This window comes from Lepus europaeus, chromosome 11 (genome assembly GCF_033115175.1).
Source record: "Lepus europaeus isolate LE1 chromosome 11, mLepTim1.pri, whole genome shotgun sequence".
NCBI lineage: Eukaryota > Metazoa > Chordata > Mammalia > Lagomorpha > Leporidae > Lepus > Lepus europaeus.
Window position 1 is genome coordinate 109,516,166 of NC_084837.1, and position 141,568 is coordinate 109,657,733.

Sequence of the window (141,568 nt, forward strand, 5' to 3'; positions counted from 1 at the left end):
GAGTCAGCCAGCTGCTGGTTTTCATCCTGCGTGAGCTGGGCCACCTGTCAGGTTGTGGATTTCGGCTCCAGGGCCGGGAGAGCAGTTAATTATACTTGTCCCGATCTTTAAATGAGGCGAGGCTAGCAGAGTTCTTGGAACATGCTACACTTTCAGTCGGTACCCGTTTTTCCCTTTAAAACCCTCAACTCACCAGATATGCATCTTTTTTCAAATAATTCATGGAAAACGGACATTCACAGATTGGTTTATTTTGATGCAAAAAAATCTGAAATCCATGCATAGTTTCCCCGTAATGTACATTTTCCATGAACTTTTTAAAGACCTGCCATTTGCATGGTTTTCAATTTTTTTTTGCAGTGCAACACTCTTAATCTTTTAATTCCATTTCCATGAACTTTTTGAAGTACCCTCCATATATGTGTTCAACTCACATTGCTTTCTGTTTTCTTTTTTTTTTTTAAAAGCTTTTATTTATTTATTTGACAGGTAGAGTTACAGACAGTGAGACAGAGAGAAAGGTCCTCCTTCTGCTGGTTCACTCCCCAAATGGCTGCAATGGCCAGAGCTGCGCCAATCCAAAGCCAGGAACCAGGTGCTTCTTCCAGGTCTCCCACGTGGGTGCAGGGACCCAAGGACTTGGGCCACCTTCTGCTGCTTTCCTAGGCCACAGCAGAGAGCTGGATCAGAAGAGGAGTCACCGGGACTAGAACCAGCATCCATATGGGATGTCGGCGCCACAGGCGGAGGATAAACCCAGTGCACCACGGCACTGGCCCCTCTCTTTTCTTTTCTTTCTTTTTTTTTTTTTTTTTTTTTTTTGACAGGCAGAGTGGACAGTGAGAGAGAGAGACAGAGAGAAAGGTCTTCCTTTGCCGTTGGTTCACCCTCCAATGGCTGCCGCGGCAGGCGCACTGCGGCCAGCGCACCGCGCTGATCCGAAGCCAGGAGCCAGGTGCTTCTCCTGGTCTCCCATGCGGGTGTAGGGCCCAAGCACTTGGGCCATCCTCCACTGCCCTCCCAGGCCACAGCAGAGAGCTGGACTGGAAGAGGAGCAACTGGGACAGAACCAGCATCCCAACCGGGACTAGAACCCGGAGTGCCGGCGCCGCAGGCAGAGGATTAGCCTAGTGAGCCACAGCGCCGGCCAGAATGAATACATTTATACTGGCACCTGCTCCCCACCTCTACCACCTGTGTCCTCTCCCTGGGCCAACGAAACAGCTGAGCTGTTCAGGTGGAAATTCTTGGACTCACAATGAGGGAATCTGATAACGGGGCCTTTAGCCCTGCCTGTACCACTTCTGGAAAGCCCCAGACAGCCTGCCCGAGGGCATGTGCTCAGATAGGCCATCTCCAGGGAGGCACGGTCCCCTGTCTAGACTGGAGCCCAGCCCCTCAGGGTGGCCGCTTGGCCCCTACTGTGGGCAGGAGCCAGCAGGTTGGCACTGGAGGCCCTGGGCTTGGCAGAAGACCGGAAATACAGAGACAAGGCCTGGTGGGCTGGCATTGGCCAGGTTCCGTCTGGGCTTTGTCGGCGTCCCTGTGATCCTGCCAGTCCTCATGCCTGGGCAGCAGGTTCAGGCAGCTCCCCTGACAGGCTTGTCCTAAGCCTGGGGAGAGTAGCGCATTTCCCCCCCTATTTATTTATGTGAAAGGCAGAGCATCAGAGAGAGAAAGAGAAAGGAAAGAAGGAGTGGGGTGCAGGGGAGAGATCTCCCATCTGCTGGTTCACTCCCCAAATGGCTGCAACAGCCAGGTCTGAACCAGGCCAAAGCCAGGAGCCTGGAACTCCATCCAGGTCTCCCACGAGGGTGGCATCAGGAGCCCAAACACTTGGGCCATCCCCTGCTGCTTTCCCAGGTGCACTAGCAGGACTGGATTAGAAGCAGAGCAGCCAGGACTTGAACCAGGGCTCCGATATGACACAGCACATTGTAAGCAATGGCTTTACCCGCTGTGCCCTGATGCAGACTCTCAGAGGCTTCTGCAGGGTTGCCAGTCCGGCTGATACTGCTTTGCTTGTTAGTATTTTTTCAATGCCTATGAGCCTTGTGGGTTCGTACCATGAATTCAGAGAAGAATTCTGAATACCGGCTCAAATAGACCAGACAACGTGGTAAATTTTAAGGATTTTATTCAGTGAGAGAAATGCATAGGAGAGTGAGGGCCTTGTCCAAGGGAGAAAGAAAAGCCTAGAGGCTAAGCTGGGTCCATACCAAGCAGAGCAGGCCAGGAGCCAGCCACGTGCAGCAAGCATGCAGGCAGGAAAGCAGGGAGTGGGCGGCCCGAAGGCCACGCGGCCCGAAGGCACGGGCGGCGAAGGGCAACAAGGACGAAAAGGGGGAAAAAAAGGGCTGGGCCCGCCATGTTCCAGGCCTTTTATCCACTTCCAACAAGGGGCGTGGTTACATAGCCTGATTGGCAGGTGGGCATACAGGTGGGGTCAGGTAGGGGCATGAGATCACATGGGGGGCGTGGTGAAGGCGTGGTCTTCCGGCTCACAGACCCAATCAATTTTAGCCTATATCTGCCTGCCTACATCACAGCCAGGCTGAAAAGTGGAGCAGCCCCAAGTTCCCTCTGGTGAAGGGAATTTGTGCAGGGACCCTGTGCTAAGAACCGTCCACCAGCGAGTGACAGTTGGGGTGGGAGGAGATGTGTGCTTGGCCATGGGGGTCCCCTCTGCGTCCGCAGCGTGTCCCACGTGCACCAGACCGGGACGCACACAGTGAACAAGGGAGACGTCACCTCTGAGCATCTCCTGTGCTCGGGAGTAAGATCCTCCCCGGAGGCTCAGCTCCGGGGACAGGGCCTTTGCCCGCAGCGGGAGGCCTCCTTGTCATCCCCGTGCTGCCTGTGGCTTCTTTCTTTACACAAGCCATAGTGCCAGGGAAGTGAGAAGTGGGACGTGGGGCTGGAAGGTTCTGGAAACTCCCCCAGGCTTTCCTGGGGCTGCAGCAGGTGGCTGTAGACGCTGTCGGAGGCGGGGAGGGGATGCAGATGGGATGCTGAGATGACCGAGAAGGGAGTTCCCTGTGGAAGGTACCCTTTATCAGACGGTCTGACACCCCCGGGCTCACTAAAGACAAGGGCTGTAGACTCCTTCCATGGAGCTTCTGCTTTGTAAAATCTTTGCTTGTTGTGGGAGAGGTAGAGACACCGAATAGAGAGAGTGGTCTGACGCACCTGCTGTGCCCCCCACCCTGCCGCACAAAGTTCCAGCACTTGGCCCATTCCTGTTTCATTTCTCAACAATTTTGTTTCCTCCTAGGTTAGGAGCAACTCTTTTTTTTTTTTTTTTTTTTTTTTTTTTTTTTTTTTTTTTTTACAGGCAGAGTGGACAGTGAGAGAGAGAGACAGAGAGAAAGGTCTTCCTTTTGCCGTTGGTTCACCCTCCAATGGCCGCTGAGGCCGGCGCACCGCGCTGATCCGAAGGCAGGAGCCAGGTGCTTCTCCTGGTCTCCCATGGGGTGCAGGGCCCAAGCACTTGGGCCATCCTGCACTGCCTTCCCGGGCCACAGCAGAGAGCTGGCCTGGAAGAGGGGCAACTGGGACAGAATCCGACGCCCCGACTGGGACTAGAACCCGGTGTGCCGGCGCTGCAGGTGGAAGATTAGCCTAGTGAGCCACGGCACTGGCCAGGAGCAACTCTTTTACTTTAGCAGATTACAAAGGCCTTGTCAACATCTAAGGTGAGGATCCAAGAACTGGCGGTGCTGGAAGGGAACCTGTGAGCGTGCAGGTCCGATTTCTTGGGTCACAGGCGGAGGAACTGGGGGCCAGAGGGGACGAAGGCACAGGCAGCCGGCGGCTGGGCCTGGCTTTGGAAGGCGGGGGTCCGCCTTGCACAGCTCCGGGCAGTGAAGAGCCGCTGACCAGGACAGGGAAATCCGCTCTGATGGGAAGTGCGAGGAGAGGGGCGGGCCTTGAGACACCTGCCTCCCACAGTGGAGTGCTGGGCTCCAGCCTCGGCTCTGCTTCTGATGCCAGCTTCGTGCCACTGTGCACCTGGGAGGCAGCCCTGAGGGCTCACGTAGCTGGGTCCCTGCCACCCATGTGGGAGACCTGGATTGAGTCTGGGCTCCTGGCTTTGGCCTGGCCCAGTCTCAGCAGTTGTGGGCATTTGGGGATTGAACCAGAGAACAGCAGATCTCTCTCTCTCTCTCTCTGCACCTCATTTCTCTGCCTTTTAAATAAATAAAAACAGGGGCTGGCGTTGTAGCATTGCGGGTGAAGTCACTGCCTGCAGTGCCAACATCCCATATGGGCACCGGTTCGAGTCCCAGCTGCTCCTTTTCCAATCCAGCTCTCTGCTGTGGCCTGGGAAAGCAGTAGAAGATGGCTCAAGTCCTTGGGCCCCTGCACCCACGTGGGAGACCTGGAGGAAGCTCCTGGCTCCTGGCTTTGGATTGGAACATCTCTGGCCATTGCGGCCAACTGGGGAGTGAACCAGTGGATGGAAGACCTCTCTCTCTCTGTCTGCCTCTCCTTCTCTCTCTGTGTAACTCTGATTTTCAAATAAATAAATAAATCTTTAAATAAATAAATAAATAAAAATAAATTCGGTAAAAGATAAGGAAAGCTCTAGGAGAGGCCCGAGAGATGCCAGAGTCCGCAGAGCAGCGCCCACTACCAGGGACCTGGTTTGGACGGATCCACTTATCCCCACAACCTCTCTGAGCGCTGGGCGCCGTCGTAACCCCACAGCAGTGGAAAAGCCCCAAGACAGTGACTGTGTGAATGGGGGGAAGTCCAGCGTCCTCCAGCACCACGGCGAGCTGGGCTCGGGGCAGGCAGCGGGGGGTTCCCCACGGTTTCCTGCTGTGGCTGAAGGTGAAGCAGGCAGAGCCGGGTCCGAGAGTCTCCCAGAAGCCTTTGGGGGTGAAGGGCTGCAGGCTGGGCCTGCTGGGCCTCTTTCCTCCGCTCTCGGGTGGCAGGAGTGGGCCAGACCTTCACCACTTGCGGACGGAGGGGCCGTAAGCCCTGCCCCTGTGGTCCTGCACAGGCTGTGGTCACACGGGCACCAAGCCCCAAATATCTGACCTTGACTTCGAAGGCCTTAGGACATCAGTGCCTTCGGCAGGACAGAGGCTGATGTCCCCTGCCTGTCCGCAGGCCGGGGTCCTGTGCTGTGGAAAGATGGAATTAAAAGATGAGTTTCTTTTGGTCCAAAGGATTTTGAAATCCATGCATACCTCTTTCATAATATGCATTTGGACCAAGTTTTTAAAAAGGTTTGTTTATTTATTTGGAAATCAAAGTTACACACACACACAGAGAGAGAGAGAGAGAGAGAGAGAGAGAGAGAGAGATCTTCCATCTGCTGGTTCACACCCCAGATGGCCGGGCCGGGCCAATCCAAAGCCAGGAGCTTCTTCTAGGTCTCCCACGCAGGTGCAGGGCCCCAAGGACGTGGCCAATTTCCACTGCTTTCCTAGGCCACAGCAGAGAGCCGGATCGGAAGTGGAGCAGCCGGGACTTGAACCAGCGCCCATATGGGATGCCGGTGCTGCAGGCAGCAGCTTTACCCGCTATGCCACAGCGCCGGCCTCGAATTTATAATTCCATTTTCCCTGAACTTTTTGTAGTGGCTGCACGTGTCCTTTAATGGTTTTGTTTTTAAATCCTCCAAATGCACCCACCTACTACTGCCCTTACTTAGTCCAGGTTACAGGGGAGGCAGCTGAGGCCGAGAGAGGTTAGGAAACAGCTCCTTCGTCCTGGAGTGGGGGGGGGGGGGCTCTGCTCCCTCCACTCGGCAGCAGACTCTGGACACCTGATGCAGGGCCCCCCTGGCTGCCCCAGTCTCCACGGCTGCATGGGCAAGGCTTCGGCTGCTGTGCCCAAGCCTGGCTTCTCACCGCTGTGCCCCGCAGCCCGTCTGTCACTCTCTGGTGACGAGAGCGATGAAGATTAGATGAAAGAGAAACCCACGCAGAGATCCAGAGAGGATGGTTCAAGAAAGCTGGGCACCGTGCGGGCATCTGCGAGCAGCAGGACCTGCGTGGAGTGCCCAGGGGACAGCAGGCGGGCTGATGTGGTTGGAGGAGGGTGAGCAAAACAGGCGGGGTGGGGGAATAAAGTGGAGGGGCTCCGGGCCAAACAGCACGGGCACTGGTGGAGTCTGGATTCTTGGTCTGGCGTTAAAGGAAACCATAATGGGGTTTGAACAGGAGAACATCTGTCTCTTTCTCTCTCTCTCTCTCTCTCTCTCTCTCTCTCTCTCTCTCTCCCTCCCTCCCTTCCCCTCTCTCTCTCTCTCTCTCTCTCTCTCTCTCACACACACACACACATGCACACACACACACTTAAAAAATGACTGCAGGGCCAGCATTGTAGTGTAATGGGTTGCTACTTGCAACCAGTGTCCCATGTGGGTGCCAGTTCGAGTCCTGGCTGCTCCACTTCCAATCCAGCTCCCTGTTAATGGCGTGGGAAAGCAGCAGAAGATGGCTCAAGTGTTTGGGCTTCTGCATCCATGTGGGAGACCTGGAAGAGTGAACCAGCAGATGAAGATCCCCCTTTCTCTCTCTGTCTCCCCCTCTTTCTGTCACTCTGCATTTCAAATAAATAAATAAATAATTTTTTTAAAAAAAAGTTACTGGAACATTGAATTAAAGGTTAATGTGAACTTTAAAAAAAAACACTTAGTTTTACTTATTTGAAAGACAGAGTGACGGAGAGGGAGAGAGAGAAAGAAAGAGAGAGAGATCTTGTATCCACTTGTTTACTCCTTAGATGGCTGCAAGGCCAGGGCTGAGCCAGGCAGGAACCTGGAACACCATCTGGGTCTCCTGTGTGGGTGCAGGGGTGCCCCTCTTTGAACGTTTAACTGCCCTTTTACTTGTGTGTGTGAGTGTGTGTGTGTGTGTGAGTGTATAAATATACACATTGTCACCCACTGAGAACACACTGATAGGCAATATCATTGTTGTGCACACACCATGCAGCACGCCTACAAAAACAGCTGGCTATAGCCAAGGCGTCACTAGGTGATATATAACCTAGGGGACCACTGTCGTATGTGCGGTCATTGACGAAAACGACATGATGTGGCGCACACACTCACATTTGTTAGTATGCACAGCCTGACAGTACATGAAATGCACACGTGCATGTAAAATGTCTGTTTTTGAAACGTAAACTTCGGGGCTTCGTCAATGGACTTGTTAAAGTCTCTCTGAGAAGTAGACTTCAGAGTCCGCTTTTGAAGTCGTGACGTTGACATCTTGGGTTCTTATGTGATTCCACCTGCCTGGCCGTCATCGGGTGTTTAATCCTTCGCTGGAGAGTTGGTCAGATTAGCTTCTGGCCCCGCCCCCACCCCCTTACAGCCAAGGCTGCTGACAGGGCAGCGACAGAAAAGTAATCAACAGCCAGCCTGCTCGCCGGAGCCAGACACCGGCTACGCTCTCGCTCCCAGGGTTGCGTGAAAACAAGACAATCTTGCTGGTCACGGTGATTGCTCCTCAGGTAGTTTCAGAGATGCCAAGAGCGCACATTTTTCCCGTGGGAGTCGACTCATGGTGTTGCTCTTAATACATTTAAAGTAGCCGTGCGTGTGTGTGTGTGTGTGTGTGTGTGAGAGAGAGAGAGAGAGAGAGAGAGAGAGAGGAACTCAGCAAAAAATAAAGCCACATCTTGACTTATTTACAAGGTCAGAGAATCATCTGTCCAACTAGACGTTGCTCCCTTGTTGCCGCCTCTCTTCCTGTCCTACTCTCTTCCTGAAGATTCGTCTTCGCTCCCAGGGTAACGTTCTTCATGCAGTCAAATGGCCAAGACCTCGAGGCGTGCACTCAGCAGAGCAGGGACTGGGGCAGAATGTGCCCAGTCCTCACAGGACAGCTCCCAGCAGCCGGCAGGAGGAAGGGAGTCAAGTGTGCATCAGCAGAACGCGTCACCTGCGTGTGACAGGATGTTGCTTATCATGAGAGAGAGTACAATTCCGACACGTTCAGCCGCGTGGGTGAACCTTGGAAACGTTACGCCAAGTAACATACCTGGGACGCCAAGGACGGATACTGTCTAATTCCACTCACATGAGACGCCCTGAGTAGTCAGATCCACAGAGACAGAAAGTTGAAGGGTGGTGACGAGGGGTAACGGAGGAGGGTGGGGAGTTGTGGCTTAATGGACACAGAATTTCAGTTTGGAATGACGGAGATGTCCTGGAGGTGGCTGGTGGTGATGGCTGTCCAATGGCACAAACGCCATTGAATGCCATTGAACTGTACGCTACGAAAGTGGCTGAAATGGTAAATTTAATGTTTTACATATTTTAGCAGAAGAAAAGTCACCCGAGTAGACTGGGTTATTCTCGCTGTATTAACAAAATTAAAATTCTTTGAAAGATTTATTTATTTATTTGAAAGGCAGAATTAGAGAGAAGTAGATGCAGGAGAGAGAGGTCTTCCATCCGCTGGTTCATTTCCCAAATGGCCGCAACGGCTAGAGCTGGGCTGATCTGAAGCCAGGAGTCCGGGTCTCCCACATGGGTGCAGGGGCCCAAGGACTTGGGCCATCTTCCCCTGCTTTCCCAGGCCATAGCAGAGAGCTGGATTGGAAGAGGAGCAGCCAGAACTTGAACCAGTGCCCATATGGGATGCCAGCACTGCAGGTGGTGGCTTTACCTGCTAAGCCAAAAGCGCCGGCCCCAAAATTCTCAAGAGAGGACTGTGGTAGGGTCAGATACTCTTGGACCCATGAAATACTGTCCAATCGAGGTGGAGGGGTTTTGTAGCAAGCTTGTCACCCCCAGTTGGAAACCCATGATTGGCGATGGTGAGTGGAAAATTCCTCAGCGTGCCGTTTCTAGAGGAAGGGAAGTGGGCAGGGCAGACAGTGAATCTGCACTACAATAACCAGATAAGTAAAGATCCATTTTTTTCTTTAGTAAGGGAGGGACTACTTGGTAGCTGCTGTAATAGTTGTGAATTATTTGGCAACTGTTCACTCCCTTCTCATGAGAAGATTGGCCATGTGGCTTGCTTTGTCAAAAACAGGTGTTAGCAGATGGGACTCAGAGGCCTCAAATGAGCTTCTTCAGTTGAGCTCGCGCTCTGATGCCTCTGTTGTTTCCATGAAGATAGTATATCCAACATGGGCCAGGTGTCTTGCAGTAATGACAGACACGGGGAGCAGAGCCAGCCATGGTGACCCGCAGCTCTGGAGCTTGGAGAAGAATTGTTCATCCATCTGAAAACTGGAGGGCACAAGATTGTATGACTCTTAGGGGATGGTACTTTGTTTTAGAGAAGCTTACTGAGGCCGTATTGAAATAGTCAGCTGGTATTTATGCCATCTGGATAATCCATGTTTGTAAGAAATCTAGGTATGAATGTTCATAGCAGCTTTACTCATGATGGCCAAGCATTGTGTGCCATTCAGATGGGAGAGTGGATCAACAAGTTGTGGTGGGTCCACACAACAGAATGCATTAGTAATGTAGAGAACCACTCTCCTAAGATACTCAGGCACCTGCGTGGATCTCAGAACCACCACACTAAGCAACAGAAACTAGACATGAGAGAGGGCCTACTGGCTGATTTCATGTACGTGCAATTTTAGGAGAGGGAGAAACTACTCCAATAGGCAGATTGGTGGTCGCCTTTGTCTGGGGTTAGTAAGACATTGTAAAGGGGCGGGAGGCAGCACTTTGGGTGGTGGCCGTGTTTTACATCTTCATAGGGAAGTTTAAATGTGAAACTTACACTTATCAACACTCAACTCACTGAAGTGCAAATCTCTAAGTGGGTAGATTGCATTTTTGGAACTATCACCTCCATCAAGTTGATTTAAACAATAAAATGTTGGTTCAGATGCTGTGTGTGCTGAGTTGGAGTCTTTGCCCGGCTCCTGACTCCAGCTCCTGTTAGTCTGCACCCCGGGAGGCAGCAGGTGATGGCTCCAGTACTTGGGTCCCTGCCACCCACGTGGGAGACCTGGATGGCTCCTGGCTTCAGCCTGGCCCAGCCTTGGCTGGTTGTGGATGTTTGTGGAGTGACCCAATGGACAAGAGATCTCTGTCTTATCGATCTTCATTTCAAATAATAATTTAAAAAATGGTTATTCCTGACTCTGGTTTCCCCAAGGAACCAACTCACTAGAAAGAGGACTCATCACATGCCAAATACCCTTCCTAGAATTCACGTGGAACCATGGTACCGCCCTGCTCAACTTGTTCCAAGGGTGCCTCTTATTTTTCAGAGTCAACTCCAAATGCCTAGCGCAGGATTCAAGGATGCTAGAATCCGGGTTTTGCTCACCTCTCACACCTTACCCGGCCCTGCAGCTCTGCAGGGTGTACCCCTGCATGCACTCCTGGGGGTCCTGACCAGTGCGGTGCTGTCTGTACGCTACTCATCCCATAGGAGCCCACCTGGATGTCAGCCCTCTTCGGGGCAGCCCTCTTGTTCTCCTCCGGCCTCAACATTCCTGCACTTTGTGCTGTGGCACTCCAGACTCTGCAGTGGGATTTCCAGTGGTTTGTGTGACACTGCTGTGACACGGTGGGCTCTCAGTCCGTGAAATGCATCCCTCGTGTGTGGAACCTTAGAGCCCAGCTCAGAGCCTGGCATGTGATGGGTCCTCAGCAAAGCTGGCTGAGCGGAGGCCGGTGCCGCGGCTCACTAGGCTAATCCTCCACCTGTGACGCTGGCTCCCAAGGTTCTAGTCCCAGCTGGAGCGCCTGATCCTGTCCCGGTTGCCCCTCTTCCAGTCCAGCTCTCTGCTGTGGCCCGGGAGGGCAGTGGAGGATGGCCCAAGTCCTTGGGCCCTGCACCCGCATGGGAGACCAGGAGAAGCACCTGGCTCTTGGCTTCGGATCAGCACGATGCGCCGGCCACAGTGGCCATTGGAGGGTGAACCAACAGTAAAGGAAGACCTTTCTCTCTGTCTCTCTCTCTCTCACTGTCCACTCTGCCTGTCAAAAAAAAAAAAAAAAAGAAAAAGAAAAAGAAAAAGCTGGCTGAGCGGTTGGCTGCGTGGGTGGCTGCCAGTTCTCGGGACTTTGCTCTTTGCTGTGCCCCGAGCCCTGGACTTCTCGCTGAGCAGTGCCCTGGAGGGGCCCTGGTTTCACTTGCTGTCTCGGGGCACTTCTGCTTCTTCGGTTAGTGATGTTATTATCTGCTGCCCCATTCAAGGCACTGGAAAGTCCAGGCCTTCTGCCCGGATCACTTAAAGGTTCTATTCAAATAGGCTTTCCTCTTGGACTTCCCCCGAGATGACATTTGGGGAGAGAAAAGGAAATCTTGCTTTTGCTTTGCTTAGCAGAACTTCACAGGAAAGCTCAAGTAGCTCCAGCCACAGGGGCAGCCTGGCCATGACAATGGGCTGACTGACATTACTGGTAGTGCCTGTGTCGCCCATGGTTAGCACGGGCCAGGTATGTGACAGCGCTGGCGGATAGCACAGCATCCCGCGTCCTTTCCCTAGGAGAGCTGCCGGTCTGGGGTCCAGCAAAGGGCAGGACACAGCCCGGGAGCGGCAGCATAAGACGCACCAATGGGCCTGCTGTAACTCGGCCAGCAGTCCCTGCAGCAGCACATCCCAGCTGGCGGGGGCGAATCGAGAAGGCTTGATCGGACTGGCTCTGGAAGATGGAGATGTTTCGGAGTCGCAGGAAGGAAAGCCAAGTCACTGAGGCTGAGAATGTGGGGTCCAGGCAGGAGTTGGTGGGGGATGGAGTGTGGGCCACTAAAGTAAGATCCGGAGCGGGTGAGGCGACACGGCTGTGGTCACTGCCCCGGCACACAGGTGTGCAGGGAAGGCAGGGAAGGGCAGGGAAGTGGCATCAGCGGTGGGGCACAGCTGCTCCGTGGGGGATGGGGTGCTCTGTGCTAGCCCCTCCTGGCTTCCTTCCCCTGCTCTTTCTCTCTTCATCTCCATCGTGGCCTCCATAACCTGCGTGCAAGCCTTCAACCCCACCAGCCTGGCGTCCTGACACCTGTCTCCTTGCTCCCCGCTTCTCGGCTTCCTTGGGTCACGACCACTTGCCCTCGCCAGTGCCTTCTTCAGCGTTGTTCCTAAACACCACAGTGGTGGTGGGTGAGGGGAGGAGTCCTTGCTGGTTCACGGGACTTCCTGGAGGCTAGTTTCCCGGGATAGGAGGCAAGCTTCCACTGGAAGCCTGGTCCCGTGGGGCCTCTGGCTTGTCTTGCCCAGGGTCTGGGGAGTTGATAAGTGGACTTTTCTTCTATTTTTTTTTTTGACAGGCAGAGTTAGACAGTGAGAGAGAGAGACAGAGAGAAAGGTCTTCCTTCTGTTGGTTTGCCCCCCAAATGGCTGCTACAGCTGGCGTGCTGCGCCGATCCGAAGCCAGGAGCCAGGTGCTCCCTCCTGGTCTCCCATGGGGTGCAGGGCCCAAGCACTTGGGCCATCCTCCACTGCACTCCCGGGCCACAGCAGAGAGCTGGACCGGAAGAGGAGCAACCGGACAGAATCCGGCGCCCCGACCGGAACTAGAACCCGGGGTGCTGGCGCCAAGGTGGAGGATTAGCCTAGTGAGCTGCGGCACCAGCCTACTGTGTTTTGTTTTAAAAAATTATTTATTTATATTTGAAAGGCAGAGTAAGAGAGAGAGAGAGAGACAAGAACATTGGCTCTGCCGTCTACTGGTTCTCTCACCAGATGTCGGTGCAGCAGCCAGGGTGGGGCCAGGCTGAAGCCAGGAGCCTGGAACTGCATCCAGTCTCCCCCCTGAGTTGCTTGGACCCAAGCACTTGGGCCGGCTTCTTCTGCCTTCCCAAGTGCATTGGCAGGGAGCTGGATCGGAAGCGGAACAGCCAGACTCGAAACAACGCTTCGATATGGAACGCTGGCACTGCAAGCGGTGGCTTAACCCACTGTGCCACAACGCTGGTCACTTCTGTCCTGTTTTCTGATTGCCAAGGCTTGGACTCACAGAACTGAGGGAAGTGATGGGGGAGGGCATGCAGGTGGCTTCTTGTGTATTCCCCCTCCCTGCTTTGGGTTATTTTTGTGTCCCCGTTGGCGATCACTCTTCTCTAGAGAAAGGCCAGGGCCCTGGGGCAGGGAAGTAGCTTTGCTAAGCTCACAGTGGCTGAAGAGCATACCAGGGCTGAGTTCTCCTCAAGCCCCATCCCCCAAAGCCACCGAAAGCCCAGAAAAGTTCAGGTTCCGCCTTTGGAGAAAAGGGAAGTGACCACCCCGCCATCTCTCCCTCAGGTCACGCACCTCGTCCTGCAGCTTGCATTGGAGGGTCCCCACGTCCCCCAGGGTGGCTTCAGGTCCCTTCCCTCTTCTTCCCATTGAAACCTAACTTGGGTCAGCCACTACTTTCTGTTTTCTGGGCAGAACAGTACACAGCCCCACTGTTTGGGGCATTCCAGTTGGACGGTGTGGAATAGAGGCCACTCATCCCCACGGAGTCCTGCCCATAAGTCAGGCTCATGAGTAAATCTTATAATTCTTGTTTTAAGCACTGACTTGTTTGTTTTTAAAGATTTATTTATTTATTTGAAAGGTAGAGTTACAGAGAGAGAGGGAGAGAAGCAGAGGGGGAGAGATCTTCCATCCGATGGTTCACCTCCCAGATGACTGCCAGGGTCAGTGCTAGGCTGGTCCGAAGCCAGGCGCCAGGAGCTTCTTCCGGGTCTCCCACGTGAGTCACAGCACCGCAGACTTGGGCCATCCTCTGCTGCTTTTCCCAGGCCACAGCAGGGAGCTGGATCAGAAGTGGAGCAGCTGGGACTTGAATCTGCGCTCATACAGGATGCCGGCATTATGAGGTGGCGACTTTACCCCTTAGGTCACAATGCTGGCCCCCCATTTGTTTTTAAGGGAGAGGGGTGGCGGTCAGTTACCGCATGGGAGCCCATCCTTGGAGCCACAGTGGGTCCTTCCTGGCCTGTATCTGCAACCCTGGTGATTGCAGGCTCAGGTTACAGTGGCACTGGGAAGGGGTGTCCCCACCTTCCCGTCTGCTTTGTGGCCAGCACTTTTCTCTGACCCACACCTCCCTCTTCCCCAACCTAGCCCTTGTGGATTTTATACAAAGAAAGCATTTTCCTCTGAGAGGCCTTTGTCTTCCTCCCTCTTTTCTCTATTTGGAAAGCAGCTATGTGGAAGTCTCTCGGAATACTCCAAAGGGCAGCAGGCATTGGCCTCGTGGTGGAGACCCTGGCTGGGCACCACATCTTGTGGCGCAGTGCCTGCTTCCAGGCCCTGGCTCCACTCCCAAATCCAGCTTCCTGCTAATGTGCTCCCCGGGAGGCGGCGTCATGGCTTAAGTGGCTGGGTTCCTGCCACTCACAGGGGAGATCAGGATGGAGCGCCAGGCTCCTGGCTTTACCTCCTGCTTGGGGCCCTTGCTGGCATTTGGGGAGTGAACTAGCAGATGGGAAAACTCTCTCTCTGTCCCTCCCTCTCTTTCTGTATCTCTATCTACACACACACACACACACACATACACACACGTGTGTGTGTGTGTTTGTATATATATATATATATATATGTATATATATATACACATCTTCCCACTCTGAAATAAATCCACAAATAGATACAAATTAAAATTTAGTGAATGAATGAAGGGAAGTCGGGATAGTGAAACAACTTTAAAGCGGCTGTTTTTGGATCCAGAGGGTCAGGCATTACAGAGCCGTGCGTGGAGGTGGATCCCGGGAGGACTTCCCCAGGGGGAAGCCTGCAGGAGTGGCTCCTCTGTCCCCGAGTCAGTCCCAGAGTCCACAGAGCCAAGGCCATGAAGGGACTTGCTAGACGGGCAAGAGGTCTGCTGGGGAAAACCCCTGGAAGGGAAGGTGGGGAGGAGGCTGGAGAGGTGCTGGACTGCAGCAGGGCTGACCCCTAGGGAGGGGGAGGCCCAAGGGTGGGCGGGGTGCACGATGGGCAGGGAGGGCAGGCTCAGCTTGCACTGTCAGGCTTCCCCAGAGCCAGCGGGGAAGCCTGAGCCTCAGCGACAGGCCAGGAGTGGGTGGGGGCACCCTGGTTAGGCACTGGCGGGGCGGCCTGGGGGCAGGGTGCACTCGGAGCCTGGCAGCGAGGCCCGTGTCGCCTACTCTCCTGCAGGCTGGGAGGTGTGTTCCCATGGCGGCTGCAGTCCCACTGATGAGCACCCTGAGCGGCACCTCTTCCCTCCTCCTGAGCCCTCTGGTGATAGCTCAGACACGCAAGTCCGAGGCGCGGCTGCTGTGGCGCTGCGGGTTAAACCACCTCTTGGGATACCGCTTCCTGTATCAGAGTAACTGCTTCGAGTTCCACACCTGCTTATGCTATGGCTCCCTGCTGATGCACACCCTGGGGGGCAGCAGGTGATGGCTCCAGCACTCGGGTCCCTGCCGCCCACGTGGGAGACCTGGCTGGAGCCCCCAGCTCCTGGCTTTGCCCCGGGCAGGTCCTACCTGTGTGGCAGGTGCCAGATCTTTCATTTCCTTTCATGGCGGGACAGTGTCCCACCATGTGCTTGTCCATTCACCTGCTGACGACAATTGGGGAGGTTGCCAACTCTAGGGCATTGTGAATAACGCTGGATACTCATGTCCAAGTGTAAGTATTTGCTGGAGGCCCTATTTCAGTTCTTTTGAGTATATACTTACGAACGGCACTGCTGGGGCTTTTGGTAACTGTACCTTTAGCTTTTTAAGGATCTTCCACGATTTTTCCCGAGGGGGTGTACCATCCTCCACTTCCACTAGCAGCGTGCAAAGATCTCAAGTTCTTCCTACCCTCGCATTTACCCTGGGGCGTTAGTCACAGGATAAGGAAGTTGCATGTGTCTGAGAAAATTTCCTCTTTTGCATTTCAACTTTCTCTTTTTGCACAGCCCACACACGAAAGTGAGTAAGAGGAAGGACGTGCTAACGTGATGCAAAGAGAAATTCCACCAACTTCCAGATACCGTCATGGGCCACTACCCTGCCAGGCTCTGCTTAAATGTTCGCCTCCCAGGGCTTCGGAAGCTTCCAGAAGAAGCAGTCCCTGGCTCTGCTCTCCAAGCAGCAGAAGATGAGTGACTGCGAGTTTGCCTATGTGCACACACTGGCTCAGGACTATCTGCTGTACATCCTGAAGACGCCGCAGCCTGGACTGGGACCGAGCAAGACGTCCAGGGTGCTGCAGAACGTCACCTTCTCCATCCAGCAAGAAGTGGAAGAGGCCCTGCAACCGTACCTGCACAATGTGCCTGTCGCGTCCGTCGAGACTGCCAGGACGATTTTCAACCAAGTGATGGAAAAAGAGTTTGAGGATGGTGTCATCAACTGGGGCAGGATTGTGACCATATTCGCATTCGAAGGGGTCCTGGCCAAGAAGCTCCTCCGGGAGCAGGCTGCTCCGGATGTGGACACTTTCAAGCCCATCCCTTATTTTGTGGCTGAGTTCATAACGAGGAGGACGGGAGAATGGATAAGGCAAAACGGAGGCTGGGTATGTGTGACGGAGAGCTTCGCTGTTGTCCTGGGCTATGAAACGGGTATTGGGAGTTGCCCTGCTCCTTAAAATAACACCACTACAAACCATCTATCTACCTAAGGGCTCTGCATTCCGGGGTGATTTGCATTTAGAGGTATTTTTTTTTCTGTTTTTTTAAATGGAAAGAAAAACCCCTCTAGCTGACTTCCAATGAGTCCTAGGACTTTATAGCGCCAAGATATTGGAGTTTTTGTTCTGTACGGTCTCAGTGACAGTGAGGTCTGGGCGCTGACACACTGCCTTTTCAGTGCATCTTGACATTCTGCACCACACACACTGTCACAAAGCGCTCAGCTTTTGCTAGGTGGTCGTGACAGAGTTAGTACAGACAGAGCTGGTGTGAGGGCTAGGTACTTCTGAACTGAGAGAAGACAGGGGTAGGGTTTTGCAAGGTCATTGCCTACAAAGATAATTCTAAGTGTTCTAATTCAACAAACTCTGGGCTGTTAAAGCTTGTTGAAAACAAATAATAGACTGCATCACTGATGAGAATCTTTATTCAAGAAGTTTCCAGTGAAGTCTTTATAACTAGTGCCTCCAAAGCCGAGACTGTGTAAGGGCCTGTGCTGGGACTCGTTTAGGTAAGAAACCTTTCACAGCCAGATAGGTCTGCTTTCTTTTGTGACCCAGTAGACACAAAATATTTGTTTATTTTAAATCTTTATTTTAATTTTTTTAAAGATTATTTATTTCAGAAGCAAAGTGAGTGAGAGAGAGGTAGAGATTCACAAAGGAAGGGAAAGAGAGAGAAAGAGAGATCTTCCATCTCTGGTTCACTCCCCAAATGCTCACAATAGCCTGGGCTGGGCCAGGTCAAAGCCAGGAGCCCAGAACTCAATCCAGTCTCCCACAGGGGTAGCAGGGGCCCATGAATTGGGCTATCATCTACTGCCTCCCAGGTACATTAGCAGGAAGCCAGATTAGAAGTGGAGGATCTGGGGCCGGCGCTGTGGCACAGTGGGTAAAGCTGCCACCTGCAGTGCCGGCATCCCTTATGGGCACCAGTTCGAGTCCCAGCTGCTCCACTTCCGATCCAACTCTCTGCTATGGCCTGAGAAAGCAGTAGAAGATGGCCCAAGTCTTTGGGCCCTTGCACCCGTGTGGGAGACCTGGAGGAAGTTCCTGGCTCCTGGCTTCAGATCGGCACAGCTCCAGCTGTTGCGGCCAATTGGGGAGTGAACCAGTGGCTGGAAGACCTCTCTCTCTCTCTCTCTCCCTCCCTCCCTCCCTCCCTCTCCGTCTCTCTCTGACTTTCAAATAAAATAAATAATTCTTTAAAAAAATAAAAAAGCAGTGGAGGATCTGAGACTTGAACCAGCAATCTGACGTGGAATGCAGATGTCCCAAGTTTCAGCTTAATCTGCTGTGCCACGATGCCTGTCCCTTACTATTTATTTCCTGAAAGCATTTGTGTCCCCATGGGTCTCTTGCCAACCCCCAATCCTGGATTTACCTCTACTGAGAGACAACCACTGTTAGCAATTATCTTCCAAGCAAACTGCGTCTACTGACTCTCTCTATAGAAATTATACAGAGCACTTGTTGGCAAAATTTTTTTCTCTATAAATAAAAATAGTACATATGACTTATTCTGCAAAATTTTTTTTCACTTGAGGGTATATAAAATTTGAGGGTACGTCAATAAATTCATGGAGAAGTGGGGTTAAAAAGCGGTTTACTTGGTGCAAAAATTTTGTGAAAGCCACGTGCAGTTTTTTCATCTCGTGACCTTTCTGGTGACCCCTTGGAGATGCGGGTTTCACCACTCACCTGCATCAGAATGAACTTCCTTGTGACTTCTAGGTTGCGCGACATTTCGGAGTTCCCAGGTGGAGTTCAGGGCGCCCCGTACGTTCTTTCGTACGTGAGTGCTAGGGGATGGCTGGCCCTTCACGGCTGATGGGCATCTAGGTTATTTCCAGATGGTGCTCTCACCAACAATGCTTTGTTGACTACTTTACGTGTCTCCCTCCCCTTGTGCGCGTGGGTGTTGTTCTTGGGTGGGTGTTGTGTTCATGGAATTGCTAGGTCATGGTGTATGTACCTTTTCTCGTCTACTGGATTGTTGCCTGAGTGTCCTGCCTCCAAAGTGTATTTCATCGGCAGCTTGTCAGAATAGCCAGCGCTTCCCCCTCCCCGAGACGGTTACATCTGGGTGGGGTGGGTGTTTGGCACCGTGGTTAAGATGCCACTTGGACACCTGAATCCCATATTGGAGCGCCTGGGTTCAGTTCAAGGCCTGGCTTTGCTCCCTATTCCAGCTTCCTACCAGTGTGCACCCTGGGAGGCAGCAGGTGATGGGTCAAGTGGTTGGGGCCCTGCCACCCATGTGGGAGACCTGGATTGAGTTCCTGGCTCCTGTTTTCAGCTGTTGTGGGTATTTGGGGAATTAACCAGTGGATGAGAGATCTCTGCTTCTCTCTCTTTATGCCTTTCAAATAATACATAAATAAGTAAAACAAATTTAAAATATTTAGTTCATCTTGTTTTAATTCCTGTTTCCTTGATTACTAGTAATGTTAAACAGCTTTTCATATGTTTCCTCACCATTTGATATTCTTATTTCGGGTGTTGCCTGTCAGTCTTTTGCTCATTTTCTTACTAAATTGTATTTTCTTAGTGATTTATAAGGAGTTTCTGAATATTCTAGATACAGATCATTTTTATATATGCGGCAGGTGTATTCTAGCTTGTAAATTATCTTTTAAAACTACAGATGTCTTCAGTCATTTGAACGTTTAAAAGTTTGGTGCAATCACGTTTATTAATCTTTCCCTTGATGCCTTTGCCGTATGGCTAAGGCCTTCCTGCGTAAAACGGGCCTGACTGCAATCACTCCCCTTTCCCAGTCAATTTCTTCTTCCTGAACTCTAAGCTCTGACTTGGGAGGGGGGAAGCTTGTGAGGAGTTTGGCTCTGTTTTCTTCCGATTGGTGGGGGAAAGCTATGCTGAAGGGCGGAGGGAAAGTTCAGCTGCACCCTGTAGGTTTCCAGTGAAGGCAAAAATTCTCCAGCACAGAGGCCCACGGAAGAGCCTGGGGAAAAACCCCAGTCTGCAAGTTCTAGGTGGGTTTGGTCTGCATCCCCGGCGCCTTGGAACACAGGTGCTGCCAATTTTAACTAATTCACAAGAAGTGTTGTGAGCTTCCGGGACTGGTAATTCATGAGGGAGGGGTACAACAGTGTTGTGGAGAATTGCTAGAAGTGGGCCCGTCTCGTGGAGACGGTACAGGAGCATGTGTGAGTATGGAGTATGGCAGGACGCACTTCCCAGGGGAACACTCTAGGATGTCATTTCTAAGCGATCTCAATGCGCCCTCTGTGGCTCACAGGTGCCACTGATTGTGTTGATGACAGCATGCTGGCGTGGCAACCTGACAGCTGCTTTTCATGGTGACTTTGACAGATCTGCACAGGAGTGTGTTTCCGGGGGTGGGGGGGATGCACCCTCACCTGCCCAGGCCAGAAGAACCAGGAGGCCCACAAGAAGAGGGGCAGAGTGGAAGGGGCCTTTCACGGTTTTATCCAGACACGAGCGCTAACTTCTCATGTTCTACTCTTCTGAGAAAACTCAAGAGATCAGTGATCATGAAACAACCTACCAATTCATTCAATCTTAAAAGTGCCCGAAGACTTTATGGAAAGTTTCGGATCAGTAATGTAGGATGGGGGTTGGGCTGGCCAGTAAGGTGCTGGTTAGGACGCCCTTGTCCCAGATCGCGGGACCTGTCCTGACTCCAGCTTCTGCTAATGGCAGACCCTGGGAGGCAGGCAGGCTGGGTGGGTCTCTGCCACCATGTGGGAGACCTGGATTACTTACAACTCCTGATTTCCGCCCGGGTCCAGCCCCACTGTTGCAGGCTTTTGGGGAAGTAAGCGAGCAAATGGGAACTGTCTGTATCTGTTTCTGTCTTTGTCTGTCTCAAAAAAAAAAAAAAAAAAAAAAAAGGAAGGTGGTATATGAGCACTCAGCCAGACAGACCTGAGTTCCTCCAGTGTGTACCACCTGTGTGACTTGAAGAAACTGGTTACCTCCTCCAAGCCTGTAAAACCAGCAGAGGATTGCAACTTACCCCCTGGGACTGGCACAGGAATCTAATCAGTTAATACATACAAAGCCTCCAGGTCAGTTCTTGCAATAGAGCACACACTACAGGTCTGGGGCTATTGTTCCTATTAGTGGATGTATGGCCTAGCTTCCCCTGAGAGATTCTGATTAAATGTGGTCAACTACAGTTAGATATTAGTCATCGCGAATGGTGTATCAATAACGGCACTCACTCCTAATCTCATACTGTATTCTCTCTCTCATTTTTGCCTCCTTCTTTCCTTCCCTCCTTCCCTTTGCAGCTTCTCATGTTTTTTTTTTTTTCCCTTCCTCTCCCATATTTCCTATCATTTCTCTCTGTCCCCTCTGTCAGTTGGAAGTGCTGAGATCCATGAAGGTGAAAAGTTTCCATACGTGTCTCATTGGAGAGCTAGGGTGTTTACTTTGGTTTTGGGCGCCTTCAGCATGCACGAGGCCTAGAAACTTCGGGAATGTGCTTGCCACGAAACTGCTGCAGCCCTTGGGATGGTCCTCCCTCGAGTCAGGTGGTTTCCCTGTGCTAGTGGAGTGGAAAGAACAGGTGGCCCTTTGCCGCAGGCAAGAGACACCACGTCAGCTCAGTACATCACGTGCCCCTCAGACTTAGCACGGAGCCTGTGGCACAGAGGGTCCTCGACCCATATTTGTGAATGGAACAATTGAGTGAATTAGCACTAAGCCTGGAGGTTTGAATCCTGCTGCTCCATTCATTAGAGGTGCAGCCTTGGAGAAGTTGCTGAAGTACCCCGACATTCAGATTCCTGCTATAATGTGGAGAACAAGCTGATGTGATACAATATGATAATGTATATTATATACAGAATATATAACGAAGACAATAGTAGCTCCCTTATGAGGATTAGAAGAGTTTTTTTAAAAGATTTATTTATTTATTTGAAAGGCAGACTTATAGAGACAGAGAGAGAGAGAGAGCGCTCTTCCATCCACTGGTTCACTCCCCCAGATGGCCATAATAGCCAATATTGGGCCAGGCAGAAGACAGGAACCTGGAACTCCATCTCAGTTTCCCACATAAGTGCAGGGGCCCAAGTACATGGCCATCTTCTGCTGCTTTCCCAGGTGCATTATCAGGGAGCTGGACTGAAGTGGAGCAGCTGGGACTCGAATCAGCCAATGGGGTGCCAGCATTGCAGGTGGCGGCTTAACCTGTTAAGCCATAACGCTGGCCCCTAGAAGGCATTCTTGTAGAAGTGCTTTGTGAACTGTCAAATGCTATTCAACTGTGAGGGTTATATGGGGAATTCTTTTTTTTTTTTTTTTTTTTTTTTTTGACAGGCAGTGTGGATAGTGAGAGAGAGAGACAGAGAGAAAGGTCTTCCTTTTTGCCGTTGGTTCACCCTCCAATGGCCGCTGCGGCCGGCGCATCGTGCTGATCTGAAGCCAGGAGCCAGGTGCTTCTCCCGGTCTCCCATGCTGGTGCAGGGCCCAAGCACTTGGGCCATCCTCCACTGCCTTCCCAGGCCATAGCAGAGAGCTGGCCTGGAAGAGGGGCAACTGGGATAGAATCCGGCGCCCCAACCGGGACTAGAACCCGGGGTGCTGGCGCCGTAAGGCAGAGGATTAGCCTGTTAAGCCACGGCGCCGGCCTGTATGGGGAATTCTAAGAGATTTAAATATATAGTTCGTAAAAAAACTATTCTAATTCCCAAAGAAAGCCCCTTTGAAAGTAAGAGAGTAGTCAGAGTTGGTGCTTTCCCAGTAGCCCACACATTCAAAGCCTTTCTTTCTCCTTCTTGCTCTAAGTAATGGTCTAATCTATTTGAGGCCACATAACCGGGTGCAGAGACCTGCAGTTGGTGAACTGTGTGTTTGGTTTGTTAATGTAGCAGTGAGGAATCCAATCTTAAGTGTTGGTTCAGGCCTTTGACTAAATACGTTTATTTATTTATCTAAGTCCATTCAATAAGTCTTCTTATAGTCATTTCGTGTTTTAGCCTAGATTTTGAAATCGTTTACTGAAAAGCAAAGTGAAACCGATTTCAAGCAATGCAGAAATGCAGGCCCTGACAGAGCTGTTAGACAAAGCCCCTTGCTCCTGTGAGTCCTGGAAAGTTCTCCAGCCGTGAGCCACAGCCCCGACTCCTCGCCCTCGGGCCCACGTGCGGCTCGTCCGGCTGGCTGCACCTGTGACATGCAGTCTGTCCAGTGCCTCAGGGCCTCTCCTCTCTCACCTGACTCCATCCGTAGCCTCTTAGCAGTCTCCCTGCTTCCAGCCTTCACCTGCTATGTTTGTCCTCCATGGAACAGCCAGCATGATATTTATCACACATTTACTTACTTATTTAAAACCTTTAATTATATTGATTTATTTGAAAGGCAGAGAGGGAGATCTTCCATTCACTGGTTTACTCCCCAAACACCCGCGAAACCTAGGAATGGTCAGGGTGGTTGCTAGGAGCCGGGAGACTGAGCTAGGTCTCCCATGTGGGTGGCAGGGGCCCACGTGCTTGAGTTCTTAGCAGGAGGCTGGGATTTGGCGTGGAGTTGAGACTCGAACCCAGGCACTCCCACATGGGATGCAGGTTTCTCAATAGCGTCTCAGCCATGCACAAACACCCCCAGAGAGACAGTTCAATAATTTGAATTAGATCCTGTCCAAGATCAAAGCCCTTCTCTCTGGTGACAAGAAGGCGAAGTCCTGACTGCTGGACTCTGGTCTCCAAGGACCTCTCCGATCTCCTTTTCTGCAAGTCACTCCTGCGCTGTCTCACCCACCGCACCCTCGGGGCATCTGCACTGGCTGGGCTGGGCTGCCGCCTGGAGCAGCCTCCTCCTTTCTTCCCTTCTGGTCTCTTGTCCTCAGAGGAGTCCTCCTGGAGTCCCCTTGACAGGCCCACTGCCCCTCTGTCCCCGCACACCGCCATGTTTCCTTCATAACAGTTGGCACAGCTGACGGCACGCCGTGTGCTTTCTGGCTTCTGTGTTTATGGAGGGTTGCAGCGATGAGGACGGGAGCTTAGTGCGGGCAGGGACACTGCGTGGCTCACCCCCGTCTCCCCTGCCTCAGGTGGGACCTGGCAGGTGGCCAGTGCCCACTATTTCCCGAATGGGTAGTGAACGCTCTGTAGAGAAGGGGACAGGAGATCATGGCTTTGCCTCCATTGTCAAAAAAAAAAAAAAAAAAAAAAAAAAATCCCGAGGTCTGGTTTTTCTTGGGGTTAGTGATGCAATACATGTGCTGGTCCAGTTTCTGCTGCTCTAAGAGAAGCCCTGAGAAGGGGGGCGGGGAGAGAGAGAGAGGGGAAAGGGCTCAGCTTCCTTCTTTAATAACCAACCCACTCACACTAACAGCCTTATCCACTTCTGGGGGCAGTGCCCACCGTGGCCTGATTACCTCTTTTTTTTTTTTTTTTTTTTGACAGGCAGAGTTAGACAGTGAGAGAGACAGAGAGAAAGGTCTTCCTTTGCCGTTGGTTCACCCTCCAATGGCCGCCACGGCAGGCGCACTGCGGCCGGCGCACCGCGCTGATCCGATGGCAGGAGCCAGGTGCTTCTCCTGGTCTCCCATGGGGTGCAGGACCCAAGCACTTGGGCCATCCTCCACTGCACTCCCTGGCCACAGCAGAGAGCTGGCCTGGAAGGGGGGCAACCGGGACAGAATCCGGCGCCCCGACTGGGACTAGAACCCGGTCTGCGGGCACTGCAGGCGGAGGATTAGCCTGTTGAGCTGGGGCGCTGATTACCTCTTAATACCTTCACGAGGGCAATTCAAGTTCACAGGAGCGTTGGAGGGGACATCTGTCCATAGCGGTGCTGTAAAGCCATCTGAGCCTTGGCTTTCTTGAAACCAAGGTGGCTGAAGTTACTGCACTGTCACCCTTCCCAGAAAGAATCACACCTGGGCATACCTTCTTTCCTACTGCATGCCTGAAGGCACCCTGAATTCTTACTTGTATGTCTATTTTGTATCTATTATCTTTATTTGCATGCATACACAGAATATCACTAAAGGAAAATTTTAAATTAAACAATATTATTTGGGGGGCCGGCTGTGGTGTAGTGGGTAAAGCTACCACCTGCAGTGCCGGCATCCCATATGGGCGCCGCTTGAGACCTGGCTGTCCCACTTCCGATCTAGCCCTCTGCTATGGCCTGGGAAAGCAGTAGAAGATGGCCCAAGGCCTTGGGCCCCTGCACCCACGGGGCAGACTGGGAAGAAGCTCCTGGCTCCTGGCTTCAGATCGGCACGGCTCCGGCTGTCGCGGCCAACTGGGGAGTGAACCAGTGGCTGGAAGACCTCTCTCTCTCTCTCTCTCTCTCTCTCTGCCTCTCCTTCTCTGTGTAACTCTGACTTTCAAGTAAATAAATAAAAAAAAATTATTTGAAAAACAGAAATAGAGATAGAAGAGAGAGAGAGAGATATCTTCCATTTACTGGTTCCCTCCCCAAATGCCCACACCAGCCAAGGATAAGGCCAGGCTGAAGCCAGGAGCCTGGAACTCCATCCAGGTCTCCCACATGGTGGCACTCGGGCCATCTTCTGCTGCTTTCCCAGGTGCATTAGCAGGGAGCTGGATCAGAAGCATAGCAGCCAGGACTTTAACTTGCGCTCATACAGGATGCTGGCACTGCAGGTGGGCGCTTAACCTGCTGATCCATAACACCGGCCCCTATTTCTTTTTACATTTTAAAATATGGCTGCAAAAATATGAAAGTTATACACATGGCTCACACTTCTCTCAGTCAGTGCTGCTGTAGAGGTCACCAGACCTGGAAGTAGGGCACAAAGATGAGGGTGAACAGAGTACAAGGAGTAAAAGAACAGAGCGGGTTATCTGCAGTATTTATTTTTATGTATATGAAAGGCAGAGAGAGAGAGAATCTTCCACCTGCTTGTTCACTCCTCAAATGCCTCCAACAGCCAAGGCTGGGCCAACCTGAAGCCAGGGACCAGGTACTTCATTCTGGTCTCCCAAGTGGGTGGCTTGAACCCAGGCACTTGAACCATCATCTGCTGTCTTCCACAGGGCACATTAGCAGGAAGCTGAAATCAGAAGTGGAGCTGGGACTCGAACCCATGCACTCTGATATGGAATGTAGTCATCCTAAGTGACATCTTAAACCCTGTGCCAAACACTTGCCCTATTTACATCATTTAAAATGAAGGTTCTTTGCTTTTTATTCTAGCACACGTAATCTCCACTCATTCTAAAACTATTACATTTGTTCTCTTCCAGGAAAATGGATTTGTAAAGAAGTTTGAACATAATTCTGGTTGGAAGATTTTTCTGGAAGTTACCAAACAGATCTGTGTGATACTGTCGTTGCTGAAGAAGTACTGCTGACCCAAAGGGACACTCCGTGTTTTAACACCTGTCCGATCTCTCGGACTCTTGTGAGAACTCTTGCGGAGCTGGCACTGTGGTGTAGAGGGTTAAGCCTCCACCTGCAGCGCCAGCATCCTGTATGGGCACTGGTTTGAGTCCCGGCTGTTCCACTTCGAATCCAGCTCCCTGCTAATGGCCTGGGATAAGCAGTGGAAGATGGCCCAAGTGTTTGGATCCCTGCACCCATGTGGGAGACCAGGATGACCCAACTGGCTCCTGGCTTTGGTCTGGCCCAGCCCTAGCCATTGAGGCCATCTGGGGAGTGAACAAGCAGATGGAAAATTTCTCTCTCTCTCTCCTTCTCTCTATGTATCTCTGCCTTTCAAATAAATAAATATTTGAAAAAAAAAGAAAAAAAGAAAAAAAAGACCTTTTGCTGACACAAACTTTACACAAACAACTTTGATGGTGCAACTTGAAGCTGCACCAATTTGTCTTTACGCATAATCTGCATCTTAGTTTTCTGGGTCTGCCTAGAAAGTGCAGAGCTCGATACAGGAAATAGGTACCGAGCTAGAGAGGGATAACCAGGAAGGCAGAGTCTGGAGGGGATGCCGTGACCCCAGAGTCATTCCCTGTGCCACTGGGCTTAGGCTGCCCGGTGGGTAAGACCTGCTCCCCCTCCTCCTGGCCTCGTGCATTCTGCGGTCCCCAGTGCTCCTGGGTGCTTAGAGTTTTCCGCTGATGCCCTGCCCTCTGCCAACCTTCACTCTCAGGTCCACCATTTGGATTTGATGGATATGGCAACTAGATATGCAGCCCTGGAGCTCAGAAAATGATACCCCAAAATGAAGACCGCAGAAGCGAAGCTTCTCTCTGATCCTCTCCTGCCCTCTTGTCTTCCACCCTCATTTCCCCCCCAAGACAAGCCACAGAAATTAGAATTCTTCCCCAAGGTGAGTCACCGAAGTCAACATCTGGGCTGGGCATTTGGCAGAACGGTCAAGATCTTGCCTGGGACACCTGCCTCCCGAATCAGGGTGCCTGGCTCAAGTCTCCGCTCTGCTTCCTCTCCAGCTCGCTGCCAATGCACACCTTGGGAGGCAGCAGGTGATGGCTCAAGTAGTTGGGTCCCTGCCACCCACATAGGAGACTTGGATTGAGTTCTGGGCTCCCAGCTTTGTCTTGGCCTAGCCTTGGCTGATGGGGCCATTTGGGAAGCGAACCAGTAGATGGGAATTCTCTCTGCCTTCCAAATAAAATGAAGCCAAACAAATAAAAAATGTAAAAAAGAATCCAGAAATCTTTTCCCCAAGGTAGTCATAAAACCTGAAAATATTACTCTACTTCCCCTGACCTGTGTAAGAGTTGAATGTAAAGAAACTACTTTTTTTTAAGATTTATTTTTTATTTCACAGGCAGAACTACAGACACAGAGAGGGAAAGAAAGAGAGGTGGGTCTTCTGTCTGCTGGTTTGTCCCCCAAATGGCCGTAATGGCTGGAGCTGGGCTGATTGGGAGCCAAGAGCTTCTTCTGAGCCTCCCACGGGGGTGCGCTTGGGATATCTTCCACTGTCTTTCCAGCCACACTAGCAGGGAGCTAGATTGGAAGAGGAGCAGCCAGGACAGGAACCGGAGCCCATATGGGATGTTGGTACCGCAGGCAGGGGCTTAACCTAATGTCACAGCGCCAGCCCCTGACTACTTTGATTATAAGCCATAGGGCTCCCCTTCCAGAACGGGCCTTGCCCATTTGCAGGAGGAAGGAATGCTATACGAGAGTCACGAAGGATCTGAACAGACCAGATTTGCTGGGCTGCCGCCTCCCTCAGTCTGTCAGTTAGATCACACTCTTTCTGTTCAACCAGATTGCTTCATGGCGCCTGTGCAGCAAGGTGGATGTTCACCCCGGTCCTTGGGTCCTCACTCTGAAGGCTGTCCTGTCATCGTAGGACCACGACCCCACACGCTTGTTATGCCTTTCCCTCGTTAGCCTGTCTTTTGACATAGGGATGGCAGTCATGCTCCTCTAACATGAAAGGGCTCGCTGTCTTTTTCATCCCTAAAGCAGGATGCGCTTGGACAGTTAGAACAACTAGGGCAGGGATTCCATGTTAAGTCACAGTCAGACCTTCAAAAACTTTACAAATTAGAAAAGCATAACTTCTGTTAGACCCTGTGTTCTGACTTCTAGGTCAGCGAATCTGATCGCTACCTGAGAATCCTCCACCTTGTTCTCCCACAGCACAATCTGGCCTCCGAGGGCTTGCGTTGGCTTCTCCCGGAGGCTGTGGCTGTCTCTAGTGAAGAGGCTGGAGCTCTCTTGAGGTGGGTGCACTCCCACAGCAGGGTTGGGTAACTAGTTCTTTGCCTAAGAGGTCTAATTCTTACTGGTGGCGATTAGGACACTGGGACCAGCCAAGAGGAAGGACGTGTGACGAGGGTAGCTTTGGCTTATTCTGAAATCACGCCTAGAGGTAAATTCCCATGCCACCTGCTGCTGTGTCCCTGGGGGCAGGGATGGAGCCCACATTTTCTTCTCCTTCTTCCCGTCACTGCCTCACCTCCCCCCAGAAGCTTTTACTTTTGGTTCGTTTTTGTGTTGTCAGTGCGAGGTGCTGGGAAAGAACAGTCATGAATAGATATTACAGGAAGTATGTCTGTGGGTGCTGCTACCTGAAATTTGCACAAGAAACCACACATCCGGTTTTTACGTCAACAGTTACGTCTTTGGCAAATGTGGCCTTGGGAAATCAGTAAGCCTTTCCGGTTTGCTCTGACTTGGTCTTTAAACTGCATCTCATTGTGGATTTTATTATTTTTAAAAAATGAAGGACTTTTTTAAAGGATTTATTTATTTGAAAGAGTTAGAGGGACACACACACACAATTTTCATCTGTTGGTTAACTCCCCAGTTGGCCACAAGGAGCCAGGAACTCTATCTGGGTCTCCCATGTGGGTGGCAGGGGCCCAAACACTTGGGCTATCCTCTGCTGCTTTTCCCAGGCCATTATCAGGGAACTGTATCAAAAGTGGAGCAGCCAGGACACAAACTGGCATCCATATGGGATGCCTGGGTTATAGGTGGCAGCTTTACCTGTCATACCACAATGCCAGCCCCATCGAGGTTTTTATGAACCTCAACTATGACCTCATGCCACAGAAAAAAATTAAAAACAGATCATAGACCTAAATAAGCTTCAAGTGTACAACTTCTAGAAGAAACTATATGAGCAAATTTTCATAACTGTGGAATAGGGAAAGATTTCTTAGAGCACAAAAAGTGGCAGACATGCTGTGGCAGGCTGAGCTGCCAGTCACACCGGCATCCCATATCAGAGTGCCTGTTGAAGTCCCAGCTGCACAATTCAGCTCCCTGCTAATATGTCTGGGAAAGCAGCAGAAGATGACACAAATGCTTAGGTCCCTGCCACCCATGTGGAATATCTAAACAGGGTTCCAGGCTCCTGGCTGCCAGCCTGGCCCAGCTTATGCCTCTGTGGCCAACCTGGGAGTGAACCAGCACATGGAAGGTCTCTCTCCCTCTCTCCCTCCCTCTGTAACTCTGCCTTTCAGATAAATAAATATTTTAAGAAAAATAAAGGACCACAGAAAGCCTGAACCAGAAAAGAAAAAACATTGGTGATTTATGACTACCAAAATTTTAAAAATCTACTCTTAAAAACATACCATTCAGAACTCAAACAGGGGTATGGGGTTGTGACATCGTGGTACAGTGGGTTAAGCCACCACTTATGACACTGTCATCTACATTGGAGCACTGCTTTGGGTCGCTGTTGCTTTTCTTCTGATCTAGCTTCCTCCTCATGCACCTGGGAAAGCAGCAGAAGATGGACCAAGTACTTGAGTTCCTGCCACCCACTTGGGAGACCTGAATGGAGTTCTAGGCCCTTGGCTTCTGCCTGGCCCAGCCCTGGCTGTTGCAGCCATCTGGGGAGTGAACCAGCAGATGGAAGATCTGTTTCTCTCTGTCTTTCCCTCTCTCTCTCTGTTATTCTGCCTTTCAAACAAATAAATAAGTCTTAAACAAAAGCACTCAAGTTGGGGTATTAGAATTATAGTTCAATAAAGCAAAAACAAAAACAAAGACAAGCAGAGGCAATACACAGAATGGAAGACACCCCACTAATGTGCAGGACTTGTGTCCAGCATATCCACAATATTCTTATAACTCAGTAACAAGATGACCATCAACCTAATTTTAAAAACGGGCAAATATTTCCACAGAAAAAAGATTTAAATGGCCTACAGACATGGAAAAGATGCTCAACCCCAGTCATTAGTCATCAGGAAAATGCAAATTTCAACCACGGAAAGGTCAAGGCACGGCCTTCACAAGGTAACGAGAAGAGGCCTGACCACGCCAAGCTCTGCGGAAGATTTGAAGCAGCTGGAACTTTTTTTTTTTTTTAAGATTTAGTTATTTATTTTGAAAGTCAGAGTTACAGAGAGAAAGGAGGAGATGCAGAGAGATATTCCATCTCCTCGTTCACTCCCCAGATGACCACAATGACCAGCGCGGGGCCAGCCCAAAGCCAAGAGCCACAAGCTTCACTCAGGTCTCCCATATGGGTGGCAGGGGCCCAAACACTTCGGCCATCATCTGCTGCTTTTCCCAGGCCAATAGTGGGGAGGGAAGCTGGGACACACACTGGTGCCTGTATGTGACACCAGCATCACAGGTGGTGGCTTTACCTGCTGGGCCACAGCGCCAGCCCCAGCGGCTAGAGCTGCTATGGAGATTTCTTATAGACACATACTTATTGTAAGAACTAGAATTCTACTCCCGGGAGTTTACCCAAAAAGAAATAAAAGCATGTATTCATACTGTTTATGCATAACAGCCCAAATTGGAAACAACCAACGTGTCTATCAGTAGGTGAGTACATCAACAAGTCCTGGACTATCTATACAATGGAATATTACTCAGCAATGACAAGGAATGAACTATTGGTACAAACAATGGATACCTTTCACAAGCCCAGTGTTCAGTGAAGGAAACCAGTCATAAGACAGCACTTAGTACATGATATCACTGATATGAAAGTTTATAAAAGATAAACCAAATATACTCATCTAAGGCACAGAGCACACCGGTTGTTGCCCTGGGCTGGGGGTGTGGGGCTGACTGGGAAGGACTTCATAGTATAATAAAATGTTCTACATCTTTGTGGTGGTAGTTTTGGGTATGTCTAAATTTGTCAAAAGTCATAGAGATGTATGCTTTTTTTTTATTATTTGACAGGTAGAGTTTTGGACAGTGAGAGAGAAACAGAGAGAAAGGTCTTCCTTCCGTTGATTCACTCCCTAAATGGCCGCTACGGCCAGAGCTACACCAAACCGAAGCCAGGAGCCAGGTGCTTCTTCCTGGTCTCCCATGCAGGTGCAGGGCCCAAGCACTTGGGCCATCCTCCACTGCCCTCCCGGGCCACAGCAGAGAGCTGGACTGGAAGAGGAGCAACCGGGACTAGAACTCAGCGCCCATATAGGATGCTGGCGCCGCAGGCAGAGGATTAACCAAGTGAGCCACAGCCCCGGCCCTGAGATATACGCTTTCAACTTACAGATAAATGTCTCAGCGACATATACAAAATGCTCCTGTGAAAAATAATAAGCATTCACTTTGTAAATACTAATGCTAAGTAGAATATTATTCATTCTGTGAATAAAACCAGGAAGCGCTATGATGTCACTCCATTGTCAGTGTGAATTAAGGATGCTCCCCGTGTGGTTCTCTCTGGCTCCGGCGTCTGTTTCAGTTGTGTGTTCCTAGGTGGGCTGTGTCCAGTGTCTTCTGCAGCAGACTTTTGTGTGTGTTGCTCTCTCTTCCTGGACAGTTCCCTGTCTCCTTGCCTGGCTGCTGCTCACTTGTCCTTTGGATTTCAGTGCAAAGGTCATCACAGGAACACCTCCCCTGGCGAGGGTACATTCCACTGTGGACTCTCAAAACAAAGCTAACTTGATTACAGGGTTATATTAGTGTAATTTAAAAACCAATGCATCGGTTCCATCATCAGCTGTCAAGTCCTATGAGAGCAGGAAGCATGCCTGTTTTGGCTTACTGTTTATCTCAGAGCTTTGTTCGGAGCCTGTTTGAGGGGGCCCAGTAAATAGAGAGCAAAGAGGAGTGAGCATTAATTGGCTTTGGACTGATAACCACGCAGGTGGGGAGCGGCTGAACACCCTGTTCTCAGTAGTGACATGGAAAACAGTGAAGACTGTTGGCTGACTGATTTCTGTGTGCTAGGAACTCTGGCTACCTAATCCCTGTTAATCTTCATGACAATGAGAAAAAAAAAAAAACACAAACCAACAAGTATCTCCACAAATGCTTAAAAATAAACACAGCATTCAAGAAACAAGAATAAGGGAGACAACATGATGCTTTCAAAGGAACACAGCAACGCTTCAGCACTAGAATGTGAAAATGAAGAGATTGAAGAAATGCTGGAAACAGAATTCAAAAACTTGATCACAGGATTACTTAGGAGTAATCAGAAGCAAATCCATACATGACATGAATTAACATTTTTTCTCATGAAATTGAGATTTTAAAGAGAAATCAAAATGAAATATTAGAAATGAAGAATTCAATAGATCAAATAAAAATGCAGTGGTAAGCATTTAGTGAGGTAGGCTTGGTGAGGCAGAAGAAAGAATATATGAGTTAGAAGATAAATCTCTGCGGGACTGGCGCCATGGCGCACTAGGTTAATCCTCCACCTGAGGCATTGGCATCCTATATGGGCGCTGGTTCTAGTCCTGGTTGCTCCTCTTCCAGTCCAGCTCTCTGCTGTGGCCTGGGAAAGCAGTAGAAGATGGCCCAAGTCCTTGGGCCCCTGCACCCACATGGGAGACCAGGAAGAAGCACCTGACTCCTGGCTTTGGTTCAGTGTAGCTCTGGCTGTAGCGGCCATTTGGGGAGTGAACCAGCAAAAGGAAGACCTTTCTCTCTCTCTCTCACTGTCTGTAACTCTACCTGTCAAATAAATAAAATCTTTAAAAAATAAAAAAAGAAGACAAATCTCTGGAAATTTCAGACCAAGAGAACAAAAAACGAAGAAGAAATTAGAAAACAGTGTTGGAGATTTATAGGATACTATCAAATGACCCAACATGTAAGTCTCAGGAATTCCTGAAGGCATAGAAAGACAGAATGGATTAGAACGCCTTCTTAGTGAAATCACTATAGAAAACTTCCCTAATTTGGAGAGAGTAAGGAACATCCAAGTACTAGAAGCACATAGAACTCTTAATAGACATGACTGGAAAAGATCTTCACCACGACACATTGTAGTGAAACTCTCCACAGTAAAACACAAAGAAAAGATTCTAAAATGTGCACAAGAGAAATGCCAGATTACTTTCAGAGGATCTCCAATTAGACTTACAGCTGACTTCTCATCAGAAACCCTACAGGCTAGGAGAGAATGGTAAGACATAGTCCAAGTCTTAAGGGAAAAAAAAACTGTCAACTCAGAATACTGTACCCTGCATAGCCCTCATTTATGAATGAAGGTGAAATAAAGACCCTCCATAACAAACAGAAATTGACAGAATTTGTCACCACCCATCCAGCCTTACAAAAGATCCTTAAAGATATACTACACACAGAAACATGGTCATCACTATGAAAGAAGGGGAAGGCAGAAAATCTCCCAATAAAAGTACAAAGGAGGGGCTGGCGCTGTGGCACCGTGGGTTAAAGCCCTGGTCTGAAGTGTCAGCATCCCATATGGGTGCCGGTTCTAGTCCTGCTGCTCCTCTTCCTATCCAGCTTCCTGCTATGGCATGGGATAGCAGCAGAATATGTCCTTGGGCCCCTGTACCCGCTTGAAGACCCAGAAGAGGCTCCTGACTCCTGGCTCCTGGCTTCAGATTGGCACAGCTCCGGCTGTTGTGGCCATCTGGGGAGTGAACCAGTGGATGGAAGACCTCTCTCTCTCTCTCTGTCTAACTCTGTCTTTCAAATAAATAAAATAAATCTTTTTTTTAAAAGTACAATGGAAATCCAAGGTAAACAATAGGAATATTTATGGGAAAATACCAGGGCCAAATAGTTGCTTATTAATAGTCACCTTGAATGTAAATGGCCTCAACTCTCCAGTTAAAAGATACAGGCTGGTTGAATGTATTAAAAAAAAAAAAAACCTATCTATTTGCTGCCTACAAGAAACACCTCTCACCAACAAAGATACATACAGGCTGAAAGTGAAAGGATGGAAAAAGATATTCCATGCTAACAGAAACCAAAAAAAGAGCTGGTGTAGCCATCCCAGTATCAGACAAAACAGACTTTAATGTAAAAACTGTTAAAAGAGACAAAGAAGGGCACTATGCAATGATTAAGAGGTCAGTTCATCAGGAAGATGTGACTATAATAAATGTATATGTACCTAATTACAGGTCTCCTGGCTACTTAAAAGAAATGTTAGTGGATCTAAAGGGAGACATAAACTCCCATACAATAATAATGGGGGACTTCAATACCCCACTTTCAGAATGGACAGATCAACCAGACGGAAAATCAGCAAGAAAACAATAGTTAATCGACACTACGGACCAAATGGACCTAACAGATAGTTACAGAACGTTTCATCCTACAGTTTCAAAAAACACATTCTCATCAGTGCATGGAACTTCCTCTAGGATAGACCACGGGCTAGGCCATAAAGCAAGTATCAACAAATTAAAAAATAAATAAAAATCATACCATGCATCTTCTCTGACCACATTGGAATGAAGCTGGACATCAACAACTCAAGAATCTCTAGAACATGTGCAAACACATGGAGACTGAACAAGTGCTCCTGAATGAGCAGTGGGTCAGAGAAGAAATCAAAAGAGAAATAAAAAAACTGCTGAGGAACAGTTTGTTTTTTCACACTATTTTTTGAACTCTTTACTTATTATAGAGTTAATATTCAGTGTATAAAGTTAATTGAAAATAGATTTTAGTAAAAATTAAGAATGGGGCCGGTGCCGTGGCTCAATAGGCTAATCCTCTGCCTGTGACGCTGGCACACCGGGTTCTAGTCCCAGTCGAGGTGCCGGATTCTGTCCCGGTTGCTCCTCTTCCTGTCCAGCTCTCTGCTGTGGCCCAGGAGTGCAGTGGAGGATGGCCCAAGTCCTTGGGCCCTGCACCTGCATGGGAGACCAGGAGAAACACCTGGCTCCTGGCTTCGGATCAGCGCGGTGCGCTGGCCGTAGTGGCCATTGTGGGGTGAACCAACAGTAAAGAAGACCTTTCTCTCTGTCTCTCTCTCTCTCTCTCACTGTCCACTCTGCCTGTCAAAAAAAATATAAAAAATTAAAAATAAATAAAAAATAAAAATTAAGAATGGGAATAGGAGAGGGAGGAGGAAGAAGGGTGGGAGAGCGGGTGGGAGGGTGGGCATGGTGGGAAGAACCATTATGTTCCTAAAGTTGTATTTCTGAAATGCATGAAGTTTGTATACCTTATATAAAATGTTTCTGGGGGGAAAATCCTCATGAAAACCCTCTGCACTCCCAGACTACTGCAGACAAAGTCTTAACACCAGAAAGGACCTGTCCCAGGTCAGAGGGTTGGGACCCCCAGAGCTCAGCACTCCACCTCTCCCCCTTCCCTTCCACAAGTGGAAACTGCATGTGAAATCCAGCTGGGAGAAGAGGTCCCCCCCTGAGGGTGACCTCTGGCAGGCAGCTGAGTGTCCTCATGCTCTCACTGTTGCCCTCCGCCCTTTAACGTTCGTCTCCCAGGAGGATGGCCCCTGATGGAACGGACTGGCCAATCTTCTGGGTCTGGAGACTTTCTGCAGCAGGTGCAAAGTTGCTGACAAGGAAAATGCCGCCTCCTCACACCCCGCAGACTGTGAACATACACCCAGCCCTTTCTCTGTCACTGGTAGCTCTAGGTGGTTATTTCTGCTGGAAGATGCTGTTGGGTCACAGCAGCAGGACGTGCCATGACTAAAGCATTTTTCCACAGTGCTGGTGGGGTTTTCAGACTCAGCTGCCTTGTGATCATGGGCAGCATTTTCAAGACAGCTGACTGGGCCCAGGGCAAAGAGTTATTGCTGTAACAGAGGAAATCTAGCTGCCTCACATGAGATGCAAACCCATGACCAATGTTCCCTTCACTATCTTAGAGCAGAGGGTGCGTGCTTGTGCTATCTGAGCGAGGGAAGCCAGCATTTATAGGGAGAGTTTATTGTTACAAACACTCGCAACCCAGTTATCTTGACACAATTTCATTTCCATTGACTCTGCTTCCTATTTTGGTGCGAGCCTCCACACCTCCTCCCACCATCCTGTGGGTGACTACAACCAGCTCTGCTTTATTGTTCTTTCCTTACTGTGAATCGATTACTCTGGGCCCGACCTCTACCCACACACATTAGACCCCATCCTTACTGTGTCTGCAGTAACAGCTCTGCTGGCTCAAACTTCCCCATCATCATTTCCCCTCTCGACTGACTCAGCCCTGTTGGCACACAAACTTGCTGGGCTCTCTCCTATGGTAAACACAAACACAACAAAAGAAAACGACATTCACTCTCTTATCAGTGACTCCCCTGCTTTTCTGCTCCCTTTCTTAGAAAACCTCCAAAAAGAGCTGTCTATACTTGCTGTCTCCATTTCTCTCCTCTCATTGTCTTTTAAAAAGAGATTTATTTATTTGAAAGGCAGAGTTAGAGAGAGAGAGGGGGAGATAGATAGATAGATAGATAGATAGATAGATAGATAGATAAGTTTTTCATCTGCTGCTTCACTATCCAAATGTCTGCCATGGCTAGGGCTGGGCCAGGCCAAAGTCAGGATCCAGGAGCCTCATCCAGGATTCCTACATGGATATAGGGGTCCAAGCACTTGGGCCATCCTCCACTGTTTTCCCAGGCACATTAGCAGAGAGCTGGATCACAAAACTAAGTAGCTGGGACTCAAACCAGTAATCTAATGTGAGATGCAGGTGATCTAACTGGCTGCTAAACCCCCTGCACTGCAATGCCCACCCCCTCATCGTCTCTTGAACCCATACCAATCAAACTTTTATCCTCAACACAAAGTTCAGAGACGAATTCTCAGACTTCCACTCTCTTGACCTGTGACATTTGATGCAGTGGACAACTCTCTCTTTGTGCATATTTTTATCTGACGTGGGGACCACCACTGTCTCGTGGTTTTCCTCCTGTCTTACAGGCAACTCTGGCTCCTAGGTGAATCTTTGTTCTCTCCTCAAGCTAAATCCCCTACCTCTGAACACCTAAGTGCCCAGCTTTCTCCTTCTCTACACTCTAGCCATCTCCTTCAGTACTGTGACTTTGAGCATCAAGCATATGCTACAATTCCCAGAATCTTATCTCCACCCACGACCTCCTCACTGGACAGCAGACTGTGTCTCCCTCAGTGGAACAGATGGCTCTCTACTTGGATGTTTAGCACGCACATTAAATGCATCTTGCCCAAATCAGAATACTTGATCCTCATCATCCCCAAAGCTCTAACCCGGAGTCCTTCCCCATCTCCATCCTCCCTTCAGGGTGGAAATCCTTCAGACTCCTGGGCTCTTCTCTTTCTCTCACAACATACATTCAATCCATCAGGAAATACTACTTGGTTCTGTCATCAAAATACACCCAGTGTTCAATGACTTAGTACTATCTTCTAGCAACTAATGCCACCGGGATCTGGGGCACCCAAAAATCTCTTGCATATAGGGGTACTGATAAATTCATATTGGTGCAGAAAATTTTCAAAATCCACACACAGTTCTTTTTTAATGCATATTTTCTATGAACTTGTTAGATTTTACAGATTCCATGAACTTGGTAGATTTTATAGTAACCTCCTGATGGATTATCTTGTTGGTTCCTTTCTCCTTCTATAGTTTATTCCCAACATACAGTCAGAATGAGTCTTTAAAATGTAAGATGACTTATGTTCCTTCTCCATTTACAATTTTCCAGGGGTTTCTACCTCACTCAGTGAAAGTTCAAGTTTGTACAAGGTTCTTGAAATGGTCTGCACAGTCTTTCCCAGTCTACCTCCCCTTTGAACAGTCTGACCTCATCTTTCCCTTGCTCAATGTCAAGCATACTCCCTGTTCCCCATCTCAGAAGCACTTTATGTTGCTAAATCTCCTTTTCAGAACCTTGACTTCTGCCTTGGATTAGTATTTATTTTATTTTTTTTTGACAGGCAGAGTGGACAGTGAGAGAGAGAGACAGAGAGAAAGGTCTTCCTTTTTGCCGTTGGTTCACCCTCCAATGGCCGCCGCAGCTGGCGCATCTCGCTGATCCGATGGCAGGAGCCAGGTGCTTCTCCTGGTCTCCCATGGGGTGCAGGGCCCAAGCACTTGGGCCATCCTCCACTGCACTCCCTGGCCACAGCAGAGAGCTGGCCTGGAAGAGGGGCAACCGGGACAGAATCGGTGCCCCGACTGGGACTAGAACCCGGTGTGCCGGTGCCGCAAGGCGGAGGATTAGCCTGTTAAGCCACGGCACCGGCCTGCCTTGGATTATTAATATATGTGCTCCTGAGGATTTCAGGAGGATTTCAGTTATTCTGCCATGAAGTCCCACGCCCAAGCCCATAGAGCTCTTTAGGGATGCAGAACCCTAATGAACTTCACCCCTAGTGTTGGGTGTATCTGCAGGTACGAGTGCTAGTGTTTTGAAGAGTAAAATCTTTGACGGGACTCTATCAGATGACTACTGAATTGTTATTCTCAAGGATTTGGGGTGGGCTGGCGCCCTGGCTTAACAGGCTAATCCTCCGCCTTGCGGCGCCGGCACACCGGGTTCTAGTCCCGGTTGGGGTGCCGGATTCTATCCTGGTTGCCCCTCTTCCAGGCCAGCTCTCTACTATGGCTTGTGAAGGCAGTGGAGGATGGCCCAAGTCCTTGGGCCCTGCACCTGCATGGGAGACCAGGAGAAGCACCTGGCTCCTGGCTTCGGATCAGCGAGATGAGCCAGCCGCAGCAGCCATTGGAGGGAAGACCTTTCTCTCTGTCTCTCTCTCTCTCACTATCCACTCTGCCTGTCAAAAAAAAAAAAAAAAAAAAAAAAAAAAAAGAAAGAAAGAAATAAGATGAAAACAAATAAATAAATTATTAAAAAAAGAAAAAAGGATTTGGGGTGAGGAAGACTGTTTCCCTAAGAGAATCAAAATTTTACCTAACTTCACAGGACTGTTTTATTGTGTTTGTGTTCAGGGTACGGAGCCATGCAGAATAGTCATGGCTACCCAGAGAAACAACGGCATCAGCGTCTAGCAGAGGCATCTGACCAGCAGTGCGCTTCCTGCACAGCCCTGTGGTTGCTTCTGTCAGCAAAGCCTCAGATGCTCTGCTTGCCTATTTACTGTGTCCTTCTGCTTTCAATTCTGTTGACATCCAACCAGCTGCTCAAACCAGAAACTAGGCTCCTAGGAGCCATCTTCAAAACTTCTTCTCTTCCGTTCCTTTTTCCAACTAAAACTGGATCGAATTCTGAAGATTTTACTTCTTCAACATGAGTGAACCAGCCTTCATGACCCATTTGCAGAGAATAGACCACAGAAAGGGGAAATAGAGTAACTCTATGGGGGAGGAACCTGGCCAAACAGTGCTTTGGCCAGATGATCAGTTGCGTTGACAGCATCGTTTGACATCTTGTGATGAAAAGGGCATTTAATTTCTGTGGTATTATCTTCCAAAACCCAAAAACCCCAGAAATCATCAAAGGCAACTCTAGGAACATTTTAAAAAACACCTGACTAGCATTCCCAAAACTGTCAAAGGCATTAAAAATAAGGAAGTTCTGGGGAATTATCTTGTGAGAGATGGCTTTGAAGACATGACAACTAAACCCAACGTGATAGCTTGGATTGGATCTTGGAGCAGAAAAAAAAAGGCCGCAACCAAAAAATTAGTGAAATCCAAATAAAGTCTGGAATTTAGTTAATAGCAATAGACCAATGTTGATTTTTTGGTTCTGACAATGTACCAAAGTAAGATGTAAACATTAGTGATGGGTATATGGGAACTTTTTGATTTATCTTTGCAACTGTTATGTGAATTTAGAAGTATTCCAAAATAAAATTTATTAAGAAACAAACAGAAAAACAAAAGCAAGCCCAGATCATCTGGATCCCAGTTCTTCAGCCTCATCTCATGTCACTCTGTTCCTGGTACTTTGTTAAGTAGCTGTTCTAGGAAACTTTCAGTTCCTCTGAAATTCCTTTAGGAGCTCTGACATAGCACTTGTTTCTTCCTGGAAAACTCTCTTAACAGTTCCCACTCCAGTTCACTCACCCTTTCACCTAGTGTTTGCTAACTCTGCCTTGATATTGCAGCTGAAAAGTCACTTCCTGGAGATGGGGTGTGTGTGGGGTTACTGGAGAAGTGGGGGGTCACTAGGCAACCCCCTGAACTACCTAAATAGAGAGAATGCTCTGTGTAGGCTAAGTTATGGTTGGCACAAAGCTTCTATTTCTTCCCGAGAGTTGGCAGTTGGAGTATACATTAGTCTATGGTAGTGCTTCTCAAACCTCAGTATGAATATTAATCACCAAGGGATTGTGTTGAAATACTGACTTTGATTCCAGAGGTCTGGGAAGGGCCTGAGATCCTGCATGATGAACGAGTCACATTGTGCTACAGCTGGTGGTTCACGGCAGCCACTCATGTAGCAAATATTGGTAAACAGATCATATTCTGGCATGCTAACAGAAATCAAGCTCCAGGTCTAAAAGTGTAAGGATGAGACCATGGACCACACAAGTGAGTTCAGTGCTTCTTTTACCTTCGGTGATGGCTCTTATCCATTTTTCTTCTCCCTTCCCCAGCTAGTCCCTGTCCCCGTGCATTAACTCTCACATAGTCTGCTGCACTGAATTTAAACACAACCAGGGAGACCTCATGGCTGGGGGTCATTGAGTTTTCACTGGGGACACCATGGCCTTTCTTTTCAACTTCTAAAATAGCGACCTGCCTCGCCACAGCATGGCGAGTCGCCCTTAAAATGTGTTACAGCTCGACCACCAAAGAGGACATGGTGCTCCCTTTCATGACCTGGACTTCCATCAGCAGTTTTGGATTTCATTAGCTTCATCAGGTTCCTCCTATCCTCTTGGCTCAGAACACAGACTCCACTCAGTGACTCAACAAACATCAGCTGAGAACCCGTTCCACTCTGACCCTGAGCAGGGAGGAGACAGGAGACTATGAAGCATGGTCCCAGGCACGTACTCTACTCGGAGCAAGAGCGTAGCTGTGACAAGAGGGGACAGTGTCGTGTGGGTTTTTGACATCTTGGGTTCGAGTCTGATTATGTCCATGTAGCAGCTGCATGAACTTGTGTAAGAAACTTGTGGTTTCCACACTTGTTTTCTAGTTTCATAACACTACCTACTTCCTAGTTGGTTTGGAGACAGAATGCATAAAGGATTCAGCATGGTCCCTGGCATTTGGTAAGCTCAATAAATGGTACCTCCTATCACTAGCACCCCTTGGCTGGATGTCAGTTCTCTCCCCCCGCCTTGTTTTTCTTTAATTCTATACTAATCAGCCTTATGTTCACCACTCCCAACCCTAAATCCACTCAAACTGGCAATCCACAGCATTGAATATTTGGTCAGGGAGAGAGGTGAAAGGCTTTATATTGTATCCACTTAGCAAACACGTGAAAAAAAAGTCCTTCTTTGACATTTTGTTCTTCAGAGTTCTTCCTGGCTGTGTTGCTCCTGTGGAGCCCCTCACCCTTCCCTCCAGTGCAGGAGAAATTAGCCTTATTAGCTCTGCAACTCTTCCCCTGTTTTAGTCCCTACCCATCCACCCACCCTCCTTGAGATGCAGTATCCTCTGATTGGCACATGCAGGACTTTAGGGACCATCTTCTATCTCTTTGGCTCTCACTTTCTGCCCCAAGTGGCTTATGGAAGTGCTTCTTTTTTAAAAGTCATATATGTGGTAGTTTTTCTGGGAGGGATTCTGGTGAATTTCTCCATATTAGTGCAAGTGGTCTTCAAAGAGGTCATGGAAAATGTGTGTTATGAAAAAGTATGCATGATGTTCATATTTTTGCAAAATAAACTCAACTTTTCATAAACACTATTTTAAAAAATTTATTTTGGAGGTGGTATGGTTGAGAGAAAGAGAGAGAAAGACAGACAGACTGACTTCCCATCATTCTCCAAATGCCCACAGTGGCTAGGGTTGGACTGGCAGGGACTCAAGTACCTGAGCCACCAGCAGTGCCTTCCAGGATCTGCATCAGCAGGAAGCTAGGATCAAGAGCTGAAGCCGGGAATCGAAGTTGGGTACTCCGACATGGGATGTAGGCATCTCACCAATAGGCCAATACCTGACCCCAGTTTTTCTTTGCATCCCATTTTCATGAACTTGTGGACATCCCTTCTTACAGGATGACAACACAGAGATGAGCTGTGATGAGGGGCCTGGGGAAGCACAGAATATTGTGGTGGTGAGTGGGAAGGGGTGGAGCTGAACAGGCAGTCCAGGCTGAGAGGAGCCTTGTGCTTCCTGAGAAGTTCTTACTGAAGGTGATCTTTAAAGAAGCAATATGGTTAGAAGTCCTCTTTTGTTGGGGAGCTAGAGTTTGCAATGGTGTGACCAGGCAGCAGGAGACTGTAACAGCTAGGAGATGGGTTAGCAGCCTGCTGTAGTAAAGGGTTAGTAAATGTGTTCTTAAAATTTATTTATGTTTCACTATATTTAAAAGGCAGGAAGAGATACGGATATAAATAAATGGATAGACAGACAATGAGACAGATATTTTCCATCCTCTGGTTTGCTCCCCAAATTCCTGCAATAGCCAGGGCTGGTCTAGATGAAAGCCAGGAGCTGGGACTCCAACTGGGTCTCCCATGTGGGTGGCAAGGACCCAAGTACTTGGGCCATCAGCTGCTGCCTCCTAAGATGTTAGCAGTCAGTTGGATTGGAAGCGGAGCTGGGACGTGAATCAGACACTCTGGTGCCGAAACAGGCATCCCACGCAGGGATTTAACTGCTGTGCCAAATGCCCTCCCAGTAACAGTTTGTTGACTTACTCTCGGCGTTCACTAAAATTTCCGGGTTTTCACAGTGAAATCCCATTCTATCACATGCTTTCACCAAACTAACTAATGATTACATATTTATTTATTTTTCATTGTGAAAAAGTCTTTATTTTGAGAAAAAAATTTAGTTAAAAAAATTTTAACAAGTTTCACTTAGCAAAATACACCCCAAAGGAAATCACAGTACAAATAAAGTTTTAAGTCAAGGCCTCACCAATTCCTACAGTATTAGTATTGTGTCTCAATTCTCAAAACTAACTTTTAAAGAGCTTAAACTTAACCTAAAAGATTTAAATGAAAATAGAAACTAGAATAAACAAACATGAGAAATGTTTCTCTTTGAATTAGGGATCTAGCACCTTTGAATTTTCCAAAAAAGTACATCTCCCCAAGGTGTTCACTGTGGTGTGGTGTAAAAGATCCATAATTTAACATACTTAAACTACTTTAACTCAGATAACATCACTCGGAAGGATACTACTAAAATGTTAGAGAAAAATGGAAAATAGTTTTAGTTTACTCAATATCACATGCTAGAAGAAAAGTTTGCATGAGAAAACACTGAAGAGATAATTTTTTAATCCAGATTTCACAAACTGATGGTGCAAACGGGTCCCACAGCTTCCTCTAGGGTAATAACTTCTTTTTCACTGCTTGCTGGCTGCCTCTGAAAATTTGATTGAAATTAACTCAAATGCTTCTGCAAAACTAATCATATCCACCCATGCTGTTCTGACCACTATAGCCAGCGCCATAACAACCGCTCACTGACTGGCTCTCCAGGCCACTGTAGGTGGCCTGAGCCGCGGACACCCCCATGCCCTGCATCACCCGGCTGCTGTAGGCCCCGTTGCTGGCCCCCGTTGTGGAATTCAAGAAGAGTTCTATGTATCTGTGCTGCATATTGGCCCTATCTTTCGACATCGCTGCCACAGCTTCTTCGTGGGTGGCAAACTCCACATCAGCTTCGCCCGTCACTCTTCCATCTGGGCCAATCTCAATATGGACTCTCACCGGGTTAAGTGGAGAGAAGCAGTTGTAGATGTCGTTCTCGGTCGCTTTGTATGGCAGCCCTCTCATGTGGACGCAGTGGCCGGTGGTGCTCTGCACTGCGAACTCGCTGTCTCCGTATCTGTGGTCGTACATTCCTGAGAGGCAGTAGCTGAGGTCTCTTCCGAACAGCTCAGTGGTGAAGCCGTAGCCATCGCTGAGGCCACTGTACTCCTCATAGCCCCCATAGCCAGCGCTGTAGGCGCCAGGCCGCTTTCTCTCCAAGCCTGCCTGCTTCACAATGCCAATATACCTCCGGGCTGTGCCAGGCCTGTCATAGGGCCCGGGTCGCTGAACAGACATGAACTTCAGAGGAGGATCTGAGTATGACCTCACTTCTTCCTGACTGCTCTTAAAGACCTCAATATATCTGTGCCCTATTCTCTCCTTGTGCTTCCCTAGCGCCTGCTCTGCTAGCTCCTGAGAGGCAAACTGCACGAAGGCCTCTCCTGCAATCTTGCCCTCGGGGTCCACAGGCAAGGTGATCCTGTTTGGCACGATTTCCAACCCTGAGAAAAACTGAACAATTTTTTCCTTTGTGCATCCAAACGGGAGTCCTCGAAGCCGTCATTAGCGGTGTCAGCGCTGTTTGGACCGCTGTGCTTCAACACCCAATCCATCTCGGTTCCGTGAAACTTGAACGCCTCCATGTACCGGTGCCCCAGGCTTTCCCTGTCTTTTTTCAGGGCCATGTTGACATCATCTTCTGATTCAAGTTCGACAAATGCCTCACCACTCTGCCTGCCTTCTCTAGTGTAGATCAAATGAACGCCTGCGGCCCCATCATGAATTGTGTAGTCGGACAGGAAGTTCTGCACGTCCTCAATAGAGCAGGACCAGGGCAGGCCACGGAGCTTGACCGCAAAGCCTTCACCTCCCTCGCGACCTGGCATCATGGACACTTGACAGGGTAGATGTCAGACAAACTTGGGTGCAAGTTGTCTTTGTATGGCTTAGAGTACCGCCAAGGATACCTTCCGCAGGAGACACCTCTGGTAGGTGACCAGCTGTCCACGAGGAGAGCTGGCCTGATTTCTATTTCATTCAGCAAGAGCGGCTTCCAGTGAAGGACCCCAGATCCCACCTGAGGCTTAGACGTGCAGGGGCTCCAGGGAAACCCCAGGTGCATCTTTTTGTTCTTAACCTTCTTCAGGAAGATGCGGCGCAATCCTGCCTCCATGACACAGCTGGAAGGACGCCTACATATTTATTTATTTATTTTAAAGGAAGAGTTAGGAAGAGAGGCGAGACAGAGAAAAACAAATAGAATCTTCAAATGGTTGGTTCACTCCCTAAACAGCTACAACAGCCAGCACTGGGCCAGGCCGAAGCCAGGAACCAGGAGCCCAGAGCCAGGCACCAGGAGCCAGGAGCAGGTCTCCCACTTGGGTGCAGGGGCCCAAGTACTTGGGTCATGCTCTGCTGCTTTCCCAGGCACATCCACAGGAGCTGGATAGGAAGTGGAGCAGCGGGGACTTGAACTGGTGCCTATATGGGATGTCAGCATTGCAGGTGGTGGCTTAACCTGCTGTGCAACACCAGCCCTTCATCAAATTTAATAAAAAGCTTAAAAAATTTTTGAGAGAAAGAGATTGCTATAGATATACATAGATAGATACAGATGAGAGTATGCTCACATCCACTGGCTCCCTCAAATGCCCACATTTGAGATACATGCATAATTTTTTATAATATGCACTTTTCATGAACTCTTTGAAGATCCCTCAAGTACATGAATATCAAAATGTTTTGCACCGGGGGGGAGGAGGGGCGGCACCATGGCTCACTTGGTTAATCCTCTGTCTGCGGTGCCAGCATCCCATATGGGCGTCAGGTTCTAGTCCCGGTTGCTTCTCTTCCAGTCCAGCTCTCTGCTGTGGTCCGGGAGGGCAGTGGAGGATGGCCCAAGTGCTTGGGCCCTGCACCTGCATGGGAGACCAGGAGAAGCACCTGGCTCCTGGCTTCAGATCGGCACAGGCACCGGCCATAGCGGTCATTTGGGGGGTGAACCAACGGAAGGAAGACCTTTCTCTCTGTCTGTCTCTCACTGTCGATAACTCTGTCAAATAAATTTTTTAAAAAAATTTAAAAAAAATGTTTTGCACCAAAGTAAATTTGTCTTTTAGTTGCACATTCCATGGACTTTTTGAAGGACCATACCAAAAACCATGAGTTCCTGCCAACACCTCCAACTCCAACAGCCCAGGAGTCATTCTAGCTGCCCCTGTCTTAATTTCTCAACTTGTTTTTCCAACAGGGAAAAGCTGACTCTCGTTATTCTCAGTACATTGACTTATTTGCTCAATTCTAGAACACAAATAAAATCATTTCACAATTCTAAAAACTAAAGTACAATTATTTGTAAAAAGTTTTTTTTTTTTTGTCTTTCACCTTAGGATACACAGGCAGAAATACTGTTTTCCAAAGTTATACGAAGGCAAGTTCCTCTCGTCCCCACCCACTTGGTCGTGTTTACATTACACATTTGTAATCCAGCTCAGCCTGGCCTGTTTGTATTCTGTTTGGGCTTGCCTCCATGCTGCTCAACTGTAGGTAGCATCCTGTGCCTCTGACTCAGAGCCACCCACAGAGGCACAGAGAATCTCAGTGCTCCTCCACTCCACCCTCCCCTCCTTTCCACTTTGTTCCCACCCATTCCCCAAAGTTTGCTTTTGGTTTATGCTTACCATATTATTTTTAAAAATGAGCACATTCATATAGATTTTATTTTATGAATGACATATCATTGAATTCACCCTTCAAAATGTACAACTCACTGGGATTTAGTACATTCACAGTGTTGCACAACAATCAGCTCAACCTGGCTTTAGGACATTTTCATCACTTCAAAAACAAACCCCGTGCCCCACGCCTCCTGCTTCCAGACCAGGCAACCACTGATCTACCTCCTGCTTCTGTGGGTTTGCCTGTTCGGGACAATTCACATAAATGAGGCTGCACAAACACGGCTTATTGTGTCTGACTTCCTTCACTTGGCGTACTTTTTCAAGGTCCATGCATGTTATAGCATGTTTCAGTTCTCCATGATTTTTCACGGTTGAATAGCATTCCAATGGTGGATACACCACATCTCGTTTGAACATTCATCAGTGGACAGGGATTTGGCTTGTTTCCACTCTTCGGTTATTGTGAATAAGGCTATGGATATTTATATACAAGTTTTTGTGTGAACGTGTTTTCAGTTCTCTTTAGGTACATACGTAGGAGTGGAGTTACTGGGTCATATGGTAGCTACATTTAACCTTCTGAGAATCTTCCAAACTGTTCTATAAAGTGGCTGCATCATTTTACTTTCCCACAGGCACATAGGTTTCAATTTCCCCACATCCGTGGCAATACTTGTTATTTCCTTTTTAAAAAACTACACTCATTGTGGTGGGTATGAAATGCTGTCTCTGTGACTTGTCTGTATTTCTCTAATGACTAATGATGGTGAGCATTTTTTCATGTGCTTATTGGTCATTTATATATCTTACATGGAGAAATTCTATGTAAACTCTTGGCTCTCTTTGGATTGTCCTTTTATTGCTGAATTGTAATGTTCTTTATATATTTTGGATGTAAGTTTTACCAGATATATGACTTGCAAATGTTTTCTTCTCCCTCCCCACACTCTGTCTTTTTAGTCTCTTGATAAACAAATGCTTTTAATTTGAAGAAATCCAATTTACCCACTGTTTTTTCAGTTGGCGCTCGAGTTTTTTGATGCTAGGACTAAGCAACCATTGCCTAATCCAAGGTGATGAAGAGTTATGCCCATGTTTTCTATTAAGAGTTTTATCATTTTAGCTCTTATGGTCAAGTCTTTGATCTATTTTGAGTTAAACTCTGAATGTGGTGTTAGATACGGATCCAACTTCTTTTGCATGTGAGCAGTTTTCTCATCATTATTTGTTGAAAAAGATGGTTCTTTCATTATAGAATTATCTTGGGCAGTGTTTTGAAAAAAAAAAAAAAAAAGACATTAAAAGTCAGGGATTGGGGCTGGCGCTGTGGCTTAGCAGGTAAAGCCACCGCCTGCAGTGCCAGTATCCCATATGGACACTGGTTTGAGTCCCAGCTGCTCCACTTCTGTGGCCTGGAAAAGCAGTGGAAGATGGCTCAAGTTCTTGGAACACTACACCTGTGTGGGAGACCCGGACGAAGCTCCTGGCTCCTGGCTTCAGATCAGCGCAGCTCACACTGTTGCAGCCATTTGGGGAGTGAACCAGCAGATGGAAGACACACTCTCTCTGCCTCTGCCTCTCTCTAACTCTGCCTTTCAAATAAATAAATAAATCTTAAAAAAAAAAAAGGGGGTCAGGGTTTATTTTGGGACTCTCAATTTTATTCCATTTACCTATGTATTATGTATCCCTAAGCCAGTACCCCACTCATGTGATTACTGTAGTTCTGTTGAGAAATGGGAGTTATCCAACTTTGCTCTTTTTCAAGATTGTTTCAGCCATTCTGGGTTCCCTGTATTTCCATATGAATTTCAGGTTCACTGATTAATTTCTGCAGAAAAGCCAGATCTGTTCTTAATGGTATTACCTCTGTGGATCCATTCGGGGAGTTCTGCCACCTTAACAGAGTCAAGTTTTCAGGCCAGAGCCATGGCACAGGTTAATCTTCCACCTGCGGCGCCGGCATCCCATATGGCCCCCGGTTCTAGTCCCGGCTGCTCCTCTTCTGATCCAGCTCTTTGCTTACGGCCTGGGAAAGCAGAAGATGGCCCAAGTTCTTGGGCCCCTGCACCCACATGGGAGACCAGGAAGAGGCTCCTGACTCCTGGCTTTGGATCAGCACAGCTCTGGCCGTTGCAGCCACTGGGGAGTGAACCAATGGAAGGAAGACCTTTCTCTCTGTCTCTCCCTCTCACTGTCTGTAACTCTACCTCTCAAAAAAAAAAAAAAAAAGTCAAGTTTTCTAATGCTGTTTCATTTATATAGATTTCCTCTCATTTCTTTCAACAGTATCATATAATTTTTATCATGTAAGCTTAACATTTCTTTGGTTAAATTTATTCCTAAGTTTTTTATGTTACTTATTTTTTGATGCAATTGTGATTTTATTGTTATTATTATTTTTTGTAAAACAAACTATTGACTTGTATGATTGTGGAGGCTAACACAACCTACAGACGATGTCCCAGTTTAAGTAGGAAGGCTGGATGCTACAGCAGAACCAGGAAGGGCTGATGTCGCAGCTGGAAGACCATTAATAGATACGTTTATATACTGATCCTGTATCCTGAAACTGTGTCGAACTTATTAGTGCTAACGCTGTGTGTGTGTGCGTGTGTGGATTCCTTAGGACTTTTTATATACAAGGTTATGTCATCTATGAACTGAGGTAGCTCTACTCTTTTCCCCCAGTCTGAAAGCTTTTTGGCTATTTTCCTAATGACCTCACATTTCAGTGTTTTGAGTTCTTCACTGCTATGGATTGAAGGTTCATCCCCTTCAAAACTCACACTGAAATGTAATTGCCATTTTAACAGTATTACAAGGTGAGATCTTTTAAAAAATTTTTTTTGACAGATAGACAGTGAGAGAGACAGAGAAGGGTCTTCCTTCCGTTGGTTCACCCCTAAAATGGCCGCTACAGCCCGCGCCGCACCGATCTGAAGCCAGGAGCCAGGTGCTTCCTCCTGGTCTCCCACGCAGGTGCAGGGCCCAAGCACTTGGGCCATCCTCCACTGCCCTCCCGGGCCACAGCAGAGAGCTGGACTGGAAGAGGAGCAACCAGGACTAGAACCCGGCGCCCATACGGGATGCCAGCACCACAAGTGGAGGATTAGCCAAGTGAGCCAGGGCGCCCGCCCCAAGGTGAGATCTTTAAGAGGTCATTAGAGCGCTGTCCTTATAAATGAGTTAATGCTGTTGTTGTGGGAGTCAATTCATTATAAAGAGGCACTGAGTTCAATCCCCCACCTCAATCTTCAGGTTCCACCATGGGATGATACAGCAAGGCCTTTCCTGTATGCCAGCTCCCACATTTGGGACTTCCCAGCTCCCAGACTCCTGAGCCAATCCATTCTGTTCCTTATAACCTGCCCAGTCTCAGGGTTCTGCTAGAGCAGGAAAAATGGACTAAGGACTAAGACATTCATGTATCAGAGAGATTAGCCCTCTGTCTGTGGCATATTTCTTTTCAGTCTGTCAGTTGTCTTTGGGCTTTGTGTATTTTTTTATATGGAGCTTTTTTTTTTTTTTAAAGATTTATTTATTTATTTGAAAGGCATAGTTATACACAGAGTTAGAGAGAGAGAGGTCTTCCATCTGCTGGTTCACTCCCCAAATGGATGCAACAGCTGGAGCTGCGCCGGTCTGAAGCCAGGAGCCAGGAGTTTCGGGTCTCCAACGTTGCAGGAACCCAAGCACTTGGGCCATCTTCCACTGCTTTCCCTGGCAGCTTAGCAGAGAGCTGTGTTGGCCGTGGAGCAGCTGTTACTAGAACTGGTACCCATATGGGACCCTCGCTCTGGCCCCGTGTATTTTTTTTTTTAATGCCAACAAATTTATCAGTCTTTTATTGTCTCTGGGATTTGAACCATAATTAGAGAACCTTTCCCTACATCAAAGTGAAAGAGGAACTGTAATCCATTTGGAGTTTTTTTATGTATGGTTTGAGGAACGGGTGAATTTTTTTTTTATCACTGCTATCCAGTTGTCCCAGCACCATTTATTAAAAAGTTCGTATTTGTCTCAGTGATCTGAGATGCTATCTTTACCATGTTCTAAATTTCCACATGGCTTTGAGTCTATTTCTGTGTTTTCCATTCTACTCCACTGGTTCGTTGGTGTATTTGTTTCCACGATACTGGCTTTCTAATGTCTTCCCATGTCCAGAAGGGCTAGCTCCCTTGTGATCTTCCGTTTCCAGGGCTTTCTTGCTATTCTTGGATGCTTTTTCTATACAAACTTTTAACCCAAGACCTACTAAATTTTCACATCCACTTGTTAAGCTTCTAAGCTCTGGCCTGTAATTATTTAAAAGTTCAATAAAAATTAACTCGCAGTTTCATTACTGGCTGGCAACATGGGGGCAAAGCGGATGCACAAGGGTTCTCGTCTACATCAACCCACTCCCTGGAGGGACCTCTCTCCACCCGGGGAAGGTCAAACGCCAGCTGGAGCCAGGCTCACTGGCAGCCTCCATTTTCTCACCGTCTGGACAATATGGTGGCATCCTGGGCCTGGAAGGAACCGGGCAGCTTCCTGCGGGTCCTAGGTGCTCCAGAGGCGGGGGGACCTCCTGACCTCGCCGAGTCCGGTTCACGGGCAGCGAACCCACCGACTGCAGAAGGGAGCAGGTGCTCTGTCCCAGGAGGGGGTCTCTGGCCCTTTACGGGAGCCCAGTCCCCCTAGCGCCCAGGGCTGCATGCCGGTACAGGGAGCGCGGCCGGCGGCCCTTCTGCGGGCTGACCGTGAGCCCACGGAGCGGGAACGCGTGGGGGCCCACGGAGCGGGAACGCGGGCGGCCCCGCGGGTCCCGGGTCCAGGCAGGGCCCGGCCGCCATCTGCAGGCCCGGGGCGGGAGGGCGGGGTCGCCAGGCCGGCGGCGCGGAGGAGGGGGCCGGACGAGCCGGAGGCGGGCAGGGGGCGTGGCGCGCCGCGGGCCCGGGGCCGCTCAGCCTGACCCGGGCCCTGACCCTCCGCCCCCGGGGCGGCCAAAGCCGTGGGCACCCGAGGGCGCCCAGGGCGGGACTGCGCCGGAGATGGCGGCGGCGGCGGCTGTGAGCGGCGCCAAGCGGAGCCTGCGGGCTGAGCTGAAGCAGCGTCTGCGGGCCATCAGCGCCGAGGAGCGACTGCGCCAGTCCCGGCTACTGACCCAGAAGGTGCGAGAGCGCGAGGGAGCCGACTCCACCGCGAACCGGCCCCCTCCATGGCGGGCGGCCTTGGGCTGGCGCTTTTGCGCAGGCGCAGTCGGCAGCGCGCGCGCTCACTCCATCCCCTTAGGCCCGGGCACGTTCCCGCCGCGCGCCACGTCGCCGCAGGCACGCGCACGCCCGCCCCCTCCTCAGGCCACGTCGCCGCCGGCACGCGCACGCCCGCCCCCTTCTCAGGCCACGTCGCCGCCGGCACGCGCACGCCCGCCCCCTCCTCAAGCCACGTCGCCGCTGGCACGCGCACGTCCGCCTCCTCCTCAGGCCACGTTCCCGCCGGCGCGCGCACGTCTTATGTATGGGGAAGCTGTGGGCGCGCAATGGCGGGAAGAGTGGAGGAGGCTGAGGGTTGTGGGGAGTGGATGGGAGTGGGTGACCTCCTTCTGGGGTGGACGACACCTGAACGGGGGTGATGGCGGTGCCGAGGCGACAGCAGGGTGACAGGAATTTCTGGTGGAAGTGGGTGACCGCCTGCCCCCTCAGCGAGTCTGAAGATGCGCTCTGAGGAGAGTCCGGTCGGACCAGTGAAGTGTCCAGGAAATGATGCTCTTTCTTTCTTTCTTTTTTTCTTTCTTTCTTTTTTTTTTTTTAGATTTATTTATTTATTTGAGAGGCAGAGTTACAGACAGAGAGAGAGAGAGACAGAGAGAGGTCTTCCATCTGCTGGTTCACTCCCCAAATGGCCGCAATGGTCAGAGTTGCGCCGATCCGAAGCCAGGAGCCAGGAGCTTCTTCCAGGTCTCTCACGTGGGTGCAGGGGCCCAAGGACTGGGCCATCCCCCACTGCTTTCCCAGGCCATGGCAGAGAGCTGGATCAGAAGTGGAGCAGCCGGGACTCGAACCGGTGCCATATGGGATGCCGGCGCTGCAGTAGGAGGCCTACTACCTGACAGCGTCCATCCACCCCATTGTCGAGTTTTATAATACTTAAACTCTGTTCTGTAACTATAATGAGTTTATTGAGTAATAATTGTGGCTGATTTCCAAAATTGAAATTCTAGTCAGCAGTATTTACAGTATTTTTGTTACACGCCACAGGAAACAACCTATTCAGGCTGTAGTTACTGATGGTGAAGGAACCCAGAGCAGTCGGGGTGAGCAGAGCTAGCTTTGTTGAACACACTGAACAGGACTAGCAGGCGGGCAGCCGGTTTCTGCTGCAACATGGACTGCAATCAGCATGTATTTTTGTAGCAAAGGTCCCTTCTTAGTGTGAGCTTTCCCATGATCCAGCAGGTTTTCCCAGGTAGGTGGAACCACTCTGGAACTTTGCCAGTGCCCTGGGGCAACCCTCTACAATAGGTATATAGTATAGTTGAAATTGGACAAGACCCCCTAAAATTTACACTGAAATGTGGCCCCTTAAAGTTCCCTAGAAATGCTATCCAGGGTGCCACATGTACTACTGGAATTTGGAGTGCCATACGATTTCATCACGGGTTTATTACTGAATCCCCAATATTAAAAAGCCCAAGAGGGCTCTTGCCTAATATTTAGAGAATTCTAAATACCGGCACAGATAAACGAGGCAGCATGGTACGTTTTAAGCTTTTGTTTAGTAAGAAAGATGCATAGGAGAGTGAGAGCTTTATTTGAGAGAGGTGAATAGGGGTTCATACTGAGCACCAGGAACCAGCCATGTGGATGAGCATCTAGGCCAGGAAACCTAGAGCACATGGCCCAAAGGCCATGCACCCTGGAGGCATGGGGCTACAGCAAGCCCCTTCCTAGCAAGAGGCCAGAGAAAAAGAGCAGGCCGGGCCACACCTGTATGCCTGCCTACTTCATAGTCACTGTAGAACCAAGTTGTATGGCTGAATATGTAAGAAAAAGATGTATAATTCAGTGTCACTAGATATTTTTGGCTTAGGGAAGGAATGTTTCAAATGTCAATACCAAATTTTTTCTTTTACCCTACAATTACTCAGTCATACCATGTACTACTTTGTTGCTGCTTGTATCACATTCCTTTTTTTTTTTTTAAAGATTTATTTATTTTAATTGAAAGGCAGAGTTACAGAGAGGCAGAGAGAGGAGTCTTCCATCCACTGGTTCACTCCCTAGATGGCCGCAATGGCCGGAGCTGCACCGATCTGAAGCCGGGAACCAGGAGCTTCTTCCGTTTCTCCCATGTGGGTGTAGGGGCCCAAGCACTTGAGCCATCCTCTGCTGCTTTCCCAGGTGCATTAGCAGGGAGCTGGATTGGAAGTGGAGCAACCAGGACTCGAACCGGTGCCCATATGGGATGCCAGTGCTGCAAGCCGGAGCTTTAACCTGCTGTGCCATAGCGCTGGCCCCTGCCAATCAAAATTTTAACCCAGTGATTATCTCTTAGTTCACGATTGCTTCTTCCATTGCAGTATGTTGTGGTTTAGATGCAACTATATTCTTGAGTTTGTCCGAGGAAACTAATTTGAATTTCAGAAAAATTCTGTATTTCCTGAATTATTCCAGTTTCTGCTAGCACACCTTGTTTTTTTATTCCATCCTTCTATTTTGTGTTTTAACTTTTCCAAAATGTTTGATTATCCTTTGTTGTCTGTATGTATTTATGAATGAAGTTATGACCGTCAGTGGGATTTCCTGTGCCATGTGTAGTCCCTTCCAAGGGAGGAATGGATTTCCTTTAGGATTGAATGGGTCTCCTTTAGGAGTGAATCCCTTTAGGATTCCAAGAGAGGAATGGATTCTGCTTGACCTGCGTCGATGCTTTCAGAGTGGTGTGGTCTCCTGGTTTGTCTGCCAGTTCTGTCTCATCCACTTTGTCTTACAGGAATCCGTCAAACCACTGTTTTCTTGGTCTTAGTGCTATAATGGATTTTCTTTTTTTGAATGTCTTTACTGTCACTTAAATGGGGTTTGCAGAAGAAAGTTAAGTGCCTGTGCACAGTCTCACACTGAATTTTAACTCATGTTTGTGGCTGCTTACTCAGCTCTCGATTTTCTAAGAAGACACTTAACTTTCTCATTTATACTTGGGTGCCAGAAGCCGGAGGCCTGCCCAAAGTCTGGGTTTCTCATTCCCATTTGAGGCCTATTAACAGCTTTGTAGCTTTTCAGAACACAGGAGTTAACTTTGTTCCTTAGCATTGACTTGATGTGCTGTATCTACTTAATGTCTGTGTTTCCCTTTTTATTAGGAACAGTTGGCTCTCTGTCCTTGTTATCATTGTGCCAGTCATCAGCTGGCTTTACAGCATCTTTATCTTCTTAGCTTGAGAACAGGCGAGGGCATAAAAAGAAAGCGGAAAAGGGGGAGCTACAGCTGCCTTCTACAACTGGGTAGGTTCTTGAGATGGTTGACAGTTCTGGTAAGCAGAGCTCAGCCCCCCTCTGGCCAGTGAATGGCTCTGCTGAGTAGGGATCCTTCCACCAGGACCCCTGCACCCTTCCATCTCTGGGACCATTTTAATGTTCCTTTGAACAGAAGCATTTCAGAAAACGGGATGGAAATGTTAGCCTAAGAGAGAATTATAAGACATGTTTTCTGCCTCAGGAAACTTACAGACTGGTTAGGGATTCTGCATTTAGGGCACACGAAACAATTAGTGCTCAATACACAATTGAAGTTTCTCTCAATGCCTTAAGGGTTCTGCAGAAGTTAGGAAAAGTTAGGGCTTGAGTGAGGCTTTAAATGGGTCGAGTTTAGGAGTGGAGAAGTCTGGGGCTGGTGCTGTGGCGCAATGGGTTAACGCCCTGGCCTGAAGTGCAGACCATATGGGTGCTGGTTCGAGACCTGGCTGCTCCACTTCCTATCCAGCTCTCTGCTGTGGACTGGGAAAGCAGTAGAAGATGAACCAAGTCCTTGGGCCCCTGCACCCGCATGGGAGACCCAGAAGAAGCTCCTGGCTTTGGATGGGCGCAGCGCCAGCCATTGCAGCCAGTTGGGGAGTGAACCATCGGATGGAGGACCTCTCTCTGTCTCTCTGTCTCTCTCTCTCTGCCTGTCCTCTCTCTGTGTAAATCTGCCTTTCAAATAAATAAATAAATCTTAAAAAAAAAAAAAAAAGAAGAAGTGCCTGACAATGTAAGGATTGGCGAAGTTTGTGGGAGCCAAGGTTGAGAGAGACAATACAGTAAGCCTGTAGGGGAGGAGTGTTAAATGACTGGAGACCACTACCATGGGTACATGGGGAATCAACCCTGGATGACAGCAGCTGGTTTCTATGGCGACTTTTAAATTAGCATGTGTGCTACAAAGGGGTTAAGCAGTCGGAGAAGTAATACATGAGTCCTGAACTGAAAGTCAGGTTTCAGGTCAGGGTGTTGTCTCTAACCCACTCTACCACTTGCCATTTGTATTTGGATGAAGAAGGGAGAAACTGGGAAGGGGGGTTGCTGGCTTTTGAAAGTGTCAGCTTGGAAAATGTCACCGCCCTCGTTTCCCATGCAGGTGATTGCCCACAGGCAGTATCAGGAATCCCAGAGAATCTCCATCTTCCTGAGCATGCCAGATGAAATCGAGACAGAAGAGATCATCAAGGATATCTTCCAGCAAGGCAAAGTCTGCTTTATCCCCCGCTACCGCCTCCAGAGCAATCACATGGATATGGTGAAGCTAGCGTCACCAGACGAAATTTCTTCCCTTCCTAAAACGTCCTGGAATATTCATCAGCCGAGTGAGAGTGACACGCGGGAGGAGGCCTTGGCCACCGGTGAGCATGATGGCGTGAGAGTCCATGCCTTAAGACATTGTCAGGCTGACTTTGCAGCCTTCTGAGCCACCTATTGTGGCTGGGTCAGCGGAAGCTGCTTTTCCTGTAGGGACGAATGTGTATTTCATTTCTGTTACATGATACCCACGTGCCCAGGCTGTGCATTGACGCCCTGTGTGAGCTGTGAAGTGTATAAACAGCAGTAGGTACCGAGACGTCGTCTTCTCGTGGACTCTTGCCCTAAGCCTGAGGGCCTGAGGGCTGAGCAGTGCATTTTCCCTAACGTCCCCATTTCTCGTGGTTCATGTTGTAGTCTAATGAGTGCATTATTGATGCTAATGAATATTTATACCACCAGATCTGTCAGTACCTTCTGGACCTCTCATCTTAGATGTCACATAGGTGTCTCAAATGCAGCCTGCCACCCTCCACCCTGACTACCATGTCCCTCTCAGTGGGAATCACCACCAGCTCTCCAGCTGACTAGGCCAGAGACCCCCCAGGGCACCTGCAACTCCTGGCTTCTCTTGTGCCCTCCATTGGGTCAGTGCCAAGTCCTGATGCTTGTACTTCCTGATCATTATCGAATGTGTCCACTCTCTTAGGCCCGTTGCAATCTAAGCAGCCACCCCATCTTGCCTGAGTGATCATGATGTCCTCGCCATCGCTCTTCCTGTCTGTGTCTTGCGTCCTCCCCTTCTGTCAATCCATTGTCTACGTAGGAATAGAGCAAGCGTCCTAAGACATCAACCTGATCCTTTCCCACCACTGTTGAAGGGCCCAGCCCTGCTCGGCGTTCTGCTTTCATGGCCTTCTTTTTTTTTTTTTTTTTTTTTTGAGATTTATTCATTTATTTGAAAGGTAGAGTTACAGAGAGGTAGAGGCAGAGAGAGAGAGAGAGAGGTCTTCCATCTGCTGGTTCACTCCCCCAGATGACTGCAACAGTCTGAGCTGCACCAATCCGAAGCCAGGAGCCAGGAGCCTCTTCCAGGTCTCCTAAGCAGGTGCAGGGCCCGAGCACTGGGCCATCGTCCACTACCTTCCCAGGCCACAGCAGAGAGCTGGATCGGAAGTGGAACAGCCGATTCTGGAACCACAGCACCAGTCCCTGCTTTCATGTCCTTCTACTCCCTACCTCATGGGCAAAGGTGCAGCCCTCTTAGTGTCTCCCAGGTTCCTAAATGTACTTGCCTTCTGCCCTACTGGGTCTTTTTCATATTGTTCTCTGGCCAGTAATCACTTGGGACAGCTTTTCCATTATCAGCTCATCCAAGAGCTGCAGGCGGAACAAGCTCAGTGCTCCTTTCTAATCCGGTGCCTCCCGCCTGTCTCCGAGGTACATGACCAAGACCTAAGTGGCTGCAAGGCAGCCCCAGTGGGACTTTGCCGTCTTCTCCCAATTTCTGGTCCTTCCAACAGGACACAGCAGCTGACATAACGTCAGTGTGATAGGGTGGGAGGGCACACAGCAGTAGAGACTGTCTACTTGGCTACTCTGACTTTCCCTGCAGGAGTTATTAAGCCAGCCTGGCTTTGTTAGAGGCTTGGACACCAAAAAGTACCTTCACATCTACATCTCTTGTGGCCTGTAAATGTAGAGCAGGTGGATGTTAGCATTGTAAAACTCTGTCACATCTTGAAGGGGACAGACTGCAGCATTTTTTTAAAAATTTATTTGATTTATTTATTTTATTTGAAAGGCAGAATCACAGAGAGAGGGGAGAGAGGGAAAGGCAGAAAGTAGTCTTCCATCTGCTGGTTCACTCCCCATGTGACTGCACCAGCCAGGGCTGGGCCAGGCTGAAGCCAGGAGCCAGGAGCTTCATCCAGGTCTCTCATCTGGACCATCTTCTGCTGCTTTCCCAGGTGCATTAGCAGGGAGCTGGATCGGAAGCAGAACAGCCTATATGAACCAGTTAATGCCCATATGGGATGCCGGTGGCAGTTTAACCTGCTACACCACAGCACCAGCCCCAGACTGCAAGCACTGAGAGGGGGCTGGCGCTGTGGTATAGTGGGCTAAGCCTCTGCTTGTGGTGATGGCATCACATATGGGCACTGGTTTGTGTCCCAGCTGCTCCTCTTCTGATCCAACTCTGTGCTGTAGTCTGGGAAAGCAGAGGAAGATGGCCCAGATGCTTGGGTCCCTACACCTGCGTGGGAAACCCAGAAGCAGCTCCTGGATCCTGGCTTCGGATTGGCTCAGCTCCAGCCATTGTGGCCATTTGGGGAGTGAACCAGCAGATGGAAGACCTTTCTCTTTGTTTCTCCCTCTGCCTGTAACTCTGCCTTTCAAATAAATAAATCAATCTTAAAAGAAAAAACAAAGATATTTAGAGGACAGATTGTCTTGGGAGTGTCTTTGCCTTGTGGATAAGGAAAGGAGACAGTTGTAGGCTCTGAAGTTGCTCAGATTTTAGTGCAGCTGCTTCCTCTGCCTGGTGATCTTAGGGTCACAGTCGTTCCCAATTCTGGTTGACTCTTTGGGACAGCAGCTGCAGGGCCTGCATCATCTCCTGCGACTTCCCACTAAACTCTGCACCATCTCCTCCAGGAATTAGCGCTGCTTCAGGGAAAATCCCATCCTATAGCTCTGCCCCAGCACAGTATCGTCTTCAGACGGAGCTAACGCTGTCCACTCTGCTCGCTCTTGCTTGTGTGCTGGGTCTGTTGGGTACAGCCATGGGAAGGGTGAGGAAGAACATGGTCTTTCCTCGTGACTCCTTGGTTGAGAAGTCACTGAGCAAAATCACGTGTGTGGTTTTTATAAAGCACAGTACTTGGCGCATAGGGGTCACTCAGCAAATGGTAATGGTTCTGAATTTTAACGAAGGAGGGCAGGATGACTTATTTATTTATTTATTTATTTGACAGGCAGAGTGGATAGTGAGCGAGAGACAGAGAGAAAGGTCTTCCTTTTTGCCGTTGGTTCACCCTCCAATGGCCGCTGCATCATGCTGATCCGAAGCCAGGAGCCAGGCGCTTCTCCCGGTCTCCCATGCGGGTGCAGGGCCTAAGGACTTGGGCTATCCTCCACTGCCCTCCCGGGCCATGGCAGAGAGCTGGCCTGGAAGAGGGGCAACCGGGATAGAATCCGGCGCCCCAACCGGGACTAGAACCCGGTGTGCCGGCGCCACTAGGCGGAGGATTAGCCTGTTAAGCCACGGCGCCGGCCAGGATGACTTAAATGATAAACTCGCCATAGGGAAGGGTTCGACGTTGGGCTCATTTCCAGCAGACATTTTCTGAGCTTTGTCTCGGTGTTTTAAGTCTGGAAAGATAAGGTCCTGGACTTGTAGGGACTCACACTCTCGCCAGTGAGACAAAAAAATAGATGTATAAGTGGGGCTGGCATTGTGGTGCAGCAGGGTAAGCCACCACTTTCGAAGTCACATCCCGTATCAGTGTGTCAGCTCAAGTCCTGGCTGCTCTGCTTCTGATCTAGCTTCGTGCTTATGTTCCTGGGAAGGCAGCAGGACATGGCCCAAGTACTTGGGCCCCTGCCACCCACGTGGGAGATCCAAGTGGGTTCCAGGCTCCTGGCTTTTGCCTGGGCCAACCTCTGCTGTTGCAGGCATTTGGGGAGTGAACCAGTGGATAAAAGATCTCTCTCTCTGTCTCTGTCTCTTCTTCTCTCTCTCTCTCTCTCTCTCTCTGTCACTCTGCCTTTCAAATAAATAAATCTTTAAAAAAAAAAGACAAAAAAACCAGTATCCCAAGCTGTAATGTATGTCAAAGGTGAGTTTCAGATGAGAGATACTGAATGTAAAAACAGTTGAGTCCTGCGCAGGGAAAAGCTCATCTCTGGTTGGTTGCTCGTTTTTGTTTCCTCCTCTGTAGCATTTCTCTGTGCTTTGCTTGTGCCAGTGGCTTTCTTCCCCCGTGTGTTTTTCTCTGCAGATATTTGTGACCTGAGTTGCTAAGGGATGGGGCTGCCAGCTGTGGTCCTGCACTGCCTTCTGGGGGCTGTGGTGGTCCCCCGCTGTTTGTAGAAGTGTTGGAGTCGGCAGTCTCTGTTGTTGCCTCCCCGCATTGCTTGCATCTTTTCTTGTATCAGCAGCTGTGAATGTGATAAACTTCAGTGCGAAAGCATAAATCTCCCTTTACTGGTGTTTGAGACAAGCTGAGCAGAGCCCAGAGTGTCCTCGGGGTAGCCTTTGTAGTCCGTTTATATTTCTGGTTTGCTCACGTTATCACAGCTTAGGAAGGCGTAAGCTTTGATGACCTTGGTTGCAACGATAAGCTCACATCGAGTATTCTGTGATGTGCACAGCAAAATAAACAGGTTGGTAAATGAAATGGAGGGGCCATCTATTAAATTTTTCCCCTGGGGGGCCAGCACTGTGGCTCACTTGGTTAATCCTCAACCTGCGGCGCTGGCATCCCATATGGGCGCCGGTTCTAGTTCCGGTTGCTCCTCTTCCAGTCTAGCTCTCTGCTGTGGCCCAGGAAGGCAGTGGAGGATGGCTCAAGTGCTTGGGTCCCTGCACCTGCATGGGAGACCAGGAGGAAGCACCTGGCTTCTGGCTCTGGATTGGCACAGCTCCAGCCATAGTGGCCATTTATGGGATGAACCAATGGAAGGAAGACCTTTCTTTCCCTCTCTCTCTCTCTCACTGTCTAACTCTGTCAAATTAAAAAAAAATTTTTTTTTTTTTCCCCCAAAGTGAGAACTGCGTGGGCAATTGAATTAGCCAGGAATCTTAACATTGCAACTGTATAGTCTGATTCAATCTAGCTAAGCAAAGATGGGATTTTATTGGCCCAAAGAAGGGCTGTTTTTTTGTTTTGTTTTTTAAGATGTATTTATTTATTTGAAAGAATGACAGAGAGAAAAAGAGAATGAACTTCCATGTGCTAGTTCATTCCCCAAATGTGCACAACAGCTGGGACTGAAGCCAGGAACAGGAACTCCAATTGGGTCTCCCACATGGGTGGCAGGAGCTCACACACTTGGGCCATCCTCTGCTGCCTCCCAGGCACATTAGCTGGGAGCTGGATTAGAAGTGGAGGCAGGACTCCATCCCAGGTGCTTAACCTGCTGTGCCACAGTCCCCACCATAGGGCCACCTTTACATGTGACTCTGCTGCCACCTGTGTTGGCTTCCTTTTCTAGGGCCACATGGTAGCCATGACAGCTCTGGGTTCTACAGTGTTCTTACTGTTAGTGGCCTCACAGAACAGAGCGTATCTGTTTTCTAACAGTCCCGATATGGTCCTGGTCTCATTGACCCAAGGGGCCAGCCAGGGACACAACAGACTGGCTTATACCTGGGCCTCCTGTGCCCACCCCTGGCCAGTGAAGGCCTCTCTGTGACCTTGGAGAAAGGATGTGCCGACTGACAGCCCGAGTAGGGTAGCAGCCGTTCACCAGGAAATCATACAGGAAACAGGCTCTAGAGTTAAAAATCACTCCCCTAGGCTGCCAGTCATTTCTGGAATTTTGTGGACTATGATGAGCTCTTTGTGGTCATGACTTTATAGGGACTGATTTTTTTTTTTTTAATTTTTGTGTTCCTGGAGGCTTTTTGGGAATTCACATCTCTGGGTGGGCACTGGAGACATAAATGACCCCCATGAATACTTTCTGGTCTTCCACCAGAACATTTTGAGTAACTGGGCAGTGTCAAGGGCAGGCTGGACCACAGCTGTTGCAGTTGCTCTCAGTCTTGCTGCGGAGGGGTTGATACTGGCTCCTGGAAGTAACTCATGTTAAACTGACCTCATCGCTTTCTCTCCTGGGGTTAGAGGTACCAACAAGAATGCAGAAAATAGTGGCTATGGCTTTCATCCAGGCAAAATTGACAGGGTCGTGATCGTAAGGATTAGTTCTTAGCTTTCTTCAGAAGACATCCACTGAGCACTTGGTCTGTGTGAGGGGAGAGGGGGACGTGGCAGGGGACAGAGTGGCCCTGTCCCTGCCACTGTGTGATTAACTGGCCTGTTGTCTTCACAGCTTGTCCTGGCGCATCTCAGGGCTCTGTGCTCTGTGCTCTCCCATTCAGCTTTTTGTTGGCCTTTCAACTTTTTCCAGCTTACGTTGAACACTGTGATGTCCGTTGTCCCTTGATTTCAGCATGTCCAAATTCATCCTTACCATTACCATTCTCTCTGTGTATTCCTATTTCTCTGAGTAGCCAGCTTGTGCACATAGCATTATCCTTGCCTCTTTCCCACCCCGCCCGTTATCAGGTATTACCAGATTGTTCTTTGTAATGTTTTTATCACTGTCTCTTTCTGATTCTAGCTTTGTGGCAGTCCTTTGTAAATGATTTTTGATTCTTCACATCTGTTCTGTTGGAATAATCTTCCCATCAGTTCCCTGACCGTATTAATTTTCTTACAATACCTCTTTGTGCAGGTCGCCTACCCTATTCAAAACTTTCCCTGTATGCCGAGTGGACGGGTGTATCTGAGCAGAAAATGGTTCCTGCTGGCTGATTGTTGGCAGCAGAAGGGACGCTGGATAAAATCCAAACATCCGGGCCTCTCTTGGGCTTTGCCTGTCTTTCCACCTTAATATCTTCTCCCCTCTGCTCCTTGGAACAGCTCTTCTCGTTCAGCCACGGGGTCTGCTGGACCAGAGCAAGGAAGAACATAGATTGAAAGAGCAGATCAACCCAGATGTGGATTCTGTTTCTCTGCTTTGCTGCCATATGACTTCCGTGTGGTCACTTGTAGCCACTGAGTTTCAGTGTTCTCACCTATGAGGGAGCTTGAAAAAGTTTGTGGAAAAAATGGAACTAACAACCACGGTTATTTCAGTGTCAAAGCATTCTGAAAACCATGCATAGTTTTTTCATAATATGTGTTTTCCTTGAACTGTTTGATGACCCCTTGTATATGAGAATTCATTGTTTTATAAGATCCTGTGGTCTTTTTTTTTTTTTTAAAAAGATTTATTTATTTATTTGAAAGGCAGAGTTACAAAGAGAGAGGTAGAGGCAGAGAGAGAGAGAGAGGTCTTCCTTTAGCTGGTTCCCTCCACAAGTGTCACAACTGCCAAGTTGAAGCCAGGAGCTTCATCTTGGTGTCCCACTTGGGTGCAGGGGCCCAAGCACTTGGGACATTTTCCACTCCTTTCCCAGGCCATTAGTAGGGAGCTGAATTGCAACTGGAACACCAGGACTCCAACCAGTGCCTGTGTCAGATACTGGCACTGCTGGCGGTGGCATAACCACTGTGCCATGGCACCGGCCCCTCCTGTGGCTTTTTTATTTTGTATCTGTGAGTAAAGGCTAACATCGGCCCAGGGCTGAGCTGGCCTGCCTGCAGGAATCACTCTGGAATTTATCGCCTCCCAGCCCTGTTTTTGGATAAGCCATAGAGGCAAGGTAACCATGGAGTGCTGAACTTGCCTCTCTGCCTTGTGCTCCTACGTCGGAATTGGGAGCTGAGAGTTGGCATGTAGGCCTAGGGTCCTGGGGTCCAGATCCCTAGAAAAGGCTGGTGGGAAACCGGCTGCAGGTTCTGTGTGTCTGCTCTTACCTTGGTTCTTGCTGTGTGCCGTGCAGGTGTGTGGAGGAAACAGTGGAGTGCTGAGGTAGCTGCTGGGCCCTGATGGGTGAAGACGCCCTCCCTGCTGGGTCTCCTGCGTCCTGCTGTGAGGCCACGAGCTGGAGGAATACTTAGATGGAAAGCCTGTTGTGTCTCTCTGCATTGGTCCGCCTTTCACTCTTGTGACAAAGGACCTACGACAGTCTACTTATGAACCTAAACAGGTCTATCTTGGCCCATGGTTTTGAAGGTCACAGTCTGAGCTCCCATGGTGCCATTGGTTCTGTGTGTGTCTGCTGAGGCCAGAGGATGGCAGTGGTGGAGCGTGTGTGGAGGAAGGATCACATGACGAGCCAGGAAGCAGAGAGTAACTAAGCCCAGCTCAGCTCTCTATTCAACCCTCTCATGAGCACTACCCTCCAAGACCACTCCCCAGTGACACGAGGTGCTCCTGCGAAGCCCATGGCCTAGACAGCATACTTGGATCCAGCCTCCCCTCTCTCAGTGCCATTGGCCCAGGACTTTGGGACTTAACGGCTCTGCGTGAGTTTGGGAGCCATATCCTATTCAAGCCGTAGAATGGTATGTGGGTATTTTCTGTGATGTTCTGTGGAGACCCTAACACAGCTGCTGCTACAGTTGACTGTCAGTGTGCCCATGAGGATTTTTGTTAGTTTAACTTAGTAAGCCACAAAGTAAGAATCATTATCTTATGTGGTTTCATATGACCTATAGCAATGGCTCATATTCGTACTGGAAGTGGTGTCTCTACACCTTTACTATGTATCTCTTGCTGAACAAAAATCTGCCTCACTAATTTTATTTGAACTTTCAAAATAAATTGTCAGGAGGGGACACAAAGCAGAGCGATTGTACGTTGACTTGTGCCAGTGCAGGAGTGCTGGGTGATCCCCCCTCTGGACGCTCAGACTTGGGCACTGTGGGAGGCAGAGCACACCCTCACCATCCTTGCTTTCAGAGCGGGGAGCTGCAGCCCAGGGAGGAAGTGACCTCTCCAAGGATACACAGGCAGTTAATGGGAATAGGAGGTCCCCCACTTCTCTGGGTTCCACTCCAGTGCTCTTTGAAGTGCCATTTCTTTTCTCAACACCTCATTCATTAAGATTGCTGTACCGCCTGCACATTCTTTTTCTCTCCTGACAGCAGCTTGCGTTAGAACCATCATTCATGGAACAGGGACCCTTGATAATTGTATTCATGGGAACATTGTCATAGTTTCCCAAGGAAAAACTTGTATCGAGTCTTGCGTATCTAAATGTACTCTGGTCCTGAAGTTAATCTTTTTTAAATAATTATTTTATTAATAATTATGCATATTCATGAAATTAAGTTTTTTTCCAGTCATTTTGTGTTCAACTAAATACACAGGAAGAACAACTGTGGCTTTCATTTACAAAAGAACCTTCCATTTGAAGGGTAAGTGTACCCGTGATAGGCTTCCTTGGACCTGTTCCAGAATTGTCTATTTCATTTTTTGCAGCAGCAACTTTAGAATATATCCTCATTTCAGAGAGTGGTAATTTACTTCTTGTTAACTCCCAGCCCATTAAGATTAAAAGGTACTTCCTTAGGGGTTATGGCCTGGTCTTCTTGCCAAGGTGGTTAGCCTGCTAAATGTTCTGTTCCAGCATAATGAATCATTGAGTGTACTATTGAACACTTAATGTCTTTGAAAGCATTAACCCAGGTGACTTAAAACTGCCTCCATGTAGAACCCTAGGTTTTAAACTGCTTTTCCAATTCAATTTTTATTTTATTACTTTTAATTGAGACATTAAAATGTCTTATTAGGTTTATGGACTCGTATGTTTCAGTATACATTCAATTCAGAGAAGTGGTAGAATTTTTAAGGGGAGTTTGACTTAGAAAAAAATTAGTTCTTTCTTAGTTGGTTCCTCTGGCTCTTAAATCTCAAAGTTGGATGTGCTGTCCAGCTTGTGTGTCCATAAATGCTGTTTATGTGTTATGAGACAGTGTGGCTTTTCTTTCCCTCCTCTTCTCTCCTCATTAGCCGGTTCTCTCTCCTTCTCCACAGTTATGTTGCACAGCGTCAGTTGCTCTCTGTCTCTGCCTCTCTTTCCACAAGAGTTCATGGCAGGCCTGGTCTAGAGATGGCCTCCAACTTGTTCATCTGTTCTGTGGGCAAGAGCCAAGATCTATTTTTTAAGTGCCTTTATCATTGAAAACACTCCTTTAAGACTCCACATGGTAGCACTGTGGAAGGTCACAAGACTTCTGCCAAAACTGAGAGCCAGATATTCAGTCCAGGTGTCATGTGGACCCAGTCACTTGAGCCATCACCATTGCTTCCCATGTGTGCATTGGCAGGAAGCTTGGGGTGGGTCAGACATCCAGGCCAGGCACTCTGGTGTGGGATACGGATGTCTTACCTGGTGTCTCATCCACAGGCCAAATGCTTGGCCTCTTTTTTTTTTTTTTTTTTTTTTTTTTTTTTTTTTTTTTGACAGGCAGAGTGGATAGTGAGAGAGAGAGACAAAGAGAAAGGTCTTCCTTTCGCCATTGGTTCACCCTCCAATGGCCACCGCGGCCGGCGTACCGCGCTGATCCGAAGCCAGGAGCCAGATGCTTCTCCTGGTCTCCCATGTGGGTGCAGGGCCCAAGCACTTGGGCCATCCTCCACTGCACTCCCTGGCCACAGCAGAGAGCTGGCCTGGAAGGGGGGCAACCGGGACAGAATCCGGTGCCCCAACCGGGACTAGAACCCGGTGTGCCGGCGCTGCAAGGTGGAGGATTAGCCTATTGAGCCGCGGCACCAGCCGGCCTCATTTGATCTATAAGTTATGTTTTAAAATTTTTTGGAAAAGTATTTGTTATTTATTTGAAAGGCAGAGTGACACAGAGAAAAAAAAGAGAGAAAAGTGATCTTTCATCCACTGGTTTACTCCCCAAATGGCCACAACAAATGGATGTGATCCAGGTCGAAGCCAGGAACCCAGAACCCCATTCGGGTGTCCCACGTGGGTGCTGGGGGCCACCTTCCTCTGCCTTTCCAGGAGCGTTAGGAAAAAGCTGGATTGGAAGCAGAGCATCCAGGACTTGGACTGGTGCGCCAGTATGGGATGCGGGTGTTGATGTCACAAGTGGCAGCTTAACGCACTCTGCCTCAATGCCAGCTCTTTGAAAAGTATTTGAGAGATAGAGCAGGACATTCAGAGAGAGAGAGAGAGAGAGAGAGAGAGAGCGAGCTTCTACCCACTGGTTGTTTAATGAATGCTGGAGGGATTATTTCTCTAATTTAGCACAATCTGCATCAGATTAGTAGTCGCCTACTTCCAGTGAAGTGTAGCAACTTTGCTCCTGCAAAATGTCATCCACTTTCCTATAGATATAAATAATATATAAAAATATATATAAATAATATATATATAAATGTTATGTAAATTATAGATATGAAAGTCCAACAACATAGTGTTGTAGTCATTGTTTTAAAAATCTTACGTTTTAAAATGAATTAGAAAAAAAGAATCTTTTGTCTTTGCTTTCATATTTGCCATTTCTAGTACTTTCTGTTCCTTCCTGTGAATTTGCATTCCTGCTGGATATTACTGGCCCCCTGCTTTTTAAAATTTTTATTTATTTTATTTGAAAAAGTTACATAGAAGGAGAGGCAGAAGTAAAGAGAGAGGTCTTCCATCTGCTGGTTTACTTCCCAAATGGCCGCAATGGTTGGAGCTGGGCCAGGCTGAAGCTAGGAGCCAGGAGCTTCACCCAGGTCTCCCACATGGGTGCAGGGACCCAAGTACTTGATCCATCTTCTGCTGCTTTCCCAGGCCATTAGCAGGGAGCTGGATTGGAAGTGGAGCAGCCGGAACTCGAGTGGACTCCCATATAGGATGCAGGTGCTACAGGCAGTGGATTAATCCACCGTGCCACAGCACCGGCCCCGGGTGTTACTACTTTGAAGCATAAAGCACTGCTGCTTTGGCATTTCTTGGACAGATCTTGCAGTTTTTGTTTATCTGGGAATGTCTTTTATTTCGCTTTTATTTTTGAAAGAGTTTTTGCTCAATATCAAATTAGTTGATTTTGTTTTCCCTTTCAGCCTTCTCAGTGTTATTTCTCTGTTATTTTTGTTATTTTTCTCTTAACCTTTCAGCCATTTGACTATGATGTCTACAGATGTATATTTCTTCATTTGGGTCCTACACAAGGTTTATTGGGCTTCTTGGTTTTTGGTTCTAGAGATTAATGTTTGATATGAAATGTGAAACATTCTCAACCATTGTTTCTATAATATTACTTTTTACCGCATAAATGTGTTCTTTCATATCCAGTGTGTTAGAGTAAGAATGTTAAACTTTCCAATTTCAGGAAATCTGTTTGGTGGTCCTTCCCCTTCCCCCCTTCTCTTCTAAAAATAATTTCTGTCTCTTTGTTGATATTATCCATTTGGTAAGAAAGCATTGTCATGCTCCCTTCTGATTCCTAAAACATAATTTTCTTTTAGTTTTTTTTTTTTTAAACATTTTTGGAATAGCTCTTTTAAAATCTTTGTTAAGTCTGATATCTAAGATTCCTTTGGGACAATTTCTATTGACTACATTGTTTCTTATGCATGGCCCTATTTTAGTTCCTTGTGCTGCTTTCCCAAAATACTACAGACTGAGTAATTTACAAAGAACAGGAATTGTTTTTCTGATAGTTCTGGAAGCCGGGGAGTCTAACATCAAGGTGCCAGCAGGCTCATTGTTTGGCTGGGACCTGGTCCAAGATGGCTCTTTGAACAGCGTGTCCTCTGGGGAGGGGCACCCTGTGTCTTCACATGGTGGAAGCTGGAGAGGCACAGGGGTGAAATGCTTCCTCCAGCCCTTGCACAGGGGCTCCGCCTCTCATCCAGGGGGGCGGAGCTCTCCTGCATCAGTCTTCTAAAGCCACGCCTCCCCACACTGTTGCGCCGGGGCTTAAATTTCAGCATGAATTTTGGAGAGGGCAAAAATATTCAAACAACAGCCAGGCCACAGTCTCTTGTTCTTTGCATGTCTTACTTTTATTTGGGTAGGGGGTAGAAAGCTGGACATTTTCAGTACTATGATACAGCATCTCTGGACATTAGATTCCTGTGTCCCACCGGGGTTGTTGGAGGTGTTTGTTGTCATCTGTTTGTTTAGTGATTTTCTTGGGCTAATTCTGTGAAGTCTGTGCTCTTTACTACATGAAGCCACTGATGTTTGTGCTTGTTTAGGTTGGTTTTCAGGTAACCGTCAGTAAGAGACTCCCTTAAATGCCTTGCACTAATCCTGTGTTCTTTGCCAGGGGCCTCTTTGCTAGTTTTGGGGTATGCTTTCATGGAAGGAAGCTTGCAACACTGCCTTGACCTTGACTCCTGCTTGCATAGCTCCTCAAGGGGAGTGAGAAGTGAGCAGTTAGGTCCTTTCCCGGGAAGCAGCCCTGTGCATGCTCATGGCCTTCCAGATTCCTGGGATAGGCTGGAGTTTTTCAAAGTCTCCCCTGGCAAACTTCCCAAGTTTTTCCTTTCAAGTTTGTTGGCTGGCTTCTTACCAGGTCTAATGGGAATTTCTCCCTCAGGCAGTCATGATAGTAAACAGTCACCATGGATTGTTTTCATCAAATGTCATGGCAAAAGAGCTTTTTGCCCAGAAAGCACTTCGAGTCTGGTCAAATAAAGGGAACCCCTGACCTTGCAGCTTTGTCGGGAACTGCTGGACACGTTGGCCAGTAGCGGTCAGTAGCAGTTCTCCTGAGATGCAGCTTTTGTGGAGCTCCACGTGGGCTCTGGGCGCCTGGTGACGGTCACAGCCACCTTAGTGTGAGGCTGCTGGGGTTCAGGGCCGTATGGAGCTGGGGAGAGGAGGACGGGAATGGGCAACTTAGAGCGGCACAGAGCTTGCTGTTCTTACAAAGAATAAACATTTGGATTGTTGCAAGACATGGGCTAATTTCCAGGGTTCTGGAAAAGTGATTTTGCTAATCTTCCCAGTATTCCTGTTGCTTCTGTGCAGGAGCAGATTTTCAGGGTTTTCTAGATCACTTCCGTTCCAGAAGTGATTGGACAGTGTTCCTTTTTTTTTTTTTTTTTGTAAATTTTTGAATTTATTTTTATTTACTGGAATGGCAGAGAGACAGACCTAGACAGTCAGAAAGGGATCATCACTCCCCAGAAGACCTAAGCCATCACTGGCTGCCTCCCAGGGTGCCCTGCATTAGGAAGCTGGAATCAGAAGCAGAGCTGCGACTCGAACCCAGTCACTGTTCTGAGTGCATGTGTCCCAGTGGCCCCTTAACCACGCACCACCTGTGCGCCCAGTGGTTGTTTGCAGACACTGGTGCCCACAAGGTTCCAGCCGTCACCTTTTCCGTCTGTGTGTGACGTGCAGACTCATTTGAGTTTCAGCACTCTCAGATCATCTTAGCTTGCTTTTTCCCCCTGGTCTCCCCTGCAGTCGCTGGGGTTTTTAGCCAGCCAGGCATGCAGGAAGACCTTACCTCCACCTGGCTCTGGCTCTCTCGCTGCAGGTGCTCCACACCAAGTTCCTGATTGCATTGCTCCTGCAGCAAGCAGGGTTACAGTCCCAGCCAGTACAGCTGTAGTTTTCCCTGCATCTTTCCTGTGAATTCGCCTTGTTTATCAGACAAAGTCCCTACCACAAATCAGTCTGCTCCTCCTGGCAAGCCTGCTGCTGATTTCCCCGTCCAGCCCTGTGCGCACAAAGCTGCCATTCCTGAAGGCTGAGCTGGGTGTGGACTGGGAGCCTCCCCAAGGCAAGAGGTCCTGACTTCTGCTAGTCCTGCCTGGCTTTGCTCAGTTTCCAGCTCGCTAAAAGTGTTTGTTTTTGGATAATTGCACTTTGTGTGTAGAACTGTGTGTTGCCTAATGACAGGGATCTGTCCTGAGAGACAGGTGCTGGGCTGTTGGTTGCCGTGTGAATGCCACAGAGTGCGCTTACCCAAGCCTGGATGGTGCAGGTCCGCCACTTGACAAGGCCTCGGGATGCCCTCCGGAGACCTGACAGGCGGGATGGGTGAGGCTGCTGCGGGCGGCTGCTCCACACTGAGCTTGCTTTTGTAAGGAGAAGGAGCGCCCTCTAAGACAAAGACAGAAAGCGTGGTCATTGGTTATCGCGATCAAGGGTTGTGTAATGGGGCTAATCACATGTCCTGTACTTTCACAGGGCGGCAGGGCAGTGGGTTTGTTTACACCAACCTTCCCCGGACACGTGAGCCATTTGTTGTCCTGTGACTTACAGCGACTGTGACATCACTCGGAGAGGAATCTTTCAGCTCCATTATAACCTTGTGGGACCGCCATCACATATGCTGTCTATTGTTGAACAGAACGTTGGTATGCTTTTCAGAGCTGATATGCTGACGTCACATCACTGTAGCTGGAAGGGATGGTCAAGAGAGGACCCTTTCGATTTTGTGTGGTGTGGCATGTGGGAGACCTGTGTAGTGGAATAATGGTCATTGCACACGTTGATGGAGTCCTTACTGTCTGCAAAAGACTGTGTAAGCAGTTTTTCTGCATTGCCTACTTAATTTTGTCTTCATCCTGCAGAGACACAGGTACTGTTAATTTCCTGCTCCTCTTTACAGATTGGAAAAGAGACTCCATGCACATCTTATTCGTGAGTGGCCGAAACAAGAGGAAGACCCAGCTCACTTTGGCCCTAAGACCCAGTTTTCAACTGTATTGTATTTCTGTAGCTGGCGTGTGGCCCCAGGAGACATCACAGTGGGATGGAGGCAGGGACAGCAAAGGAAGGCTGGGAACTGACAGCGGAAAGGTCCAGAAGCATCATCCCATCTCTGTGACTGTGTCTCACTCTTTGTTGGCTAGAGGTTTACCGTGTGGCCCTCAGTGCTGGCTGCCTCCCGGTGGGCCCTGCTCAGATAGACGGGCTGGGCCTACCAGGGACTCTGAGTTGTGCACGTTTCCTCCCTCATGTGACATTGCACTGTTTAATCTGCCCAGGGCCGCTGAGCCCTCCACAGTGTTGTCTGCTAATGTGGTAGAGTGGGAGCACAGGAATGCAGTCTCTTCCTTGTAGCACACTGCTCCCTATAAAGAACAAGGCATGCAGGGCTCAGGGCTGTGGTGTAGCAGGTGAGGCCTCCACCTGTGATGCCGGGATCCCATATAGGCACTGCTTTGAAACCCTGCTTCTCCACTTTCAGTCCATCTCCCTGCTGATATGCCTTGGAGAGCAGTGGAAGATGGCCCAAGTGCTTGGGCCCCTGCACCAAGCAGGAAAACTCTTGTTTCAGCCTGGCTAGCTCTGCCAGCCCTGGCCATTGCAGCCATTTGGGAAATGAACCAATGGATTGAAGATTCCCTCTCTCTCTTTCTCTCTCTCTGTAACTCTGCCTTTCAAATTAATAAAAAATAAATCTTAAAAAAGAAGAATAGGGCATGCAAAAGCTGTGTTAATTTTAAGATTTATTTTTCTTTCACTGTTGTATTCCCCTTTCAGACTCATATTGTGTACTTTTTTCCTTTTTTTTTTTTTTTTTTAAAGACTTATTTGTGTATTTGAAAGGCAGAGCTACAGAGAGGGAGACACACACACACACACACACAGGTCTTCCATATACAGGTTCACTCCCCTAGTTGGCTGTAATAGCTATGGCTAAGCCAGTCAGAGCCAGGAGCTTCTTCTCCCATGTGGTCTCCCATGTGTGTGGCAGGGGCCCAAGCACTCGGGCCATTCTCTTTTGCTTTCCCAGGCCATTAGCTGGGAACTAGATCAAGAGTGGAGCAGCCAGGGCACGGACTGGCACCCATATGGGATGCCATCATTGCAGGCAGAGAATTAACCTGCTAGCCTACAAAGCTGCTCCTTTGTGTTTCTATTAACATGAAAGAAGCCAGTTGTAATTTTAAAATTTTAATTGCATATATTCCCCTATCTTTATTTTTAATCAAGCATTTCAAACTGGCACTCAAACATTACACAGTGTTTCCTTGAGCTTAAGAGTGCTATTTTTGGGTTTTTATGTTTCTTTAAGTTAGCATTAAATAATCCTTGTCTGAGAATATTGATGTTTAATTAGTGTTTATCACTTAGCAAAAGTGCAAATGAGTGATTAATTACTAAAGACGTTAATGAAAGAGAGGCTAAAGTAGAATTTGCATACCAGAGGGATTTAACTTTTTTTTTTTTTTTAAGATTTATGTATTTTATTTGGCAGGCAGAGTTACAGAGAGGCAGAGGCAGAGAGAGAGAGAGGTCTTCCATCTGCTGGTTCACTCTGCAAATGGCCACAAAGGCTGGAGCTGTGCTAACCTGAAGCCAGGAACCAGGAGCTTCTTCTGGGTCTGCGACGTGGGTTCAGGGGCCCAAGGACTTGGGCCATCTTCCACTGCTTTCCCAGGCCACAGCAGAGAGCCGGATTGGAAGTGGAGCAGCCAGGACCCAAACTAGCACCCATATAGGATGGTGGCTTTACCTGCTATGCCACAGTGTTGGCCCCCAAGGATTAACATTTTTAGTCTTGTGACTTTGCGGTGTTTTTTTTTCTTTTTTAAAAAATTATTTTCTATGTATTTGGGAGGTAGAAAGAGAGACAGACAGATGGCCTAGGAACTCTCACCTGCTGGTTCATTCCCAAAGTTCTCCCGCTCTCCCCCAATGCTAGAACTGGGCTGGACCGAAGCTGGGAGCCTGGAACTCAGTCCAGGTCTCCTGTGTGGGCCTCAGGGATCCGGCTGCCTCCCAGGGTGTGCTTTAGCAGGAAGCTGGGAATCGAATCCAGCCCTGTGATGTGACATGTGGCCTCCTAGCCAGTAGACAAATTGCCTGCTCCAAGATTTTGTGTTTTTAACATAGGTAACTAATAACACAGGTTATTAGTTATCATAAAGTATGGATATAGTGTTTTAGTTGATGTCCTACCCTTGCAGAAAAGTTACCGTTGTATTATAGTTTTGAGGTGTTTTAAACAGGCAAGTGATCTAGCCTGGCATCTAGGTTTAAAGTTCAGTGAAAGCTTTGAGAATTTGTTCAATCGACTTGTTTTCTTCCCAACTTCCAGCCGAGATGGGCTGCACCAAAGGGCTGGGGATGTTGAGTGGAGACTAAAACAGATTGGCAGGGGGAGTGGGGGCATCAGGGTTGATACGGGTGATGGTGAGGGGGGCAAGGGCAGGTCTGGGTAGCCTGGGGGAGGCGCTGAGACCTTCCCTAGAGGGGGTGAGGGCAGCATGGCCCTCCTGAGAATGTGTGTGAAAGGCTTTGGGAGATGCCGGGGATGGTCCCCTCCCTCTCCCCCCAGCGACTTCCTCTCCCGCCCCACTGCCCCCGTCTCCCATCTGCCCTCTCCTTCCCTCAGCTCCGCTCTTTCCCTTGCCCTCCTGGCATTCCCTAATATTTCCTTCTTTTCTTTTTTATTTGACAGATAGTGTTAGACACTGAGAAAGAGAGACAGAGAGAAAGGTCTTCCTTCCATTGGTTCACCCCGCAAATGGCTGCGACGGCCGGCGCTGCGCCGATCCGAAGCCAGGAGCCAGGTGCTTCTTCCTGGTCTCCCATGCGGGTGTAGGGGCTCAAGCACTTGGGCCATCCTCCACTGCCCTCCCAGGCCACAGCAGAGAGCTGGACTGGAAGAGGAGCAACCGGGACTAGAACCTGGTGCCCACATGGGATGCTGGCACTGCAGGCGGAGGATTAGCCAAGTGAGCCACGGTGCCGGCCCCCCTAATATTTCAATAGCTAAATAATTTCTCTTATTATCTTTGTTGATTACTGCCTTCCTGCTCTCCTGTGACTTGTTTTTGTAGTTCTTTATTTTCACTCTTTTCTGTTTATTTTTTAAATGTCTGTTATTTTTATCTACTTGAAAGGCAGAGTGTGTATGTGAGAGAGAGATGTTGCATCTGCTGGTTCACTCCCAAATGTCTGTAACAGCCAGCACTGGGTCAGGCCAAAGCCAGAAGCCAGGGACTCCATCCGGTCTGCTTCCCAGGGTGCGTTAGCGGGAAGCCTGATCTCAGACAGAGGAGTTGAGACTTGAACCAGCACCGTGATCGGACACAGGGATCCCGAGCAGCGGTTTAACCCAGGCACCACAACACCCATCCCTTTTTCTGTTTGTTAATTAAAACATTTGAACTTGTTGATTATACATAAATGTCCTTAGTTCCTATTTTATAATAATAGTGTCTGATGCTTCATTGGCTCAAGAGATATTTAGCATAGTTTTAAAATTTCTAAAACATTTTGATCACTGTCTAATTTTGTTATCCTGGAGTAAGAGAATATTGACAGTATACTTTATAATTTTTAGAAGTTTTCAAAATTTTCTTTTTGGGTTATTACATTTTGTTACTGCAGTTCAGTTAAGAATTGTGTTAGGCTGTGAGAAACAAAATGCTGGGAAATAGGGGCTTAACCAAGGAAGGAAGTGACTTTCTTTTTCCTTAAGATTTGTTTATATGAAAGGCAGAGTTAGAGAGAGACACACACACAGCAAAAGATCTTCCATCCACTGGTTTGCTCCCTAAATGGCTGCAGAGGTCAGAGCTGGGCTGATCCAAAGCCAGGAGCCAGGAGCCAGGAGCTTTTTCTGGGTCTCCTACATGGGTGCAGGGACCCAAGCACTTGGGCCATCTTCTGTTGCTTTCCCAGGTACATTTGCCGGGAGCTGAATCAGAAGTGGAGCAGCCCTGACTCAAACCAGGGCCCATGGGGGATGCTGGTGCCTCAGGTGGCGGCTTTACCTGCTGCGCCACAGCGCTGGCCCAGGAATGACTGGTTACAAATTTCAGTGGCAGGTGGTTGCTGGCACTGGCCCCTCACCTCAGGGATGTCTGGTGTGCCATGTCTACAGTTTCTTGACCTTTCTTGTGGCTGTCAGAATGGCTGCTGCAGATCCAGCCATCGCATTGCACTGGGCAGGGAGGAGGTGGCATGGAGCTGGCGGCCGTGGTTGGACATCAGCTGTCCCCACCTTAAGCAGTGTCCCTGGAAACCCTTCCCTTTCATTGGCTTGAGTTCATAAGGGACGATAGGAAGATGGTTTTTGTTTTTGTTCTTAGAATAAATCACCGTTCTGTTAATGAAGAAAGTGCAGAGAGGGTGGACATTGAGTCAGTGACTAACTGTTCCTGCCACTCAGTGTTCGGTGACTTTGGGGACAAAGTGAGGACTACAGAGGTCCATCCAGGTGTGTTGTGTTCCCAGGCTTATCAGTTGAGTCACCTGCTAACTCCTGAGTATCTTTATGTGTTTATAGACTGTAAATGTAAATGTTGTGATCGTGTTGTGATGGTCTCCACTATAAATAAGGTTTTGTTAATTTCTTTAATAGCTAGCATTTTTTGTTCTATGTTTAAACTCTGTTTTTCAACACAGAAAACTCTTACCTGTTATACTTACTTGTGAATGTTTTTATGGTCAGAAACCTGTCCTCTTTTTTTTCCACTAAAAGCCTCTTTGCTTGAATTTTACCTTATTACTGATTATTTTGTTCTCTGTTTTTGTTGGATGGATATACCCTTGACTCTCCTTGTTTTAATCTTCGGGTGCCTGCCATTTTCTGTGAGCCATAGCTTTTGTAAATAGCCTAGAACTTGTTTTTAAAGCTTCATTTGTTTAAAGGCAGAGTGATAGAGAGGGAGGAAGGGAAAGAGAAAGGGAGGGAGAGGGAGAGAAGGATCTCGTGTACAGTGGTTCACTCCCCAGATGCCACAACATACAGGGCTGGACCATGCGTAAGCTGGGAGTCAGCTGCTCCGCCTGAGCCCCTATGTGGGTGTCAGGATTCCTGGTGCTCGGACAGTCGGAAAGCTAGCTTGGAAGCAGAGGCAGGACTCAATCCCACGCTTTGTGATATAGGATGCAGGCATCCCAAGTGGCAGCATGGCGCCACACCGCCACCCCTACAGTTGGACTTTGTGTTTGGCACCTCCCTGGGAGTCTTTGTGTTAGACGAATTCCGTCTGCCCTTTGTTTTTGGTGTTGATTGGTGTGCTTGGCCTTCCTGCTGTTACTTTTGCTATCTTATTTGTGGGCAGCACATTTTTTGGGTCATTTCATTTTCTTTGTATAATTTTCTCCCATCCAGTACTTGATAAGCATACATTTTATTTCTGCCATTGGTTACATTCAAATATCTGTTGACTTCCAATCTTCACTAGCACTGTCAGTGTTGACCTTACCTCCTGAGAAAGATAAGGAAGTGAATGTGCTTTTTCTCATTTATCAACATAAACTGGGATTTAAAACGAATAACAGGATGTTCTTTTATTTGTTCTTTAAGGAATCATTTTCTTGACATTTGATTATTCTTACTAAATTACTAAAGAGCAGTCATTTAAACTGAACTGAAGCCTAAAATTTCCTGGTTTGTTATTTACTGTTTTTACTCTTATACCATGCCTTCTTCATTCTTGATTTATGTATTTTTATAATTTGTTACTCAAATGGAATATTCCTTTACATAGTTTTTTTGTTTGTTTGTTTTTTGTTTTTTTGACAGGCAGAGTGGATAGTGAGAGAGAGAGACAGAGTGAAAGGTCTTCCTTTGCCGTTGGTCACCCTCCAATGGCCGGCGCAGCCGGCGCGCTGCCGCCGGCACACCGTGCTGATCCGAAGCCAGGAGCCAGGTGCTTCTCCTGGTCTCCCATGGGGTGCAGGGCCCAAGCACTTGGGCCATCGTCCACTGCACTCCCTGGCCATAGCAGAGAGCTGGCCTGGAAGAGGGGCAACTGGGCCAGAATCCGGCGCCCTGACCAGGACTAGAACAGGGTATGCCAGCGCCACTAGGCGGAGGATTAGCCTATTGAGCCACAGCGCCGGCTCCTTTACATAGTTTTTAAAGTATAGTGTATGAATATTACATTTTCAGGATACCTTTTTTAAAATTTTTTATTCATTTTTTTCCAAAAGATTTATTTATTTGAAAGGCAGAGTTATAGAGAGAGAGGAGAGATAGAGAGAGAGGTCTTCCATCCACTGATTCACTCCCCAAATGGCCGCGACAGCCAGGACTGGACCAGGCCAAAGCCAGGAGCTTCATCCATGTCTCCTATGTGGGTTCAGGGGACTGAGGACTTGGGCCTTCTTCTACTGCTTTACCAGGCCATAGCAGAGAGTTGGATCGGAAATGGAGCAGTCAAGACTTGAACCGGCGCCCACATTGGGTGCTGGCATTGCAGGTGGAGGCTTAAGCCACTACACCACAGTGCTGGCCCTAGATACTTTTATTTTTAAGGCTATGTCTTTGTATACATCATTGAATTCTTGATTGGAATAGAAATTCTTGGGTTGTACTTTTTTTTTTTTCCACAAAAATTCTAGACCAGAGGTTGGCATATGCCAGATAGTAAGTATTTTAGGTTTTGTAGGCCCCAGGGTCCCTGTCACAGCAGTTTGGCTGTGCTGTGCCACATGAGAGGAGCCACAGACCGTACCTGAACAAGCGAGCATGGCGGTGTTTCGGTAAAACCTTGTTTACCAAAGCAGGTGGGAGGCCAGGTTTGGCCCCGGGGAGGGCTGTGTTGGCTGACCCCTGTTCTGCGCAAGTGCTCTTTGTCTTGTGGCTATGAGCATTGCAGATAAGAAGTCTTGTGTCATATTCCTTTTTTTTTCTTTGTAAAAGCTTGTATTTTTGCTACTTGGTTTCTTGTAAGAATTTCTATTATTTTTTTGAAATTTACAAATTTCATGTTCATTGCCTTTATGAGTTCATTCCTGAAGTTTTATGTCCTTTTCAGCCCCAGGGAGCGATCTTCAGGTGTTTTGGAACCATCATTTCTCAGCTGTGTTTTCAGAGTTGTTATTGTAGCTGCATTGGTTCTCCTGGCCCTGTTCTACGTTTCTCTTTTTATGCCCATCATTTTCCCTTCATACATCACTTTGAATTCTGATAAAATTTCCTTATCTTGCCCATTTCATTGATTTCAGTTTTTCTTCCATCTATTTTGTTGTTCCCTTGCCATCATTAAAATTTTAAAATTTGTTAATCTTTTAAAAAAATTTCCAAGCAACTGTTAAAGACTTCAGATTACTCTTTTTTATGATGTTACCTAGGTTCATAGATGTAGTGTGTTTTCAAATCTCATTTTTAAAAGCTTTGTCCTGCAAAATGTCTATTCTAAAGGGAAATATTTTCACTGATTCTCCATATCACTCCTTCCCCTCGTTGTTATTGTGGGCAACATATGATTAAATTTTTAAATCATAATTCACGGCTGCCATGGGGCGAGGACACTCACAGAGTGGTTTGTCCTTTGAATAATTGCAATGGCTAAAAATAGTTTGTTTGCCAACAGTGTGCTCTCTTCCCCTTTCTAGATTTTGTGAAATCCTAGTGGTATAAATAAATATCTCCCTTTATCACTTATGACCCGCTGTACCCCCAGCTCAAGCTGTGTGCATTACCAGATATGCTAACCGCACTCACCAGTCTGTCATTTTTCATGCAAAGGTCTACATTTTTTAATTTACCTAGTGTATTAGGGTTTTCTCCAGAGAAGTAGAAGCAGCAGGTCGTGTGTGTGTGTGTACGTGTGTGTGCGTGCACATACACACACTCATAGGTCTACATCTGTAACTTTCTTGGGGTGCATTGGCTCACATGCTCTGCCATCTGTCAGCTGGAGGTCCAGGGAGAAGCAGGTGGTGAGGAGCAGGCTGGGTCTGAATGAAGGCCTGTGGGGGAGGCAGCTGACTGTCAGTTGCAGCAGATAGGATGACACAGCTCTGGCAGTTCCTCGTTGCCCTGCCCTGTGTTCTGTTCAGGCCCCTAACAAAAGGGTCAGTGCCTTCCCACTTTGAGGAGGGCCATGGGCTTTACTGAGTCCACTGAAATGCAGACATAATGCTGAAAGACTCAGATTCACCCAGAAATAGTTTGTTTTTTCTTTAATGTGATTATTTTAGATGCAGAGAGAAAGACAGACAGACTTGGAGAGAGCTCCCACCTGCTGGTTCATTCCCAAATACCTGCAATGGCCAGGGATGGCCAGGCTGAAGCCAACAGCAGGGAACTTTTTTTTTTTTTTTTATTAAACTTTTATTTAATGAATATAAATTTCCAAAGTACAGCTTATGGATTACAATGGCTTCCCCCCTCCCCTAACTTCCCTCCCACCTGCAACCCTCCCCTTTCCTGCTCCCTCTCCCCTTCCATTCACATCAAGATTCATTTTCAATTCTCTTTATATACAGTTTAGTATATATTAACTGAAGATTTCAACAGTTTGCCCCCATATAGTAACACAAAGTGAAAAAATACTGTTGGAGTACAAGTTATAGCATTAAATAACAGTGTACAGCAATTAAAGACAGAGATGCTACATGATATTTTTTAAAAATTAATTAATTTTCTATGCCATTTCCAATTTAACACCAGGGGTTTTTTTTTTTTTTTTTCATTTCCAATTATCTTTATATACAGAAGATCAATTCTGTATATAATTAGTAAAGATTTCATCAGTTTGCACCCACACAGAAACACAAAGTGTAAAAATACTGTTTCAGTACTAGTTATAGCATCACTTCACATTAGACAACACATTAAGGACAGATCCCACATGAGATGTAAGTACACAGTGACTCCTGTTGCTGACTTAACAATTTGACACTCTTGTTTATGGCGTCAGTAATCTCCTTAGGCTCTAGTCATGAGTTGCTAAGGCTATGGAAGCCTTTAGGGTTCGCCGACTTTGATCTTATTCCGATAGGGTCATAGTCAAAGTGGAAGTTCTCTCCTCCCTTCGGAGAAAGGTACCTCCATCTTTGATCGCCCCGTTCTTTCCACTGGGATCTCACTCGCAGAGATCTTTCATTTAGGTCTTCTTTTTTTTCTTTTCCATGGTGTCTTGGCTTTCCATGCCTACAATACTCTCATGGGCTCTTCAGCCAGATCCGAATGCCTTAAGGGCTGATTCTGAGGCCAGAGTAACAGCAGGGAACTTAAACCAGGACTTCCATGTGGGTGGCAGAGACCAAGTACTTGAGTCATCACCTGGTGCCTCCTGGAGTGTCCATTAACAGGAAGGTGGAATTGGGAGTGGAGCCAAGACTCCAACCTTGGCACTCAGACATGAGATACGGGCGTTTTAACTCGTATCTTAGCTGCTAGGCCAGACGCCTGCCCCTTCAGAAAATAGGTTTTGATCTGGACTTTGCTGGGCCCAGTCAAATTGACACATAAGATTAACCATCACACCAAGGACCACCTCTCTCCTTTTCCTAAGCCCTTCACAATGCAAGTGAGCGTATTTCACTCTGGATCTAAGAAGATTATCGTCTGTGAAGAAATAATCTGCTCTCCACAGAAACCCAACAAAGAACTCTTTCAACGAGAATCCATTTTAACATCATTTTAACATCATAACATTCTGTTTGAGGTCACAGAAAATTAACTCGTGTGTATATATTGCGGTGGCAAAGAAAAGTTAATGTAAAGTAAAAACTATTACGTATTTTGGCCTTTTCCCCAATCTCCTTTGTTCAATAGAAATTCCAATTTATGTTTGATCTCCTTAAAACAAGGTTGTGCTTGCTTCTGCAGGTGCCGCCTCAGTTACTTCTTTCCTGGTTTCCCAGCCCTGGGCTGTCAACTCTGGGTGTTTAGAGAGCATCCAGACCTCACTCAGATCACAAGTCAGCAATACCTGAGGGGGTCGGGCACCCCTCCTAGCAGATGAGACAGTGTTCAAGATGCCTGTGTCCCATGGGGGAGAGCCCAGGTTCTGTTCCTGACTCTGGCTCCAGATTCCAGCTTCCTACCAATACAGACCACGAGAGGCAGCAGGGGACGGCTCAGGTAGTTCCTTGCCACTCTTATGGGAGACCTGGACTGAGTTCTGGGTTTCCACCTAGCCCAACCCTGGCCATTGCATGTGTTTTGGGGGTAAACCAGCAGGTAGGATCTCTGTCTGTCATACATATATCTCTCTTTGGGTCTTTGTCTGTTTGCTTTTCAGATTAAAAAAAAAAAATACCAGAATGGGTCTGTACCAACCTTGGATTGCTATCTTTTCTCTCTCTCTCTCTCTTAAACACACACACACACACAGAGACAGACAGACAGACAGACAGACATACACATCCTATAGCCTCAGTGTGCATTCCTCCATGATCCCAGTACACTGTGGGCCTCTGTGTTGACTCGAGGTACCTTTTCCTAAGTGCAGATATTAGAAAAACCATATGGACTTAGAACTTCACATCTTTAGAGCTGATTCTTTATGTTCACATTCAGACTTTTTAAATTTTTAGGTTGGCAGATTGGCTGTGTGACAAGTTTCATGGTTCTGATAGGTAGCTGTAGTAATTCACTAGTGACTAACAGTGTTGTTAATAAACATGTTTGGGGAACTTCTATTGGTTTTGATTACTGTCATTTTTCCATTTATTTTGCTTTTCATTCTTCATGGAAATAATATTTGGCAATATTCCTGAATGAATGATTATAGCTAAAAAGATTTAGCTGGATTACAAGAAAAATACCTACTTATACAATAATGGGTGAAATGATTATCCTAGTGTCATGTGGAAGTAAAGGAAGCGTGCCACATCTTTTCTGTGCAAACTCATGCTCTTGGAGAGAGCATTTTGATTTCACTCCAAGATAGTCTGCTTTCCAAAGTCACCCCAGCACTCTTTTTCCTCTCCTTCTCCTTCCCCCTCCTCCTCCTCCTTTTTAAATCTTTATTTATTTATTTGAGAGACAGAATTACAAAAAGAGAGGGAGAGACAGAGAGGTCATCTATCTGCTGGTTCACTCCCCAAATGGCCACAAAAAAAATTCTGCATATTCAGTGTAGAGGCATTTTCTGTCTGTGGCTGATTGGGCCCAGGGAAGCAGAGGGCCGGCTGTGCCTACCTGCCCCTCCTGGCCCAGGTTGAGACTGGAGTTCCACGTGGTGTCCCGCCAGCCGCTCCAAGGCGGCCTTTTCTGCAACACGTGATTCATTCTAAGCGTCCCTTTCCCCAAGGAACCTCCTGTAGAAACAGCTCGTAGTGTCTGACACAGATGTGGCTCCCTTCTCTGGTTTCTAATAGTAGTAGTCCTGTCCCCAAGTTCATTTCCCTTTGTTCATAATTCATATATGGAGGCTCTTGAGTTTCAAGATTTCTTTCTTCATAATGAGTTTTATAAGTTCAGGTACATTTCCAGTTTGCCTCGTAATAAGTGTTGTGTATGCCCTACAAGTCAAGCTTTCGGCCAACAGTGGGAGTTGTATTATTGATAACATTTTGGATTTATCTGTAAAAGGTCACTGCAGATTCTCCTCTTTTATAAACCTCTGCTCCCAAACAAACAGAACACATAGCACAATATTTGGAAATTTGCCTGGAGTGAACAATTATATTTTTTGGGTTATTTGTGTATTTTGGCTTTAAGAAACTATAAATGCTAGCCCTAGGAACACCCTATATTTCTTCTGCCAGTGGGCAGACATACATCAGAATTAGGCAGTGGAAACCAGGAGCTGAGCCTGGCAATCAGTTTTATGCCCTCTGTTTCCCCACCCACCCTTGTGTCTGTAATGTTTGGCTCACTTATTGGGGCAACAAATACCTCGTGTGTGACACTGTGCCAAGCTTGGGGCTAATGGGTTGGCATGAGCCTGGGCCCTGCTTGTCAGAGTCAAGTGTCTCACACTCTGTTGAAGGAAGAGTGTGTATGAGTTGTGCGGAGGACTTTGAGACCTTTGACATCTAATCCTAGTGGCACAGAAAGTGAGGCCGTGGTCTCGGGGAACCTTCTGCACCAAGGCAGTGACATGGATAAATCATCAGTAGTTACTCTTTGAGTATCTACTAAGTACTAAGCGTTCTACCAAGTGCTTTTACATATGTAATCTCATTATTCATCGTGACAGCATCGTATTACCCCAGCTTCACAGATGCAGAAAGGAGGTCTTGGAGAGGGCATTATTTATGGGCATGCTGCAGTCCGGCACAGGGCCAGGAGTCCCTGCCAGCTCTGCTTTCCCCAAGGGCACACTCTTTGTGGGGCGGCACACGGACCCTTCCATGCTGCCATGGTGTGCCCGGGTGGGGGTGAGCGGAGGGCAGTCTCTACCCGTCAGAGAGATTTGGCTGTGTATGGCAGAGAAAACCTAAGAACAGTGGGGTACTTGGAAAGAAGTCTGGGAGACGTGTGAGTAGTAGGCGGCTGTTGCAGAGGCCCTGCGATGACCAGGACAGGTCGGCCCACATCTGCCATGTGGTCTCAAGCTTCAGCTCTCATCTCTGAATTCCAGGCAGCAGAAGGAAAAAGGGGGTAGTGGGGGCTGGGGGAGGAAGAGCGTACCTTACCTTGTAAGTCCCACGGTCCAGGACTCGGACACTAGGCCATCCGCAGCTGCCAAGGAGGGTGAGAAATATCATCCTGAAATGGGAACCATGGCCTCCTGGGTAAAGTTCTGGTTCTGTTGCTAAGCAGGAAGGGAGTGGTGTTCAGAAGGCATCCAGCAGCCTCCACCACACTTAGCTCAAGGCAGGCTGTGATTTGCTGGAAAGTCTTGGGCTGAGCCGAACTTGGAGGCCCACGTTTGAAGGGTTTTGGGTGTCATGCGTGTCAGCCGTGCTCTGTAGGTCCTGGGGAGTTACTGGAAAGCTTCCATTAGGGGAGAGACGTACGTCGTTCTGTGTTTGGGGATGCTTGTTCTGCCAGCAGGACGAGCACAAGCTGGGTGAGGTGGAGACCAAAGAGACTAGGAGCAGGGCGTGGGTTGGGAAGTGAGTAAAGCAGAATGCACGAGAGCTGATGAGGGTCCGTCTTGGCATAGCCCCCTGGGTGTGGAGCTTCTAACTGGGGCTGAGAGTGCAGGCAGGAGAACGGATTTGGCGAGATTGGGGGTCAGAGATGGAGGCCTAGTTGAGATGGCGTTGGAGCCCCTAGGAGATGCTGGTAGGTGGCTGACTGGAGTTGTCAGAGTATGGTTGTGGGGTGAGCCCCGAGACTGTAGACAAGGGAGCCTGGTACCCAGAGGATGAGAATACTGCCAGCGTGGGGTGCACCAATATTAATTTCCCTTTCTAGGTGAGGTTTTCTAGGTCAGATGTTTTTCAGGTTGCTTTCTAGTTTCGTTTATGAAAGTAAGAGAAACTATAAATACACATTTGGAAAGGGTTAGCTAAAAGGAAAACACAGCAGCGTCTTTAAGTCTGTGGAAACAAATGTGAACGTGCTAGAATTAAGAGGTCGTTCTTTGGTAGCTCTGTTTTCACTGTGGAAAGGCCGGGATAAAATGATTAAGGGATGCTGGGATCAGGAACAGGGCCTTTAGGCAAGGTTGTCTTTCCTTCAGGCTGTTAGGATTGATGAGAATGGGAAATTAGGAATGAGACAGTTGCCCTGCCACTCCCCATCAGCCTTTGCATGGTCTCCTTCTGAAAGAGGGGATTAACTATGTGTTTTTGGCTGTGTGTTCTCTTGGAGATAAACCATAAATGAAAGCAGATGTGACTGGCTGCCCCCAGGTGAAGCTCGCCTCTCACGTGTGCCCTTTGTAGCTTTAACAAATACACTGAAAAACTGCAGAGGGAAAGGGTGACTTGACTTATGTGGTTCATCAGTTTGTGCTTTGGTCTTGAGAAGGTGGCAGGTGCACAAACTACCAAATCCTTAGGATAGGGCAGAGATAGAGCCTCCAGATGACAGAGGGGAGTGGAAGGGCACTGTCATAGAGCGAGGCCCCCTGCACCACCCAGGTCCACTGTACTACCATCCATCCGGTCTGTGTTGGCGTTGAAAAAAAATGAGAGAAGCTCCAAAAGAGTAGAGCGTCCATTCATTCATAAAAGTAGTCCCATGCCCTTAGCAGGTAATTGAAATGGTTTAGAAGGGCATAAAATGAAGTCAGTCTCACCTCCCTCTCACCAGCCTTTTCTCCAGATGGGACTATGTCAGCATGCTTGTGTGTACTTCTGGATACATGTGCGTGTGCATTTTTTTAGAAATTATTTTATTTGAAAGGCAGAATTTCAGAGAGAGAGAGATGGAGAGAGAGAGAGATCTTGCATCTGCTAGTTCACTTGCCAAATGGCTACAATTACTGGGGCGAGGCCAGGCCACAGCCGGGAGCCTGGAGCTCTACCTGGGTCTCTCCCACTGGTGCAGGGGCTCCAGGGGCAGTAACAGGAAGCTGGATTGGCAGTGGAGCAGCTGGGCAGACCAGCGCCTGGACATCACAGGCAGCAGCTTAACCAGCTGTACCACAATGCTGGCCCCTTAGAAATGTTCTTAGTAAAGTCTGTTAATCTTTTCCTTTTTGCCTTTGACTTCTTTGTTCTTGAGATTATATAAATCTCCATTTAAGCCAAGTATTTTATATTTTTTAATATTAAAATCTTGGTCCCTTTAAAATTTATGTTGGTGTGTAAGGAGGGATTGTGACTTTATAAGTAAGAACCAAGTGTTCCAGCACCATGTAGTGACTGTTCTTCCCCTGCGGATTTGAATCTCACCATTTTCATGTAGTGTACTAATTCTTATATGGGTCTATTTCTGGATGTTTGAGTCTTTCCCCATTTGCCTGTTCCGACACTAGTGCTGTAGTATTTACGTTAAAAGTACTGTCTAATGGCTGTTGATTGAATATGTTTTAGTGCCTGGTGCTATGAGTCCTGCACCATTATTTTTATTTTGAAAAATTTAGCTATCCTTAAATATTCATTTTTAAGATTAACTTTAACCCCGTGTTGTCAGTTTCCCCCCCAGGTCCCTTTGAGATCTTGATTGGAATTGTGTCAGATTTGTAGAGAAGTGAGCGGGAAATGGATTTCTTCACAGTGTTGAGTCTGCGCAGGAGTGTGACGGCCCTCACATTCAGCCCTGCTGTTCTGTGTCCCTTCACAAACGCTCTTGCTCTCAGTCCTGTTGCTGTGTGCACTTCCCATCGAGACTTGTTCGGGCTCTTCCTTATCACTTTGTATTTGTTGTTGTTGTGAATGGGATTTTCTCCATTTTGTTTTCAGGTTAGTTTTTGTGGTAAACAAACGAATAAAAGGAAATCGGGGGACATAGGCTTGAATTTCCAAACGCAAACAGAAGGCTTGAAGCAAATTTAATGTTGCTTTCTGCATAATTTTCTTGTTTGATAAAACAGAATATTCGAAAATTTAATTTCACAAGAAACACACGTCCTTGATAGAGGCGTGTCCAAGAGTAAGCTTTGACAGTTTCCTTAGCTGGGGCGAGTCGTTTTCTCAGCTTCCAGCAGGTGGCAGTGTCTCCCAAACGTGTTGGTGGTGGAGTCCTGCTTCAGCACACCCGATGTTTGCGGTAACTACTGGGATCTGGCGACCCCGGAGGTCAGACTTTCGTTCTGCAGATAAGGGGACAGGCCTAGGTGGGAGCTGACTTGTCCAAGGTCACACAGGTGCTCTTGTGTGTGCAAGCGTTTCTCTAAGGTCGTGGAGAACAACGTGTGTGGTCCAAAGTAGGAGTGATATTTTGGAGGGAGGGATGCAAATGCTGTTCAGTCTGGGAGGGGGCGCAGGTTTAAGATTTCTTCCCTGATAAGACGCTACATCCTTAGGTTGTAGCAACAGCTGACTGCTGTTCCCTGAAGGGAGACTCACTGGATGTGACCTTTGACCCAGTGTCCTGTCCATCATACTGACTGGTACTTGCAGTATATGTCTACATGAGTGCGTGTATTTCACAAAGCTTGTGGAAAAATGGAATTAAAATATAGGTTGGTTTTGGGGCAAAAAAAAAACCAAAAAAACAAAAAAAACAAAAAAAACCCCTGAAGTCTGTGCACGCAGTTTTTTCACAGTATGCATTTTCCATGAAGTTTTTGAAAACCCTCTTATAGCTCCCACTCTGTCTCGGCACAGCCTCGCGGGTTGTCTGTGGGAGAGAATTAATGTCAGTCAGCTCTGCCCATGTCAGGGGTCTACGACCTTTTCTAACAAATAGATCAAGCAGCAGGAGAACGTTTTTGTTTTACATTGTGACACATGGACAAATACGGACAAAAAGTCAAGGGAATCTCCGAGTTTCACAAAGCAACCAAGTGTACAAAATGCCAATTTCAAAGACATAGCCTTTTTTTTTTTTTTTTTTTTAAAGACTTACGTACTTATTTGAAAGAGTGACAGAGAGACAGGGGGAGAGAGAGAGAGAAAGAGAGGGAGGGAGGGAGTGAGAGAGAGTGAAATCGCTCATCTGCTGGTTCACTCCCCAGATGGCTTCAACAGTTTGGGCTGGGTCAGACTGACTCCAGGAGCCCAGGGCTCCGTCTGATTTTCCATGTGGCTGGCAGGGACCCAGGTTCTTTGGCCATCATCCACCGTCCTCCGAAGCAGGATATCAGGGGGCTGGAGCAGAAGCAGAGCAGCCAGCACTCCAGTGTGAGATGCCAATGTAGCAGGCAGTAGCTTAACACACTGCTCCAGGCGACCAGGACATAGCCTTCCTTAGATCAGCAGTCTGCATCCTACCAAAATCTGCTGGAGGAAAGGGGATGGCTTGGTGATGGTTGGGAGGAGGGACGGACCTTTCGGAGGCCACGTACCACGTGATAAGCACAGACCACACCCCTGGACACCTGTGCTCATTGGGTTCTGGATTAACGAGAGCCAGGATGGACTTGTATGGAGTGAAGAAAGCCACAGAGCTGACCCTGAAGAAGTACAGGACTTATAGAGAGTGGACGTGGTTCTTGTGCAGGACCTGAAAAGCACGCCTGTTGGGCCTTTGGTGAGTGGGTAGTGTGTGTAGCATGAGGCCAGTTAAGCAGAGAGATTGGGTGTGTGTCTGGTGTGAGGCGAGTCAGCAGAGAGAAGGTAGTGTGTGTAGTGTGTAGTGTGAGATGAGTCAGCAGGGAGAATGTAGTGTATGTAAGTTGAGGTCAGTCTAAAGAAAGAGTAAGGCTAGATTTTGGCTGTGTTGTTTTAGACTTTTTGAGTTGGAGATTCTGATGTGAGATGTTTTTCTATAGATATTTAAAGGACTTAACTTTGAAATAAACTCCAAGGTACTGCTTAGTGTACCTTCTATCCAGCTTCTGTCATAAGAAAAACATTTATTTATTTGTAGTGCAGAGCAGGGGGCTGGGGAGAGAGAGATACATATATCTGGCACCCACTGTTCATTTTTCAAATGCCTGCAACAGCCAGGGCTGGGCCAGGCCAAAGGCAGAGGCCTGGAACTTCATCTGGGTCTCCGCTGTGGGTGGCCGGGGCCCAGGTACTTGAGCCATCCTACACTGGCTTCCCAGATGAATTTGCAGGGAGCCAGATTGGATGCTGAGCAGCCAGCTGTCGAACCAGCACTGTGAGATGCAAGTGTCACAAGTGGTGACGCTGGCCCTACGGTAACATCTTAACACATCTCAGATGACAGCAAAGCTAGGAAGTGGACCTTGGTGCCATCTCCAGCCTCACTCACATTCCACCAGAGTTTATACGTGGTTGTGTATGTGTGTGTCCATGTGGGAAAGATTCTGTGCAGGGCTGTGTAACCAGCAGAGCACTTCCCGTTTCTGCAGAGTTCTGTCGGGCGAGGGTGTACATGTGGGTGAAGCTGGGTGTCCAGGGTTGGTTCACAGCCTGGAGACCTGGCCGCTGAGGGCCCTCCTTACTTACTGGTAGCGTGAGGGCTGCTGGGCCATGTTGCACCACATTTCATAAGGAATGAGACTGTTTAACTAGGAGAGTCTGCACGGAGTTGTAAGGACGGCAGAAAGTACCCAGTGTTTTCCTGGAATCAGAGACACCATTCACTTGTTCTGTGACATCCCCACGTGCCTGCAGAGTTTCCTGGAGACCCTGCTCGGCCCCTGGAGCCCTTGTCTGGCCTTTGGTTTCCTCCGAGACTGATCAAGGGAGCCACCGGCTGCACATGCGGAGTGAAGCGTGTGTCTCACTGCCCAGCGTGGCCTGCACGGGACCTTCCAGCCCTCCGTCGTCTTGCTGTCGTCTCATTCCAGTTGTTCCGGAGAGAAGCAGGCACCAGCGCTCCCACAGCATGCCTTGGCCACTTCCGTTTTTGTGCCTGATGCCCTGGCCCTGTCTTTGCTCGGCCCCTTCAGGATCCGTCGTCCTGTCTCTGCCCCGGTAGTAGGCTGTCTATAAGCAGGTTTACCCGGGCCTGAGCCCGCGCCTCGGGCCGGACCGCGCTGCGGAGCTCCTGCTGTTTCCTTCTTATCCCAGGACTCCCTCCTCTGTAGTTACTTAACAGCTCTGTGAAGTGCGCCTGTCGCTGACACTGGGAGACAGCTCCGAGGGGGCGTGGACAATTCTCTGCAGTTCTTTGCACAGGGCCTTAGTAATGGCTCCTTATTGATCTGACTCCCCTGAGTTCCAGTTCAGGTGCCAATCTTCTGAAATATTTTTTTCCTGCTTCCTTTTTCCTGGTAAGCTACGCTGGCAGGTGTGAGGGAACACTAAAGGGTTTTTTTTTTTTGGACAGGTAGAGTAATAGACAGTGAGAGAGAGAGACAGAGAGACAGGTCTTCCTTCCGTTGGTTCACCCCCCAAATGGCCGCCACGGCTGGCGCTGTGCCGATCCGAAGCCAGGAGCCAGGTGCTTCTCCTGGTCTCCCATGTGGGTGCAGGGCCCAAGGACTTGGGCCATCCTCCACTGCACTCCCGGGCCACAGCAGAGAGCTAGGCTGGAAGAGGAGCAACTGGGACTAGAACCGGCACCCATATGGGATGCCGGCGCTGCAGGCAGAGGATTAGCCTAGTGAGCCACAGCACTGGCTCCACTAAAGGGTTTTACGAGTATATTTCTTCTCCTCACCAGACGAAGATTTATTGACACAGATAACAAGGCAGGCTGGAGTAAAGGGAAAAAAGCACCTGGAATGCATTGGAAAAGGACATCCTGTAAAACCCAGGTGCCGTGATTGCAGAGCAGCGGGTTACTTTCTCTTAGGCTTACGGTAATAGGATTTGTTCTAGGTGGCACAAAGCTCCTATTAGCCGGGCTCTGAGTCCTCCTAGGCACAGAGACGAGAGCAAGCTGAAGAAATATAATGTAGCGTGTAATTGCATTTTAGTTAATGCACTGAGCCAGAGAGGTGGCAGGACTTGCAAGTGCTCGGCGGACGTCTCGGTAAGACAAATGGCCGGGGCCGGCAGGAAGCCTGCGTTTGCCTGAGAGGTCCTGCGGCCTGGGAGCCACGCGTGCACAGCCGTACTGAGAACCGTGACGTGGACAGCCCCGTCACTACTGTTCTACTTCCCGTCTCTGAATTTGACTACATTAGAGACCGCAGATAATTAGAATCACACAGTGTCTGTCTTTACATAATTGGCTTAACTTATGAGAAGGATTATCCTCAGAGTTCTTAGAACCACTAAGCTTGGATGCTAAAGAGATGTGAGAAATTGAAGACTTCCATCTACCCATTTTATAGATGAGGAGAACTGCCTAATGTCAGTAAAAAAAGGAAATCGTGGGAAGTTAATGTCTTCTGTTTTATTGTTCTGATTGTGGAAAACAGGGAAAGTACTCCAAACTCAGAACCAGAAGAAACGTAACAGCTAGGAAATGCACTTGGGTTAAGCCGCTGCCGCTGATCCTATTTTCTGCAAAGCCTTTTTGCAAATCTGCAGTAAAGGAAGTTTATTTTTTTCCAAAAAGATTTATTTTGGTCAATATCTGCTAAGATGGGATAAGCTGAAGTGTGGATTATTTTTTTAAGCTCACAGCAGATGCTGCGAAGCAGGGACTGGCGGACTGTGCCTGCTAAGGGCTGCGCCATACACATTCGGGCTTTGTGATGGCCTGTGTCTCTGGGTTGAGAGAGGCAGGCGGCCGGCCAGGTTTGTTCTGCAGTCTGCAGTGTGCCAACGCCTGAAGTCAAGTACTGGGGGGCCCTTCCTGCTTTTTCTGGTCCTGAGCACCTGGCCAGCTGCCTTTCACATGTGCTGTGGTGGTTGTCTTCCGTGACAGTGACTAAGAGAATGCTGTCCATCTTTTTTAAAATTTTTATTTATTTATTTATTTTTGACAGGCAGAGTGGACAGTGAGAGAGAGAGACAGAGAGAAAGGTCTTCCTTTTGCCGTTCGTTCACCCTCCAGTGGCCACCGTGGCCGGCGCGCTGCGGCCGGCGCACTGCGCTGATCCGAAGGCAGGAGCCAGGTGCTTCTGGTCTCCCATGGGGTGCAGGGCCCAAGCACTTGGGCCATCCTCCACTGCACTCCCGGGCCACAGCAGAGAGCTGGCCTGGAAGAGGGGCAACTGGGACAGAATCCGGCGCCCCGACCGGGACTAGAACCCGGTGTGCCGGCGCTGCAGGCGGAGGATTAGCCTAGTGAGCCGGCCAAGAATGCTGTCAATCTAATTATTACCTGTGCCCTTGCACTTTGGGTCTTAGTTTGTAGACTATATGCTCGCCTTAAGATATAATAATAATAATAATAATTTAATAAGACATTTAAGAGAATGGGAGAGGGTCTTCAAACATGAAGTAATAATGATGAAGAGAGAGAAACATTCATTACCCTGATTTGATTGGCAGACATTGAATACATTTTTTAAAAGATTTATTTATTTATTTGAAAGAGTTTGAAGGAGAAAGAGAAAGAGACAGAGAGGTGATATATATCTGTATCTACCTAAGACAGATATTAAGAGATAGAGATATCTTCTATCTGCTGGTTCACCCCTCAGGTGGCTGGAATGGTTAGGGCTGTCCAGGCCCATGCCCGGAGCCTGGAACTCCGTTATATCTCCTGCATGGGTGGCAGGGGTCCAGGTACCTGGGCCAGTGTTCCATTGCTTTCCCAGGTACGTTAGCAGGGACCTGGATCAGAAGTAGAGCATCTGGGACTGGAACTAGTGCTCAGATAGCATGCCACCCTGGCAGGCGACAGCCTAACCTGCTTCACCATGGTGCCGGTCCCAGTGTACCTTGTATCATTTGTTGAAATATCCCACTGTACCAGAAATTGTATACAGCTATTTCATATTAATCAAAATGCACAAGTTTAAGGATATGGAAATGCTGACTGCCCCTGCTTGATCATTACAAACTGGGGGCCTCTGTAGAAGTATCATCCTGTACCCCCAAACATGTACAACTAAAGTTAAAATAAGAGCACTGAGTATTCACGGAAATACATCTTTTTCTAAAGGGAAGTAGCCGTGTTTGGGTGATAAAGATACAACACCAAGAAGAAATTAAAAGTAAGCCCACATTCCCCGTAACCACTGATAAGAGCTGTGTTTCAGTCTCTGCCCAGCCCCGTTGGCCGGCCTTCTCCCGGCCATGGTCTGTGTGCCACTCACTCAGTGCCAGGGACGGTCTCCTTTGTGGTGTCCACCAGGGTGAGGGCGTGAGCTGGGGCATTTATCCCCTCCATCAGGCCGCCCCACTAACCCAGCTCTTCAGGTCCCATAGCCCTGCTGTTGCCCCCACCCCCTGCACCTGCAGGCCTGAGAGGCGAGGCTCCCAGGCAGTGATGGTCACGGGGGACTGCAGGGCCTCTTTGTCCTCCTGTGAGCCCTGCCTGCCCTTCCCGTCATCCCCTCACTGGACTTCTCCCCTTCTGCAGTCTGAGCGCCATTTGCTCTGCACCGTGGCCCTGACCTGCCTCTTGTGCGTGCACCAAAGGCAGATACGGGGGCTGTCCTGCCTGCCTTAGCGCTGCCACTTTGCTGGAGCCACAGCCCCGGGCTGCACACCCCCGCTCCTGCACACACCAGTTCTGTGACATGGGGCTGATTGCATTGTCTCTTGGAGCCTCGGTTTTCCCACATGAAAAGGGTGGGGGGGACTCTGACTTCTCATAGGATGGAGGGGAAGGTGAGGGAGGGGGAGTCTGAGGGCTAAGCTGGTGCCTGGCACTCAGCTGGAAGCACTGGAAAGGGACCATGAAGGGGCAGCTCCAGTGTTCTCGGTGTGTAAACAGGTGCTTCTCAGAGGAGCGCTGGTGCAGGGAACAGTGTCTTTCTGTCCCACTTGTTCCCAGGCCACAGGGCTCAGAGAGCCATGGTGGCTCCCTTGTGGATGACTCCCACCTGTGCATTTGTAGTTGACAGCAGGTGGCAGTAGAGAGCTAGACACCCCGCCCGGGGTGGTTTGGGCTGATAGGAAATCCACATTACTGTGTTGGGGTGTTAGTGTGTAGATGCAGAGAGAGCTAACCTTCAGAGTCAACACAAAGAACATAGGCATGATTCATGTCCCTAGTGTGTCACAGGCACCAGAGTGTGTATGCACCTGCTGTCTTGAGTCACTTCATAAAGTGGATGAAATTGTTATTCCCATCTGAAGAAGAGCTGAGATTTTAAGAGGAGGTTCTGGAACTTGGCTGATGGCTCTTGGCTAATGGTAGTTACAGGATTTGCTCCTTGGCCGCCCCCAGGACTCTTGTCCTTGACATGCACAAGGGTTGATATTGGGATGGATATTTTTCAAAGTTTGATTCTCTACACCTTGGTAAAAAAAATTTTAGCCCTGCAAAAGACCATTGTGAACATGTATAGTGTCTCACGCAAGTCCACCTGACACACACTGCGGGGTGTCGCTGTGCCGTGGGAGGAAGGGTGACTGGCCTTTCCAGTCCACCCTTGCACCACTCCGTCCTGCTGCCCTTGGTGTGTTCCAGGCTCTGGCTTAGATGGGGGTGGATGCTGTGGTGGGCACCTCGTCAGCAGAGCTCCCAAGTATGGTTCAAGTTTCTTCTTTGCTTTCAGGGTAACCCACAAGAGTCTAATATTCCTGTCACCCTCATTGAAACATCATATACACTAATGTTTGGAGCAAACCGCTAGTACCCATTCATAGAGTTAGTAAAGCTTTGAACTCATAATACAATTAGGCTTTACATTTTTAAGACAATGTTTATTCATTTATCTTATTTGAAAGGCAGAGAGACAGAGAGAGATCTCCCATCCACCGGTTCACTTCCTATATGCCCACAACACTCAGAGCTGGACCAGGCTGAAGCCAGGAACCCAGAACTCAACCCAGGTCTTCCACTTGGGTGGCAGGGACCCAAGTACTTGAGCCATCACCTGCTGCCTCCCAGGGTGAGCAGTAGCTCTTGAGTCTACATGGAGATTCCCCGGTGGCCTAACTGTGTGACAGTGAAATGTGCATTTATGATGTAATTAAAAAAATTTGCAGCCTATAGAAGGCGGCTGAGTTGACTGTTCCTTAAGTGCAGAATGGGTTTGCAAGAAATATTTATTTTAGGAACCCGATTTTTCTGTAGGATCAGGAGTCGAGCATATTTTATTACTGCAGTCACATCAGCGCTTTGGTCCATTACAGAGTGTGCCCTGCACTGTCTTGCTAGGAAGAGTGATGCAAGGGGCTCATACTTCAATCTGTTCTTTTGAAGGCAACCAAAATGAGTTCGAAGCATATGTATTGATTTTTCAGCATTCTGCCACAAGAGTGATCATGAATTACAGGCTGTGAGTTTTATTTCAGGGATCCAGCCCGCTCGTGTCTTGGAAGCACGTTGGATGGGAATGCCTGCGTCTCCATCATCAGCTGCAAGACCTAAGGAGCAGGCAGGCGGCAGTTGAGAAAGCTGGCATTTGGTCCATGGCTTAGAGACGCTCTACGTCACTGCGTGCTTGTCCATTGCAGGCTTCAGGGGAAGGCATGCTGGGATTCTGACCCTGGCAGCCTGTCAAGGACCCTGTGCAGTTAAACCCTCTGAGGCCTTTGTGTTTTCTTCTGGACCCCACTCATATCTGGTGGCACAAGGGGCAGCCAGGAGTGATGCCTCTCCTCCCAGCTGAGACAGCAAGCCCTGTTCCGTTAGGAGCCGAATGACCCCAGGGAGTCGTCTGACCTCTCAGGGTCCGTTTCTCATCTGTGAAACGGGATCATCTTCCCCTCCTGTTTCACCAGGGAGGAGGTCCTGAGCGGCTGACTGTTCACCCTTTCTCTTCTAGAAGGTGGACTTTGTTAAGAGGTAGGCGTCTCATGGTGTGGGCGCAGCAGATGACAATCAGGAAATTCAGATAAATACAGTCAGGGGCCACCCACAACCTTTACTCTTGTGTTTTTAAACATAAAAAGAGGGGCCGGAGCCGTGGCTCACTTGGTTAATCCTCCACCTGTGGCGCCAGCATCCCATATGGGCATCAGGTTCTAGTCCCAGTTGCTCCTCTTCCAGTCCAGCTCTCTGCTGTGGCCCAGGAGGGCAGTGGAGGATGGCCCAAGTACTTGGGCCCTGCACCCGTATGGGAGACCAGGAGAAGCACCTGGCTCCTGGCTTTGGATCAGCGCAGTTCCGACCGTAGTGGCCATTTGGGGGATGAAACAATGGAGGGAAGACCTCTCTCTCTGTCTCTCTCTATCTATAACTCTACCTGTCAAATAAAAAAAAAAAAAAGAGGTTTGATTTTTTTAAATGTTTATTTTATTTTCATCTATTTGAAAGGTAGAGCAAGAGATGTTGAAAGAGCAAGAGGGGGTGGGCGCTGTGGCGCAGTGGGTTAACGCCCTGGCCTCAAGCGCCGGCATCCCATATGGGCACTGTTTCAAGACCCAGCTGCTCCTCTTCCCATCTAGCACTTTGTTATGGTCTGGGAAAGCAGTAGAAGATGGCCTAAGTCCTTGGGCCCCTGCACCCGCATGGGAGACCCGGAGGAAGCTCCTGGCTCCTGGCTTCAGATCAGCGCAGCTCTGGCTGTTGTGGCCAATTAGGGAGTGAACCAGTGGATAGAGGACCTCTCTCTCTCTCTCTCTCTCTCTCTCTCTCTCTCTCTCTCTCTCTCTCTCTCTGCCTCTCCTTCTCTCTGTGTAACTGACTTTCAAATAAAATAAATAAATCTTAAAAAAAAAAAGAACAAGAGAGAGATTTTCCTCAGTTTATTTCCCAAATACCTGCAACAGGGCTGGGCCAGGCCAAAGCCAGGAGCCTGGAACTTGGTCTGTTTCCACCTGAGCCCCCATCCACTGCCTCCCAGGACTGCTTTAGTGGGAAGCAGGATTGGAAGCTGAGTCAACAGGACTTGAACTGGCTCTGCGATACGGACGTGGTTGTCCTGAGCACAGCTTAACCCCGCTCTCATTCTTTGGTTCCTGGGAAAAGAGCCGATCTCAGCATCTCTCTGTTCCCAGAAGGAGTCCTAACAATTCTGGGCATCCTCACAGCGCAGGGTAGGAGCTGGTCACGTGGCCCTGCGTGGGCAGGGAGGACTCGGAGGCTTAGCAGAGGTGTGTGATATTGTGACTGCTCTGATGATGTAAGTTGATGAAAACGTGCAGGGCCTTGGTGAACAGCACAGCAGGAGGGAAATCGCCAGGCCGGCTTGTGGGACAGGAATGGATCCATTTCCCAGGATTGCCGCCGCGTCGTGGCAGGTGGCGTGGGGAGCCCACGGGGTCGGAGTGGAGTGGGCTCCACGTGGCGAGTGAGGAGAATTTACATGTTTTGAGAGGTCGTGATTGGCTGAAGCTCCTGAGCCGGGGGCGGCAGCGGCAGCGTGAGGGCTGCACTTTTGGTCCTTTGGGGACCAGGAGCCCCAGGATGCGGGCTAAGCGGAGGGACGACATTCAGGACAGCGAGCAGAGAATGGTGGCCTGGCGCAGAGGGGTGACGGGAGGAGGCGCCGGTCACGAAGCCCTGCAGGCAGTTTGTGGGGGACAGGGCCGTGAGTGTGTTCAGAAGGAGGGGAAGCAGAAGTGTCAGGATGGGCCTGCTGAAAGCAGAGCGGGTGATCCTGCTCGCGTCCTGGGCTCTGCGCCTGTCCTCAGCCCCCTCTTCAGGCTCAGGGCAGAGCCGGCTGCACTGATGACTCCTGGGCAGCTCAGGACAGGGAATCGGAGCTCAGGGCGTCCTAAGAGGCCAGTGACCCAGCTGTACTCTCACCTGCCCACAGTAAAAAGGAGATTTTGGGGGCCTAGCATTGTGGCGTAGTGGGCAAAGCTGCTGCCTGCGATGCAGGCACCCCATGTGTATGCTGGTTCGAGTCCCGGCTGGTCTACTTCTGATCCAGCTCTCTGTTAATGGCCTAGGAAAAGCGGCAGAGGATGGCACAAGTGTTTGGGCGCCTGTACTCACATAGGCAAAAGAAGCTCCTGGCTTCATCCTGGCCCAGCCCCGGCCATTGTGGCCATTTGGGGAGTGAACCAGAGAATGGAAGATCTCTCTGTAACTCTGCCTTTCCAATAAATAAATAAACCTTAGAGAGGGAAATAAAAGGAAAGCAAATATTTTTATATAAAAAAAAAAACATTAAAAAGGATGTTTCGGGAAGGCCACTTGAGTCTCAGAGCCTGGACTAAGTAAAGGCACTGTGGGAACCAGAGTGTCTCTCCTGGTTTTCTTCCAAGGCCTGCTTCCTGTCTGTTGTTTTTGCTCAGTGCAGCCCAGCACTTGTGCACCTCTCTCCACTGAGATCTTCCTGGCTGGGTGATTCCTGAGTCGCCAAGGCTCGTGGATGTTGTTTTCTGTCCTTAATTCGCTTGTCCATTCTGCCTCGCTGGACACGCTTTCTCCTCTGTCCTTGGAACTTTTCCCTCCTACAAGGGGACTTCGGATAAGTTTGTGTACAGTGGAATTAAAAGATTATAATTTTGGCAGAAACATTTTGAAATCCATGCATGCAAGCGTTCTTTATAAAATTCACAGGAAATGCACATTAGGGGGAAAAATGCATGGATTTCATTTTTTTGCACTAGGAGGCAGCCCATGAGAAAGCCTTCGGGTGAGGGGTGGCCTCGGGGGTAGCACCCCCAGCCCAGGGTACACGTCTCAGGTGGAAGCGGGTGAGCAGGGGGAGAGTAAGCCGACCACAGCTGAGGCTGAGAGCACTGGGAGACAGGCTGCTGTCCGCTGCGCACTGCGACCCTGCCGTGGGGAAGCCCGAGTCTCCCAGTCTGACTTGCGGGTGGTGTCTTTGGGATGGGCCCACTTTCCCTGCAAGCCCGCTCCCACAGGGCGACAGGCACCAAATAAACATAGCTTTCAATTCCACTTCCCACAGACCTCTCCACGTACCCTTGCGTTCTGTGAACGAGGGCCAGCGGAGGCCCAGCCCTCTCGCTGTTTTTCTCAATTACTGACTCGTTCATTTAGATGCCACCTGCGGCTACTCTCATACACAGCACTTGGCAGAGTGAAGTGGTTGTAACAGATCTGTGGCTGGAAAGCCTCACTTATTTACCCACTGGCCCTTTGTAGGTAGAACCTGCTGACTCCCACTCTGTAACTCACCCTGCCTTGGTTTTCTTGCTACTTTTTTTTGGGGGGGGGCTGCAGTGAAGGTAAGATTCTAAGGTGAGATTATAAAGGCTGTCAGGAAAAACCCCTGGAAGCAGAGGGTGTTTGGGTTGAGATGCCTGTATTCTACATCACTCAGTAACTGTGTCTGATGCTTGGCTCTGGCTCCCCTCTCCAGCTTCCGGCTGGTGCACACCTGGGAGGCAGAGGGGATGCCTCCAGTGGCGGGGTCCCTGTCCCCCACGTGGGACACCTGCCCTGAGTTCCCAGTTCCTAGCTCCTGGCTTTGGCCAGCCCAGTCCTGGCTGAACCAGTGCACAGGAGTTCTTTCTCTGTCTTTCTGTTTCTCAAATAAAGAAAGCAATAAAAAATAAATGAAAAAAAATTATTGAAATACTAAAGAGACTCCACTTCTTTTCCTGCTAGCTAGTTCAAGGAATAGTGCCTGATATTTACTTTTGAAGAAAAGAAAAGCTATTATAATAAGTATGATCATCATACACAGGGACTTCGCTGAGGAGCTCATCAGGTTTATCTGGTTTTCATGACTAGTGCCATTTTGCAAATGAGAAAACTGAAGCACAGGTTGGCTGGTGCTTGCCCGTGTCTGTACAGCTGTGAGGCCTGGGGTTCAGACCCAGCTGTGAGGCCTGGGGTGCAGACCCAGCTGTGAGGCCTGGGGTGCAGACCCAGCTTAGGTGCAGCAGGTGAGAGGATGCTCAGGACACCCACACCCAACACCAGAGTTGCTGGGTGCAGGTTCCTACTCTGCTTTTGAGCCAGCTTCCTGCTGGTGTGTGCCCTGGGAGGCCGCAGGGGAGGCCTGATGTGCTTGGCTCCTCCCACCCACTCGGGTTGAGTTCCAGGCTCCTGTCTTTAGCCTGGCTCAACCCCAGCTGTTGCAGACATTTGGGGAAGTGAGCCAGTGGATGGGAAATTCTCCCTCTTTCTCGCTCTTGGCCTTTCAAGTAAGGTGAAAATAAATAAAAATTCAGGAAAAAAAAAAAAAGCCAGGGTCCCTGTCTCTAATTACCATACCAGACTACCTCTAGAGGGCGCTGCCGTTCTGGAGCCAGCACCCAGTGAAAAGACAAGGTGTGGGTGAGCAAAGAGTGTGAGGGCTGAGCGAGTTTTCCGAAGAAAGGTCAGCCTTGCCACTTTGGGGTGCAAGATGGCATGGGAAAGTAGCAGGGCCTGGAGAAAAACACTCGGCAAACCATGGCTACAGAACAATCTTGGGACTTCCAGAGGACTCTCACTGCACACCAGGTTGTGAGTCCCGATGCAACTGGCACTGTTGGACGCTGCAAAATCAGACTGGGTTGGCTCTTTCTGTCCCTGAGCCGATGTCACTGTCCTCGATTCAGGAAGACAACTGGCGATTGGCAAACAGAGCCATGCCACGAGCATGAAGGGCCAGGTGTTACGGACCCAGGGTTCCTCTCCGGTTCCCTCTGCCGAGCTTTGACCCCGTGATGTGTTTGGGTGAGACTAGGATCGATCTGGTTAGTGAGCAGGGCCCGGGTGGGACCAGCACGTGCAGCGGAAGCTGTGGAGCCCGCTTAGGATTTCCAGGTTCCAGCAATTCTTCCCCTTTGGGGAGAGGGTGCACCCAGCATCGTGTCAGGAGGGTGTGCATGTGTGTGCATGTTGGTGGGGGATGAGAGTGGCACAGGACGGACTTCAAGGATGACAAGAGATGGATAAAGTCAAGCAAGGAACACGTTACGTGTGTCAGCAATACACGTGGGCTCACCCAGTACTAGAAGCAGGAGGTGCCCAGGGCCAGTTGAAGGGCGCCGTGGTTGACGTCCTGTCCAACGGGAGATCCAGCAGCAACCCCCCCCCCCCCCCCCCAGTAGAGTGCAGGGCTCCACCTATGAAAGGCCGTTCCCGGGCCTCCCAAAAGCCATTCTCTCCCTTCCTTATCTGCATAGAGCAAGCAGTTTTCATTTTCTTGTCCCATAATGAGTTTCCCGTCCCAGGTAAGTTTGATCCAAACGTACATGTCTGGGCGTTGTTAAAGCAGGGGACATCATGCTAGGATTGATGCTCTCCGCAGGTGATGCACTTGCCGTGCGAGGCTTCTTTGGCCTAGGACTCTATTAAAACTCAAGCATGAAGGATGACTTGGAAAAAATTATGGTCCTCAAGAAAATGTGCCGTCGGGCGGAGTAGACACTTATACAACCAGCGTAGTGCAGGATGGAGTTGAGCGAGTGCGGTGATCAAAGTACAGGAGTGAGAAGAACAGAGGGGGTGAGATTAATTCTCACTCAGGGGACTTGAGAACACTTTTTTTTTTTTTAAACCTTTCTATTTTTCTTTCCTTGATCCTTGTCAAAGCGCCTGAAGGTGGATGAGCCAGAAGTCTGTCTATTCTTTCTTGTGTATTGGCCTTGCTAGAAATCCTGCCGGTCCTCCTGGCTTGTCCTTTTGGTCTCTTTGCCTATTTGTTTTAGTTTTCACTGCAGTAAATGACACTCAGTATGAGATGCACCCTCCTAAGAGTTACAGATGTAGGGTGAAGTGTTGTCCAGTATAGGTGTCGCGCGTGTCATACGCAGTAGTGTGTGGCGTCGTTCAGCAGATACCCTGGAATCATTCACACCACTGAGATGCAGGCGTCCGCGTCCAACGGCAGCTCGCCGCTCCCCACTTCCTCCAGCCCCCAGCCACCATCATCCTGCTGTCTCTTTCCACAGGGCTTCCCACTCTGGGTACCTCACAGAACTGGAGCCACAGAGCGTTAGGCTTCTCGTGTCTGGTTTCTTTCACGTAGCACAACGTCCTCCAGGACCAATTCGCTTCTTGTTTATTGCCTGAATGATCCTCCGTTGTGTGCGGGTCCCACACTGTATCCGTTCATTGCGTGGTGGATGCTTAGACTGTTCCTACCTCTTGGTTCCTGTGAATTATGAACGCCACACTGATCAGGAAGTGCAGACATCTGTTGGAGACCCCGAGTCCCAAATGGGATTGCTGGATCCTACAGTGGTTCTGTTTTTAATTCTCCGAGGAACCAGCGCACTGTTTCACAGCCTGCTGCCACACTTGGCAGTCCCATCAGTGGGGTACAAGGGAACCCCACATCCATGTCTGCTACTTTTCAGCCTGCGTCTTCTGCCCCAGCAGATAAATTGCTCCCCACCCTCTTCTCGTCACTCTGCTCCTGCCACCTTCTTCTGTTTTCTGTGATGGGCTCAGATGCAGCTCGGACACAGCTGAAAGATGCAGGCCAAGTCAGGGTTCCCCATGGATCCTTCTCTGACCACCCAGCTAGAAATGCTTTTCTTCTGTGGAAGTCCCTGCCACCTGTAGCCTCTGCATTGGCGCAGACGGCTGCCTTGTATCAGGAGTGGGCACCTTCTGTGAGCTGGAGTGCCAGCTCCGGCAGGTTAGCACCTTATCACTGTGGAGAGACAGGGGCCCAGAGAAGGCGTGGGAGTGTCCTGGCGGGGGGGAGGCAGCACGGAGCTTCAAGGCTGAGGACATGCTGGCACCAGAAAGGAGCAAGTCCAAGTGCCCCAGCCGCTGTCCATCCACGAGGGACAGATGAGCTGGACAGGGGCCGGGAGAGAAGACCAAGGCCAGTGCCCGGGCCTTCCGCACGCTGGGATTGGAATGGACACACGGGTTTGCCTGGGAAGGTCGTGACTGTACTCTGAGCTTGCCTCGCGCTGCTGGGTGTTGGCAGGCAGGGCTGACAGGTGTGTGCTGGGAGCTGAGTTCATCCGCAGTGCTGCAGGTAGCCAGAGCAGCTGCTGACAGCAGGGGCCGGTCTCACTCCTGACACCCTGTTCCAGAGAAGCCTTGGCTTCCAACCATGGAGGGAAGTGCCAACAGTGCTGCAGGCAGGGTTAGTCCACGGCGGAGCTATGGGTCACCCTGTGCACGTCCCTAGGACAGGCTGAGGAGGCCACAGGGCAGACCACCTGGTTGGACACATAACACGGCTCTTGTGCTCCCTGCCCTGGCTGAGGTCTTTGCCTGGGCCTCATGAGCCTCACAAGATCTGTGGGGGTCCCCGCACAGCCCCCACTGTGGCTAGGTTGTACAGACGGATACCCTGCCCTCCACTTGAGCTCCAGGAGTCTGTGTGTCCCGATGATGCTGTAGCCAGTTCTGATCCCTGCACTACCCACATGGGAGGTTCCAGCCAGAGAGCCCAGCATAGGATGCCAGCTATGTCTCTGGGCTGTCCCTGGGTAGGTCAGAGGCCGTGCTCACACGGGAGGACACGCAGAGGGACGGGCTGCCCAAGCTGCCTGCCACCCCGACAGCTCTTCGTCTCCTGCTCGCCAACATGGAGGACAGCTCTGTCCTTTCTGGCTCCTTCTAGAATCCTCTCCTACTCCTGCTGTCCTCATCCTGGGGCACTGATTCCAAATCTGACAAGTGCACAGAATCACCTGGAGCTTGGAGAGAAGTTCTTAGGCCCTGTCTGCGGGGTTTTTAACCAGGTGTGGCCAAGACATGGGAACGTGGCCTTTTGTACAGATGAACAAAAAGGAGCTGCCGGGAGGATGGGTGAAGGACTTACGGAGCTGTTGAGCTGTTTCCTTCTTGGTCCAGCTCTGTGCTCTGTGGTTTTCCTACAGCGATCAGATATGAGGGTGCTTCACTGAGTTAAGCGGGGGGAGTTGTCAGGGAGGTTAAGATGCTGCTCGGAATGCCTGCGTCCTGTATCTGAGTGCCTGGGTTTGAGTGCCAGCACCACTTCTGATTCCAGCTTCCCGCTGATGTGCACCCTGGGAGGCAGCAGGTGATGGCTGAAGGACTTGGGTCCCTGCCACCCTCATGGGAGACCTGGGTGGGATTCCCTGCTGCTCCTGGCTTCAGCCTGGCCCAGACTTAACTGTTGCAAGCATTTGGGTGAACCAGTAGATAGATGATAGCTCTCTCCGTCTCTCTGCTTTTCAAACAAACAAAATCAATAAATGTTTAAAATGTCAAAGAAAGAATAAATTAGAAGGTAAATGTTTTGGTGCAAAATTTTTTTTGAAATCTCTGCACAGTTTTTTCATAATACTCATTTTTCCATGAACTTTCCAAAGACTGCTGTGTGTGTGGATGTCAAAATCTTTTGGCACCAAAATAAATAGATTTATTTATAGAAGTCACCTCTGAATTCCGCTTTTCCTTCGTGAACTTTTGGAAGTACCCTGCTGTTCCTTTGGCAATCAGAGAAAAGACTGGATGTCATCAGAGAACAGGAGACCACCCCCTGCAGCCCTCCTCCAGAAACCGTGAACCCTCTGAAATGCCTTCCTCTTTTCCACAGGGGGCCTCGACCTCATCTTTATGCCAGGCCTCGGGTTCGACAGGAACGGCAACCGGCTGGGGAGGGGCAAGGGCTACTATGACACCTACCTGCAGCGCTGCCTACAGGAGCAGGGGGCAAAGCCCTACACCATCGCCCTGGCCTTCAGAGAGCAGATCTGCCCCCAGGTGCCTGTGGACGACACAGACGTGAGCGTCGACGAGGTGCTGTACGTGGACGCGGCCGCTTCGCTCGCGCCCTGACGACCAAGCAGAATCACCCATGCTTCGTACCAGAATCAAGCGAGTCCTTGCAGGAAGGAAGCTACAGGTTGTGGCTTTTAATTAAGTTCCTGTCTTCAAAAATCCCCAGTGTGGGGCAGGCGTTTGGCCTCGTAGTTAAGGCATGTGCCGCACACTTCAGTGTGCCTGGGTTTGATACCCATCCCTGGCTCCCAAACACACTTCCCGCTGCTGCAGACCCTGGGACGCAGTGGGCAACGGCTCAAGGGCTTGGGTTCTTGCTACCCAAGTGGGAGACCTGGGTTGAGTTATTGGCTCCTCACACTGGCTCTGCCCCAACCCTGGTGTTGCAGGCATGTGAGGAGTGAGAGAGCAGCTGGGATCTGCCCCCAGCCCCCTTTCTCTTTCCCTGTCTCCCTGCCTCATAAATAAATAAATAAATAAATAACAGAAAGTCTCATTCAGTTTTTTAAAAATACCACAAGTGTGGAATGTTCAGAATAGTGGAATATTGCCGGCATTGTGGTGTAGAGGGTTAAGCCTCTGCCTGCAGCTCTGGCATCCCGTATGGGTGCTGGTTTGAGTCCTGGCTGCTCCACTTCTGGACCAATTCCCTGCTAATGTGCCTGGGAGATCAGAGGAAGGTGGCTCCAGTCTTTGGGCCCTTGTACCCACGTGGGAGACCCAGAAGAAGTTCCTGGGCTTCAGATTGGCCCAGCTGCAGCCATGGCAGCCATTTGGGGAGTGAACCAGCTGTTGGGAGACCTCTCTCTGTGTCTCCCTCTCTCTGTAACTCTGCCTCTCAAATAAATAAATCTTTTAAAAAGAGTAGTGAAATATTAGTTAAAATGGAGGTTCTCACCGTATGATTTTCAGCTTACCATGTTGGTGTTACCGTGATAGGTTGATCTGTTTGCTTTGCAGTGGAAGTTAAGTGTTTATGAGGAACTGTGCCCCGGCTCAGAGTGAGAGAAGAAGTGAGCCCCGAGCGGGTATGCTCCAAGTCTATTGTGCGCCTGGCCAGTCCCCTGCCTGTGTTTAGAGACAGGACTGTCTTCCTTCACTTGTTGGCGTTGGCTTTGAGTACAGAGTATTATTGCACTTCATCACGGCTTCAGCTGCTGGCCCTGAAGTTTATGGGCAACACTTTTTTTTTTTTTTTTTTTTTTTTTTTTAATAAGCAGAGTGGACAGTGAGAGAGAGAGAGACAGAGAGAAAGGTCTTCCTTTTTTCCGTTGGTTCACCCTCCAATGGCCGCTGCGGCCAGCGCACTGCGCTGATCCTAAACCAGGAGCCAGGTGCTTCTCCTGGTCTCCCAAGGGGTACAGGGCCCAAGCACTTGGGCCATCCTCCACTGCCCTCCCGGGCCACAGCAGAGAGCTGGCCTGGAAGAGGGGCAACCGGGACAGAATGCGGCGCCCTGACTGGGACTAGAACCTGGGGTGCCAGCGCCGCAGACGGAGGATTAGCCTAGTGAGCTGCAGCGCCGGCCAATGTGCAACACTTTTGTAGCTTTTGGTGGAACCGGGAAGGCAGCCTTTTTTTTTTTTTTTTTAGAAAACTTCTATTTAATAAATATAAATTTCCAAAGTACAACTTTTGGATTATAGTGGTTTTTCCCCCCATAACCACCCTGCCACCCGCAACCATCCCATCTCCTACTCCCTCTCCCACCCCATTCTTCATCAAGATTCATTTTTATTTATCTTTATATACAGAAGATCAACTTAGTATATACTAAGTAAAGATTTCAACAGATTGCACCCACACAGACACACAAAAGTATAAAGTACTGTTTGAAGACTAGTTTTACCGTTAATTCGCATAGTACAACACATTAAGGACAGAGGTCCTACATGGGGAGTAAGTGCACAGTGATTCCGGTTGTTGATTTAACAATTCACACTCTTATTTATGACCTCAGAAATCACTCGAGGCTCTTGTCATGAGCTGTCAAGGCTACGGAAGCCTCTTGAGTTCCCAAACTCCGACATCATTTAGACAAGGCCATAATCAAAATGGAAGTTCTCTCCTCCCTTCAGAGAAAGGTACCTCTTCCTTTGATGGCCCGTTCCTTCCACTGGGATCTCACTCACAGAGATCTTTCATTTAGGTCGTTTTTTGCCACAGTGTCTTGGCTTTCCATGCCTGAGATACTCTCATGGGCATTTTAGATAGATCCGAATGGAAGGCAGCCTCTTGTGGTTTAAATACTTCCATTCAATTGGTCCATTCCCATTGCTCCTGTTCCCTGTACCAGCCCCTTTGGAATTTAAGATCTGATCTCTTCCAAGTTAGGACTGATTTCTGTTTCCTCGTGAGATCTGCTTTGGAAAGATTTGCTGGGAACGGGGTTGGGGGCTGGGCCGGGGGGGACATTGGCCGATGGGCTCACAGCCAGGGAGCCAGGGAGTGGCCCTTTTGTCAGGGGAAGATGTGGTCATCACCAAGCCAGGAGCTTTCCCCAGTGTGCCCCAGTCCTCACCTGGCGTCTGGCCTGTGGGCAGGTCCTGTTGGTCTTACCTCTGAGCTGCCTCTCACATCCCTCCTACCCTTTCCCTCATCCTGCTGCCCCTCTGGCCTGCCCCTCATCCTTGCCCAGCTGAGCCAGGCAAGATTCCTTGGCCTTCCTGGCCTCCAACTTCTGTTCACACTGTAGTCACAGTGATCTTGAAAGACACAAGTCTGGGGGCCAGAGCTGTGATACAGCAGGTTAAGCCGCTGCCTGTACCACCAGCATCCTATACAGGCACCGGTTCGTGTCTTGGCTGTTCCACTTCTGATCCAGCTCCCAGCTGATGCACCTGGGAAAGCAGTGGAAGATGGCCCAAGTGCTTGGGCCCCTGCACCCATGTAGAAGACCCTGAAGAAGCTCCTGGCTTCAGTCTGGCCCAGTTCTGGCCTTTGCAGCCTTTTGGGGAGTGAGCCAGTGGATGAAAGACCTTTCTGTCTGTCTCTCCCTCTCTTTCTCTGTAACTCTGCCTTTCACATAAAAATAAATAAATCTTTAAAAAATAATAGAAAAGAAAGACACAAGTCTGGCCATAGCATGCCCCTGATTGGAACCCTTTGGGGCTGCCCTGAGCCCCTGGGGTAATGACCAGAGGTTGTGTTAGAGAGGAGTCTCCCACCGGCTTTTTCTAGCCCCTTCTCTTCCTGTTCTTGCGTGTGCTGCCCCTGCACTACTCGCTGGGCCCTGCACGCCTCTGCTGCCCTTGGCACTTGGCAGGCGGCCTGTTTGCCGCGTCTGAGATGCCCTTTCTTCCTTGGTTCACCGGCAAAGCTCCCGTTTCTCCTCCTGCAAGACTCCGCTCCCGCGTCCCCTGCTCTGTGAAGTTCTCCATGCTCTAGGCCGGTGTGGTGACCCTCCTCCTGAGGCTGCTTCCTGTGTGCTCAGGACTAGTTGTCATCCTGTCCCCTCCGCCCAACGTGAGCGCCGAGGAGCAGGAGCACCACGCTTCTCGTCCTTAGCGTGGGTGTTGGATAACTTTTTAAAATGAGTTAACTGAGTACATTCAGAAGTGTCTCATTTAAAATGCGGATCCTCTAGTCCCTGGACCATGGGATATGATTTGATGTTTTATGCACAAATGTAAAAACACTTTTAAAATGCCATTTGGGCTAACTGCATCTGCGTGATATAGAGTGCATGAAGGTACTTCAGAGGGCTCATGGAAAAATGGAGCTCCAAGGTCAGTCTGTCTTGGTGCCAAGCAGTTTGAAATCTAGGCATGGTTTTTCCATACGGTGTTATTCCATAAACTCCTCAAAGGCCCCGCATATGCATGGATGTCCAATTCTTTTGCACTAAAATAGACATTGTAATTCTTCCCCCAAACCCCAATAGACAATGGACGGTCTTGTCTGCTCTGTGGGGTGTGCCACCCTGTGTGGACACCACTGTTCTAGTTCTCATACCCCTGGCAGGATGGATGGGGAGTCAGGTTCCTGGGTCACTCCACCAAGACACTCTGCTGGGGCCTTGGACGTAGACTTCCTCAGTAGGCGCTCCCACCCCCCATGCTGCCGGCTGTGCATGTCTGCCCTCTAGCTGGTGCTGGCCTGCCCATGACCCATCTGTCTTTCTGGTTCCTCTGGGTCCCAGCACCTGCCTGATTGCATTCTGAGTGCTGTGGTTGGGCCTGTTATCTTGGGATTGTTGTTTGTGTTTGAGTTAAGGGATCCTCTAAGAGCAGGGTGCCTTTAAGAACCCTGTGGATATGGGATAGGCAAGCAGCTAGTTAGGTCTGCAGAACTGGAAGTCAGAGCCACCCCTGTGTACCTTCCCACTTGTCAATCAAAATGCCCACCTTCCCATGATGCATTTGTTGCATCCAGAACCAGGTGCATATGGGGTGAAAAGAGGTGGAAGACGAGAGAGAGCTCTCTTTCTACCTTGGACCTCGTGCAGAGGTTCTGCCCCATCTTTCCTGCGCTTGGTCAGAACTTCCCCACTCTCCCACCCCTGTATTCTTGGCCAGACCTTCTCAGTCACAGGTACATTTTCAGTTTCTCCTTCCTCCCTAGTTTATGGACAACTCCTTGGCCCACTCATGTTGTGTATGTCTGTGTGTGGGGCGGCCTACACTTGGGCGTGAATGTACGCTCATCCCCGCACTGCCTAAAAACCTCTGCTCCTGTTTGCACATAATAACAGTCTGTGCTTAGTGTACCTTTCTTTTTTCTTTTTAAATATTTATTTATTTTATTTGAAAGGCAAAGTTACAGAGAGGCAGAGGCAGAGAGAGAGAGAGAGAGAGAGAGAGAGAGAGAGAGATCGTCCATCTACTGGTTCACTCCCCAAATGGCTGCAATGGCCGGAACTGCACCAATCTGAAGCCAGGAGTCAGGAGCTTCTTCCAGGTCTCTCACACAGGTGCAGGGGCCCAAGGACTTGGGCCATCTTCTATTGCTTTCCCAGGCCACAGCAGAGAGCTGGATTGGAAGTGGAGCGGCCAGGACCTGAACCAGCGCCCCAGTGGGATGCCAGCAGTGCAGGTGGCATCTTTACCTGCTACGCCACAGCGCTGGCCCCTCTACTTAGTATTTCTGTCTCTGCAGGAGACAGGAACCTGGACTAAAAATTAATAAGTTCATCACCACCACCCTGTCAGCTCTGAAACAACAGGTCTCATCCTTTCAGGTCTTTCCCTGTCAGACCTCCCCACAGGCCAGGGTCTAGCCTCTCAGTAAACACCAAAAGGTTTGCAAACGCAGCAGAAGCCCTGTGTAGGGCCCCCACTTTTCTCCTTTCTGTCTTTCCCTTCTGCCTGCCACCAGGTGCAGCTGTTTTTCATTTTCCTGTTGGTGGCTCACTGGGACAGCAGGTCACACCAGTAATGAGGAAGACATCTGATTGTGCTTCACTGTTTTGGTTATTACGTGTCCCGGGAAGGTCTTATTTAGACTGTAAGTATAACATGGTATGTTTAGAAAGTATGCTTTCAAAGCAACCTATTGATTCTGTGGCGACTCGGAGCCCTGAGTTCACCACTGGAGATGGCAGATAGAGACATCATCCCCTCGAGAATGAATTGCAACACGTGCTTGCTGCTCTGGCCTGTGTTAGTCAGCTGATGGTTCCTACAAGGCCAAACCTAGGGGCCTGCTGATCTTGGACTGTGAACCTCCAGAACCATCAGCCAAATCAAACCTCTCTTCTTTAACAAGACAGCAACTAACCTGATAAAGAAGAGAGGTTTGATTTGGCTGACGGTTCTGGAGGTTTGCAGTCCAAGATCAGCAGGCCCCTTGGTTTGGCCTCTGTGAGGGTGACCAATGGCAGCGGTGGAGTTGAGCAGAGGAGAGGTCCCGGGGTGAGCCAGGAAGCAGAGGGAGGCCATCCCTCAACTCAAACTGTGATAACCAACCCTCTCCTGAGAAATGCCTTCCAAGAGCACCCCGCCCCACCATGACCAAAGGACCTCCCACTAGGCCCAGCTCCTAATCACCATAATTGATTAAGCCATGAATGGCTCCTAGTGCCATTAACTTATGACTTTGTGGTTTACAGTCCTCCATGAGCTCAGGGGTGCCTGTTCTGGGTTAGCATAGTGTGGATGTTGGTCATGGAGAACAGATTCATGGCTGGCTGGAGGTCCTAAATGTTTGCTGTGGCTCAAGTCTACAGATCAGTCCTGCTCTGCACAGGTGTACTTAATGTATGAACCAATGCACAATAGAGACTGGCTGGCTCTCTGGGTGGCCATCTCCTCCAGGCCACCCTCTGTGCACTGTTTTCATAACACAACTCAGGTCACGCCACCTATGTGCTTAATTAACAGCTTTTGGTGGTTATATCTTGCCCAAACTATGAGACCCAGATCCTTAGCTTTCATATAGGGTACTTTTCAACCTGGCTACAACTTTCCTTCCTCTCTCTGTGTTAGGCTCACACACACATGCACACACACACCTTTTATGCCTTCTAGACCAATGGTGCCACTTACATCAGGATCCTGTTTGCTGGGTAAGAATTGGCCTTATATAATTGGAGGTGAGAATAATACAAACAGTGGATGGTTCAGGAATGGAAGATCCCAGTAGGCACCAGAATATTCCAGAAAGCGAGCACCAGCCTTTACTGGCAGGTGCATTGCCTGGGGATCTCGTTAGCATGTGGACGCTGATTCAGCAGCCATAGCGGGCTGCTGGTTTGCTCCCACTTTAGGTAGCAAGCTTCTGAGTTGCACTGTCCAGTGATCGTGTGTATAGTGGCTGTTTTAGATGAGAATTTAAAAATTTAAAACTCGCTGAGATGAGCATTTGGTGCAGCAGTTAAGTCAATTAAGCCCCTGCTTCGGACTCCCCCATCCCGTATAAGAGAGCCTGGTTCATTCCTGGCTCCTCTGCTCCCAGTCCAGGCTCCTGCCAATACAGATCCTGGACAACAGCAAGTGAGGGCTAAGGAGCGGGGGGGCCCTGCCACCCGTGAGGGGGACCTGGATTGAGTTCCCGGCTTCTGGCTTAGGACTGATCCACACCAGGTGTTGCAGGCATTTGGGGAGTACTGAGCCAGAGGGTAGGAGCACTCTCTGTCTGTCTCTGCCTCTCAAAAAAAATCCCTAAAATGTAAAATCTCAAAAAAATCACAGTCCTGAAAGATTAATAACACAGATGTTGGGATCCTGAAAGCCAAAATCCACAGTATCACAATTCACCCTGGGAAAAGGCCATGGGACAGGCATTGGTGCAGCAGTTTAGCCGCCTCGTGGGCTGCCCACATGCCGTATTGGAGAGAGAGTCCCAGCTCCACTCTGGAGTCCAGCTCCCTGCTATGTGCACGCTGGGGAGCAGCAGGCGCTGGCTCAGCTACCTGGGTCTTGCCAGGCACACAGGAGACCCAGACTGAGTTCCCCATTCCTGACTATTGCTGGCCCAGCCCTGGCTACTGTGGGTGTTTGTGGAGCTAAGCAGAGGATAGAAGATATTTCTCTATCTCTCTCTCCGTTTCTGCCTTTCAAGTATACAAATTAAATAGAGAGAAAAAAAAAATCACGTAAGCGGGATAGAAAGCCAAGTTCTGGAAAAGGGGCCGGTGTGTTTTCAGTTGTACATAAGAGAGTTGCCAGACTTTTCAGTATTGCACTACTGCTCCTTCCACACACTGCCATGCTTGCCTTAAAAAATGCTCTTTGTCAGAGAATAAAAAAACAAACAAACCCAGAAGCTCAGTGACATTCTGAACCAAAGACACTTGCTGATGCAGAATTTCTCCAGTGTGGACTGTAGGTTAGGGATTCCAGTGTCAACAGTGATGGCTTTCTTGCATTTGCTGGTAAATCTGACATAGAAAACCTCATTCAGACTTCACTCTGGCCAATGGATCACACTCATAACTGTCCCTACTTTTTTTGTTTTGTATCAAATATATGTAATTCATTCTCCTGCAGATCCAAACATTCTAGAACTTAACCGCTTGTTTTTGTGGTAAGTGTGGTAGTGACTGGAGAATTTGCAAAAGACAATACATTTCGCCTGCATCCCAAACCACAGTGACAGAATTAGAATTAGGAGTGATTGAGGCTTCTAAAAGTGAATTTCAAATTGTTGCCAGTGAAATTTGTTTTTTTTTTCCACTCACCCAGTGCATCTGGTAGGAAATTTGGATGCTTGGATTGGCCAAATGATTTGGCACTGCTGAAAACTTCAGTTTAAAAATGCATTAGTGGTGTCGGCACTGTGGTGTAACCGGTAAAGCCACTGCCTGCAATGCCGGCATCAAATATGGGTGCCAGTTCAAGTCCCAGTTGTGCCACTTCCAGTCCAGCTCTGCTATGGCCTAGGAAAGCAGTAGAAGATGGTCCAAGTCCTTGGGGCCCTGTGCCCATGTGGAAGACCCAGAAGAAGCTCCTGGCTCCTGGCTTTGGATCGGTGCAGCTCTGGCCATTGTTGCCAGTTGGGGAGTGAACCAGTGGAAGGAAGATCTCTCTCTCTCCCTCTGCCTCCCCTCTCTTTGCATAACTCTGACTTTCAAATAAATAAATAAATCTTAAAACAAAAGCATTGGGATGAGCATTTGATGCAAGAGTTAAGATACAACTTGGGGCACCTGCATCCCATATCTGAGTGCCTGGTTCAAGTCCTGGCTCCTCCACTAACAAAATAGCTTCCTGTTAATATGTTGTGGGGGGCAGCAGATGATGGTTCAAGTAGTTGGGTTTCTTCCACTCACATGGGAGATCTAGAGTATGTTCTGGGTTCTTGGATTTGGGCTAGCCCAGCCCTGGCTGTTGTGGGCATTTGGGGTGTGAACGAACAGATGGAAAATCTCTTTCTATCTCTCTCTCATGTGTATCTGTCTTTTGAATGAAAATGAAAATAAATAAAAATGTAAAACGTGCACTATCTGTCTGCCTTGGCTTTCCTTCCAGCAGAAGAGACTCGGGAGTTTTTAACAAACAAATGCTGCATGCAGAAGCCAGCGGTGTTCCTGACCGACTTGCGAGTCACCGTGTGCCGGGTACGATAAGAAGCCAGAACAGTGTTGTGTTCGGTCGTCAGGATTATTTGCGCCCCAGCTGGGGTCTGTATGTGAGTGCACGGGGAGGGGACTTCCACATGCCCCAAAGAACATGGAAGATGGGCACATTCGCGATGGAAGGCTCGTGTGTGTCTATCAGATCGTATAAGAATTGCAGCAAGAACAGCGTCGTGTAGAAAGCGAATCTGAGCACGTACTCTGAGAGGAGCCAGGCCATAATCTGAGCACGTACTCTGAGAGGAGCCAGGCCATAAAAGGAAAAAGAAAACAGCAGTTCATTTTGCTGAAAGACTTCCAAACACAGGAGGCAGTCACGGAAGTCAGCGAGCTGCGTCGATGGCTGCCACGCGGTGCCCATAATCTGCTCCTGTGCCTTTTTGCAAATGTCAAGTTTTCTTTTTACTTTGTTCATTGCCCACTAATTCTTAAAAAGATATATTTATTTATTTGAAAGGCAGAGTTACAGAGAGAGAAGGAGAGACAGAGATCTTCCATCCACTGCTTCTCTCCTCAAATGGCCTCATGGCCAGGGCTGGGCCAGGCCGAAGCCAGGAACCAGGAGCTTCTTCTGGATCTCCAACATGAGTGGCATGGGCACAAGGACTAAGGTCATCTTCCACTGCTTTTTCCAGGCCGCTAGCAGAGAGCTGGATTGAAAGTGGAGCAGCTGGGACTTGAATTGGTGCCCATATGGGATGCTGGTGTTGAAGGCATTGGTTTAACCCACTACACACAGCGCCAGCCCCTGTTTTCCACTATTTAAAATTATCAGTCAGCCAGCACCGTGGCTCACTTGGTTAATCCTCCACCTGCGTCGCCAGCATCCCATATGGGCCCCGGGTTCTAGTCCCGGTTGCTCCTCTTCCAGTCCAGCTCTCTGCTGTGGCCCAGGAAGGCAGTGGAGGATGGCCCAAGTGCTTGGGCCCCTGCACCCGCATGGGAGACCAGGAAGAAGCTCCTGGCTCCTGGCTTCGGATCGGTGCAGCGCCAGCCATAGCAGCCATTTGGGGGGTGAACCAACGGAAGGAAGATCTTTCTCTCTGTCTCTCTCTCTCACTGTCTAACTCTGCCTGTGAAATAAAACAAATAAATAAATAAAATTATCAGCAAGGACTGGCTTTGTCTCACCGTGGGTCAAGCTGCCGCCTGCGAAGCCAGCATCCCATGTGAGCTCTGGCTGGAGTACCAGCTGCTCTGCTTCCGATCCAGCTCCCTGCAGGTGCTCCTGGGAAAGCAGCAGAAGCTGGCCCAAGTGCTTGGGACCCTGGCACCCATGTGGGAGACCTGGATAGAGTTCTGGGCTCCTGGCTTTGGCCTGGAACAACTCCGGCTATTGTGGCTATCTGAGGAGTGAACCAGCAGATGGAAGATCTTTCTTCCTCTTTCTCTGTATCTCTGCCTTTCAAATAAATAAATAAATCTTATAAATAATGTTTAAAAAAAAGTCCAACATTATCTTTACATTTTTTTCATCCAACGTATGTCATCTTTACATCATTCTGACGCCGGAAGTTTAAATTGTGCAGAAGCGTTAGGAGAGTTCTGATTTGTTCAATGCGTCTTTTGCGTACTCGACTCTGCGAGAGTGCGTTATCACAACACTGACTCTGTCCGTGGGCACTGGGTGTGCACATGAAACCCTCCAGCTGCCTCGGTGTGTGAAGGGAAGTCCCTGCCATGCCTGTGCCTCTGCGAGAGTGCGTTATCACAACACTGACTCTGTCCGTGGGCACTGGGTGTGCACATGAAGCCCTCCAGCTGCCTCGGTGTGTGAAGGGAAGTCCCTGCCATGCCTCTGCCTCTGCGAGAGTGCGTTATCACAACACTGACTCTGTCCGTGGGCACTGGGTGTGCACATGAAACCCTCCAGCTGCCTCGGTGTGTGAAGGGAAGTCCCTGCCGTGCCTCTGACTCTGCGAGAGTGCGTTATCACAACACTGGCTCTGTCCGTGGGCACTGGGTGTGCACATGAAACCCTCCAGCTGCCTCGGTGTGTGAAGGGAAGTCCCTGCCATGCCTCTGCCTCTGCGAGAGTGCGTTATCACAACACTGACTCTGTCCGTGGGCACTGGGTGTGCACATGAAACCCTCCAGCTGCCCCGGTGTGTGAAGGGAAGTCCCTGCCATGCCTCTGCCTCTGCGAGAGTGCGTTATCACAACACTGACTCTGTCCGTGGGCACTGGGTGTGCACATGAAGCCCTCCAGCTGCCTCGGTGTGTGAAGGGAAGTCCCTGCCATGCCTCTGCCTCTGCGAGAGTGCGTTATCACAACACTGACTCTGTCCGTGGGCACTGGGTGTGCACATGAAACCCTCCAGCTGCCTCGGTGTGTGAAGGGAAGTCCCTGCCATGCCTGTGCCTCTGCGAGAGTGCGTTATCACAACACTGACTCTGTCCGTGGGCACTGGGTGTGCACATGAAGCCCTCCAGCTGCCTCGGTGTGTGAAGGGAAGTCCCTGCCATGCCTGTGCCTCTGCGAGAGTGCGTTATCACAACACTGACTCTGTCCGTGGGCACTGGGTGTGCACATGAAACCCTCCAGCTGCCTCGGTGTGTGAAGGGAAGTCCCTGCCATGCCTGTGCCTCTGCGAGAGTGCGTTATCACAACACTGACTCTGTCCGTGGGCACTGGGTGTGCACATGAAGCCCTCCAGCTGCCTCGGTGTGTGAAGGGAAGTCCCTGCCATGCCTCTGCCTCTGCGAGAGTGCGTTATCACAACACTGACTCTGTCCGTGGGCACTGGGTGTGCACATGAAGCCCTCCAGCTGCCTCGGTGTGTGAAGGGAAGTCCCTGCCATGCCTCTGCCTCTGCGAGAGTGCGTTATCACAACACTGACTCTGTCCGTGGGCACTGGGTGTGCACATGAAGCCCTCCAGCTGCCTCGGTGTGTGAAGGGAAGTCCCTGCCATGCCTCTGCCTCTGCGAGAGTGCGTTATCACAACACTGACTCTGTCCGTGGGCACTGGGTGTGCACATGAAGCCCTCCAGCTGCCTCGGTGTGTGAAGGGAAGTCCCTGCCGTGCCTCTGCCTCTGCGAAAGGCAAAGTTTCTCAACATCTGGGCGCTTGGGGTGACTCCACTTTTGAGATTTTGATCTTTAGGAATTTTCGAGTTTAGGGATTTTGATCTTTTGGGATTCGGGCATTGGGTCTTAGGGCATTTGGGAGAGTGTCTTTTGGGATTACAGGCCAAACCCCTGGCCCTCTAGGTGCTACCATTTGAGAGGACCAAGCCTGCCTCCATTTAACTAGTCCCCGATGGTACAATCTGGAAATAACTCTGTTCTTCCCATAGCTGTTAGAGCTCCCTTTCCTTGCCAGGAATGTATTTTGGGAAGATCTTATTGGATTTGACTGCCATTCAGATATAAAAATAAGTTCCATTTTCAGGAATCAAAAAGTTCAGCCCAACCTTACTTTTTTTTTTAAAGATTTATTTATTTATTTGAAAGGCAGAGAAGGCAGAGGCAGAGGCAGAGAGGGAGAGAGAGAGGACTTCCATCCACTGGTTCACTCCCCAGATGGCTGTAACGGCTGGAGCTATGCTGATCCATAACCAGGAGCTTCTTCCTGGTCTCCCACGTGGGTACACGGGCCCAAGGACTTGGGTCATCTTCTACTGCTTTCCCAGGCCACAGCAGAGAGCTGGATTGGAAGTGGAGCAGCCTAGACTTGAACCTGCACCCATATGGGATGCTGACACTGCAGCCAACGGCTTTACCCGCTGCACCACAGCGCTGGCCCCGAGCCCAATCATAAATCACAATTCCACTCTGCAGCAGACGTTTAGTGCAGCAGTTAAGACCCATATTGACTGGGGCTGGCGCCGTGGCTCACTTGGTTAATCCTCCGCCTGCGGCGCTGGCATCCCATATGGGCACCGGGTTCTAGTCCCAGCTGCTCCTCTTCCAGGCCAGCTCTCTGCTGTGGCCTGGGAAGGCAGTGGAGGATGGCCCAAGTGCTTGGGCCCTGCACCTGCATGAGAGACCAGGAAGAAGCACTTAGCCCCTGGCTTCAGATCAGCACAGCACCGGCTATAGTGGCCATCTGGGGAATGAACCAACGGAAGGAAGACCTTTCTGTCTCTCTCTCTCACTGTCTATAACTCTACCTGTCCAATATATTAAAAAAAAAAAAAAGACCCATATTGAGGGAGGATTGGAGGAACAGGGAGACGTGCTGCAGTGTGGTGGATTAAACTGCTGCCTGCCATGCTGGCATTCTGTATGGGCAGTGGTTCAAGTCCCAGCTGCTCCACTTCCAATCCAGCTCCCTGCTATGGCTTGGGGAAGCAGCAGCAGATGGCCTAGTTCCCAGGCCCTGCCACCCACAAAGGGGACCTGAAAGAAGCTCCTGGCTTTGTCTGGCCCATCCCCGGCTGTTGCAGCCATTTGGGGATGGAAGCTCTCTCTCCCTCTTTGTCTGTAACTCAGCCTTTCAAAAAAATATTTTAAAAAGAGTTTGACTCTCAAACTTGGGTTTGACACCTGGTTTCTGATTCCAACTCCCTGCCAATACAGAACCTGGGAGGCAGCAGTGTTAACTTAAGTAGTTGGGTCCCTGCCGCCCACATGGGAAACCTGGATGGAGTTCCCAGCTTTGGCCTGGCCCACTGTCGTTCATCGCAGGGCTGTAGGGAGGGGATCAGTGGATGAGAGCTCTCTCTCTCTCTCAAATAAATAAATAAAAATCTTTAAGTCTGTCTTCTCATCCCATTTTATGCTTGTTTCCATCCTCTGTGCCTGTCCAGTCCCAGCTCCCCAGTACGGAGAGGCTTCGGTGGCCATTTCACTTTCCATGCTCCACGTCCTTTATTTGGGCCCTGAAGGATCTGCAGGTTGAGGAAAAGAGCAAAGCTGGGGGGCCAGTGCTGTGGCACAGCAGGTGCAGCCTCCTACCTGCAGTGCCGGCATCCCATATAGGTGCCGGTTCGGGTCCCGGCTGCTCCACTTCTGATCCAGCTCTCTGCTATGGCCTGGGAAAGCAGTGGAAGATGGCCTAAGTCCTTGGGCCCCTGCACCTGCGTGGGAGACCTGGATGAAGTGCCTGGCTCCTGGCTTCGGATTGGTGCAGCTCTATCCGTTGTGGCCATTTGGGGAGTGAACTAGCAGATGGAAGACCTCTTTCTCTCTCTCTCTCTCTCTGCCTCTGCCTCTCTAAAATAAATATATACATCTTAAAAATAAAAAAAAGCAAAGCCAGCTGTTAGCACCCTCTGGGAACACGCACCTTATTTTCTTTGAGCTGCTTTGTGGTTGGGGGAGGAGCTCCGGTACCACTTGCCAACCTCCACTCAGCTCCTGCCATCCAGAAGCACTGTCTGGGGTCCCCTGGCCCCCGACTGTCAGCCCTCTTGGCCAGGGTCCTTTAAAGATAAATGGAGTCTAGTTTGCACTTGAGGTGCATACCTGCTTAACAGGTGTCTGGCTGCGTGCTTGCCCCCACCAGACTAGAAGAGTTTGCTGCTGCCAGACCCCCTGTGTGTGCGTGAGCATCTCCTGATGGCCCTGCTGCCACCCTCCTAGCCCGAGCTTAACACCCGGGTGTCTGGTTCTGCCAGGTGCGAGTGCTTCAACCGGCGCTTGCACAAATCTTGACGGGACCTTCACTCGTCTCGAAGTGGCGGCAGGGAAGGGTGATGACACAGCACTCTCTACAGCTGCAGATCCCTGTAGCAAAGCACCTGCTCTGTTGTCTGTCTGCCTCACGCAGCGTGCACGTGGACGGCGGTGGTGGCGAGGTAAAGGACACACTGTCGGTAAATCCCGCGTCGGGCTGCGTGGTGGACGCCTCTTGTACTGCACCTCCATTCCGCTAGTTGTTGGCACTGCAAACTGTTGCCTCCAGGCGAGTCCAGGGTGGGCAGCTGTGCAGGTGAGGAGAGGCGCCCACCTGGTGTGTGTGCAAGCCTGGCCACTCGAGGGCGTTGCAGCAGTTGATTGGTGCAGGTTGCAAGCCAGTGGGTGCATTCTCGGCTCTTCCAGCCCCTGGGCCGGCAGTCCTGAGATGTGTTCTCCTGACACCAGGCCGGGAGCATCCAGCCTCAGTTCCCATGGTGGTGGCCAGACAGATGGGTCATTCATCCCTAGGCTGACCTTCCCAGCCCCTACTCCTGACTCTCAGGGTCACTTCCCAAAATACACTTTCCACATGTGGTTCCTTGTCCCACATGCTGCTTTTCTGGATAAAACACACCCACTGCTTTTGTGCTTGTCACACGTGGCCACTGCTCTGGGGACTGTGAAGGCTCCAGACAAAAGGACTGTCCTTACTGCCAATGCACACCTGAGAGGCACAGAGACTGCTGGCCCACAGCGTGCACGGCGTTCCTCTTGTGGTTCTACTGTTTGAGGGGCGGTGGCTTGAGGTGGGCAGCTAAACTGTGATTTACAGGTGGTTGGACACGGCTCTCCCAGAGCCGGAGGTAGATCGGAGCGTGTGGCCTGAGATGACTTCGTGTCTGGATTTGTCAGCTGTGGTTCTTGGCTTTGAGCACAGCACAGACCGACCTAAGTGAGAGATGAGATTGGAAGGAGGGGGAGGCACCTCCCGAGTCCTCTTTGAAGATCAGGGGTGCTTCCCCCCGGCTGCCAGCAGCTTGGAGACGAGGGCCTCCCTGCTGTTGCCCTTGGTTACAGATGCCATCGTGCCCAAGGTTGCAGTCGCTTGGTAGCAGCCTGCACCCAGCACCTGCTCACGGTGCAGTTGCAGGGGCCGGGTCCCTTGGCTTCAAGGCAGGACACCTTCAGGGCCCATCCCAGCTCCCCCTCCCCAGAGGTCTGGCGGAGGCCTGTGTGCGAGGGTTCCAAGGTGCCCTGCATAGTCCTGCTTTCTCCACTCCCTCACAGGGGCTGTTCTTGCCAGTGCTCCCCAATAACATACCTGTATGCAGTTTGTTTCCTGGGGACCTTGAACTACAAAAGTACCTGATGGAGTTTGCAGAACTGGAGCAAACACAGATCTCAGGAAAGACAAAAAGCAAAGTAGCCCCAGAGATCTTAATGGTGGAGGTTTGCAAACCCTTCCAAGTGCAACCAGGGTCTGTCTGCCCAGGGTTCGAATTTCTTGCGTGTGGAGGAGCGTCTGGCCACTCTCATGAGGGTTAGGAACCAGGGCCTTGTGATCAGAGCTGCTGGAGTATGGATGCGAGTGAGAAACACTATCAGGTCTTCTGGATCATGGTGCAGGAGACGCCCTTATCCATGGTTTTGCTTTCTGGATTTTACTTATCTGTGGTCGACCATGGTGCAAAACTATTACCTGGGAAGTTCTGGAAATAAGCATTTCCTAAGTTTTAAGTTGCTGTTCTGAGTTGCGTGATGAAATCCTGCACCTTCCTGCTCGGAAGAATCATGCCTTTGCCCAGCGTGTCCACACCGTGTGCACTGACATTTTGGGTGGCCATCTCGGTTATCAGATCCATGGTCCCAGTATCACAGCACCTGCATTCGGGTAACCCTGGGGCAGTAGCCTGAGGTCGCAGATGGAGGCATTGTGACAACTCAGATCATCACAAGAACAAGTGCCACGAGAGAGAGAAAAACCACGTTGACAGACTTCTGTTACAGTGTAGTTCCAGCTGATGTATTCTACCAGTAGCTGTTGTTCATATCTTATTGTGCCTAATTTATGAATTAAACCTTACTGCAGGGATGTCTATTTGGGGAAACAGGGTTTGTCTCTGTCTCTGATTTCAGACGTCCCCTGGGGATCTTGGGGAGTCCTGCCGGATGTGGTGGCAGGACCCCAGCCCCGGGGAATATGCAGGCTTTCCCCAGTGTGTCTGGGCCCCAGAGCCACTGGATATCACTCCCTTCACCCTGGGAGCTCAGAACCACCCGTGAGACAGACACAGAGGTTGGATCAAGGCAGACCAGGAGATCACTGGTTGGTGATGAGTTGGTGGATGTGGCTTTGATGTAGTCTCCTGATTCCACCTTCCTGTAGCCAGCCCACATTCCCACCCTCCAGCTTCCTGGACAGCCAGCCGGACACCTGCAGGCCCTCTGGCCAGCAACAGGGGCCGGGGGTGCAGTACACAGCTCAGAACGGGTTTCTTTTTTATTATTTTTATTTTTATTTATTTATTTTTTTGACAGGTAGAGTTATAGACAGTGAGAGAGAGAGAGACAGAGAGAAAGGTCTTCCTTCCGTTGGTTCACTCCCCAAATGGCCCCTATGGCCAGAGCTGCGCCAATCTGAAGCCAGGAGCCAGGTGCTTCCTCCTGGTCTCCCATGCAGGTGCAGGGCCCAAGCACTTGGGCCATCCTCCACTGCCTTCCCGGGCCACAGCAGAGAGCTGGTCTGGAAGAGGAGCAACCGGGACAGAATCCGTCGTCCCGACCGGGACTAGAACCCGGGGTGCCAACGCCGCAGGCGGAGGATTAGCCTAGTGAGCCGTGGCGCCGGCCCAGGACGGGCTTCTTACACAGAATCCTCTCCTTCAGCGAAACTCGCCAGCAGGGCCGAGGACACGTAGGGGAACAGGGGACGGGATGGCAGTATTGCTCCAGCCCAGTCCTGCTGAGCACATGGAGCCAGGGAAATGGGACAGCTACTTTCCATCTATTTGCATGTCCATTTCTTACCACTCTGAGGTGTCACTGTCCCCACTTTACAAAAGAGGAAGCTGAGGCCAAGGCCAGGGGATTTGTACCAAGCCTCCTCCGATTTGAAAGCCCAAGTTCCTCTCTCCACCCAGTGTGTTGCTCCTCATTTGGAGCGCTGGGGACGGGGGCTCTTGGATGTTTTATTGAGCTCTCACGGTGGCCTCGTCTGGGCCCCTGGGGCACCAGCTCATTCTGGGCCTGGTTGCTGGAGCTCCCTTCAGCACCCAGCTCCACAGAGGCTTCGTGGCAGATCTGACCGGGCCTGAGCTGGAAGGCAGGACTGAAGGCTCCCTTCCTGTGAGGCCGGGCCATGGTCTCCCGTTCAGGTCCTATGCCTCGGGCTGTCCTCACAAGGCCAAAGAGTCTGCCATGGAGGTCCGAGCGGCCCTCCCATCAGGCAGCCCTGGGCCAGTATGTGGGCAGCTGCTTTCGCTCAGCCCGCCTGGTCAGGTCTGCAGGAACCAGCTCCTTCCAGCCAAGAGCTGGGTCCACCGGATTTCTCCATTAGCCCAGGAAAACCCCCTTGGTGCTTCTCTGACCACGAAGCGCCAAGACTTAGCCAGAGCCCAGGCAGCTGGTCTGCTCTGACGCCCCCGAGTGCTCCAGGCCGGCCTGGGCTTCCTTGATCTCCTTCCAAGCCTTCCTGGCATTCACCACCTGGTTATGTTTCCTGCTTTCCAGTCTCTGTGGCTTCTGCAACCATTCTCATTCTCTTTCCCTCCCACTCCCTTCCCCTTCCTGCTGCTTCTTCCCTCTCCTTGTCTCTTTCTCTCCCTTCTGCCCCCACCCCCCACTCCTTGCCCAGGGGTAGGTCTGTCTGCACAGGCAGGATCTTGGCCACATCATCAGTAGACCCCCCAGGATGCTGTTCCGTGGAGGGCAGCACAACAGAAGTGCCACGCTCGGGGCACGTGTTCCTGTGTTTCCTAGGGAGCCCTGAGGGCTGCTGCAGGGGGAGCTGGGTACTCCAGAGAGAGGCAGAGAAGACGACAAAGGAAGAGGGCCAGGGTTCATTCTCTTGTCCGGCCTGCATCACTCTCACCTATAAAAGCATGTCCTCCCTACCATCTAATCCGTCAGCCTTTTAGTAAAAGCTTAGATCGAAGTCAAGGGAAAAAAAAAGAAAAAGAAAAAACTAGCCTCATCCCCACAGCCACCAGAAAGGACGTTTCAGAGAATGGGTGATCAGATTGCCACGTTTGTTGAAAGCCCTGTAGACAGCCGACGTCTGTTCACACTGTTCTATGCAACAGGCACAGCGCGGCAAGCCACTCAGTAACTCGGGAACTGAGTGGACGGGACAGAGGATGAGCGTCCCTCGGGCGGGTGCCGGCTCCCATGGGAAATGGCTGTGGGGCACACAGGGTCACCCTGCAGACCGGGACTCATGGCTTCTCAGGAGCCGTCCCTGGGGCAGCCAGTGGCCCAGCAGACAGGTGCCCTGGGCTGTGCAAGTACAGTAGCGCCCAGTGTAACCCCCTCCCATGCCAGCCATGCCTGGGAGCTCACTGTTGGCAGTAAATCCTCATTGCGGTCCCCAGACGAGCATTGCCGTCCCCGTGTTCCAGATGAAGCCGACGCCACAAGAGGGAAGGATCGCGCGAGAAACCGCAGGGTGCAGTGGAGAGCCAGGGCGAGGCCCAGGTCTGCCGGTTCTCCTGTTGGTCAGTCTGGACGGCGAGATGTCTGAGGAGCCATCCTTCGGCCTGCGGGGTACGTGGGTGAGGACTGGTGCATGGGTGGGTGGGAGTCACATATGGATAAAATAAAATCAGGATCGATGGGTTCCCACCCCGACTCTCCCACTGACAATCTGTGTGGCCTTGTGCAAGTCACACAGCTTCCTTGTGTCCACTTGTAAAATGAAGAGTGATGCTGAGGATCTACCCTATAGGTTTGTAGTAAAGGCCGAAAGAGGTAAAGGATTGAAAACAGCAGTGAGTTGGGTAAATGGGATAGCCTGGGACCCACCTTTTTTTTTTTTTTTTTTTTTTGTCCCAAAGGAAGCAAGTTGTTTATTATTATTATTTTTAAAATACCAGTCAGCATCAGGTTCCATTATTCTACAAAAACATCATGACTGGGTCCAGGGACCTCAGCCTCATCAGACTCGTTGGCAAAATGGTATGTGGTCTCGCACTTGCTGCCCCGGCGTTCTCTACCCATGAAGGTTCTGGTAAGGATCTGAGTAGAGAACTCGGGACCCACAGTAGGCAGGCAGGTCTGTGACTCGGTAGGACCCGAAGGATGGCGTGGTGAGCCGGGATCCCCAGGAGCAAGGGGTGAAGCTGGAGGGGAGACGCCCACGGCGCAGCGGCTCCTCGATCCAGCCGGCAGCTCCAGGAGCGAGAGGAGGACCCGGCTGGTGCTCCCCCGCCATCCTGGCTTCTCTCTGGGGCTCCCGCATATGTACAGCAGGGTTTGCTAGGGTGTTCTATGCCTTCCACAAGTCGCTGGGGCAGATGGGCACGGAGTGAGGAGGGGAAGGAGAAGGTACAGAAGTCGGGACTCCTAGAGTCTTCCTCCGAGGTACCCTGGTCCTCAGCAAACAAATCCGCCCAGGCAGCCAGCTCCTCCCGAAATAGCAGGAAGGAAGGCGCTGGGAAGGCAGCGAGGCAGCTGCGACGTGCGGAGCTGTGTCCGCACGTCTGCTCCATCCTCAGGAGCAGACCAAGATCCTCCCAAAGCACTGTTTTCAGTTAGAGGAGGACGTGTTCACTATCAACAATGAGCGTGAAAAGTAAAATCCAGATCCAAGTGGGAGAGAAACGCTAGCAAGGAAGTTTGTCTCATGGCTGTGTGCATGGGCGGACGTGTGAGCAGGGACTGACCTAGACCGAAGGGTCCTCCTCGGTCATTTTTTGTTTTTAGCATTGGCTGACGCAGGGTCTGAGATCCCCTCTTTCTGTTCTCCATCCCTCTGTTTTCTGCAATCCTTGGACTGGCAGGCTCTGAGCCCGCGTACTTCCCACTCTGTCCGGGATTCCCCCTCCCCTCGCAGCACGGAGCTTGGGCACAGAGCCGCCCAGCCGGCTGCCCGCTGCTCCCTCTGCAGTCACACCCCGCCCAGGGAACGTGTCCACGGGCTCTGAGACGCAGGTGTCGTCGGTGAGCATGGACGTGGCCAGCTTGTCCTACTCCATCAGCAGCATCCTGGGTATCCCATCGCCCAGCGCCGGCACCAACAAGCACAAGAGAGACGAAGGTATTCAGGAGTCCCCAGTGCCAAACAGTGACTCACCCTGGGGCAGACTTCCTGCAGAAGCAGATGTGGGGCGACCTGTTCACGCAGCAGCAGCTGGCAGTGCTGGACCGTGTGTTCGAGAGGCAGCTCTACTCCGATCTTCACCACCACAGAGCCCATCAAGCCTGACCAGTTTTCCTCCGGTCTGCTCCCCTCTTTCTGATGACGGACAAACTCTGTGTCGGTGGGGTTTAAAGACTACAAGTGGATTGTCAAGGAGCTGCCTGCACCGTGCTGGGATGTTTGTCCATTCCTTTATTCATTCAACCATCCAAGACATTTTCCAGTGATGCCATGTCAGTGACATTGACCGCCTGTGGTGTGCTGTCTGGCATAAAATAGCAGTAATGGGTGCAGCCCAAGGTCCTGCGTGAGCACTGATTTTTACATAGACACATTCCCTGTCCCTGCCAAAGCACAAAGCTAACTAATATTGCAGTTGGAAAGCAACAACAACAGATAATTCCAGTGTTACAGCTTGTGTGTTGTGAAAGTGCACTGGAAATTTGGAATCAGGAATTTGGCTATTCACTAAAGTCTTTAAAAATGACAAAAATAAACCTCTTTTTGTAAGTTATTTTCATAAAAGGATGTAGATTTGTGGAAAAAAAAAAAAAAGGAAGTCCACAGGAGTGCCTCTCACGCTGCACTTGTGGAGGGGACCAGGCGCTCACTGCCATCTGTCCCCTGGACACAGACCCCTGCAGGCACTTAGGACATCCACCCTCGGCGCTGTGCACTGGGACACTTGGGAGTACTGGCTTAGAAGAGCCACTTCTCGGAACTCTCACAATGTTCTTTCCATCTGTGGCTCCAGGCACAGCCTGGAGCTGTCCTCAGTCTCGCCTGGCCGGGCCTCAGTTTCCTTATTTGTAAGGTGATGTGAAGACAGAGCTACGTGTGAAGACGTGTGGCTTGTGAACCTCTACATCGGAGTCATCTCCATGGGTTATTGAAAATGTGGTTTCATGGGTGTGGCCCCAGGCTGACCACATCACGTTGTCCAATGGAGCTTGCCCAGGTTTGAATAGGATATGGCTCCAATACTCACGCCAGAGCCAGGTGGTCGAAACTTCATTCAGATGTTTAGGAGATGGGCCTGGCGGGAGGTCCCAGGTCAGGGGCCGTGCCCTTGGGGGGCAGTTCTCACGGGACGGTTGTTGTGGTTGATGTAGAGTGGGAGTCAGGGCTGGCCACAGCCCCTGCTTCCTGGCTGCCACAGCATTGTCCTCACATCCTCCCTCTTCCTCTGCCTTCTTCCTGCCTCACCCGACACTGAACTGTTGAGGTGGGTTCATTCTGAGAGGAGCAGTGTGGTGGGGCAAGAGACACGGAGTCACCACACAGACCCCGGGAGTCGGGTGAAAGCAGGCCCGAGGCGAGCAGCCCGCAGACTCCTTTATTTCAGTTGGTGCATCAGCTTAAATAGCCAAGGCAGCCAATCCGGTCAAGGGGCGGTCTATGCCCTAACCAATCATGGCCTGTTGCCAGGCAGTTTCCGAAGCCATCCAATCACAGCCTGTTGCCAGGCAGGTGCCATTGCCAGTGGCCATCTTGGCATGGCCTTCTCATTCCACCACACTGAACCAATTGGGCCTGGCTGATCTTGGACTGTGAGCCTCCAAAACCGTGAGCAGAAATAAAACCCCTTCTTTCGTAAGCAGCTTCTGTTAGGTTGATGACCACCAATACTGACTGATACACAGCTCTGGGATGTACATTTGTAAAGGGGCTTTCTCCCCCATGCTCTGCCCCGACTCCCAGACACCCTGACACACCGCTCCCCTCAGTAACACCTGGACGTAAACCATCAGTCAATACATTGAAACCTGATTTTGCTTGTGAGTTTGGCAGTTTTAATGCTTTTCCCTGTGTTTTGGGTTTGTTTTTAGTAGTTGCACTGCATGTGCCTACACGTGGCTCTCCTCGTGTTTGTTCTCTGTGGGGTTCGTTACACTTCTGGAATCTATGGTTTGTTATCTTCTGTCAGTTTTGGGAAGGCACTCAGTCATTCTGCAAAAGTTACACCTGTCCCATCTGCTCCTCTGTGACCAGCGTTGCAGCTGTGTGGTTGTTGGACTTACCCACGTGTCCCTCTGTGAGTCCTGCATGCTCCTCTCCTGCACCTGGCATTTTCCACCCAACACATTTCCTTCCATTCCTTCATCCTAAATATTCTCTACTGACCTGTGTGGACTTTACTAGCCCTTTAATTTGATGCTAAATCCAGCTCTTGGGTTCTTAGATTTAATTACTGTGTTTTCATTTCATTTAAAAGTAATTTTGTTAAAATTAACTTCCTTGGACATAGTTATCACAATTTTCTTGACAGTCTCTGTATGATAATTCCAATGTCAGGGTCTCTGTGGGTCTCCTACGTCTATTCCTTCTCTTGGTTTCTGGTCGTTCACATCTCCTAGTAAGCCTTGTAACTTGTTTACTTGTAAAAATTTCTTTTTTACTTTTATAATTTGTTTATTGAATGTCAGGTGTCAAGTATGAAGGATGGAAGCTGGGCTTCAAGGCTCAGGGTGATGCTCTCTTTTCTCCTTCAAGGATTTGCCTTTGCTTCTGGACATTGGGTGGGGGCTGGTCACTGTAATCCAGTCTGGGACTGAGCAGGGTTGAAGCCAGGCTTTAGTCTTTGTCTTTTTTTTTTTTTTTTTAATTTATTTGACAGGTAGAGTTAGACAGTGAGAGAGAGAGAGAGAGACAGAGAGAAAGGTCTTCCCCCAAATGGCTGCTATGGCCAGAGCTGCGCCGATCCGAAGCCAGGAGCCAGGTGCCTCCTCCTGGTCTCCCACGCAGGTGCAGGTGCCCAAGCACTTGGGCCATCCTCCACTGCCCTCCCGGGCCACAGCAGAGAGCTGGCCTGGAAGAGGAGCAGCTGGGACTAGAACCCGGTGCCCATATGGGATGCCGGCGCTGCAGGCAGAGGATTAACCAAGTGAGCCACGGTGCCGCTCCCCTCCCCCTTTTTTTCCAGGCTTTAGTCTTTATAGCTGCAAACCTATTTCTGGTTAGTTCTTATTCTTGGGCTTGAGGATTTCCTTCTGAAAGCGGGGGGCACCTACCTAGGCCCCTTCTTCTTGGTGAGTTCTGAGCTCTGAGGGCTGATTTTTTTCCTGGTATGGTAGAACTATCCAGGCTCTGCTTAGCTTCCCGGCCTCTTGGGTGCCAGTTTCCACCTCATGTCTCTTCTGCTGGCTTGCTCACTGGCCAGTTCCTACAAAGCATAGGAATGGCTTTTAAGTTTTAGCTTTAAAGTTTTTCTTAGCTTTAAAGTTTTTTTTTTAAGGATCAGCGATGCTTTAGGATATAAAGCTGTGCCAAGTCCAGTCCACTTTCGCACATTTTGTCTCTGAGAGACCTTCGTGCCTTAAGATCTTACTGGGGCTGGGCATTTGGCACGGCGGCTAAGATGATATTTCCAATGCCTGCATCCCATATCAGAGCGCCCGAGTTTGATTTCTAGCTCTGCTCCTGATCCAGCTCCTTCCTAACACACACCTTGGGTATCAACTGGTGATGTCTCAAGTAGCTGGCTCCCTGCCACCCACATGGGAGACCTGGATTGAGTTTCTGTCTCCTGGCTGTTCCGGGTATTTAGGAAGTAACCAGCTGATGATTTCTCTCTCTCTCCCCTTCTTTCCTTCCCTCCCTCCCTCCCAAATCAAAAATAAATAAATGATCTGTTTTATATCTCATAGCTCACTGATGCTTTCAAACAGATTTTTTTTTTTTTTTTTTTTTTTTTGGACAGGCAGAGTGGACAGTGAGAGAGAGAGAGAGAGAGAAAGGTCTTCCTTTGCCGTTGGTTCACCCTCCAATGGCCGCTGCGGCCGGCGCACCGCGCTGATCCGATGGCAGGAGCCAGGTGCTTCTCCTGGTCTCCCATAGGGTGCAGGGCCCAAGCACTTGGGCCATCCTCCTCTGCACTCCCGGGCCATAGCAGAGAGCTGGCCTGGAAGAGGGGCAACCGGGACAGAATCCGGTGCCCCGACCGGGACTAGAACCCGGTGTGCCGGCGCCGCAAGGCGGAGGATTAGCCTAGTGAGCCGTGGCGCCGGCCTCAAACAGATTTTTAAAAACATGTTTTGTTTTGCGTTTCTACTTGTTCTTGATAGTAGAGTTGATCTGAATAAATTTACCCGTCCCAGGGACCTTGCAACTCTGGCACCCCATGTCAAACTGCCAGTTTGAGTACTGGCTGCTCTGTTGCCAATTCAGCTCCCTGTTCATGCAACCGAGAAAAGCGGTGGAAGATGGCCCGAGTGCTTGGGCCCCTTCCACTGTCTTGGGAGATCCAGAAGGAGTTCCTGGCTCTTGGCTTAGACCTGGCCCAGCCCTGGCTGCTACAGCCATTTGGTGAGTGAACCAGTAGATGGAAGATGTCTCTCTCTCTATTTATGCCTCTCTGTCACTCTGTTTTTCAAATAAATAAAATAATAATAAAAATAAATTAGCTTGTCATAGACAAAAATGGACATCCTTGGTATTGGTTTTTCAAAATCTAAAGCAGTTCTCATGAGACACACTGGGCAAAATCAACTCCTGGACACATCATTTTTTAAAAGGATTTATTTATTTATTTGAAAGTCTGAGTTACACAGAGAGAGGAGAGGCAGAGAGAGAGAGAGAGAGGTCTTCCATCTGATGGTTCACTCCCCAGTTGGCCGCAACAGCCGGAGCTGTGCCGATCCGAAGCCAGGAGCCAGGAGCTTCTTCCAGGTCTCCCACACAGGTGCCGGGGCCCAAGAACTTGGGCCATCTTCTACTGCTTTCCCAGGCCATAGCAGAGAGCTGGATCAGAAGTGGAGCAGCCGGGACTCGAACAAGCACCCATATGGGATGCCTGTGCTTCAGGCCAGCGCGTTAACCCGCTGTGCCACAGTGCCTGGACACATCATAAGAGCCACCTGAGGCCCTTATTTAAAAATGCCAATTTCCTGGCCCCACCCTAGTACTGCACAAGAATTTCCAGAGAAGACTGGTGACTTGTAGCTCCAGCTAGTGCTTCTAACAAAGGCACAGTCGGGAAGCAGTGACCAAGTGGCTGTGTAGGGATTTCCTGCTCTGTGTGCAAGCATGTGCCAGCTAGCCTGGTGATCCACCTGCCCCGTGAACCCTGCAGATACGGGCAGGACCGTGTTCTGATGGGCACAGAGGGCAGTGTGCTACCTAGTACGGCTTCCTCCACATTGATGCCGCGTTCTGCAACTCCACCAGTGGTAGCTCCCTTTGCTGAATCATTTCCAATTTCTTCCCCAGACATTTTAATCAGAAATGAAAAATGATTGGCTTTTTGGCCAACAGTTCGGCCTAGGAGGACGCGAGTTGCCTCTCAGAGGGACATTAATTGCCCTGACTCTAGTGGGATGCTGTAGGAAGGGGCCTGGGACCTGGATGAGCTCAGGGCACTTGGGCGACACAGAGTTGGAAGAGGCACTCAGCCGGCTCCCTCTTCTCTCTGCTGATGTCAGTAGCATTTGCCTGCTGGAGTGTATCTGTTTGTCATCCTTTATTGTATTTATCTTTTATGTTTTACTTATTTGAAAGAGAGAGAGAGAAAGAGAGAGAGAGAGAGAGAGAGACTGACTCCCATCTGCTTGTCCATGCCCCAAACGCCCACAGCAGTTGGGGGTGGGCTACACCCGGGAACTCAGTCCGGATCTCCCACGTGAGTTGCAGAGACCCTACTACTGGAGCCAACACCTGATGCCTTCCTGGGTGCACACGAGCAGGAAGCTAGAATGAGAAGCAGAGGCGGAACTCTATCCCACGCACTCTGATGGGGACGTGGGCATCCCGATCGCCAGCTTCACCCTCGCACCGGCTCCCCTCAGTCCGGCTTGATCTCAGCTGCCAATCACAGGACTAGGGTGCACTTCTGAACCTCACCCACCCCCTTTCTCTCCCCTCTCCCTAGTCCAGAACTGGAACAGAGGCCGCCCTGTCTGCTCACACACCCTGCCCTGCCGCTTGCTGTCACAGCTGTCCCTGGGGCCACCGCCCAGCAGATGTGGAGCCTGGCAGGAGGGCAAGGCTGGCAGAGTCCTTTCCCCTGGGCCGGGTAGCCACTCCGAGCCTCCTGGTTCTCTCTGGCTTTTGTGCCCCCTTGGAGGTCTCTGCTGGGCCCGACCCACGGCCTGCCCGGGGAATGCGCTCCCAAATTAATAAAACTGTGCAGTAACCCAGTGGGAAATGCCAGCAGGGAATTCATTAGAGAAGAGGCATAAAAAACCATAAACACAAGTATATGAAAAACACTTAATTTCAACTTTTGTGTAAGAAATGCAGATTCAGGCTGGTGCCGTGGCTCACCAGGTTAATCCTTCGCCTGCGGCACCCGCACACTGGGTTCTAGTCCCAGTCGGGGCGCCAGATTCTGTCCTGGTTGCCCCTCTTCCAGTCCAGCTCTCTGCTGTGGCCCAGGAGTGCAGTGGAGGATGGCCCAAGTGCTTGGGCCCTGCACCCACATGGGAGACCTGGAGGAGGCACCTGGCTCCTGGCTTTGGATCAACGCGGTGCGCCAGCTGCAGCAGCCATTGAGGGGTTAACCAACGGAAAAAGGAAGACCTTTCTCTCTGTCTCTCTCTTTGTCCACTCTGCCTGTCAAAAACAGACCCTGTGAAGGGCGCAAGATAACCAGAGGGATCCCGTCTGGCTGTGGAGCACTCAGGCCCTGCCGTGAAGGTGTGGGCTTGCAGCATCTCCGGAGAGCAAGTTGGCAGAAGGCATTCAAGCCTTAGAGTTTTCCATGACCTTTGACCCTAAGCCATCACATCCAGGAGTCGACCCCAAGGACACAACATCCGCCAGTGGCCACGTTATGTGCAGGAACGATCAGCCTGAGGTTCTTTTTAATAGTGAAAACTGCTGCTGGCCAATGAAACACAGCCACATCAACAGGGGGACTGCTAGGTGGATCTGGACTGAACCCTGTGTCACCATCACCGTTCTCACTGACGGAGGCAGGCATTGCTTGGGATGCCCGCATCCTGTATGGGGGGTCCTGGGATTGAGTCCTACTCCTGCCTGCCTTCCAGCTCCCTGCTAATGCACACCCTGGGAGGCAGCAGGAGATGGCTCAAGAGCTTGGGTCTCTGCCACTCACGTGGGAGACCCAGAGGGAGTTGCTGGCTCCTGGTTCCAGCCTGGCCCAGCCCTGGCTGTTGCAGGCATTTGGGGAGTGAACCAGTGGATAGGAGTTCTCTCTCAAAATGTTCACACAGCTGCCTGTGTTTTATCAAACACAAAACCCTAAAAGATGACTACTATAGAACATGGAAAGGAAGCAGGCACACGGGTGGCTGGCGTGTGGGAGCGCCACCTGTGCTCCAGCCTGGATGCTCTGCTGGGTCTCCGGGAGGCCTCCGCGGGTCACCTTAGCTGTGAGACAGATGTCCCCCTGTCACGTGTAGCAGCTCTCATAGCCGTGCAACACTTTGTGATCCTTTTCTGAGCCATCATTTTGTTTCGCCCTCATGGCTGTGGCTTGCACAGTAGTACTGTGTAGGCTATTGGCTGTTTGATCGTCAGTAATTAATTGAAAAGCTCACCTTATTTTTGTCTATCATGAGCAGAGGAGAACTTCCCAAGGGCCACTGGGAGGCAGGGGTTTTGGGAACCAGGACGGCCTGGCAGAGTGGCCAAGTTAAAGCTAGCCGGGGCTGTGTGGGCGGGCGGTCCACAAGGTTGGGCCTGGGGTTAGTTACTATTAGATGATGGAGGAGTTGGTAGCAGGCCCAGGAGGGGATTGGGGCAGCTGTAAGTGAAGTATTGGAAAAGCCCAGGAGCTGAGAAACCTGCTCGAGGTTCAGGACATGGCCCGGGGCGGTGGCTTCCTTGGAGGCCTGGCTGAAGGTCGTGGCAGTCGAATGGACACCAGGACTTGTACCCTTCAAGGAAAGAGTAGGGGCAGAGAAAAGAGCAGTAGCCCAGCAGTTTTTGTTTTTTTTTAAAGGTTTATTTATTTGTTTGAAAGGCAGAGTTATATAGAGAGAGGCAGAGGCAGAGAGAGAGAGATCTTCCATCTACTGGTTCACTCCCCAAATGTCCACATTTAGGCCAGGCCAAAGCCAGGAGCCAGGAACTCCACCTGGGTCATCCACATGGGTACAGGGGCTCAAGCACTTGGGCCATGCTCCACTGCTTTCCCAGGTGCATTAGCAGGGAGCTGGATTGGGAGTGGGGCAGCCAGGACTTGAACTGGCGCCCATATAGGATGCCAGCACTGCAGAGCGAGGCTTAACCCACAGCGCCATGACACCAGCTCCCAAGGAGATCTATTTAAGGCTGACAACAGGCATGGCAGGCATTACTGGAGAGCTCCGAAGCAAAGATTTGGCACATGCAGACTTGGGTGCAAGTTGCAAGTCTGCGTTTATGCAAAAGCGGCAGCAATGGACAATGTGTGTGTGATAGAGGCACCAATCAGGGGGTAACCTGGACAAATGCACTCACTTAAGTAGAAATCGAGCAGTTTACTTCCTGCCTACTAACAGGTCGAAGCCTCATCTTTAAAACGGATGGCCTTACCTCCGGGCTCCCCAGGTGATCATATTAGCCCTGGCCGACGCGGTCTGGCTTCTCCATAAATTCTGTCTCCTCTAACACAAGATCGTAGCCCTTGGGGATTTTTTTTTTTTTTTTTTTTTTAATATTCCCTGAGCTGAACTCCTGGGCTTGTGGAAGAGGCCTGACACGAAACTGCAGATTGCTTTTTTATTTTTTTCCCCCAATCACAATCCTTTTAATTACTGTATGCACCCAATTTTATTATCCAATTATGAATAAGATTAAAGTTCACCGAGCTACCCGTTTTATGTTACATCCCTTCATTTTTAAAAGATCAATGGGACATTAAAGCACAAGTGATACAGCCAGCCGCGGCTTACACACGTTGACGCTTCATCTATCTTCCGTAAACAGCAGAACTGGCTCTGGTATTTGCCCCAGCATAATAGGCCCGTGTACAGAGCGTGCTATAGACCTTTTCATTTCAGCCTTGGAAAAAATACAATGCATCCCCGGTGGGATTCATAATTTCCCCGAACGTCTCGTGCCGAAGGCCCCGGAGCGCCCAGCCGCTTGGTTACAGCAGATGGATGCGAGCCCACTGTTTCATGAAATTGCTTTTGAATATTTGCAGAACGACCTTTTCCCACTGCATCCCACCCAAGCGCATTAACTCGTTCCGCACACACGGTGGACAACGCCAGGCCGAGCCGCTGTCCTGCAGTGCCCTGCTGAAACCTCGCACCCTTGAATAGGAAACCTTTCCCGACACGTGTCCCACCGCCAGAGGGAGGCCAATGGGCTGCCAACTCCGCGCATCTGGGAGGTGGCGGTACCAGGGTGGTGACTCAGGCCTGAGCTGGCGCCAAAGCCTTGGCTGCTTCCACACCCTGGGAGCTTGTTGTCAATGCCTCTGTCATGGCCTCTGTCCCCTCTTCCCTTCTGTTTGCACAACCTGAGCCCATGTTCCCTGCATCGTAATCGGAGGTCCAGGGGGTGGTTTCCTTCTCCTACTACCACTTGATTTGTTTACATTTAAAGGTTTATGTGTTTACTTTGAAAGAGTTACAGAGAGAGAGGGAGACACACACACACACACAGAGAATATAAGAATGAGAGAGAGAGAGAATGAGAATGAGAGAGAGGTCTTCCTTCCACTGGTTCACTCCTTAGATGGCTGTAATGGCCAGTGCTGGGCCAGGCCAAAGCCAGGAGCCAGGAGCTTCATCTGGGTCTCCCACATGGATGGCAGGGGCCCAAGGACTTGGGTCATCTTCCGCTGCTTTTCCTAGGCCATTAACAGGGAGCTGGATCAGAAAAGTGGAGCAGCCAGGACACAAACCGGCCCCCATATGGGATGCTGGCGCTGCAGGTGGTGGCTTTACCTGCTACACCGCGATGCCGGCCCCTCTTACTGCCGCTTTAAGTGTAGTTCGCATTCAGCAGATACAAGAGCATTCAAAAAGTTCATGGAAAATTCACATCTATGCATGAATTTCAGGATTTTTGCGTCTGCATATGCTTGTCTTTTAATTCCATTTTCCATGACCTTTTTGAAGTGCCCTCATATTTCAGGGTGTCGGTTTGGGGTCAGAGAAGCCGAACCACTGATTGTACGCGTGCGCGTAGGACAGTTTTGTCTGTTAGAGGAATCCGATGTCTTTTTGCGTGCGGCGCTAGAGCGTCAAGCCCGCAGACCGGGTGGCTAGGAAGGGAAGGCGGATGGAAGGCAGAGGAGAGCAAGGACTTGCTGGAACCCACGCGTCCAAGCTGGAGCCCCAGCGTGGAGGGGCCCATGTCAGTTGGTTTGTGACATTAGTGCTGTGGGTGCTTTCCAGAGCCAGGGACTCTGGGGTCAACCGTTCACACCTGGCCCAGGCGCTGGGTCCCTGGGGCAGGACTCGGCAGGGAGACGAAGCCGCTGCAAGTCACGTTCGTGGCAAAGCATAGGCGCCAAGCCCACAGCTTCCCTTCTGCCTTCCAGATCTTCCACCAGGGGCTCCTGCACACTGGTCCCTGTGGAGAAGGGGACTCTGGGAAATGTAGTTCAGCTTAACCCCAAAGTCGCTCTGGTTCCCCTCTGTCAACCTGCGTCGCCTTCAGCCACACTTAAGGAAGGAATGAAGAAGGAGCATGTGAGCCTCTGCCTGGCATGACCAGACAGCAAGCCCTCGCCAGCAGGGGCTCCAGAACGCTGCCCCGCGTTCACGCGCCCCCGTCTCTGGCAGAGAAACTGAGACACAAGGCCAACCGCTATCAACACATCCTACGGAGGTGGTAGAGGAGGAAGAACCAATATACGCGGTTTGTACAGACAGAGGCTTCTATCGAAATGAGGAGGAAACACAAACGGGCCAATCCTCATTTCTATTTTTTTAAGATGTATTTATTTATTTGAGAGACAGAGTTAGAGAGAGAGAGAGAGAGAGAAGTCTTCCACGGGCCATCTTCCACTGCTTTCCCAGGCCATCAACAAGGAGCTGAATTGTAAGTGGAACAGCCAGGACTCGAACCGGCACCCATATGGGATGTCGGTGCCATGGGTGGAGGCTCAACCTACTGCACCACAGCACAGGCCCCAGCAGTCCTCATTTCTACAGCTGGTCCCGTGGTCATCGCTGGAATTGACTCCTGCCTCGTCCACTGCTCGTTGAATGTTTATTTCCTTTGCCTTCCAAACCACCGCAGGTGCACGATCAAGGCCAGAGATCAGCAAACTATTTTTTCCCCAAGAATCTGAGGGTAACATGGAGGCCTTGAAGGCCCAGAGCCTCTGTCTCCAGCACTCAACTGGGCACTTCTGTACTGCAGGAAAACCTGACTTGTAGAATTAGGTGGAGGGCCGGGTCTGCCGCTGGCCTGACAGCCCTGCCTGGATTAGGTAGTTGCTGTGTTCCCTGAACTTGAACCCAGGATGCAGGAGAGGTGAGAGACACCTGGGAGCATCTCCCAGGGGGCCATGCTCCTCTGGTAGGATTGCTCCGTTTCACCCCTGGTAGTCAGGGTCAGTGATTCCAGCCACTCTAGGTGCCCTGTAACCTGTTGACTTGGTGGCAAGAGGAGCCCAGAGTGACCAGGTAGCGACTTCGGCGTCCCGGTCAGTGGAGTCTAGGATGAGCCGGGGGAACATCCCACTGCTTTCTTCCATCCCGATTTTGGCTGGAGAACAGGGAGCCATGGGGACGGTGGTGTGAAGGTGGGCAGAGTCAGAGGATGGCTTGTCCAGGCTGCAGGGCCAGCCGTTTGGATTCTATGGAAGGTACACTGGGTAGGCAGATGCTAAGCAGGTCAGTGGCCTGCTCTGGTTGCTGGTGGAGAAGGGGCGGTAGGAGGGCAGGAGAGGGCGTGGGGAGGCCAGGTAGGGGTGAGACGGAGGGGCAGCTGGGATCAGGCGGGGCTCGTGGAGTGGGTGGGTGCTGTAGACGTGTTGGGAGGCAGCACAGACAGGGCATGGTTGTAGGGAAGACGGAAAGGGAGGAATCAGGGGGTGACTCCCGGGTCCCAGGACTTATGGGGGCTTTTGTTGTGTCTGTGCATGGAGAAGATGGGCAGGAGAAAGAGGATGACGCTAATGGCTTTTGTGTGTGGTGAAATACTCCTAACGCGGAATTCGCCGCTGTAGCCACTTAGAACGAGTTCAGTGGCACCCAGTACCCTCGCAGTGTTACGCCATCGCCAGCATCCCCAGAACTGTTGGTTTTCTCCCATGGAAACCCCATCCCATTCAGTGGGGGAAGCTGAATCCAGAGAGGCCTAGAGGAACTTCCTGAGCCTGCCTCGAATTTGAAAACCTGTCTTTAAGTTTCAATTCCCTGGTAGCAAACACCCCAGCCCCAGGGCGCTTCTGCCTAAGGATCATTAAGGTGGTACAGTAGGAGTGGCTAAGACCCTTTTGCATCACAACACCCCACCCCTTGCCCACATCCGCTCATGTGCTCTGTACCTCAGCTATATATACACACACGCCTCCCTTTTACAATAAAGAGACCCTGCGCCTGATTGTCCCCCGGGTTTGGGGAAGGCTGAGTGGCGGGTGGCGCACTTTCCCCTCTTCGGTCAAGGCAAGCTGCGGGCAGCCTGCCTAATTCTCCAGCGGAGGCGAGAACAGTCACCGCACCATTCGTCACGAGCTCCCCATGGATTTGACTGCACTGGGCAGCTCCCATAAGCAGAATCCTGCAGGATTTGTCCTTGTGTCACCTATAGCACAGTGTCACAAGATTGTTCTGTGCTGAGCGGGGTCAGCGTCCCCTTCCTCTTCAAGGCTGGCTGACGTCCTGTGTACAGAGAGACTGCATTTTGTGTATCCGTGTGTCTGCGAAGGGCACCAATCCCTGATGTGAACTCACCCGCTCTGTAACGTGGGTGCACAAATAGGCGTTTGAGTCCTTGCTTTCACTGCTCTTGGATATGTGAAAGAATCTCAAGAAAGTTCATAGAGAATTATAAGTTTTGGTGCAAAAATTTTTTTTTGAAATCTCTGCATAGTTTTTTTTAATAATATACATTTTCCATGAACTTTTTGAAAACCAATTTGTATATATGGTTTCTAAAGTTTTCTTTTTAAAGATTTATTTATTTGTTTGAAAGGCAGAGTTACAGAGAGACAGAGGCAGAGAGAGAGAGAGATAGAGAGAGGTCCTCCATCTGCTGGTTCACTCCCCAATGGCCACAACAGCTAGAGCTGGGCTGATCCAAAACCAGAAGCCAGGAGCTTCTTCCGGGTCTCCCACACAGATGCAAGGACCCAAGACTTGGGCCATTTTCCACTGCTTTCCCAGGCCATAGCTGAGAACTGGATCTAAAGTGGAACAGCTGGGACTTGAACTGGTGCCCATATGGGATGCTGGCACTGCAGGCAGCAGCTTTACCTGCTATGTCACAGTGCTAGCCAAATTTCTAAAATTTTTGTTTGTTTTGTTTATTTATTTGACAGGTAGAGTTATAGACAGTGAGAGAGAGAGAGAGAGAGAAAGGTCTGCCTTCTGTTGTTCACCCTCCAGTGGCCGCCACGGCTGGCGATGCGCTGATCCGAAGCCAGGAGCCAGGTGCTTCTCCTGGTCTCCCATGGGGTGCAGGGCCCAAGGGCTTGGGCCATCCTCCACTGCCCTCCCGGGCCACAGCAGAGAGCTGGCCTGGAAGAGGAGCAACCAGGACAAGAACCCGGTGCTTATATGGATGCCAGCGCCGCAGGTGGAGGATTAACCAAGTTAGCCACGGCGCAGGCCCCCTAAAGTTTTTTTTTTAATGTTTCAAATGTAAAGCACACACACACACACACACGTGAGAGAGAGAAAAGAGATATCTCTTCATTTGCCAGCTCCCTTTCCAAATGTCCGCAGCAGCTTGGAGCAGGACCGGACTGAAGCCAGGACCCAGGGACTCCCTGCAGTTCCTCCACGTGGGCGACATGCAAGGACTCTTGCTCGTGCCACCACCTGCATGTTAGCAGGCAGCTGGCATCGGGCGCAGAGCCAGGACCCAATCGCAGCCACTCCTGTGTGGGAGCTTGACCCACTAGGCCCCGATTGCAACATATTTTGTACCACAATAAACTATAAACTTAACTTTTAATTGCATTTTTCCAAAAAATGTTTGGCTTAGCCTCATACACCAATCCATTCAACCCAGCTTCCTGCTATGTGCGCCCTGGGAGGCAGCAGGTGACGTGACCCAGACTGAATTCTGGGCTCTTGGCCTCAGCCTGTCCCAGCCCTGGCCGTTTTGGTTATTTGGAGAGTGAGCCAGGGGATGGGAGATCCCTCTGTGGCTGTCTCTGTGCCTTTCAAAGGAATAAAATAAAATAAATAAAAATTATTTAAAGCTGGTGTAGCTACATAAGGGACAGACCTAGAGTCTCTCTGACTCGTGGATTTTATCCCCATGGTTGCAAAATAGCTGCTCTCCCTCCAGCCATCACTTCCACATTAAAAGCAGGAAGAAGCTAGAAAGGCAAAGGCCCAGCTGAGTCAGCTTTGCTTTCCCTACGTTCCCCACAGTGGACTTCTACTTACGTTTCACTGGCCAGTCCGGCTGGCCTGGTCACCTCTGGCTATAGTGGAATTTGAGAGGTGTTTTTAATTGGGTCCTATTGTTGGCAGAGAGAATGGATATTGACTCAGCCAGGAGGGAAAGTCCACTGCAGCCAGGCAGAGATGATGGATGGAGGCGGGGAGAGGGGGAGGCAGAGCAGGAGAAAGGGAGACAGGCCAAGGCCAAGGCCACAGCGCTGGTCCCTGAGCAGTGCTCATTACCGAGCCATTTCTGGAGGTGCCTGGACTATTTTCACCTCTTTCTAAATGGGTCTTTCCAGACTCAGCACATCCCCGGAGCGTTCCCCCCACTCTCATTGGCACCCTCATTTCAATCTTTTTTTCCTTGCAGACACCCGACTCATGAGACCCTATTGCTTTTCCTTTATTTATAAACAATTCTTTGTGGCTGCTTGGGGAGGGAGGGAAGCATTAATTAAAAAAATACACAATTACCCAAAGACGACATTAATTCTATGTGGGCTTCCCAGTAGAGGGGTCTCTGTCCTGGAGAACCCCTGACCCAAAGGGGACCAGCAATTTGAATTATTGATCAGAAAGGGGATGTCCCAGGCTCTTGTGGCTTTAATCACGCAGCCGGGAAGAGGTGAGGCTGGCAGAGCCTGGGTCAGGCGAGGAGGGATTGTAAAGAGCGGAGAGACTGGCAGCTGCTGATCGGCAGGATTCTTTGGATGGGGCTGTAGCTGGGGAGTTCAAGGGCAGTGGCTCCAGAAAGGCGGGGGAGTCTTGGAGGAGGAGCTCAGAGAGTGAATCACTCCTGGTTCTTGTTGGAATTCCCACCAGAGCCCCCTGCTGGGCCTCTGACAAGGAGACCCCCTGGTGTGGGGAGGTGGGTGGGCACAGTGCAGGGGCCCAGGAGCCTCCGCCACTGCGCCTGTCCTGGGAGAATGCTGGCATCTCGTTACGTCGGAGGGGTCAAGATTGTAGAGCCAAGTGAGAGAAAGGCCTCTCCTTGCTCCTAGGGGGACGCCCGAGTGATCTGGAATCCTCCAGGAGGAGGGGCCGTGGCCGGGCCTGGCTGCTGGCTGGGGAGCCCTTTAGCTCGTCATGCCGGAGGCCGCCATGCTGTTAGTCGCTAAGCATGCCCTGGGGGTGTGCATCACAGCTTCCTGTCTGGCTGACCATGTCCTCTGGGGCCCCACCCCTGCTTTCTGATGTTGTACAACATTAAACCCCCAAACTGGAGTTGCTGTAGAACCCCCACACCTGGGTCCCCCTGAGCCAGTCACTGACGTGGGGTGGTGGGAGAAAGGAGGTCTTTATTGCAAAGCCAAGAGCAAGGAGCCGGGCAGCTCTTGCTAGTTCCCAGGTTCCCAGAGAGGTCAGGGGTGAAGGTTCTCCTAGACTGGAGTTGGGACTCAGAGACGCATGGTCAGCTCGTGTCCAGGTTCCTGGTTGGTCAGCGGCGCTCGTGACCTCCCTCTGATTGGTCAGTGGTGTCATGCTCTCCAGGGAATTATTTTGGCCTCTTGGGCTCCGGTTGGCCCAGGGGTTACCGTGCAAGTGGTCATCACCGTCGGCCCCAGACCTGAAATTTCCCTGCCCAGGC

The 141,568-nt window shown here is 49.8% G+C and overlaps 3 protein-coding genes and 1 pseudogene across 3 annotated transcripts; 3 read left to right on the top strand and 1 right to left on the bottom strand.

Moving 5' to 3' along the window:
- The first annotated feature begins 15,472 nt into the window (after positions 1-15,472).
- On the top strand, positions 15,473-26,215 carry BCL2A1 (BCL2 related protein A1). The gene is made up of 3 exons (XM_062206357.1): positions 15,473-15,531; positions 15,809-16,410; positions 25,740-26,215. The coding sequence occupies exons 2-3, from the start codon at positions 15,919-15,921 to the stop codon at positions 25,845-25,847; spliced, it is 600 nt and encodes a 199-aa protein (XP_062062341.1). The 5' UTR covers positions 15,473-15,531; positions 15,809-15,918; the 3' UTR covers positions 25,848-26,215.
- A 16,805-nt stretch (positions 26,216-43,020) lies between these two features.
- On the bottom strand, positions 43,021-45,005 carry LOC133770340 (heterogeneous nuclear ribonucleoprotein F-like). The gene is given in 2 exon segments (XM_062206355.1): positions 43,021-44,500; positions 44,503-45,005. Coding segments are annotated over 2 exon segments (1,236 nt in total). The 5' UTR covers positions 44,837-45,005; the 3' UTR covers positions 43,021-43,598.
- Positions 45,006-51,578: 6,573 nt separating this feature from the next.
- Positions 51,579-105,776, top strand: MTHFS (methenyltetrahydrofolate synthetase). Its single transcript, XM_062206356.1, has 3 exons — positions 51,579-51,783; positions 56,225-56,486; positions 104,389-105,776. Exons 1-3 carry the CDS (start codon positions 51,664-51,666, stop codon positions 104,628-104,630), a joined length of 624 nt encoding a protein of 207 aa, XP_062062340.1. The 5' UTR covers positions 51,579-51,663; the 3' UTR covers positions 104,631-105,776.
- Positions 105,777-123,884: 18,108 nt separating this feature from the next.
- On the top strand, positions 123,885-127,410 carry LOC133770626 (paired box protein Pax-5-like; annotated as a pseudogene).
- The last annotated feature ends 14,158 nt before the right edge of the window (positions 127,411-141,568 follow it).

Coding starts and splice junctions, on each gene's coding strand:
- MTHFS (XM_062206356.1), top strand. CDS start 51,664: ATGGCGGCGGCGGCGGCTGTGAGCGGCGCCAAGCGGAGCCTGCGGGCT. Junction 51,784..56,224: donor CCCGGCTACTGACCCAGAAG/GTGCGAGAGCGC, acceptor TTTCCCATGCAG/GTGATTGCCCACAGGCAGTA. Junction 56,487..104,388: donor GGAGGAGGCCTTGGCCACCG/GTGAGCATGATG, acceptor TCTTTTCCACAG/GGGGCCTCGACCTCATCTTT.
- BCL2A1 (XM_062206357.1), top strand. CDS start 15,919: ATGTTCGCCTCCCAGGGCTTCGGAAGCTTCCAGAAGAAGCAGTCCCTG. Junction 16,411..25,739: donor TAAGGCAAAACGGAGGCTGG/GTATGTGTGACG, acceptor GTTCTCTTCCAG/GAAAATGGATTTGTAAAGAA.